General features: G+C 44.4%; 2 protein-coding genes, 1 long non-coding RNA gene and 1 pseudogene across 6 annotated transcripts; 3 read left to right on the top strand and 1 right to left on the bottom strand.

The window, feature by feature from the left end:
* The first annotated feature begins 21,731 nt into the window (after positions 1-21,731).
* Positions 21,732-21,848, top strand: LOC136654913 (5S ribosomal RNA; annotated as a pseudogene).
* A 44,287-nt stretch (positions 21,849-66,135) lies between these two features.
* On the bottom strand, positions 66,136-91,571 carry MAP3K8 (mitogen-activated protein kinase kinase kinase 8). 3 transcript variants are annotated; one of them, XM_066628031.1, is made up of 11 exons: positions 91,418-91,501; positions 85,805-85,966; positions 84,239-84,415; positions 83,943-84,023; positions 81,855-82,219; positions 80,017-80,181; positions 76,235-76,496; positions 74,633-74,739; positions 73,326-73,478; positions 71,308-71,554; positions 66,136-68,040 (listed from the first exon to the last, which is right to left on the bottom strand). In XM_066628031.1, exons 5-11 carry the CDS (start codon positions 82,188-82,190, stop codon positions 67,910-67,912), a joined length of 1,401 nt encoding a protein of 466 aa, XP_066484128.1. In that variant the 5' UTR covers positions 82,191-82,219; positions 83,943-84,023; positions 84,239-84,415; positions 85,805-85,966; positions 91,418-91,501; the 3' UTR covers positions 66,136-67,909. The 3 variants fall into 3 exon arrangements, with proteins under 3 accessions (XP_066484128.1, XP_066484125.1, XP_066484126.1); XM_066628028.1 differs by lacking the exons at positions 83,943-84,023; positions 84,239-84,415; positions 85,805-85,966 and having other exon boundaries at positions 91,418-91,571; XM_066628029.1 differs by lacking the exons at positions 83,943-84,023; positions 84,239-84,415; positions 85,805-85,966 and having other exon boundaries at positions 80,017-80,121; positions 91,418-91,571.
* On the top strand, positions 80,918-85,020 carry LOC136651531 (uncharacterized). 2 transcript variants are annotated; one of them, XR_010794527.1, is made up of 3 exons: positions 80,918-81,058; positions 81,875-82,000; positions 83,893-85,020. It is a non-coding gene; the product is annotated as an uncharacterized lncRNA (long non-coding RNA). The 2 variants fall into 2 exon arrangements; XR_010794528.1 differs by having other exon boundaries at positions 81,875-82,072.
* Positions 91,572-104,549: 12,978 nt separating the features above from the next.
* Positions 104,550-121,584, top strand: MTPAP (mitochondrial poly(A) polymerase). Its single transcript, XM_066628385.1, has 9 exons — positions 104,550-104,721; positions 106,680-106,852; positions 109,890-110,123; positions 111,918-112,142; positions 113,641-113,852; positions 116,757-116,983; positions 119,745-119,837; positions 119,925-119,998; positions 120,855-121,584. Exons 1-9 carry the CDS (start codon positions 104,550-104,552, stop codon positions 121,188-121,190), a joined length of 1,746 nt encoding a protein of 581 aa, XP_066484482.1. The 3' UTR covers positions 121,191-121,584.
* The last annotated feature ends 22,595 nt before the right edge of the window (positions 121,585-144,179 follow it).

Raw genomic sequence — 144,179 nt, 5'->3', positions numbered from 1 at the left:
AAAACAAACACCAAAACACAAAACTTCTGTAATGTAAAATGTAATGTAACTTCTTTAATGTAAAATTGACTTTACTTTTTTAAATAAATGTAGAAAGATCCTAATCACTGTGATACATCCAGAATGAGTACTGAGCAGGACGGAACCTCCTCTGTTAATGAGCTGTGGTCATAGATGATCCCAAACCTTCAGGGTTTGTTCATTGGATCTGGTGGAAGAGTGGCCTGGATCCAGGATTAGAGTTCTGGATCCAGTGTCAGCATGCAACTTTCCAGATAGCCCTGGCAGCAGCCCTTAGGCAAAACTCTGGCTGGGCTCCCTACTCCTAGGTACCCCTCTGCCTCTGGAGCCATTCCAGGGACAGGGTGAAGCCCAGAGCAACCTTCCGGTTGGCGCTCCAAAAGCCATCGGAGGCTTCTGGAGCACCCTTAATGGTATCTCTGGTTTTCCATCGGACTGCTTTTGAAGCACCAATGGGAAGGTCACGTGAGGCTCCATATGGTCAGATAAGTATGGGGGCAGCGTGCTGGGGGGGGGCATGTCGCGGATCTGGCCCCAGGTGGTACAGGGGCCAGGTCTCTAACTGGGTTGAGCATGTTCTGCTGCCTAATCACTGTTGTCGTATTGGACGGCTTCGGGACAACCAGTAGGGTCTTGGAGGCCCTTGGGTCTGACAGGGGCTACTGAGAGACTGAAGCTAAGGAAGTTCAAGAGCCCTCAAGAAACTGAAGATTCCATGTAAGATGTGACTGAAGAAGAGCAGTTCTAGACCCACCCAGGTCATGGTGCATCTGCTCCCACTAGACCTGTTTTGATCACAGAGAAGGTTCACGCTCATTTGTATTCTTTCTCCAGATTTTGATGCCTTTATGGAATTGCAACTCAGAAATTCATAATTTTTTTTTTTTTTTAATCCAGAATGGGATGGAAGTTTGGTGGAAAGTACACAAGGCCAAGATCTAGAATCCATAATTTGCAAGAGTAGACCTTGTTTTTAAACATTGCCAAGCATGCCTAGGCAGGTCATGTAAAAGAACAGACCTTTAGAGTATGTCAGGGGAGCAGACTGAGAACATCATTTGACAGCTTTACACTTTTAAGTATACATAGATGAGCATCAACAGGACTTCCTTCACAACATCTTGTTGGGAACTAACTCTTCACAGCTTTCCTCTGTAAACTGCAAGACTGAAATCTTATCAACAAGTCTCTTCTTGGATTTCTTTTTTAAAAAGATGCATTGTTGAAATCCCTTGACTCCCAAAGGCAATCCACAAATACCTTAATAGGAGTTCTTCAGACATCAGAAGCTGTAAATAGTGTCAGTTCACCAACAGGAGTACTACTACTATTCTTGAGTGCCATCTGCTGGCACTTTGTCAACTTACTGCTATACAAGAGTTGGCTTCAACTACGCTTAGGAATCCTGCAAATTCACTATTGTGCATGTGTTGAATGACTCTTATTTATTGCTGAGTGTATGCTGCTCATTTTTGTGTTTTTGGCCAGTTTCATGGTTTCCAATAGTTTTATCTTGCCTCATTCTTTACAGCTGCTGTTCAAAGAGTGAATCAAATCCATTTTTGACCCTAAGAGCTCCAAGTACCTGTTACTAGATCTGTGGGTCTTTCCTGAACCTCGTCATGGATCCTGATCAACATAGGCTTACCATTATTATTCCTTAACTGATTAGCAATTGAATTGCAATAGCTGATATGTGCTGTTAGGCTATCTCCAGAATGTTCTGTAGTTTCTCCTCTCCAGAATGGCAGCTCCTGAATTCCCTCTGACCAGACTCTGACTCTAGCTTCATAGGTGTCTACATTTCATATGTGCAAATGGGACAAGCATGTGTTGATAGAACATGGGGTGCAAAGCTTTCAGCTTCTTACCCCTGCACAAGAGCTGCTGAGACTTGGTGTCAGTGATCTTGGTGGTGAGTCCTTGTGTCAGGCCCTGATGTCCTTTCAAGAAAGTCACAACTAGCTCCTCCATAAACTCAGATTTTCCACCTCAGTGAAGCCTACGCTTGTGTCATCCCAGCCCCTTTCTTTTGTGAACTGGGGCTGAATTGGGACTTGCAAGGTTTGTTCACTGACACCCAGAAAAATCATCTCAACATAGCATCAGTTAAATATAGCTGTCCACAAAGGTAGCTGCTGGGTTTGCACAAAGCATGCCCAAAAATTGACTTATGCCATAATGCCCATGGTTAGCAATACATCCATGACTTCTCTAAAATTACCATAAGCATCCAGTACAGCAATCAGGCTATAATCTTACAATGGAAATCTTCTCCACTCAGGTCAGCTATGGATTAGGTGAACAAGCCACTAATATTTCTTTCTGCACCATAATGTCATGGTGCAAACTCAAAAAAGTATAAATGTGATGCCTGAAGCTAGATTTTTATCCACTGAGATCTGAAAACTCATCAGAAAGCACAGAGTCAAATAGAAAACAGGGAGCCTGAAACCCATTTCCTTATTAGCCAGATGACTAACTCAAGACACAGAAGACACTTTGGCTCTCTCTCATTTTTCCTTTGATGTCATTAAACTCAAGTCATGGGAATGGCATGGTTGAAAGCATCATGCCATCAGGAAACTATACCATATTTTTGGCAAGTGTTTCTATTTGAGCCATTCCTTGCACAAAAAAGAAAAAAACAACACATGGCACTTGGTAAGTAGTTAGCCTTATTGCCATGGCCAACTGGAGGTCCATGGGCAAGCCCTACCCTTCAAACAAGGCCCCTAAGAGGTACTCAGATATCATGGCCACAAGCAGCAGTCTTAACAAAGGAAAAAGAACTGCCTTCTTCAATAATAAGCCCCCCACCCACAAATCTTTAAGAGAATGTTGACATGAGTGTCTTTTCCTTTCAAGAACTTTTCTGTTTGATTCTTTTTCCCACCCTGGAGCTCAATCTAATCCAGTGCTTTTTTTGTAAATAAAAAGGTGCAGGAACTCACAACTTGTTAATCTTTTATTTATTTATTTATTTATTTATTTATTTATTTATTTATTTATAAACCATTTTTTATTGGAGAAATAAAATATTTTTTATGTGCTTCCCCCCTAAAGATGAACTTACTTCTGAGTAGACATGCATAGGATTGGGCTGTCAATCTCTACATCCCCTTCCCCCTAGCTATTTTTTCTACACATGGGGAAAAATACTGTACATGTGCACTTGTAGCGTGTAGTATGTAGTGTGGCACTACTTCAAGGAGAGGAAGCAGTGAATGGATTCTGAAAAATGGCTTACATGAGTTCCATGTAGTAAAATTACTCTAAGCAACTGTGGGAATAAGAACAAAAAAGTAATTCTTACATGAGAGGGGTCCTTAGGTGCAAATAGAAACAGCTACGTTTGCAAACAAGCGATTAAATATGGTTTAATTCAGGCATCAGAATACTCTGTGTCTTTGGGAAGGCACTTGGCATGCAATTGTATGTTCTCTGCTGCCCTGAGCAGCTGCTGTGCATTGCTGGACAGGAGCTGCAAACGCTGGCTGGTGGAGGGCATGCTAATGGGGGAAGGATGAGGAGGATCTCTGGCAAGGCTGGACAGCACGTTGTACACACGTAGAATCCCTTTTTCACCTGCCCTTAGCATGTGAAAACGGGTGCAGATATATATCTCTGCCAGGATTAAGAGCCCAATCCTAGGTATGTCTACTCTGAAGTAAGTCTAGTCAATGGAGCTTACTCCCAGGAAAGTGCCTAGGATTGCAGCCTAAGAGCCCAATCCTATGCATGGCTATTCAGAAGTCCACTTTAGTGAATGGGGCTTACTGTGGATAGGATGGCAGCCTCAGGGCCCAATCCTGTGCCTGTCTCCTCAGAAGTCAGTCCCACTAGAGGCAGTGGGGCTTCCTCCCAGGAAAGTGTGGAGAGGACTGCAGCCTCAGAGCTCTTCCTCTGCCTGTCTACTCAGGCTGCAAGGCTATGACACTTTCCTGGGAGTAAGCCCCATTGAACACAATGGAACTTACTTCTGAGTAGACATGCTTGGGCTCTCAGGCTGCAAGGCTATGCACCCTTTCCCAGGAGCAAGCCCCATTGAGCATAATGAGACATACTTCTGAGTAGACACGCCTAGGCTTGTGCTGCAGATTGGCATGGGGCTGCACCAGCCAGCTTCCTTCCCCTCCTCCTCCACCAAGCCAGTACCTGGGCATTCCATGGGTGCCGCAGCCCGTCTCCCTGGCTGGCTGGCTGTCCATCCTCCCCTGCGCCCTCCACCGGCTTGGAAGCTGCGCTGGAAAGCAGAGCGCCGGGGGAGGGGAGGCAGGCTGGGCTCAGGCAAGAGCTTGGAGATGGGGCAGGAGGGGGTCGTTGTCCGTTTGTGCGGTCAGGCAGGGGCCAGGCGCCCGCTCACCCTGCACCCCCCAGCACCCACCCAGCAAATGCCTCTATTTTGCTCCCCCCCTCCTGAAATGCCTCCAAAGGGGAGGGGCCCCTGCAAAAAGGTGCCGGAACTCCGTCCCCCCGCGTTCCATTAGAAAAAAAGCCCTGATCTAATCTATCCAGGGCTGCATGAAGACAGAGTGTGGGGCCAGAGGTTCCAGATCCTGTTGGCTAATGGAGCCTCTGCACACCAAGAATTTGGCAGATGGTGGATAGACTGAAAGATGCAATGATCTCACTGCTTTCTAATGTAGCAGGCAACTCCAGTCCTTTCAGTGAGCCACCCCCAAGGGTAGAAGAAAAAGGGGATTCATGCACATCACCACCCATACTCTGGTCAGGGTGACCAGATGTCATAACCGCAAATGAGGAGAAGGCACCCCAAAATGTAGGACATCCAAGAAAAATGTAGGATGTGACAAAATAAAAGCTAAGAACACTTGTTTATTGATTTCATGTGGTTAATTTAAACTCCATATCATTTATTAAATTTAAAACTATATTACATATAATTTATTAACTCCAAGAAGGCTAAGCGCTTCCTGCAGGGGCCAGCTCACAGGGAAAAGGAGGACATTTAAGTTTTTTTCTAGGCTAAAAAAGAGGACATGTCCTGGAAAAAAGAGAACCTCTGGTCATCCTGACCCTGGTTCTTTAGGATGAAATGGGCTCGACTTCAATAAAGAATTTCACACATTTATTCCCTACATGCACTTGTGACACAGTTCTCTTGTAAGGCCTGTATGTTCTCAATTTCATCTACTAAATGAATGTGCAGCCCAATCCTATCTAAAGCCCTGTGTGCAGATGCAGCAGCACCAACACAGCTTCCACTGCATCTCATGGGGGATTTTTGGCTGCTGGAGGTCTCCTCAGGGTAAGCTACTGCAGCTACTATGAGGTTACGCAGGCCTGCACCAGCTCAATCACTAGCAGAAGTCCATGTTGCTCTGTGCAGATGGATTAGGCCTGGGAAGGGACTTGGGAGTTGGCATGCACTGCCACCACCAATCTCTCCCAGGCCTGATCCACCCTCACTGCCCCATCACCACCCCATTCTGCCCACCCCGTCCCTGTTCCACCCACCCCACCCCATCCCATTGAAACCCCTCCTTACCTCCCTCCAGCCCCCTGTATACACTTAACTGCTCCAGTGGGTGTCCATTGGCCTGCTGGCACATGGGAGGCCACTGCAGTCTCCCCACTAGCAGGCCTGCTGCACTCATCGGTGGAAGATGCATTTCAACAGCCATAAAGCAGCCTCCACCAGTACAACACTAGTTATACCGACAGTGGGGGGGGGGTGATAGGGTTGGGCTAATAGCCCCCAGATGATGACTATATGACCTTAGAAACAAATTGGATCTTAAGTGTCCAGCATTAAAATACACATGGTTGTGGGTACTCAGAATGAGAATGATTCAGCTCAGTGGCATACAGATAATGTGGAGCTAGAAGAAAACATGCAGTTAGACCTTGTTAGTGTCTTACTCTTTCTGCTAGAGCACCGTAGCTCTCAAAGATATTCTGTGAAATCCCAGGCAAGCCATAGCGAGGCACCCACAGCTCCGAGCATTTCCACCCACACCCTCATATGGCCAAAAATTCTTGATACAAAATGAAAGGGGACAGGAATTCTCTATACCAAGTTGAGAGGCATGCATGCAAAATAAAGCACAATTCAGAACTAGTTTTCATGAGTAATAAATAAGTAATCATTTTCCAAAGAGTCTCCAGTTACAAGCGAAGAACAGAGCTCACAGGAATGGACAGAAGGGCAGATTGGAAGAGGAAAAGATTTATATTGGATTGGTGGGAATGAATTCAAGAAAAATTAAGAAAGAATCCTTCAGCCTGGGTGCATAAAGATCATAAAGTGCATAAAGGTCATAAAGAATGAAACAACATTAACTCAAGGAAGTGGTGAAATTCACAGCTCTGCCCTCAGAAACTTCAGATCAAAAATTTCTTTTCTGCAAGCCGGATCTTAACCGACAACTTCTTACCTCCCCTTATATGAACTGGGCCAAATTGTTGGAGTCTTTCTAGATTTAGGGCTACTTCACACATTACATAAAAGCAAATGCGGCCAACCACAAGTCCCTGATGGGTATATATGTATGATATATGTATATGCAAACATGAGTTTTTGCATTCAACTATAGATGTGTATCAAGTTTTAGATGTGTATTAGCTCATGGAGTGAGTTGCAACATTATAAAACAAATGTATCTAAATGGGATTTTAAAAATCCCAAATAGATATACAATCCAATCTTATCCTGGGCCCAACAGATGGAACAGCCCAATCTTATCTGGATAGTCTTATCCTTATCTATACCTTTTGACTCTCCACAGTAAGTCATACTGGCATGAAAGGCAGTACCTCTGTTTTGTGAACTGGGGTGGCCAGGACAAATGGCTGGAGGCTCCTTGAGCATGACAGTGGCTATCAGACAGTGGCCAGAGCAGGTAGGTTGGTGGCAGGGGCAGTTTGGGGGAGGGTTGGGGCAGTTTGGCACTGGAAATGGACCAAGCAGAAGACAAGAAGGGGAAGATCTCAGTGGAAGCCATTCACCCTGAGATCCTGTCCCTTTTCCTTCCCTCTAAATGTCCCCTGAGTCTCCTCAGACTTAAAGCAGCTAAATAGCTGGCACAGCTCCAAGGAGACCCATTGGAAACCGTCTTATTGCTATCCCCCTATAGTATGCAGTGCATGTTCCATTAGTGGTGCTGCATGTTATCAACTGGAGGGAGATAGGATTGGACTCCCAAAGAGTGCTAGTCAATGCATCTTTACTCAGCAGTTCCACTGTGTTCTGTAGAACTTACTGCCATATAAATATGTGTGGGATGGTAACCTTAATGTTCTACATACTAGCTCTCAAGTAGCCTTTAAGGAAGATTTTAGCCAAGATAGCAACATGTGCTCTTAAGCAAACGTTTCAATTTACCTTCTCCTGAACCTGATGCTTCTTCACAACTAAGGTTCTCAACCTTCTCAACTGAGGTCCTTTGAAAAAAAAGTTTCAAAGTCAGCAACTGAGAGCTCCTGATGATGACATCATTACTCCTGTTGTAGAGAAAGTCCTGGTGCTCTGATTCCTCTTAGCTCCACTCAACTACATTCCTGCCCATGACTAAGTTAATAATAATATAATAATAATATACAGTATTTATATACTGCCTTTCTTGGTCTTTATTCAAGACTTTATTCAAGGCGGTTTACATAGGCAGGCTTATTAAATCCACGCAGGGATTTTTACAAATTGAAAGAAGGTTCTTTCTTTAAAGAACCACTACATTCAAGGTGTTACACTCCGATCTGGTTTAACACTCTGGCCTCCATCCTCCCCCGCTCCGAGCAGATGGAACAGCTCAGCTGCAGCTTGCCAGCTGCTTCAAGGTCGCACGGTGCCGGTGGCTTCGAACTGGCGACCTTGTGGATGTTAATCTTCAGGCAAATGGAGGCTCTACCCTCTAGACCAGACCTCCTGCCATTGCCAGACCAAAGTTCCATTGATTTCATTGATAGCAATTTACATTAACAAAATGTCCACAAGGCATCCCCCAAATGTAAAAAATAAGGACAAAACAAGGGCGGTGAACAAGAATCAGTACCAGAAATGAGGAACTATCTTTGGTATGTAGGAGTACTTAGCACATATGACAGCAATCATTAGAGCAGACAGAACTTACACTGACCAAGACTATAGGAGCTTGTCGCTTTCAGAAAAAGAACGTGTCAAGCCGGATAGAGGCCTGCAGGGGTGGAGCTGCTGTCGCCAGCCTCCAAAGGCTGCACTTTTGAACTGTGCCATTAAGCCAGACCCAGAGGAAGATGGAAACAGGATGGCCGGGGCTTTGAAGTTGCCAGGATGTAGTCACCAAGGGAGAGCAGGGCGGCTGTGCTCACAGTAACCCACTGTCTCCTGTCAACAGCAGAACATTAATTTTGCCCTGCCTGTGAGGATCTCGAGAATGAAGTGTCTTGTCAGTGAGGGGGGCAGAAATGCAGGGAGGAGATTTTAGAAAATGGTTGAAAATTACAGTATTCAGCGTGCGCTGACAGTATATCAAAGCCCGACTCCCGGCCTCTATGATATTTAAGTCCCCACTGCTTCCTCGGAAAAACAACATACAATAGAAACATTATGTGGCAGGAGGGAGGGAGGGAGGGAGAGGAGGGGGAAATGCTGATGAGATGAGAATCATTTTGGAATTAGGATTTTGATGTGGACTTTGGAGAGTCGAAGGGCTCCACCACAAAAATGAGCCAAGTGTCAGGGTATGGTGACAGCATCCAGAGGAGGCACTTTGAATCCAGCTCATGTTACAAGCCTTCTGGGGGTGGGGGTGGGGGAGAAAACAAAACAGCAACCTAAAACCTACCACCAGCCCCCCCCCCCAATGATCCAGCTGTTCTAATGGGTTCTGAATGTCGAAGATGGAACCTTTGTTTCTGGCTGATTTTGCGGGGGGGGGGGGGTTGCAAGATAAATCTCAGCTGACTGCACAATTGGAAGATTAAAACACCAGCTTGTGATTTATGCTTCTTGGGAAAGTTGTGAGTGTTGTCTGTTTTACAGATCTCAAGGGGAGTTTGTTTTGGGAGTCGCTGCCAACAGCCCTGAGAATGTAGTCCTGAAACAATGGGAACTCACACACTGACATTTTGGAGGGCAATACAGAGGAAGTGGGAGGAGGTCTCAAACTCCGTCTCATGTTTTGGGAGGCCCCTCGGCAGCTCGGCACGACAAACTGTCCAGCAAGATGTCTACAAGGCTGGGCCAGGGAATGACGTGGTGGTGATAATGCCAACATGTGGCTCTCAGGCACTGGCCAGGAGATCACCAAAATCTCTTCCCAACCTCTAGGAAAGGCCAGAGGAGGCACCTCAGGGCCCAATCCTATCCAATTTTTCTAGTGTCGGTGCAGCCGTGCCAATGGGGCATGCACTGCATCCTATGGTGAAGGGGCAGTCACAGAGGCCTCCTCAAGGTAAGGGAAAATTTGTTCCCTTATCTTGGGGCTGCATTATGGCAGCACTGGAGCTGGAAAATTGGATAGGATTGGGTCCTCAGTCAGCAGACAATGGGAGGGAGGACACATGAAGAGTTGTGGACATCTGCTTCTTGATGCCCTGAAGGCGCCCAGATGCAGAGAGGCTAGAGAGACAAGAGGAATCATTCCAAATCAAACCATATGTGGGGGCAACTATAAGGTGGCCACATCCATAATTCCATCCATAACAAACATTTTTAGCAACAGGTATGAAAGTATGCACCTATATAGGACACTACTCTCCCTCTGAATTGACTTTGCTTGCCTTCAGTGACATCACCACATAACCAACATGGAGGCTCTGGATGTGGAGAAGTGGAGCCTCCCTCCCTCCCTGCTCTTCCCTGCAGTCTTCCTGCCCTCCCTCCACTTTCTGCCACCCTGGAACGCCTCCTCCCTGCCTCCCCCACGTCCCCATCTACCTCTCTGCCGCCCAGCAGTTCAGTCGACCGCAGAGCAACGGAGCTGTAGAGCAGTGGTGGTCCACCAGAACTAGCCCCGCACTGGCTAGCGCTGAGCTAGCACCAGTGCTGGACTGGCACTGAGGGCTACAGATGTGCCTTACGGCACGTTTGCAACACTCAGCGCCAGCAGCGGACCAGCGCTAAGAGCTCGGGATTGGTCTCTAACATATTCACCTCTTTGGAAATATTTTCCCAGGCTTTGTTATGGGAAACAAAGCCTGGGAAAATATTCCCAGGCAGAATTGTTATGGTGTAACTAATGCTGCTCTGTATATATTGCATTGTTATTTTTTATTGGTTTAAAGTACTGTAGTAATTTTACTGCTGAAAAATGCTATGCAATTTTTAAAAAATGAAATGAACAGAAGGATGGATTAACTGCCTCTGCTGTCAACCAGGGTACTGATGTTATATGGCTTGTACATTTTGCATAGATTACACAGGCCAACACACATTTTGCTTCCTTAAATGTTACACCAATTCCTGGGTATATTTGGGGTTCCGATTCCAAAAATGGCATCCGTTTTGCCCTATCAAGTCTAGTTTTGGAGACACGGCATTGCCTCTTTAGTGAATGGTTCAAGCAGCATCCTCACGAGGAAGCCTATACCATGGGCTTCCTCATCACTTCACCACTCCACTTCCTACACCATGGCTTCCTCATGAGGAAGCTGCTCGAACCATTCACAAATGAGGCTATACTATATCTCCAAAACTAGACGTGATAGGGTAAAACGGATGCCATTTTTTGAATCGGCACCCCAAATTCATATCAAAACACCATAAAGTTTGGGAAAACCTTTTCTGACCTTCAATTTTGTAGGCCTGTGTTATCTGTATCTTGATCTCGATGTGAATGAGTAGAATAACCCCATGCACATCCCCATAGACCTGTGGTCTATATGCAATGCCCTTTTGTGATCCAGTATCTCCTGATCATGAGTCTTATTTACTGGAGTCATCCCTTGTTTGCAAAGACCCCATCTTATTGTGTTGTATACGAAATAGTTTGAAAAGGAGCCAAGATTGGTTTGTGCACCAAAATAAACTGCTGCTCAAGAAGTGATCTGTCAATAAATGCAATCCTTGCTGCTGGATTGTGGCTTTGTGGGACTGCTGTCAAGAGCCAATCAAGGCTGTGAGTTAAACCCCACATTAGAAAATACAACCTACATTTCCCAGTGTGTTAATAACTTGACCTCCTTGAGAGGTCCTGCTGTGTGTAGTGAAACTGTCTATTAACTCCCTCTTGTACCGCTGGTTTTGGTATTTAATCTCCGGCAGGAATTTTAGAAGGTCAAAGTCCCTTTCTTTGAGGAATGCCATACAAGCAATAAAACAAGAGCTATCTGCCAACTATTTTTACAGGTATTCTAACGTGAGAGAGAATATCTTAGTTTAACAGTGAAAGGGGAAAGAGCTGCACAGAGTACACAATTCACTACAGGGTTGGGTGGGCTTAAGGGGCTTAAGGATATCTGTGCTAGTTTGTAACCAGATTCAAGGTTACCATATCACATATTACTTATACTAATACTGCAATCCTAAACACACTTAACTGGGAGTAAACCCCATTTAATATAGTGGAACTTAATTCTGAGTAGACTCGCTTAGGATTGCAGTGTAAGAATGCAATCCTGACTTTGTTACCTTGAGATCTACCAGTGCAAGTCCCCTGTGCTGGCCTACAAGTATCGCAAAAGCACTGGTTGGTTGGTTGGCAACCTTCAGTCTCGAAAGACTATGGTATAAGCCTACAGCACCCGGTATTCCCAGGAGGTCTCCCATCCAAGTACTAACCAGGCCTGACCCTGCTTAGCTTCCAAGATCAGACAAGATCAAGGATGTGCAGGGTAGCACATTTATAACAACTTGTGAACCAGGTAGGCCAGTGTGAGGAGGCATGAAGGCCTTCTGGTGCCTGATCCCAACCAGACAAGGTCATGTTTATGTTGGCTGAGGGCAGCTGGTTCGGGAGGTTGGAGAGGATGGAGGGAGGGTAGAACAGGGGTGTTTGGGAGCAGAGAGAGAGAGAGAGGGCTGGTGGGTGGACTGGGCCTGGGAAAGAGGTGGTGGGAGCAGTGTTGGCCCACCTCATTGTTGACCCAGTCAGCCTTACACCGGCCATTCAGATTTGAGCCAGTGAATTCGTTGGCGCAGATCTGAACAGCACCATAGGGGTGGCTGGCTTGCGGCACTGGGTAAGGGGAAATATTCCTTTACCCCAAGTACCGGTAGTTCCACAACCACCTCCTAACCTGCACTGGGTATAGTGCAGGCTAGTCAGCCTGCCTGTTCCAGCATAAGTTAGGATTGGACTGCCCAGCTATGATTTTCGCAGATTCTCTACCCAGTTGAAATACCACATCCCAAACACTTCTTCCAGATTCATTTAACACCCAATACTCAGTGAGGACTCTGCCATGAGTTATTGCAGCTTAAGTTCAAAGATGAAACCAACAGTGGGACACCATTACTGCCCTGGCTTATAATAATAATAATAATAATAATAATAATAATAATAATAATAAGTATTTATATACCACTTTTCAACTAAAAGTCTCCATCCCCACTCACCAGGAAATGACTCCCACCACCAACATCTTGTTGCTGGTGATGAAAGCCTCCTGTCAACAGAACATCCATCCCAGGCATGCAAAATATTGATGAAACCCATTAGTTTATTAGTTCTCCTGCCCTTCCCTTTCTCAAAATTTATCTTCTGCCACTTGGGCCTTTGTTTCTTCCAGTGTGGCAATGAAAAGGGAGCATTCCCATGCATGAGCGCACTGGAAATATGCATTTGTATACCAGGATGTGCATGGCAACCAGTCATTCACAGGCAGGATGTCCATGAGGCTTGCAAGAAGAAGTACTTCTTCAGTAGCATTGTCGGCCATCACTGCACCTCAGGGCAATGACTTTCACAGGCTTTGATTGTTCTAGGTCTGTGCATCCCACCTGGTCCATTAAGATTTTCTCTCTCACCCTTGAAAAATAGATTCCATTTGTTCCCTGAACAAATGGAATCTGTGGTGTCCTTTTCTTCTGGGCACCAGGAGAAATGGAGGTTGAGGAAAGGTAGCAAGGATAGGACCTGAACAAATTTATGACCCAAATCCTATTGAGGGCCTACAGGATATTGCAATCTGCTTCCATAAATCTCAGGCCAGCATCATGAAGGCCATGCTGCAGTACAAATGGCTGGAGGCATATCCTGTGCATTGAAGCAGTGGCATAGCTACAAGGGGTGCAAAGCACTAAGTTTTGCAGGGAGCCTCACTGCAGCATGCAAGCGGCCCCTCCCCTTTGGAGCCAATCCAGGCGTTGGTAGCATCGCCAACCCACAGTTTGGGAACCACTCTTCTAAGACTTTTATAAACACAAATCTAATACCAAATGGATCATCAGTCAGCCTCATCTCTCGCAGAACGCTGCCAGTGTTGCTCCTGCAGGATCTTTTTGATGCTTCTTATCACATTTATAATGTTTTATTAAAGAGGGACAGAAGGACAAACACTTCTGCGGAGAACAGTGATGCATGATGATGCTCAGTGATGCATCCTCCCTGCATTTAAACCCAGAAGCACTCTTTCTTTGGAGGAAGAATTCAACAGCTCACTTTGTTTATTTTTATAAATATATCTGTTTAATTTTCTTGCTATGCCAGATGCAAATTGGCTTTGCCTTTATTGTTAATACATCAGAAAAAAAAGGACACTGGGACTGCTTTCTCCTCTGCTGCTCTACATCCTGACTACTCCAGATGGAGCAGAGATAATGGTCCATACTTAGACTGCTTTTCTTTCTTTCTTTTTTTTACTGCTGTTGCTGTTTTATCTGCAGCAAGATACCATCAGTGGGAAGTCAAGTGTTGGGAGATTTCCTTGACAGTCCTCCCAAACATCTGATTACCAATGGCCTTCTCTTCTTCCCTACTTCAAAGGCCTTGCCTCTCCCTTCCACGGCTTCCTCTTCCTTCCATTCCAGCCAGGGAGAGCAGCTGACTGACTGCATTTCTAAGTGGCTTTCTGAAAACAAGATCATTGTTGCTGTATGTGCAGGACTCAACTTGATGTGAAATCTGGGCTAATGGTCTGACAATCCCAAACTCCAAGATGGGCAGGTTGGGTGGAATTTTGTGGTTTTAGTAAATCCCTCCAATCATTGTATTTTTATCTGCCAGGTTCACAAAAAGTAGCTCAAGTTCATGAACCTGTTTTCCCTGTCAATTGATACTGAGCTTTTTTTCCAGTGTGATTCATTCTGTTAAGAAGAACATTTTTTTCCAGTGAAAGGGGAAACATGTGATATTTTATGTACAGCGCTAGAAACTGAGAAACTTAAATGATGCCTGCCAAAACACAGTGCCTCCTAAACAAGATTTTTTTTTTTACTGGTTTGAGCAAACATTCAATGAAATGGTACCTCCTCCTAGTACATTATGTTCTTGCTTTGACCCTCTTCTTTTTTCTTTCCTTTTTTTTTTTTTGCCTTTGGGGGATACATTTTGAAAATGTTCTTAGCATGAGTTGCCATCCTTCATCCCCCTCCTCTGGGTCCCTTGAAGTTAAATCTCTGCATGCTAATGCTTCTCCCTCTAGTATAGCTAGAGGAGGTGCAAAGCACTAAGTTTTGCAGGGAGCCTTACTGCAGTGTGCAAGGGGTCCCTCCCCCTCCCCTTCAGAGCCATTCCAGGTATACACCTCTATTTTGCCCCCATGGCCTGGAATGGCTCTGAAGCGGGGGGGGGGGGGACGGGGGGGACCCTTGCACGCTGCAGTGAGGCTCCCTGCAAAACTTAGTGCTTTGCACCCCCTCTAGCTACACCACTTGGTTGAGCACTACTGCTTAATTCTCTTCATTCTTTGGGGTTTGGGGGGTCTGTCTTGGCTTCCTTCCTATCTCACAAATTATTCTTTTAGAGTTTCTGTCAATGGCTGTCTTCACAGTTTCCTCTTTCCGTTGGGTTCTGCACAGTTCTTGTGCCCCCTTTGTCCTCATGTTGCTGCTCTGATTTCTTCTTTTGCTTGCAACATCACTGTTGGAACTGATTTCCAGTCCTGCTCACTCCTACCTTCTCTTCCCTCTATTTTTATTAATATTTCCAGTTATCTTACTGCTGTTCCTGTTTGAATGAGAGAGCAATATAGAGAATTATTGTATTTTCCACTAAACTTCCATTTGGCTGTAGTTCTTATCTGCACTGATGTACACAATCCTTTTGTTTTGGGGCTTGGCAGGGCGCCAAGAGCTTTCACTTTCCTTTTTGCTCCTATTTGGAAACATTACTCTTCTCAGCAGGTTGAGAACTTGGACCTTATTATCATTATTATTTCTTTCTCGGTTCACAGCACTGCTCTAGTTAAGGTTTGCTGGTTCTCTTGCCATCATATTGCCTGCCCTTCTCTGTCTTTTTTTTAATCTACCGAGTCTAGTAAAGCCCTTCAGATTCAGATTCTCATTCTATCACATCATTATAATTGATTATTATAATGATTATAAATATCCTAATTCTTATCGTGTTCTACTTATCATTCTTGCCACCCCTCCACTTAAATCTATCATCTCAACTCTTCTGCGGCTAAAAAGTCATTTCTGTCCAATGTAGCATATGTGCAACAGGGACCAAATGTGTGCACCTGTTGGCTGGGCAAAAATAGGTTAATTGCTCTTTCTTTATGCTTTCATCACTTCTACTATAACCTTTTATAACTTTATTTTCACTTGTTCCATGTTAAACTTATGGTTTCCCCCCCCCCCCAACCTTTCAGGTTGCAAGCCTATATATACCTAACTAGGTATAAACCCCATTAGAATTTACTTGAGTAGACTTGGTGCCCAGTCCTATCCAACTTTCCAGTGCTGATGCAGCCACGTCAATATAATGTGTGCCATATTTTGAGGTGGAGGACAGTTTCCTTATCTTGTGGCTACACTGTGGCTACATTGACTCTTGAAAGTTGGATAGGATTGGGCCCTTGTGCTGTGCATCTCTTCATGGTATTGCTTTTGCTTGACTATCTTCTTTCTGTTCTTCTCCTCAGTCTCTCTGCTTATCAACTGCTTATCGTCTTCTCAACTTTCATTCCCTTCTGCTATTTCTCATCTCCTCCTGGTTCCTAATGGATGAACCTGCCTTCCTTGTTTTCCCTGGCTGCTTTCCTCTTTGTCCTCTTTTAAGAAATGATTGATCTCATGTCTTCTTTACCCCCTTAACATTCTATTTGATTTCTTCCTGTGTAGTTAGTTATTGCCCATTTACCAGGAGTGCCCTGTGAATGTTCTAGGGGAACTTCCCCATGGGCTAGAACAGTGGTTTTCAACCACCGTGCAATGGTACATTGATGTGCCACAAATGATCTGCAGGTGTGCCATGGGAGTTTGGGAGAGGGTCATCTATTAGCAGGGCCATTGGGGGATGTGAGTCTCACTTTTTTGCTCCATGATCAAAAAGTTCTCATTACCATTTGCCATAGCAATGAACAGCTCCTTGGGGTTCTCCATTCCTGCCTCCTTCCACTCCACAATAACTTCTGATTTGTCAAGAATTAATGTGAGGATTGTCTTCTGCCTAGAATTCCTATCCAACCCAACCCAGCCCTATCATCAAGAGGACTTGTACCATTTAAGTTCACAAGGACTAGAAACTCAGAACACCAGAGCTCCAGTCTCACAAACTGTGCTGTTCTGGGGAGTCAATAAAACTCTTACATGTGAACAAAGCCCTTGAATGTTACTGACTGGAGAAATGCTCTCTTTAAAAAATGACCTTCTCCCCATAGGCACATCAGATAATAGATGTGGCATGCCTTCAACGATGTTCTAGTCATAGTTGTTTCAAGTACTGAGGTCATCGAGGCAAAACAAGAGAAACTTAAATGGCAGCTGGAATGTCTGGCACTGCAAAACATCAGTAACATATTTCAAACTGAGAAGGATCTAGCTGGTAATTTTCATCTCTTAAGCCCACTGGGAAGGGAGAGGGATAAAGCCGAGCATTCAACATGATCCTAAAGACCCCTCTCAGGAAGGCTTGAGGTAACGTTCCTTCTACTGCTTGACTTTGTGATGTGAAAGGGTAAGTCTTTCGACTCTAGGAAAACAGGTTAGAGAAGAACTAGAGGCATTTGGGTTAATGTACAAGAACAGGGGGATTAAGAGGCCCTGTCAATTAAGGTGATCCCTTTAAGGCTTTGCCCTTTCACCTCCCTGCGCTTGGCTTTAATTCCTGTTCAGACTGATGTGGCTAAACTCATTCTAATCTGACAGCTGACACAGGTCAAAAGTTAATTGTGCTCAAGCATTAAAAGGCAAAATTCTCATGGTCTCCGAAGAATCACAAAAGATAAATTACATTGACCAAAATATCTACAGTAGCAGTGGGAATATTTTTTGCCCTCCTGTTTTTTGTCCCTCTGGGCTCCATGCAGATACCTACTGGCAGAAGGACATTGCACATGTATTGCGGTAGAAGTAGGAGTACTTGGATGTGGGTACAAGCAAAGCTTCAGGTGTCTGGTGTGGGAAGCAAGAAGGCCTTTCTGCAGTGCATTGCCATGGAACTCATTCCTGCATGCCCCACACTTGGTTTTCTGCACGCAGAGAGAACCTGTATGTGCTGTGCACAAAGAACAGATTTCATAAGAACATAAGAACATAAGAACAGCCCCACTGGATCAGGCCATAGGCCCATCTAGTCCAGCTTCCTGTATCTCACAGCGGCCCACCAAATGCCCCAGGGAGCACACCAGATAACAAGAGACCTCATCCTGCTGCCCTCCCCTACATCTGGCATTCTGACTTAACCCATTCCTAAAATCAGGAGGTTGCGCATACACATCATGGCTTGTACCCTATAAGTTCATTTCCATGCAGTGAACCTCCCTGCCACACAAATTCGCATTCAGCATGTACCACTTTGCCTTCATTGAACATAAAAAAATAAGAAGAGGCCTGCTGGATCTCAGGCCAAAGGCCCATCTAGTCCAGCCTCCTGTATCTCACAGTGTCCCACCAGATTTGCCTGGGAACACACAAGATACCTGCATCATGGTGCCACTCCTTCGCACGTGGCCTTCTGAGGTAGCCTGTTTCGAAAACCAGGAGGTTGCACAAACCCTTCATAGCTTATAACCTATGATGGACTTTTCTTCTAGAAATCTGTTCAATTCCCTTTTAAAGGCATCTAGGCTGGATGCCATCACCACATCCTGTGGCAAGGAGTTCCACACATTAATTACACACTGGGTAAAGAAACATTTTCTTTTGTCTGTTTGGCAGCAACTTGAAAGTATTCAATTCTTTCTCAGCCCTTTTACAAAACCCTCAACCATGTATCCCATTGTTTAGATTTTCCCCCTCCCCCTGTTCTCTTCATATATAGATGGGATAAATCTGAGAGACAAGAACTTAGTAGCTTGCTCAGTGAATAATTTGGCTAAATATATTATATTCCATCTAAGCCAGGCTTCCCCTACCCTGCTACAGTGAAATTTCTTGTTATGGATGGTGCGTGCGTGCATGTCTATGGAGACTCCAAAAAGAGAATGTGATGGCCCCAACATGCATAGAGCTCTGGGTGTCCATCAGAACATTGGAAACTGCCCTCTGCTGTGTCAGACATTTAGCTGAGCATTGTCTACCTTGACTGGCAGTGGCTCTCCAGAGTATCAGGCAGGTGTCCTTCCCAGCCTTCCCTGGCAATGCCAGAGTTCAAACTGGAAACTTCTGCATGCAAAACATTCAATGGCTCCACCCCTTTGAAGATTTGACTTGATGAAATAGCAGAAATGGAAGTTTTAACAGAAAGAATGAAAGAGAAAGATTTAGATAGAGTAAGAAATTATTGGAAGTTTTTTTATGATTGGATAGATAATTTTAGTTAAATATTGAGTTTTTCGCTAAATTTAATTTTTTAGATTGATAAATATGATGGCCTTTGTATTGATGATTATGTTGTTTTTTTGTTAACTGAATGATGCATGTTGGAATCTAGGGCCAATACCCTCATGTGTAACCTGTATTGTACCTGACCTAGGTATAACCGATTTCCTTTCCTGTATCTGTAATAAATAAATAATTTTTTTAAAAAATGAAGATTTGACTTGCATCTCATATTCCACTTGTGGTGCAATTTTAACTACTGACCTGCTTCTCAGCATCAGCAACCAAAAGAAATACCTTTGTGCTGCAGATTTCAAGCACGCCTTTCAAGAAGTCAGGTCCTATGTACCGAAGATAATATATGGAACGTGACTTATAGGTCACAGACAGATGGAACCCAAAATACAGGTCACTATGCAGCCTAAGGGCCCAATCCTTTGCTGTCCATGCCGTCCCACTGCTGGTGTGCACTGTTGCAAGCATGGCTAAACATGCTAGATATATATTTGTGGGGTTAGCGCTGGCCCAGTGTCAGAGCTGGCCCAGAGCAAGTCAACACTGGGACAGTGCCAATCGGAGGCTGGAGATCCACTTCCAGGTGCTCCAAGCAAAGCACCTGGCAGTGGAGAGGTAAATCAGGGTGTGGGAGAAGGTCGGGAGGAGGCATTCCGGGGCAGGCAGAGGATGGGGAAAAGGCGTAGCGGGGGAGGGAATAGGGCATTGGGCCGCGTTTTCTGACACAAGGCTTCTTGATTCTGCACTGGCTAAAGAGTCACTGCAGAGTTGAATAGCCCCATTGCGGGGCTACTTCCCGTACTCAGGGGAAGGGAACAGATGTCCCCCTTTTCCAAGGACTTGGCAGCAGCTGCCCAGTTGCACTCAGGATGCCGCAGCAGCCCCGCACACTGGGCAGCTCAGGATTGGGCTGTATGCCCCTTAGTTCAGTTGTGACGATAATCAAATCTGGCTCTATTTCCACATGTCATTTTCTTTCCAGTAGCCCTAAGGCCTGCCAAAATTGGCAGCACAGGAACATTTCACTGCAAGAGCTTTTCAGAAAACAACTTGTGTTCGAAGTTAACTGAGGTTACATTTCCTACAAAAACATTTTCTTAAATGAGATTTATTTTGTATTTGGCTTGGTTGGGCTTACATAAACACTGTTTTTTTTTCTGATTTCTTTCCCTTAATTGCTTCAAAGGCCTGCTGATAATTTTACTCACAATTATGCAACTTAAAAGCAGGAAGGTTTTTGGACTACTGGTTTTCCAAACCAGTTGTTGTTTGAAAAGTTTCCCAGGATTGTACCTCCTCTGGCTCTGGGAGTTGAGGAACACACAGCACAATCTATGCATGTCCACTGGGATGTGTCCCCGCCCCCCTTTTCAATCACATGAGCAGAAGGAGAAGAAAGAGCAGTGGAGGCAAGTAGGTTGACAGAGATGGGCACCTCCCCACCCATCTGCTACCTGAAGTGACCGCTTCATTTGGTCTCCTGGTTGGGCCAGCCTTGGGCCAGACAAAGTCAGATGGACCAGACAAGAATCTCATGGCTGGGAGAAACTGACTTCATATGGGATTTAGGACCAATCATAGCATGGCACACATTTCAGTCAAGTGACCAGCCCATGTAGGAACTTTTATCCATTAACTGTGTAAAATACAACAGCAGAGGTAGATAGAGAAGCCAGGGACAAAAATTCCTCCCTACATCAAGTTTCTCCAATAGAAAGTCAATTGGCCAGCATTTAATGCAGTATGGGTCACTCATTAAGTGTAATGGGCATTTTTCAGCAAGGAAAAAAAATATACAGAGATGTATTCTTGTCTTGAGGCCTTTGATTAAAAGGTAAACCTGGGAGTAAGGGTATCAGAAGCATCATGGATAGCTTTTTAGCCAAGAGAAATGGCTAAATGGGTTTCAGAGACAAAAGTGTGTCCTTTCCAGGGCCCAACAGCTTGGGGGGGGGGGGGCATCATATAGTACAAATTACCGTAAATCCTCCAGTATTTGCGCACTCCGTTCCTGCGGATTTGCTTTTTCACAGGAACAAAAGTGTAACTTACGTCACATGATTCACAGGCTGTTTCTGGCTATCAGTGGCCACTCTGAAGTTATCTGCAGCCGTTCTGAAGCTGTTCTGAAACAGGGCCATTCTGAATCCAAGGTGGCCATTTTGAAGGTGTTCTGATCATTTCCTGGGGCCAGGGTCATCATTTTGAAGCTACCTGCACCCATTCTGGAGGTGTTCTGATCAGGTGATCAGGGCCTGGGGCTGACAAAAGGGAGGTGTCGGTTTGATTTTCTCCCTAACCCTATTCATTCAAAAGGTTCAGTGATTCGATATCCAGTGGGTTTTCCAGGAACCTGAACCTGCTGGATAACAAGAATTGGCTTTGTATTGAACATTGTAGTCAATTTGCAAGGCATTGCTTGCAATGTGCTCTAAGGCAATGTTTTGGCTCTACAATAAAGATTAATTTGAGAAAAGGAGGAGGATGTCTGAGAATGTTTGTCTATTTGCCATTAGCCACAAGTTCTGCAATTTGTGACACAGCCCATTAAATGTTGTGGTAAAGGAAACTGTGGGAGGGTGGGGGAACTTCCAGCAATGTGCATTTAGTTTATAAGTATGATTAAATGCCATTAAGTTAAGAATGTGATGGCAAATACTTGTTCATAGTTAATGAAGTGTTTGATCCACCATTAAGACTGCAATCCTATACACACTTACTTGGAAGTAAGGATCAGTATGTTCATTAGGGCTTACTTCTGAGGAAACATGCAGAAGATTGCACTGCATGTTACTAAAAATGCAGAAAGTTGGGTACTCTTACCTTAGAATAAGCCTAACATAGCATCCCTACAGTCCAGGGAACTGTATGACTGGCTTATTTGCTTATCTAGGACTGTTACCCTGCACATGCCTGATCTCGTCTGATCTCGGAAGCTAAGCAGGGTCAGGCCTGGTTAGTACTTGGATGGGAGATCGCCTGGGAATACCGGGTGCTGTAGGCTTATACCATAGTCTTTCGAGACTGAAGGTTGCCAACCAGGACTGCTTTTGAAGTTTTTTATCAGTAGAGATGGGAACCCAAGTCAGGCGACTTGAGTCTGAGTCACAAAAACACATTTTTGCTGACTCTTGTACTCTCAAGTCACCTGTCCTGATGACTCTGGCACTGACTAGAGTCGCACTGACTCGGCACTTAGTCCCCACGCATGCAGACTCCAGTCTGTCTGTGTCTGGGTGTGCTGGCTTACCTTTTTCGCTGCGTGAAAGACCTCATAGGTCCATCATTCGGACTGGGCGAGCAGCAGGGAAATTCTTGCCAGGAGACAGGGAAGGATTAATGTTTTTTTTTGCATCGAGCAGGAGGTGGGGAGGAGGGAGCCAGTTCTCTTGTCTATCTCTGAAGGACCTGATGAACAATGGATGAAAGTTTTTTCCCTGGACGAGGGGAGAAGGTGGGGGGGGGGAGGCGGTTCCTAGCCATCCAGGAGAAATGGCATGACTCCAGCAGGATCACTGAAAGATCAGCCACAGTGGGACCACTTCTGAGTAGAGCTGCAAAGCATTGGTTCATACTGGTAAGCCTCCTAACTGCTGCGTAACCCTCCTCCCTCTTGCCATTTCTGTCCTTGCTCTCATGCAGTCCATCCCACCCTCTCCTACCTTGTTTACAGATGGGATGGAGACAGCATGGGAACATTTAAAGAAAACTCTCAAACACACACACCACAGCAGCAGCTCCATTTTTTTCCCCAGAACCACGCCTGACACATATATCAAAACGACTTAAGACCCGAGTCTTTCAGAGTCCCCAAATGCTCTGAGCAACTCGGAAAGTCCACCCATTAGGACTTGTTTTCAAGTCAAGTTAAAGGGGGTGGAGACCCATGACTCAAGTCAAATCGTACTGAATTTGCCCATCTCTGTGCATCAGTCCCCAACAGTGACTTCTCTATGGGTCAAACTTTATAAATCTTAACATTTGAATAGCACTGAGCGCACAGAGTGCTTTACTTGTTTTATTTTGATAGATACCTTACAAAAACCTGCAGGGAATGTCAGCATTATTGTCCCCATATTGTACCCTGGGCAGTGAGGGGGTGACTTGCCTAAGGCCACCTAGTGAGTCTATGGCAGATATGAAATTTGAACGAGGGAAGTCCTGAGTTGTAGGCCCAGCTCTTACAGCCCAATCCTGTAGGGCACTTATGGCAAATGAACTCCCAGTGCTCCACTGTAAGTGTTGCTGTGGTGTTGCAAATGGCACTCTGCTGTCATGAGCATTGGGACTGTTGATGCAAATGGTGCATGCAGAAGTGGTTCCTGGATGCTGCAGTAGAGCAGGTAAGGTAGTGGAGGGGATGGTTCATGGGTGGTTTAGGGGATGTTCAGGGTGGGGAGTGGGCTGGGCAGCGGGTGATTCTGAGCAGCAGCAGTGCATGCCAGGATCCAATTCCTGTTTTCCTGGTCCAACACACTTCCTTCCTCTCTTTGAACTTACACCAGGAAAATAGCTCGCATAGGTCCAAGGGGACCTATTGATGGCCAGATTGCCGGCAGAGAGGCAAGTCAAAATTATTTCCTGGGCCTCTCCTGGGACAGGGGGTGGGGGATAGGACTGAGTCCTTAATCACTAAACCACACCAGCTTTCAACTTAATTACATCACATGCCAGTTTGCCTGCTTTTCCTTATGTAAACAGCATGCAGAGGAAGGGACTGATTACAACTGGGAGCTTTAACCCCACTCCTTTCATGGTTTCAATTTTGATCAGCACATTCCCCCCCCCCCATGCTATATGCCCTGGAAGAAAACCCTCCCATTGGCTTCAGTTGACAACTTTTTCTCCAGGGCATTTGAAGGACCCAATCCAGATTGGGACCTCAGTGGAGGAAGATTTTAAAAAAAACTCCTTTCCTCCCACAATCCCAATCTGAATTTTGTTATCCTAAAAAGTAAAGGCACATGCACTGGGGCCAATGAGGTGACAAAAGTCAGGGCTAGGTTGACCCGATGTTGCATCAAAACCACTTTTAATCTAATGAGTTTTTTCAAGAGCCTTCCTCGTTAGCCTTCCATTTTCTTTTAAACCCTCACTGGATTATGAACTTTCTTTCTTACAGATCATTTTTCTTTTCACAAACATTTTTCAAACTAAGAGAAAAATAAATGTTTCATTTTTTAAAAAAGTGTGTGTATAGTTTCAAGAACCAAAGCAAAACAGAAAGCTTAAAGGTCAAAAATCATTCATGGGGAGCCCTGTTCAGAAGGCACTGAGGCTCTATAAATAGATCCAAAATGATATACACTGTGTTAGAGAGCTTTCGGCACAGCCCACAAATTAAACATTTCTAGAATTTCTACTGAGATCATGCAAAAGGAAGGCATTGTGGGCTCTCAACAGAATCATGTCTATCAAGAAATCTGTGTACAATGGAAAAACTGTATCTGTAAACATCATGTACTATGTTGACCACAGTTGAAAATTGACTGTCAAAGCAGCCTTGCTCGTGGTCACAAAATGTGAATGGGGGCCCATTCCCACCCCCATGGCTTCCCTCAGTGAGGTCAAGGGTTTGCAGAGACAGCATGGAGTGTATGGAAACTGGTGCCTCATCCAACTAGTATTTGATCAATGACAGCTCTTTGGCATGAACCCTTTTCACACAGCCATTCTGCATGGAAGGGGGAATGGGATTTATGTCCGCTGGCTGACCTCCATGCACTCATGCAAGGATGGAACTCAGCCTACCCATGGACAACTTGTACATGCAGAGGCTCTGTTACATGGGCTGAAACTCTGTTCTTATCTTCAGATGAATACATAGCAGGTGGATACAGCACATCATTCTGTGCAGACCTACTAGGTGGAAAGAGCTAAGAAGGCTTCCAGACAAGGTTACCCAGCTTCTGATGCAGTGTACATTGATGGGGTGAAACTAACTGCAAGAGCTAGGAAAGCAGACAGTAGGAATGGTTCAGTGTCACAGAGGAAAGTCGAAAAGGTTGAGAGAATAAGAATCAGGAGTTGACTTCATGCATCAGCATGGAGGGCATATAGCAGAGGAGCTGAAGAAGGCTTGCTTGCTAAAGGAGAATTTGTTTTCTATAAGTTCCGACTCTTTATTAATTGGTAGCAAAACACCTCTTGCAACCCTGTGATCACAGCACCAAAAGGGAAGTATAATGAGGTAGAATTTCCAGGAAGAAATACTCAGCCTGGTGGGGATTGGGGTCTACAGTTGCTGTCCTTCCCTACATGTTGCTTGTCAGTGAGAATAGCCACAGCCAGCATGGGACATGCAGGAATCGGCCATATGGATTCAGCACATCCACTAAACTCTGTGTCTGGTTCAATCTGTCCAGCATCGTCAAAGGTCTTGTCCATGCAATTTCAGGAGGACAAGAAAGAACAAGACCCATGTATGGAACGAGCAACTTTATGAATTGCCTTCAAGCTGGTTATCACAAGTGTATTCAAAAAGGCATTTACAAATGGTAGTGACTCCTGTCATTCAACTACAACTGTTCCTCTTTGCCTGTATGCTAAGAAAAAAGCAGTGGCCATCCCATATGTCCATTGTATGGGGTAAGAAATGCAGGCAGGGCACCCTGAAATGAGCACCCTGCAATATAGTCAGTTCAGGAGAAGAGGCACCCTGCCTCACAGACTTACCTCCAAACCATTCATGCTGCCTCCTTCAAGCATCTCGTGAGAAAGATGAGTGAATAACAGCTCTGTGAGAATTGGCTCCAACCAAGTCAGCTGTAGTTCCTTTCATTAGTGGAGGGAGAAAGGAAGAAACGGAGAGTGGCTTATTTAAAACCCACCCAAACAGAATTGCATGCCGCTGGATGAATGAAGCTAATTCACTGAGAAGTATTGACAAAGATATAAGTAAGCATCAGTGCAGCTCGTGTCTTTTCCTACCAGCGAAGCAAAAAGGGACAGGCCAGGAGGTGTTCACTAAAAGCTTCTTCAAAGCATGAGATAGGTGACTACAAAAGTCTGCTAATATAGTCTGCTAATAATACAAAAAGGTCTAATATAGTGACAGGACCATTGAATCCTAGACAACTGTCAAAATGCTTTTGACTGAGTGCTTTTGATCAAATGCTTTTTACTTTCTTAAAGCGAGCAGAAAACAGCAGAGTATAGAGCCAAGCGGACAGCACATTGTGGACCACAGAAGGAGCACCTATGAAGTGTGAACAGAGGAGACCTGTTTACTACCTCAGTGAGAATTAGGCAAAAGAATCATTGCTTTAAAACAACAACTAGACCAGGGGTGTCAAACATAAGACCCAGGGGCTGGAAGTGGCCTGCAGAAGCTTTTTACCAGCCCTCAAGCTCTCAGCTGCTGAGCAGTGCTGAGGTGTTACTGCTGAAAAAGCAGCCCACATGAAAATTGGGCTCTCCTATGTGTTGAAATATGATCAAGATTTGTGCATTTTCTCTTCGGTCATTTGCAGCTAATGAGTTCCTAAGTGAGAAAAAGTGCTTATTTTTTGTTATGACCTGTTTAATGACACCACTTCCTGCCTGATGACATCACTACTGGCCCTCAGCAGACATGATGAATGCTATTCGGCCCTCTGAATGAAACAAGTTTGACATCCCTGAACTAGACTTTATCTCTGGTAACAGAACAATAGACAGCACGTCTGGACAAGAAAGCAGAAAGAGAGCAGCTTCTCACTACACTATTTGTACTTGGACCTCCTGGTGTAGCCCGAAGAATGTGATTTGGCCACCTGGGTTCCTCTCCCTGTTCTGCCATGAAGCAGAGTGGGACCAGTCACTAACTCTTAGCCTATTCAATCTCATAGGACTGTTGTAAGGACAAAAATGGAATAATGCCCAGGTGTGCCACCCCAAGCTCGTCAGCAGGAAAGGAGAGATGCAATAAAGCAAGAACAGACTGCCAAGTACAATGCCCAAGTGCAATGCTTTTCATCAGTTGTGAACAATGTGCATCATGGGTCAATAACCACCACTTCTCTTGTGAAAAAAAGGAAGGAGGTCTTTCCTTGTCAATATCCCGTAAATGAAAATTATATAGAGAAGTGGCGGGTATTACAACACCCAGTGAATGTGAGGCACACAGTGAATGTGAGATAAACTTGGTTTTTCTGTCAGGAACCATTGATACAACTGCCACACTCAAAATAGCGTCAGGTCAGACTCAAAGAAATGGGTGTGTGTATTTTGAGTGGTCTCCACATGAGCACATTCTCTCAGCAGGGATGCCTCCATTTTCCTTTGCAGACCCGAGGTAAATTTACTAGAGCCTCCTCCTAGCAGGCACAGTTGCCTTCGGTTTCCTAGGAAGCTGAATCACTTCTTCCTGAGAATTTTCTAGAAGCCCCTCGTCACTGGGAATTCACAATTAAATATGGCCAGGATTCCCTTTGGCTCAGCACGCCCACACGCTAACTGAACACAGGACAACTAATAACCATAATAATTTAACATGCTGACTGAGTCACCAAAGCTACTTTTCCCAGCTGTGAGACGCCAACAATTTTTTCCTGATCTTGTGGCTCTGGCAGACTCTGGAATTATGAAGCACATGAGCAGCTAATACAGCTCCTTTCTCAGCCTGCCTGTGGAGAAGTTGCTGTAAACCAAGGCAAAGGGGACAAAAAATGAAAGGAAAAAAGAAATGGCCAAAGAAGCTCTACAGAAACTCCTCCAGGCAGAGGTCACAGATGATAGAATGGCTCCCTTGTTTTAGTGCTATCTTCACCGGCGCATGTATTTGTGCCTTTGCATTTCTACCAGCCTGTTTCGTTTCTGTCAACATACAGAAATGATAAGGACTTTGGTATGGCATGCTAATACTTGATTTTTTTTTTTTTTTAGCAACCTGATTCAGCTGTTTGCCGCACAATGCACCAATTGTCAAGGCATTGCTGTGGCCACTGCCATGTTGTGTATCACACTCAAGCAGCTCAATACAGGGTGTTTCCCCCCCCCCCAACAAAATGCTTTTCTCCTACCATGTTAAGGGGAACTCCCCTCTGTGACATTTGATGACTTTTCAGATAACAATGAACAAACCCACAATTTTGTCAGCTGTGAACAATGTGCATCATGGGTCAATAATCACCACTTCTCATGTAAAATAAAGGAAGGAGGTCTTTCCTCTCCACTGTGAGATTTGACAACTTTTTAGACAACAATGAACAAACCCACAAATTTTGTTCTTACTGCGACAGTAGCGCAAGCATGCACAGCATCCTGTCCCTGACTATCCTGGCTGCAGGAAGGCATCCATGCTGGGAGGGAATTGCTTGTCCATTGTCCCTTCTTAGATGTGCTTTGCTCTGCCCAAAAGGGATAGCCAAGACAAACGGTTCTCCCAAATAATGGGAGATGGTTGAACATGAAGAAGCATAAGGTTGCTAGTATTTGATAGGTATTTGATAGGTTGCTAGTATTTGATAGGATAGGAAGATCTGCACAAGCCTCACTGAAATGAATGTGCAATGGATAGGAATGCTGGTCGTCCCGTCCCCCCCAAATGACCCCATTTCTCTAGCTTCTTCTCTCACTTCCAAGCAACCTGCAGTCTCTTCCTGGTCGCTCTGAGGCTCCCTCTTTCCCCCAGTGTTGCCTCATAATGCATTGCGACTACAAAGAAAATGCATTGTGATGCGTTCTGGGGCAACACTGGAAGAAAGAGGGAGCCTCGGAGCAACCAGGAAGAGGCTGTAGACTGCTTGGAAGGCTGCCTGCAGCCCTAAAAACACAGTGCAGGTCATTGCACTAAGGTAAATAAATCTATTTTTAACATTCCCCTTCACTTTCCCTAACTTTTAAGTCTCCGGTAACCGCAAAACAGCAGATAACCAAAACCAGTGGTTATCAAATCTGCAGATGCCAGGGCACCCCTGTATACAAGATACAATCTTGCAAGAGTCCATGCATTTCACCGGAGCTTGCCCAAAGGACTGGCCTTGCTATCAGTCAAGGTGAGATGGTAGATTTGGAGGTTCCATTAAAAAAATGAAATATTCATAATATTTGGGGGTTTTGACATATTTAATGCCATAGTGTATGTATGTGTGTGGAGGGGGTGTCAAAATGTCTCAGGCCATCTGTGCTTACAGGAGAATTTTCCTGGGCATGGCAGCATATTAAAGAAAGCTGGCAGTGCCTCGGAAGAAGGGTCATTGATGTGCCACTAAATGCTTTTCCTGGATCTTCATCCCAGAAATGCTACCACATTCAACAGAGTCTGGGTGAATTGTGCAATATTTATGTTGGCATCAAGATCCACATGATTGTCATCTCTGCTGTATTTCTGGCCCTCTGCCACTGTTTACATACTCCAGTCATCTGTAGCTGTGGCCTATTTGCTCTTTGATTATTAATATTGTATGTTCAGGGAAAGGAAACATTGAAAACACACAATCTGGCAGCTTTTCTAGGGGTGGCAAGCACACTCAGTATGTAATGAGAGCATATTTTTTCTGTCAAGTAATTCTGCTCTTCTATTTCCAGCATCAAACACATACGCACACTTACAGATGACATCAAACATGCTTTTAACTTATTCGAACCTTAAACTCTTTTGCTTGGCAGTTAAATCCCAAAGATGTCAATGGAACAACCAAAGAAGTGTCCTTGGGGGTGAGTTCATCCATTCCACTCATGTTCATCAGGTTATAATGGTTAGATCAAGAGACAACCAATTCACACCATTAAACTAATATTCAATATTTACAACATGCTTTCTGTATGTAAAAAGTGGTTCATACTTACTACCTTAATGTTGCCCTTCTAATACCTCTGTAAGGTGGACAAATATTATTATCCTCATAATAGCTGGAGTGACTTCCCCAAGGCCACCAGATGAATGCAGAGGTGAGATTCAAACAAGGGGAGTTATGATTCAGAGCTCACAGTCCAATCCTATCAGAGCCTTACACTGATGGATCTCATGAATTGTCAGCATAAGGCCAGGCCCACCATTGCACAAGCTGATCCAGCAGCAGGTGGGTGGCTACCAATGGCTCAAGAGCTCGGAAGCCCTGGGCTGCCAAAACTCTGCTGGAGCAGGTAGTTGGCAGAAGGGGCTGTTTGGGAGAGTACTGAGGTACTCATGAGTAACTTAAGTGCATTTCAGTGTTATTTAATCAGGAGCTTTGTTCTACTTTGCATACAACCCAAGGCATTTTTTTTAATTTGCTACAACAAGAGAAAATGTAGGAATTAAGATGAGCTAGATAGAGAAGGTCTTTTTAAAAAGAGTCCATCATTAATACCTATGCAGAAGGAGAGAGTATACTGCAGCTAGAGACATTCAATGGAATTATGATAATAAACGTATTTAATTACGGTTATTGATTTGGTGTTTGCCTGTTAAATCTTACTGTATTGTGCCTAAAATATACAGTATGCTTGCCAGTTATCCTGAAGTTTACATGGGAAAGCCACCAGATGGCAGTAGAAACCAACATACTGTACCTCATACAGTTATGCTGGCCAGTCACCACCATGCTGGTTCCAGATATTACACTAAAATAATACTTCCAGTGAGTAAAAGTGATGTTTTTGTGGGTCACGTTTAGTTGTGCAGGATTGATTATTTATTTATTTTCACAGAGATAGCAAAAGATGGGGGTAGATACAACCACATCGTTATCTCTATAAAATAAAACTCATTAAATAAAAAAAATTAATCCTCTGTCTTTCTTTTTAAAAAAAATATAGGCTAAGATTCAGGGATCAAACAGATCAGAACTATCTAAATATCTAAATTCTCTAGAGGAAAGAATTCCACGTATCTTGAAGCAACTTCCCAGAATAAGTCTCTTTGCTAGGCCGATTTGGTACAAGGGTGGTGCTACGGACAGTGATTCTGGATTGTGAGCCAAGAACTCATTACAATTAGTTAGAATGAAAGTTCAGCTAAATACTTATGGAACCACAGAATGTTAGGATTCAAAGATGCCTTGGTGGTCATCTAGTCCAACCTCCTGCTCAATATAGGCAACCACTACAGCACTATTTCTCAACCAATGATACAGGTAACACCAGTAGTACTTGAGGTGATGTCTGGTGGTATTCACAGTACCCCTAGACACCTGCCTCTTTGCAGCAAGATCAGAAACATGATGCAACAAACAGCAGTAGGAGGCTTGACTCAGTGGGTAGAGCTCCAAATCATGCTTTTCCATGTTCAAAAAAGCCCTCCAGTCCACCCTGAGCCTCTTACTGGTGTTTGTTGCATCACATCTGGCCTCCCAACCCAGAAGTAACTGGTGATGAGGTCATCACCAGTTAACTTTGGTGGTGCTTCAGACAGGTGGATCATGTGAAGTGGTCCGACAGAGGACAAACCTTGAGAAACACTGCACTACATCACGTCTGATAGGTGGCCACCTGGCATCTCTTTGAACACTGCCAAAGAAAAAGAGCCTGAGACTGTCTGAGTCAGACTTCTAGTGCCGGGAATTTCTCACAGTCAAGAAATCTTCCTTGTGTCTAGCCTAAATGTACTTCCCTATGTTTCAGCCCATTGGTTCTAATCCTGCCCTCGGGAGCTAAATTCTCCCCTTCTTCTGCATGATAGATACCTAAAGATGTATCTAGATCAGTGACTTCCAACATTTTTCTTCTCATGGCACACTGACCACTATGGCCTTCACTTTGGTATTCATTTCTTGTAATGTCACTTCTGGCTTCTGGGAGACTCTTCCGGGTTCTGTGGCTCTATTTCTAGGGCAACTATCTGTAGTAATGAATTGTCTATCCCTCTTCCGGCAAAGCCGGCAGAGAAAGAGGGACAGACAATTTGTTACTATAGACAGTTGCCCTAAAAAGAGAGCCACAGAACCCAGAAGAGTTTTTCAGTGATTTTCAGCCACTGTGCTCCAAACTCTGGTGACACATCTGGGGACCTTTCATGGCACCAGTTGAAAATAACTGATCTAGATGAAGATAGTGATCATATCTCCCCTTAGTCTTCTCTCCTCCAGAATAAACCTACCATGCTCTTGTTCCTTGCAGGATTTGCTTTCCAGATCCTTCCCCATCTTTGTTGCCCACCTTTGTATCTGCTCCAGCTTATCAATGTCCTTCTTTATATATTAAATATATAGAGAATATCTTGGTAATTCCTATGTCTCACCATGCTGTGGAACATATAAGATTTGTAAAGTAAAATCACCGCAGGGTGACTTTTCCCAGTTGACCATCTGGGCTCATTTCCTGCTTCTGTGGTAGAGGCACCAACCTGTGATAGTCCGCAGACTGTAATACAGCTGCCACATGGAAGCCTCCTTAAACATATGAACATTTGAAATGGCTTTCCATGGAGTCAGATGACAATGTTCTTCAGAATTCTCTGCTGGCTGACAGCAGCTCTCTAGCATTTCAAACAGGGTCTTGTAATGACCCCATGACCCCAACCCCATCTGGAGATAGCAGGGATTCTTTGGCATTCAAAGCAGATATTAGTATAGACCAGCCTGCAAACTGTGCCCCATATCACAGTTTTGTGGTCTGGCAAAATACTCCCAGCTGGCAGAGTAGTTAAGAGCCTGTTTACATGTTCCAACCACTACAGATTGGCTACATTTAAATTGTGTCACCTCAGATGGCAACCGTGAGCATCTGATGCGCTGTTCATGTGCATCAGCTGAGCACTCTGAATATTTGTGAATGTCTGCAGAAGTTTGGGGAGTGGGAAGAAGACAGAGAGGAAGCTTTCTGCCAACATGTGAACCATGCACCAGAACAACACACCTTGTGGTGACAGTTGCCCTGTATCATATACTCACAACTCAGTGTTGGAGCACCTTCATTGAATACAGAAGGTTCTCATTTCAGTCCCCAGGTGAATCCAGTGGAACCACTGTCAATAGAAAATACTGGGCTAGGTGTACCAGTGGCTTGACTCAGTATAAAACAGCTTCCTAGGCTCCTCCTCTCTTCTCCATACAGGAGTAGCTTGTGAAAGTCTTCAGCAAAGGCAGATGGGGGTGTATGGTCACAATTCATGGAGCCTGCAAAGTAGGAGGTGTCTCTGGGTGCCAAAGTACCCCGTGGGCAAAACCAACAGTTCCACAGCTGAGCCTTTCTGTGGGGGTCATCTGGAAGTCAAGAAAAGTTGAGCCATCTACACAGCGTCAATATTTCCATTTTGGAACCTCAGTGGGCAATGTAGTCCTGGCACCTCTCTGATCCAAGCACATGGCCAGTATTCAGTCTTGTAGATCATGTATTAAAGCTCGGCCAATCATAATAGCAGATTTCATGCCTGGGAAGATCTCTTTCTTTTGCCAAGAGCAGCTCATGCACCAAGGGAAAAAAATTACATAAACATTCTGAGCATATATCAAAATAAATATTACAAATTGCAGTTTAAATGACTCCCATTAATGTTTCAGGGTTTGTTTAGCATTACGTTGATGTCTATAAAAGTGTTTCCTCTCATATCCTTTGGCTGACTGCAAAGCGAAGTTTTTTTTGCCACCCCACCCCCGGAACGTGCAAGGAGATATCCACATTATATCTGTAGGAGACACTGAATGACATGCTGTTCTCAGCCAGATTCTACTAGATTTCAGCTCCATTGCCTTAACCACAGGCACGTCCTCTATCTAGAGTGGCCAACTTCTGAGCTTCTGATACTCGTGTGTTGAAAACAGCATCCCAACTGCAGGCATTAAACAAGGACATTTCCACCATCATTTGTTCTCTATGTCAAGAAAATCTCCAGTTGCTCATTTTTGTGACTTGGGCTACTGGAGAAGGCACAGCAGCAAAACCACTGAACAAATTGGCAAACGTACTACGCCCTCAGTATTATTTGTGACTCACCAGCCCTGTTCTTGGTGACCTATTTTGGACATCACAAGAACAAACCTTCTTTGTGTTCAGTACTGCCCTCTACAAATAAATGCTGACTGCTTTGATACCTACAGGCAGGACCAGCAGCCACACCAGTGTGGCTAGTGTTGTCGTGTCCAGCATATTCCCATTTCCTTCTTTCCCCCCCCCCCAACATTCAGTTTGCCTCTGAAGAAGCCTAATAATAGTGATCATTCCACAGCTTCTGAAACACCCAAACCCTGTCCTGATGTTACTTGAACATGTGTGGTTGGGGTAGGGCAGTAAGAGCATGCACAGCTCATCATAAGGCCTCACGGTCCCCCTCCATGTACATGCTCTGCATGCAGTTAGGAATCCTGATTTCCTGATCACCTCAACAGATTTTCTAATGATGATTATGAAATGATTTCATGGCCCACCAAGAGGCTCACCCCATGCCTGAAGTTCAGGTTACAGAGAACTGCTCCTGGTCTTTTGCCATGGACCTAGCAACAGAACCTCTCGTTGCTTCCTTTACCAAGTCCCCATTTATCCCCTTTTCCTTCCTTCCCTACACTAAAACCTCACTTCCCTAAACCCAAAAGTCTATCTGAGCAACCCACATAAATTCCCTCTGTCCTCTGTTCCCCCTCTTTCCCCCCCGTACACACCCACATCATTGTACGTATATCTCTTTTTTTTCATTCTAAGGACTTCCTTTCTCTCCCCTTCTGCTTTCTCCACTTCACAGCAACAGTTTACCCCTAGACCTAGCTGTGAAAATCTATTGCATCAGTTAGACAATCCTATATTGCTTTGCTTTGGTTTCCCCTTTCCTATTATTGTTATCCCCACAACAAAATTTGTTGTGTTGCACCTTTCTCCCTCTTCCTTCCCTGCCAAACCATTGAGCAGTGCCATTGGCCATGACCATGGACACACCGTGGGTGCAGCGAGACAGAGCAGGTACCCTGGGCACACAGGGGTATCTGGGTGCAGACTTACTTGGCGGTAAGTAGCAGTGGTGGCATCCTCCCATCTGCAATGTTCTAGGCAGCTCCTGGCCTCTCTGTAGGGGGCAATGACAGATTCACGCTCCTGTTCCTTCTCCTGTGGAGAAGGGAGCCTCCACAAGAGAAGGAATGGGGGCGCAAAGCTGCCAGCACCCCCTTCCAGGGAGAACCCAGAAGTGATGCCATGATATCATATGACGTCAGCCCCAGGGTGCCGGGGCAGTGTGGTACACCACTGACCGCTACACAGGACCTCCACACTCAAGGTAGTTTGCTCCATGTTCACATGCTACACATGTTTAAAAGTGCATAAGATAACAATACAATATCCATTGTTCCTATCCTCTGCCTAACGCACCTACTATATTCCTGCGTCTACTTCTGGTTGGATTGTCCAGTGTCCTGCTTTCTCCTCCTTCCTTTTCTTCCCCAACTATCCTCTTCCATAGCAAGTAGCAAGCTCCTGAACTGCTTCGGCCGCAATTGTTTCCGAGTAGCTGCCAGCCACAGCTTTTCTTGGAGGATCAAAAAGATCTCACAGTTATGCCTTGGATTTCATTGTCTTCTCTATTTTTAACTCTCATTTCCTATGTAGCCGTGTCCCAAGAATAGGAAGGCAGTATTTACTGAGCACCACTGGAATATAAATAGTGACAACCAGTTATCACGCCAACCCTTCTCCTTTCCCAAAGCACAACATCTGGTGCTGTGGTGTAGCCAATGTTCATGTCACGCTGACATATAGAAAACACAAACCAAGAATTCTTGTCTTCCATGCTGATGCAGTTGTGTTGGTTGGGCAGAATTCATGCACAGAGTTCCAGCAGGCAGAGATAATCTAATATGACCTTCAAGTTTTTCTCTCTTTTCTCATTCCCCAAGTTCCATTGTGCATGATAAATAGGGAAAGAAAGGAGCCCCACTCCAAAGGCTATTAAGAACTGCATTTAAAAACAACTCCAGCACTGTATCAAATGAATTTTAAATAGCTCTTCCTCTGGAAGTGTTGAACCAGTAACTTTTCATCTGAATACATAATGTTTTTATTTATTTAACAATGCAAACCTCATTGAATTCAATTAAACTTACTCCCAAGTAAGTATGCAGAGGATTTCAACCTGAGGGCTCCGTCCTATCTAACTTTCTAGCACTGAAAGGTGATGCCAACAGGGTGCGCACTGCATCCTGGCATCACAGGGCAGTCACGGAAGCCTCCTCAAGGTAAGGCAACAAATGTTGCCTTACTTCAGGGCTGCATCAGCGCTGGAAAGTTGGATAGGATTGGGTCCTAAGAAACTTGTTGCCATTGACTTTGCTGTGTACTTAAGCTGGACAAAGGATTGTCCTCCCTAGGTTTTTTTTTTTTTTTTAATTAATAAATAAATAAATCCTTTTTTAAAAATTTGGAATTTAGACAATTTGTCAACACCTTTTAAAAACAAAATACTAAAAAGCAAAAAAGCAAAACTAGAACAACATTTTGCATAACCTATAGGTCATCATTTCAATAATACAATATAGTTTTGAGACAGTAGTGCATACTGTATTTCTAATTCCATTTATGTTTGGCATCACATGCTGGAACTTAAAATATTCTAATAGGGAACAGCTGACTACAGTTTGTAATGTGACTACTTTTGCTGTGTAAACTGCTATGTGAACTACTTTGTTGAAAAGTGGCATACAGGGGGGCCCTAGTATCCATGAATCCCGTAACTGCAATTTCACTTAACCGCAGACGCAAGACGGCCCCCGCACCCCAGTACACCCCCCCAAACTCTCTGGAGGTGAGAAGAACGTCTGCCCACAGCCTGTGTGGGCCTCAGAATGGCTGTTTAGGTGAAAAAGTCATTTCAGCTTTTTTCCATAAAACTGAAAGTGACGTTTTTATACCTTTAAAAGGCATTGGAAGAGCCAGAAGCTCTCCAGAGGGCAGGGGCATCCCCATATCCATGGGTTTAGGTATCTGTGGGGGGTTTCAGAACGAAACTTCTGCGGATACAGGAGCTCACCTGTATAAATACTATTCAGAAGAAGAAGAATCATCCTAGCATGACCGGATGAAACACTACTGAGCCCAAAGTTAATTGCAATTGGAAAGACTGAAACATACAGGTGGGGCTCCATACAGCGACCTGCACTGAACCAGACTTGGCCTCACCTGTTTTGGCCGAAAAAATGCTACTTCTGGTTTCCCAAGGGAAAGTTACATTTGTACGCCATATAGGGCAATCTGGGGCTGGGGGAGCCCTCCAGGGTCTCAGAGCGCTTTATATGGCATAAAAACATCAGTTCCAGTTTCCCTCAGGAAACCAGAAGTAGCTTTTTTTTGTTTTTTTGTTAAAGCAGCCATTCTAAAGCCCGCAGAGGCAGCAGTCGGATACATACTGCCTCTGTGGGCTTCAGAAAGCCATCTGGGGGGGATTAGAGCACAGATCCGGTTCCCTTCAGAGGGCTCTGTTTATCCATGATTTTCGATATGGGGGGGTGGGGGTTGAGAAGAGATTCTCCACAGATTGAGGCCCCACCTATAAATACTTGATTCCTCTATTGCAAAGTGCTTAAACTTTTGGCTGGCTGTTTCTTCCTGACACTGAATATTCTCAAAAAAAGGTCTGACATGCAATTTCACATATACAACAACAAAAGGTATTAATTTGAAATTAAACTTCAGATTTTGATGCTACAAAATCCATCTATCTAATAGCACTGATTTGAGAGAATTTCCCTCAGAATATGTTATATTCTCATGCTTAACTTTTAAACAGGCATTTGCCATCCTCTGTTGGAAAGCCAGTTCACTTGGACCATAACAACCATTGGCTGTATCCAGCTGCCATCTACTGGCCTGTCAGAAATGAAAGTCATTGGGAGAGGAAGGAGCCAGGCTGCGACTGAAGCATCATGAAACCTCAGAGAGTGCAAAGAAGGCATGGAGGAAAAAATGCACTCCGCAGGCATATCCGTACAAGTGAGGCATAGAAGTGTTTTTTGTTTAAATCCATTTGCAATGTGACTGTAAAACCTACATTAGTGAGTATGTACATTTGACCAATGGCTCTCTCCCACTCTCTATTCCCTAGTAAGAATGACGACACATTCACATAATGGCTCACAGCCAGTCTAAGCATCCCATGACCACAAGGGTCAATCCACCTGATGGAGACTTGCTCCCAATGTGAGTTGGGTAGAACCAAGCCGAATTCAGGGAGACCTGCAGTTCATTCATCACATGCTTCACTCATGCTTCTGCCTTTAAAGTGTGCTACAGCGAAGCTATCGGAAGCACTTTTGCATAGTCATTCAGTAGATAAGTAGTCAAACTAGGAGGAAGTTGCTGGATCACGCAGTCATCCCAGCACATGCATGACTTTTCTGCATTGATCAGCTCCACTCATGTTCTCAGGAAGTTGTGGAGCAAGAGGTTCTGAGAAACAGGGAGTTGCTGCCAGTTCCTGCCCGTAAAGGCAACTAGAGGCATGCAATAATCCAACGCAATACTGTATATTTGTAAATAAAACAAACATTAGAATGATGCCATCAGCCTCCAGTGTTTTCTCCTCCAAAGGAAACCCTGAGTGGCGAAGTGGGACATGATCACGTAACAGTGTATTTGAATAGCTACGCATGAATATCAGTGGAGATCCTTTGAAGGATCTGCTCGTATCTCTCAGTGAAATCAAAGCAGTTGACTTTGGATGGACTGTGCTTGCCATGTATCTGTCCAGTCCTTCCTTCTGAAAGGGGTGCAAGGCTGGCTTATCCACGAAGCTGGGTGGACCTGCTGCTGGCAACAAATGAAAAGAGGGTTAGGGAAGCAACAGGGACTCCCCTCGTCCTCGAGTCTTCTTCTCAGCCCGGCATGCCTCAGTTTTGAAGAAGCAGCATGAAAGGGAAGAAGGTGGCGATGGAACAGCAAAGGGAAGGGGACTGGCGTGCCCCAGGAATGCTCCATCTCTGCCTCCTTGCCCATTTGGCCTCTTATTCAGAACAGGCCAGATAGGACATGCATGTATTGATGCACATGTATGAAAGAAGGAGGATGAAATGTGACAATCACTACAGGCAATATTTTACTTTGGGCCTAAAGAGATGACTTCTTAAGGAAGTAAAGTGGCACATGCAGTGGCATAGCTTGGAGAGACTGAGGAGGGTCAATTGTCCCGGTATCGTGACTGGGGGGGGGGGTATCAGGGGGTGCCTTTTGGAGGACTCAGAAACCATTAAAGTCACCATTAAAAGAACAGAAACAGGTTCAGTTAAAAAGATGGCAACCCTAAAGATGGATCAACTTACACCAGTGGTTCTCAAACTTTTAGCACCAGGACTTACTTTTTCAGAACAAGAATCTGTCAGGATCCACCAGAACTGATGTTATGACTGGAAGTGACATCATCAAGCAGGAAAAGTTTTAACAGTCTTAGGCTGCAATCCTGCCCACACTTACCTACGGGGAAGTCCCCATTTACTATCATTAGTAAAAACATATACATAATAGCCTGTTAAAAGTACAGAGCAGTAACATTTCCCCAGATGCAGTTACATCTGGGTAGCATCAAGTAATATATTGAAAATAAAATACACATTGAAATGAACGGGGACCCACCTGAAATTGGCTCATGACCCACCTAGCGGGTTCCGGCGCACAGTTTGAGAAACACTGACTTACACTCTAACAAACCCATCAAAGTTAAAGGAAAGTACAGTCACATCCTCCACAGTACTACTTCTTTTAGCACCAATAGGTTACAGTGCTGTTGGTGAGACTGACAGCCATTTTAACAATTCATTCTGGGTCAATCAGCACCCATTTTCTGCTTATTAGATCAACAGTATCTCCAATAGTGGTGTTTCACTTGGCATGCAACTTTCAGGGAACGCACCCTCAGCATTATTTGAAGCAATGCTGTACTTGAGCAATCGCTGACTGGTAAGGCTGCCATTCCATTCCCCATACCTCACCCCCATTTCAGCCACTGCCAGAAAAGTCACTAAAATAGCCACACAAATGAGATGATGAAACTGGGGGGCTATTTGGGGGCAGCCCGAAACTGCTAGCAACTTCAGGGTTGGGACATGCTGAGAGCAATGTTACCCAATGCCCAAAGGGGTCAGAGAGTCATAGTCCACCAAAGCAGAAGAAGTTGACTTGCTCCACATTTTCCTAATGAAGTTTCTGTGAAAGTAAGAGCAGGCAAGTTTTGTCACGTCTTTCTTAAAATAAAGGAACTTCATGTGATGGACATTCAGCAGTTGATTGTTTATCAGGACCAGGGCCCATGAGATTGGGGCAAAGGGGGTAATTTGTACCCGGACCCAGGGTCAAAAGGTGGGGGGGGGCGTCCAGTAATTTCCTGGGATCCTACATTTTCCTATCTCACCTGAACTCGCTGCCTGTGCAGGATGCTGGGGGCACGAGCACAGGTGCACACTGGTGGCTGCTGCAAGCCATGTGCCCCAGGTTAAGAAATGCATACGTGACACTCTTTAACACACTGTCAAGTCTGGAAGGAAATTGGCCTGCTACAGTAGCTCTTTGGTGTGTATATCCACTTGCCATGAAGGAGTGTTTAGGAGCTCAGGGACATAGCTATGGTACTACAGCTGCTGCAGAAGTATGTTTTGGTATGTACAGGACACTTTCCATTTTAGTGTGAGCCTAAATATGATGATGCTAATTTGTACCCAAATAACGTGTACCCAAGTCCCTGCAGCCCCCCTGAGCAGCATGATCCTGGGGATCGCACCGCTGCTTCCCCCCTCCTGCCCACGCAAGAACTTAGAGTTTGAGAACCACTGCCCTAGATGCACACACGCTTGCAAACTGCAGGAGCTGAGCTTTTTGCAGGTATTTAGCATCTGTCTGATATGTAGTTTCAGAGCTTGAGGCAATTAGTTATCTGGTCTTTCCATCACCATTACGTGACCCACCAAAAATCATGTTGTGACCCACCAGTGGGTCCCAACCCACAGTTTTAGAAAAACTATCCAAGCCAGAATAGATGACTGGCTGTAAAAGGGCCTCCTAAGAGACCTTGATTTGCAAATGCAATACTAAAAAGGGACTGAATAACAAATTAAAACAAAACAACCACGACCTGAACGAGGGGATTTCAGTAATTTAAGATTGACTATGATCATGTTGCATTGGGGATGGGAGAGAGATGTCCCAGATGTGGAGAGTGGAGTTGTTTTTTACATAGATGTAAAAGAAGCAAGGCCCTTGCAGCTTTAACAGTGGTGCAGAAAAAAGAGCTTTGGCTGGCACTGCTCATCAAAACACGATTCATTCCAATTCTATTTTTTAAAAAGCTCTGGTAGAAAATCCTTCACCCTTCCACTTCCACCATCCATCTGAAGGTCTCTTGGTATCTCTAATTACTCCCCTGGTCAGCTGTTCCAATGCTTGAACCTCCTGCTCAAATCACCTGCATCATGCCTTCTCTTATTACCTCTCTCATTACCTTCAAAATTGTTCCTCAAAATCAGCCCACCTTTTCTCTGAAGCTTTTGGCATAGCTCCCTAATCCTTTTATCTTACTGCATCTGTGCCTAAGTCTGTATACACAATCACATATTCTTCTCTTCTAGAGACCCTGCCACCCTAGCCCACCCATCCCCTCCCTCTGTTGCCTCTCCTGTGTCAGTTCTAGACCCTTGAGCCCTAGGTCCTCACATCTATTGTGAAATAACATGTACTTAAATGATATAAAATATAATAAAATTCTTATATTATTATTACCAGTCCAGTCCACACGCTGGGCTCCTCAGGATATTCCTACCAAAACTAGTGCAATAGATGGAGCAGAAAGGAACTTCCCCCCCCCAAACACAAGAAAAGCCTGTTAGATCATATCCAAAGACCCATCTGGGTCAGTTTTGTGCTTCCCACAATGGATTTGGATGATTCCAGGAAGCCCACAAGCTGGGCTTGCAGGCAATTATAGCCCTTTCCTGCTCTTGCTCCCCAGCGCATGGTCATGCTCCATGTGAGCATGTGGCTCTGTCGGCCACATGCAGCCTACTACAATCCTTACAATAGCCTGCGATGCTTCTGCCCTGCCCTTTCTTCCTTTGCTTCCAGATAGTGCTGAGGCACCCATGGCTTCTGCTTTTGAGATAAAATTAGTGCGTGGAATTCAATAAACTGTCGCTAGGTGGCACACAAGAGTCGTGCATCTTCTGACTCAATTTCAGTCTAATAGTAATCTCTAGTCCAGGGGTGTCCAAAGTTTTTAGCAGGAGGGCCACATCATCTCTCTGACACTGTGTTGGGGGCCGGGGGGGGGGGAAGAATTAATGTACATTTAAAATTTGAATAAATTTACATACGGTTACATAAATGAATATATTAAAGATGAACTTATATGAATGAATGAGGGTCTTGCAATAGCTCAAGGCCTATAAAAAGCCTTGCACAAAGCAAGGCTGGCCTTTCCTTTGCTGCCGCCACTGCATCACAGACGTGAAACAGCAAGCAGTGGAGGTCAAATGAGACCACAGCTCACACGAGAGGTCAAACAGTCACCCTCATGCTGACAGCAGTTGCGACAGGCCAGTGCAGGCTCCAGCAAATCTCCGGAGGGCCAGAGACTCATTGGAGACTGGGGACTCCCTGAGGGCCACATTGAGGGGCTTCGAGGGCCGCAAGTGGCGCCAGGGCTGGGGTTTGGGCACCCCTGCTCTAGTCCAAGGATGATTTCATCTGGCTTAATTTGCATGTGGTCACCTTGGCTGAAGTTACAGATTTCATACCCACCAACATTTCAAAAGGAAAATAAGGACATGTTGTGGATACCCCAATTTTCACATATGTCACTTGGGCTTCACCATCCTTTCCCATTACACATTTCTGAAGCTGCTACTCCACCATCTTCACGTTGTGTTCATTTACTTGGTAACTGTACCATCTTCTGCCCATTTTAAAATAAGGAAGAGGTTTCTTCTTGCTAAAGATGCACTAGAACAGTGGTTCCTAACCTTTACGCAAAGGTAAGGGAACCACTAAGTGTGTGTGGAGGCTGGTAAGGGAGGTGACGGGTCAGAGGACAATGGCAACGGCAGTGGTTGCAATTGCTTCAGGGAGCCATTCTGAAGCTACAGGCCCCACACACCTTTGGAGGGCCATAGAGACCCCCCTGGTATGTGAAAACCCTTTTTTTCTTGGCAGCAGCACAATCCTGGAAGTGTCCACCAGCACTACAGTGCAGCAGCTGACTGGGGTAAGTAAACCACCGGGAGGCAGGGGGAGGATGAAACAGGGGCAGGAAGGAGGTGTAACTGGGTGGGGGAGGGTGACCTGGAGGGGCGGTTCAGATCCAGCAGAGGGTAGCAGAGGCTGCAGCCACATCCTATTCCCCCTACTGGTCTTTGGAACCCTACACGGGTCTTCTCGGTTCTCTTCCTGCAAAATAACTGGCGCAGATCTGAGTAGATCCGTAGGGGATGCCTGAGCCTGTCATGGCATAAGAGAACTAATGTTCCCTTACCCCGAGGAGATTCCAGCTGCCTCCTTGTCCCCACAGGATACAGTAGCAGCCATTTTGGCACTGGTGTACCACAGGGCAGAAGTCTCCATAGGACTGGGTTGCCTGCCTGTACTAAGGCATCCTCAAAAGGCAAACCTTAGGGGCAGAGAGTTACATGGGACAAGAACCAGAAAACAGAGACAGTCCTTGGAAAATAGTAGCAGTTGAGCTGGGCTGTATCTGATCTTTAAGATCCCCTGATTCTGATTCTCTTTTTGAACCAGTAAAATAGTGATTGATTGGTGTTCGCTCTACACCATGCTGTGAGCTAAGATTTCACAGCAGGGAGCAAGAAGGATGAGTACAATTTTTCACACTGGGAAATTACATAATTAGGCCACAGCAGGGGTCTAATTTTAAACAAGGGCCTTCACCCGTAAACTGTTCAGCATCCGATTAATTCCATTTTGACTTATTTACCTGTGCTTCTTTTTTATGTGGCAATAGCTTCATTAGCACCTAATGTTTGCTGTCTCCAATAGGTAGTTTCTACTCTTGAGCAAAGGTGGGAGAGTGGGCAGAGAAACTCATCCGTGGGAAGAATCTCTACTGCACCATTATTCAGAGTAAATTCATCACAAAGGAAGCAATTTGCTTGACTTTCAGGGTGTTCTTTGATTTCTAGGGCAGGCAAAATGTTTTTGTCACATGCCACAACATAATTAAACGTGTTTTCCTACATAGTTCTGACTCAAGGCTATCAGTCAACATGTGCGCCAATATCATTTCTGATTGAGAGCTGTCCTTCACATTGGACACCAATCAGAGGCTGTTGCTGCACCAAAGGCCTGATAAATGGGCCTTTAAAAAAAGCAAGTTGCATCAGAGAAACAGCCAGTGTTCATCAGTCTGAAACTGGCAACTCGTGATTTTTACAGGTTGTACTGAATGCACATTCCAACAGGTGCTCATTCAGGGTCATGACACATCAAATTGTAGAATATCACTTCTTCACTATGGGCCACTAAAGGTCCAAAGGTTGCAAAGCTGTTTCCATCTCTCAATAGCCCCTGTGGATATCTCACCTGTGTCAGACTTTCTAGGTGCCTCTCAAATTTAATTTCACTTTTTGTTAAACTCAGTGACAACTCTTTAGTGCAATTCCCCTTGCTTTCTCAGCACTTTAGAAATTTATTTACCTTTCACATTTTTATACCACCCTTCTGCCAAGGTGCTCAGGCTGGGGTATATCGTTCCTCCGCTCCTTTTGTCTGAAAACAAGAAGTGCCTTTCTAAGACCTCTGGACGGTATTTTGGGGTGGCCCGCTTGGAGGCAGGCTGTGCAGCATGGCCTTTCCCAGTTTGAAGAGACACTTTGCCAACAGTCTGAGGCTAAGAGGCAAAGAAGGAAGGCCCATAGCCAGGGAGACAGACCAGGGACAGACTGCACTTGCTCCCGGTGTGGAAGGGATTGTCACTCCCGGATTGGCCTTTTCAGCCACACTAGACGCTGTGCCAGAACCACCTTTCAGAGCGCGATACCATAGTCTTTCGAGACTGAAGGTTGCCAATACAATAGAAAGGCATATCCAGTTTTCTAAGGCCCCCAGACCCCCATGTCCAGCCTCCCCAGGCCTCAGAAAGCCTCTTGGATGTGAGAGATGGACCTGATTCAATTATCTGTGGGTTTTGGTATCTGCTGGGGATCCTGGAACAGATTCCAAGATACAGGTGTATATCAAAGATATATCCTCCCCTTTACTGAAATCTTTCTCTTTGCATCTAGAGAGAGAACCCTGAAACACCAGCTTTGCCTTTAAGATTATTTTCCCTTGCCAGCTAAGTGAGAATGTGATGATTTCTAAGATTCTCTACAAAAAAAGAAAATGTTACATTGCATAAACCTTCCTACAGATGACCAGAATCATGTTGCACTGAGATCAATTTAAAACAGGCTTGAGTTGCCAGCTTTCACTGAAAATAGCGAAACTCCATGCGACCATGATGAAGCGTGAACTTTTTGGGGGAATTTTAGGGCATGTAGCCTATATTAGTTTGGTCTAGCCAAAGTGAAAGTATTTCAAGATACATAATATGCATGCTCTATAAATCACATCTTGCAAATTTGGATAAGCCTCCCCCCACCAAGTTTTTAGTCTATCCTATAATATAGAATTCATGTTTAAGAGAAAGCTTGTTCATCACTGGGTAGTGGATCATTTTTCTTCACTCAAAAATCAAAGTGGTTTTTGTTTTTTCGTTTACTCTCAGTTCCTTTTCTAGGTTGATCTTGCACATGAGGAACTTCAATCTGTCTTTTAAAAACAAGTATTTTTTTTTAAAAAGTCTTATGTCCTCCCTTTCCTCTTAAGATCAAAGATCTCCAAGGCAGTTTAAAATATAATAACATGCTGTAAAAACCCATGAAAAATAAAAATGAAAAATTCAGAGCATATTAAAGAGAGCAAAATAAAAAAAAACAGGAGATCGGCTTACAGCCAAAAACTAGTGGGAGATAATAATAACAACAGTATTTATATACCGCTTTTCAACTAAAGCGGTTCACAAAGCGGTTTACAGAGAAAAATCAACATATAGTTAACATATAGGAAAACCTTAAGCTTCTAAATTCCATTGTTTTATTTGTATATATTTGTTTTTAAAATGTTTCAACCCACTATTAGGGCTTGGGATTAAATTACCTAGATCAGGGGCAACAAGCTTGTTTCCGATAGTGGGCCAAACAGCATTCATGGCACCTGATAAGGGCCAGAAGTGACATCATTAAGCAGATGACCAGAAATAAGCACTTTGTTTGCACATAGAAATTTATTTGCTGCAAATGACAGAAGAGAAAATATGCAAATCTTGTTCATAATTTCAAGATATGAGACAGCCCACAATTATCACAGTGGGAAAGTTCAATTATAATGGGGGCCATAGATATTATTATTAACAGTATTTATATACCGCTTTTCAACAAAAAGTTCACAAAGCGGTTTACAGAGAAAAAACAAATAACTAATGGCTCCCTGTCCCAATAGGGCTCATAATCTAAAAAGATTAATCTAAAAAGATTATGAACACCAGAAGGCAGCCACTAGAAAAGATACTGCTGGGGTGAGGAGGGCCAGTTACTCTCCCCCTGCTAAATAAAAGAGGAGCACCCACTTGAAAAAGTGCCTCTTACTCACTGATTCTGGGGACCACATCCAGCCCATTTGCCTTAGGTTTGACACCCCTGATCTAGAGCTTTAAATTAAGTTCACAGTAATCAGTTTCAAAGTGGGAATACATGGCAGGAAAATAACACTCTAACCAAGAAATGTAAGCAGTGGGGTGTGGCTGTGGAGCCTGGCTCTGTGGGGGTGTCTTGACAAACTCCTGCACCTCCACATTTACCACAATACCCTGGAGATGACACAGAGAGATTTAAATGATGGAGAAATTAAAAACTGTTGGGGAAGCAAATGATGAGTCAGATTCCAGGGATGAAACTCAAGTGGGGCAGAATCAGAGTTAATTTTAGTACTCTGTGGATGAGGTCATGATGAGGAGTGCCATTCACAGGAAAGCTGTACTGTATTGTACAACCAGATGGATTCTGCAGCCATCAGGGGCTTGTAGTACAAGGACACAGAACACTGATTGGAACAGGGCAGGCTTGTTGGCACAAGGTACGGGGGGAGGAGGAAGAGGTTACAATATTGGTAGGGATACTGATGAAACCAAGCAAGAGAGCTCTACTATAGAATCCTCAGCAGCCCTGGAAGGTTTTCAAAGCCTCTATTTCCAGACAGTGCCCTGGAACTCTTTGTAAGAGCAGTGAGTTTTGGGCTCACCCTGGGTTGATCCGTTTCACTCTTTTCATGTTATCTATAATGTCTGTGAGAAGAATCACATACTACAACCCTGAAAGGACAATCTCTTGGTATATGAGCTATGTATTCTCCACCAAGTTCCTATGAAACAGATTTTGTCTTGAACCAGAGAAACCACAGCAAAAACAGCAGCACAAATCCTCAGGTTTGCCATTCAGTGTACATTGGAAATCTTTTAGCGCAGACTTGACATGACTACTTTGATCCCCCAGACTCTACAATAGGTCTAAATGCAAATAGCTAATCTAAAGGCTCCCCTGTTTGCTCCCCTGTATTGCTCCCCTGTTTTTCCATTTCATTTCCTCCTCTTCCTCTGTTACTTTCCCTGCATTGAATTATGTATTGTAAGCTGCTTGGGAGCAGGAACCTGTCTTTTTTTCCCCCCACGTACTGTGATGATGCTGTATACAATGGTCCTCCTACTACAGGGCACTTCTACAGATCCCAACTCTTAGATGAACTGCAGCTACTTGTTTTTTAAAACTCCAGTTTGTTGCACTTTACATTTCCTAAGGCTGCAGTCATAAGAACATAAGAAGAGCCCTGCTGGATCAGGCCAAAGGCCCATCTTGTCCAGCTTCCTGTATCTTACAGTGGCCCACCAAATGCCTCAGGGAGCACACAAGACAACAGGCACCTGTGTCCTGGTGCCCTCCCTATGCACACTCACACAAGAGTAAGTCCCATGGCAGATAATGGAACTTACTCATGAGTAGACATGCATATGGTTTTGCTGCAATGGTATTCTTCTGTAGCATAAGAATAATCTCAAAAAGCAAACCCTAAAATACTATCCAAACATCCCCTCTTGCTTATAAGCAGCAATGGTTCAAAGGTAATTTCCATAGATACAGGTGGAGCCTATTTATCCATTTAGTTCCATTCTGTGACTCGGCTTGATCAACAAAAAAATGCATTGTGCTAAATTCCATAGAGTTACACAAATACGCTGCAGCCTGACACTTGGGGCTGGAAGGAAACTAAGGCAGCTGTTATCAATCCGCTCAGTACTCAGCACCCAGCCCTCCCATTGCCAGCTGTCCCACTTCTTTCACAGGTGGGATGCTGAGCTTTTAAGAGTCTAGTCCTATGCGTTTCTACTCAGAAGTAAGTCCCATTGTGGTCAATGGGGCTTACTCCCAGGAAAGTGTGGAGAGGACTGTAGCCTAAATCTCATGCTTTGCTTGCTGGGAAGGCTTGTTTGTTGGTGATTGCCTGCACCATCTGGAGGGGGGGGAATTCAGCAAACACTCCCTGGGTTTTTAAAGCAATCCCCTGTGTGTATGTGTGAGTGAGAGAGCGCGCTCCACCTTGCTGCATGTGTTCTGGTTACAGAGGTTTTCTGCCCCCCCTTCCGCCTCAGCTGCCTCCAAGAGTATTACTGTTCCTCCTAAGGGGAACCTCTTCCAGGGCTATTTCCCTGCCTGGGCGAGGCAGAGCCTTTTGCAGTGTTTTGGGCTGCCTGGAAACCAGCGCAAGGCAAAGGTGTGTGTGACTTTCAGTTCCCCCACCCCATTCCAGTTGAGACAAATTCACAGATAAAAATCAGTGGATAAATAGGCTGCACCTGTATTTGCATATAAAGTGATCTCACAGATAAGTCGAGGGCAGGTTGCCAGCCAAAATCATGGACTGCTCCATGACTCTTGGATAAGTTGGGGGTAAAACTTGAGGAATGGTGCTTGTGAGAAGGAGCTGCGGCTTGCCCTGGAGCCTGATTGAAAGGGGGGGGGGAGGAATCTGAGCCACGCCACTGTTTTTGAAGACATAAGAACAAGGTGCTTATGTAGTACTGTGTGCCATTCCACCCTTAACCCAGAGATTTTCCACCTTTTTCATCTTGTGGCACACCAGCAAGGCACCAGAATTGTCAAGGCACACCATCAGTTTTTTAAGGATATATTTTATTATTTTAAAAAAGAGTACTAAGATTGTATTTAAACATGAATAGCTAGAGTTTTAATGAATAACTTTTGATTAAATAAACTTTTAAATAAACTTTTAATCAAAACTTTAAAGTTCAATAACTAAACTGTTATTTAAAAAATAAATAAATCAGTGAGAAATTTGTGCTTGGTGATGTTTCGTGATGTCCCTTGTCTGAGGACGGATGGTTGACAAGCATACCCTCAAGTCCTCCTCCAGTGTTTGAAGCCTTGACCTGTTCTTGCTCTTCATTGTGTTCATAGCAGAGAAACCAGCCTCACACAGATATGATGTTGAGAAAGGAAGAAGTGCTTTAATTGCCATCTTTGTGATAATGGGGTATTCCTCTCAGAGAGACAACCAGAATGAGGCCATATATGTTGACAAGAGTTTCAGTTTCAGTCCTCTATCATTTCTGATTTGTCAGCTCATTTTATAAGAACATAAGAACAGCCCCACTGGATCAGGCCATAGGCCCATCTAGTCCAGCTTCCTGTATCTCACAGCGGCCCATCAAATGCCCCAGGGAGCACACCAGATAACAAGAGACCTCATCCTGGTGCCTCCCTTGCATCTGGCATTCTGACATAACCCATTTCTAAAATCAGGAGGTTGCACATACACATCATGGCTTGTACCCCATAATGGATTTTTCCTCCAGAAACTTGTCCAATCCCCTTTTAAAGGCGTCTAGGCTAGACGCCATCACCACATCCTGTGGCAAGGAGTTCCACAGACCGACCACACGCTGAGTAAAGAAATATTTTCTTTTGTCTGTCCTAACCCGCCCAACACTCAATTTTAGCGGATGTCCCCTGGGTTCTGGTATTATGTGAGAGTGTAAAGAGCATCTCCCTATCCACTCTGTCCATCCCCTGCATAATTCTTCTTCTGCATTTTCTTCTGCATTTTCTGCATCTTCTGCATCTTCTGCAAAAACCCTGCATTTTCTTCTGCAACAGGTAACTCAGCTGACTCACATGCACTTAGCACAAATGGATCTCTCACCCAGTCCAAGGACAAAACATTAAGTGTCAGGAAATATTTTTCAATGTTTGTCCCCAGCAGTGACAAACTTTGTAGAATTAAATCCACAAGATTTTTGTCCAGTTTGCAACTTTTAGCCAGTTCAAACATTTCAACTTTGTTCTCTTTTTTTATTCTGGCTGCCCACAGTGTTAGTTTTACCTTACAGGAGATATAATTTTGTCACTGCAAGTCAGAATATTTTCATTCTTTCCCAGCATACTCTTGTTAAGAGTGTTCAAGGCTTGGAATACGTCAGCTAGGAATGCAACTTTATTGCACCAGGTCTCAGCAGGTCAGCCAACTCAGACCCTTCGGATGTAAAAAATTACACACAGATTTTCAAGGGCACCAGAAGGGGATGAGTAAGTGAAGCTTTCTCCTTCTTCAGTTTCTGCCCAAACGAAGCACAAAGCGCCTCTTTGGGACCCCTGCTCAACTGCTTCTTTGCTCTGAGCGACTGAATGAGGTGAAATGCTGCAGTTTTTTGATCCCCACTCGGGCACTTCTTTGCTTTGCGTAGCCACACAAGGTGGAATGCTGCTGCTCTCAGCCCAGGCTTAGCAGTCGAAGGAAGGGAAACGCTACTATCTTTGATCCCAGCTCAGGCGCTTGTTTGCTTTGCTGCAGGAGGCGAGGCAAGGCAAGGCCTTCTCAGCTGAGCAGCAGCATCTTGCCTCCTGCAGCTCCCCAACCACTTCTTTGCTGCTGTTTCTGTCCCTGCTTAGCTGATTCCTGGCTTTGCACAGCCCTGAGAGGTAAAATGCTGCTGCTCCTGGGAAATAATGCTGCCATCCTATGCACACTTTCCTGGGAGTAAGCCCCATTGACTGTAATGGGACTTACTTCTGAGTAGGCATGCATACGCTGGGGCTCTGAGGCTGCAATCCTACACACACTTTCCTGGGAGTAAGCCCCATTGACTGTAATGGGACTTGCTTCTGAGTAGGCATGCAGAGGATTGGGCCGTAAAACGCTACTGCCACAGGGCGCAAAGAAGCTCTTTCTCTCCTTCTCCCGTGTAGAACAATAATTAAAATGTAAATCTTAAAATGTATACTATACAAAGGACAAGCAACATATTAAGTATCAACTCAAGTATATCAAGTATCTTTAGCATTTGCACAGGTCCATAGGATGATTAATGACTTTGTAACTACTGCAGCCTCTGTTGATCTCTTCCCTGCTAACACACATAGTATCTGAATTTTTTATGACCCTTCAGGGCTTCTGTACCCTTATTTATTTATTTGCAGCTTTGGGAGCTTCAGTTACTCGCTCCTGCGTCCCCCCCCCCCCACTGTCTCGCGGCACACCTGAGGAGGAGCCACGTCACACCAGTTGAAAACCGCTGCCTTAACCCATTTTTGCTTGGCCCACAGGTATATACATTTTTATACTGTTCACTGCCATTTTAAGAGGCAGTCCTGGGTTTGGAGCATGTTCAGAAGACACTGCAACAGAGTTCTGAAAAAGGTAAAGAAAATTGCCTGCTTGTAAGCTGTCTGCAATCACTTAAAGGAGAATGGACCGCTCCTTAAAAATAGTAGGAAAGAAAACTAGCTTAAGTGTGAATTCTCCTTTCTCTGAAACAACCAGCTTCCACATTTTTGTTGGCAGACAGAAGATTTGTCTGCCTTTCAGACAGAAAATTCATTACTACAGATGGTTGCCCGAGATACAGAGCTGCAGATCCTGGACCAGTTTTTCAGCAATTTTCAACACTATGCTCCAAACTCTTGCGACACACCAGTGGACCTTTCCTGGCACACCGGTGTGCTGTGGCACACTGGTAGCGAACAGCTGCCCTGAAAGCTTAAGAAGAGGCTGAATGGAGAGCATCTGCACAGGGTGCTGAGCACTGTATACTTTCACAGGTTGCAGTAAGTGTAGTAGGCCCAGGGAGATCCATTCCTGAAGAAATCTCAAGTAACCTAGATTTTGGGCCATCTGAGACTGTGGTCACATGGGTTTGTATAACATTCTGTCTGCACTGAAAACAACAAGCAGTTGCTTCATCATGTGCCTAGAACAACAAGATGCAATTGCTCCACCATGTGCCTAATTCCCACATCAAATCTTCCAAAAGTTCATTGACCGGAGATGTAAATGGAACAGCAAGTCAGATGTGCACTGAAGCAACCACACAACTCCATGTATCGTCCAAGTCAGTTAAGAATACATTTAATGCAAGGGATGACAGAAGAATCCAACTAGTTATAAACAGAGAAAGGTTCTCTCCCACGTCAAACTGTACTTAAAGTCACAAAATGTTGGCCGTTGGCATTCTGGCTATATTCAGTCTTCTGAGACAACCACAGTGGCCAAATGTCCCTCTCCCATTCATCACATAAAGTCCTGTGGGATTTTTCTCCATCCCTTCGTCTAAAGGAATAGAGAAAACACACAAGTGAAGGAGGGGGAGTTAAACCTCTCTCATTCTCTGTCCCTAAGCCTCTCAAGATTGTCTCTGGCCTCAACCAAGCCTTTGCCTTGGAGACAGGAATGCACATATCCCTCTGTTTCTTCCTCCCCACCCCAAACCTTCATTATTTCAGGTAGGACCCAGTCCTATCCAATTTTCCAGCACTGATGCAGCTGTGCAAATGGGGTACAGCATCCTGCAGTGGCAGGGGGGGGGGTAGTAAAGAAGACCCCCCTCAGGGTTGGGGCTGCATTGCAGCTGCATCATTTCTGAAAAGTTGGTTAGGATTGGGCCCACTTGAGAAAGGAGTGGGTTTGGGAGGAATGACAGTAGAAGGACCAGTGCTATCATTAGGCCAACTAGGCAACTGAGGACGAAGGGGGGGTGCAGTATTGACCTTTGAGGAGCAAGTTTTATATAGTTTAGTTTTTTTAATCCATGTAAAAAATGCATTTAATCCATGTAAAAAATGTAACTGGCCACTCTTTTTATCTGAAGTGAAATACCACAACAGTGCTGCAAAATATACTTATAAAATCTTATGAAAAAGAATTGGGTGGGGACATGCAAGTGGCATTTTGCTGAGGGTGCAAAATAGCCTACCACCTGCCCTTGGGCAGTAGGCTTTATCAGCAGACCATCTGCAAAGTGACTGATGAGCCACCACTACCCCATGAAGTGACCCTTCTGCAAAACATTCATTGTTCACAAGGGCTGTGTGGTCACCAAGATAGCAGCCAAAAATTCCAACTTGCACACCTTCAGCAGAGCTAAACACTTACTGGAAGAACCCAGAAAAAATATCTGCTTATCTTTTCAGACTGCCATCACAAAACCACTGGTGCTGTCAAAACCACTGGTGCAGTCAACAAGAGCAGAAAGTCACTTGAACTATCAGAACCACAGATATTTCCTGCCCTTGAACAAATATTAGGTCAGGCAGGTAGCAGAAGATGGTTGGGAGTATTGTGGCCTGTTGCCAACCGACTGTGGTGTTGAGCATGTGTCCCCGAGTCCCCATCTGGTTGGTATGTGTTAGATTTGAAGTGGAAGTCAGTTAGAAACAGGCATATCTCAGTCTAACCTTCTGCCCCGGCTCCCATTCAGAGCAACTGCCAAGCAGTGGTTAGCAGCGGTGTCATCGCCTTCTCTGATGACTCTTCTCTGATGACCCTTCTCTGATGAGAAGCTGCAACAGGATGGCGCTTGTGCCACCTGTTTGGGGAAGAAATACCACACCACTCCCAGGCCTTCCCACACATACCAGGACAGGCAGAAACATCTTGCCACTCCTGATGAAACCACAGCTATTTCACTGGAGCTGCCTGCAGTTGAGGAGGAGGGGAAGAGATGGAAGCAGGGGTCAGTATAAGGATCCAGCCATTTCTGCCTCCAAGAGCTCTGTGTGGTTTAGAGTTCAAGAGTCTCTGTGCGTGAGCCAAAACTGAACCAAACACAATGGACACCAAGGCCTAAGCTGATCACAGAGCAACACAACCCCCTGTTTGCTTGTTTTCATTCTGCAAGGAGAAGCCAAAAACAAAGTCATGCACACAGATGCATGATGCAATCCAACACACTCAGACTTCTGGTCCTCCAAGGCCAGTTCAGTTTCCTCTGATTCACATAGACCCTCCAGGGTCTCCCACAAAGCTATTTCCCAGGGCTGCTCCCAAAAACCTTTTCTTTAGAGATGCCAGAGACTGGATTTGGGACAGTGGATTATATATGCAAGAACATGCTCTACCACTGAGCTATGGCCCTCCCTGGCAAATGATAAGATGAAATTGCCCTGGCTGGGGAATGGAGCAATCCAATGACTGATTTGCTTCAGAACAAGCATGAATGCACGCCCAGGGTGAATTCAGCAATCTTATGCTGGGTTTATCTCAGCGATGCCTCAAGTGTTTGTTGCTTGTGGCTTTGCCACCCATACTGAAGGGAAATCAGAGGTTCCTGGCTATGCTCCTCATGGCTTTGCAGAAACCAGGTGTTGCACCTTTGCATTTGGAGCCTCAGAGCCACTTTGACTATTACATGTACTCAGAAACATCACAACAAATATATGTCCCCAATATATACATACTTAGCAAACTGGAATGGATCACCACATCTTCAGATGCGGGTAAAGATTTTCTCTGGCAAACAGCGATGAGAAATAGTCAGCACTGAAGCTTAATGCCCATGGCCAAACTACTTGCAACATTAAGATTACAATCCTATAAGAACTTACTTTGGAGTCAGCCCCCCCTTCAACCCAGTAGAGCTTACTTCTGAGTAAACATGCATAGGTTTGTATGGTAAATGTATCAGACTATAGTTAGAGGCTTTAGCGCAGTGGTTGGCAACCTCCCACCCATGAGCCGCAGCTGGCCCACCACCCAAAGACATCCAGCTCATGTAGGGCTTCGCTTAGGAGGCAAAGCCTCACACCCAGTTTGTTGCATGCTGGACAAGGAATGGCAGAGGTTCATGGAGTACAGCAGCATAGGGACTCTGCAAGCCTGGGCAGGTGGGTCCACCATTCCCCATCTTGCATGCAGCAAACTGGGTGGGAAACTTTGTCTCCCAAGCCAAGCTCTGCACAGCTGCTTCCAGGAGTGCAGCAATTTGGCATCCAGCCCCTTTTCCTAAAAAGTTGCCAGCCTCTGCTTTAGCAGTTGCACAGGAATGTCATTCAGATTGAGCCCACACTACAAATGTAGGGAGTTTCTCTACTAAAAGTCCTCCCTCCCCATTGGCTATTTAACTCCCAAAGTGCCAAAATGACATTTCTAAAGTCACAACAGCCAGCTCATAATTCAGGTATGTCACTAGGCCTTCATTTTGCCTCATTATTGGCACTTAACTTGAGGACAGGCCCATCATCACTGCGTCACTGAGAGCCACGTGACTGTCACAAGCTGACTTTTGCAACAGAAGCTTCATTTCAGTCATCTGATGGTTTAAGATGAGGAACAGGTTTAGTGGGTTGGATTCTTCTCTCCCACAAAGCCCAGCCCAGTGTAAAACTCTTTGAAACAGCATTTACAGATGGAGTGCAAACTCATGTCTGAATAAATGCTTTATTTGGTTTTTTTTAAAATGACTTTTCTGCTTTCTGACACTTAGGCAGCAATCCTATAACTCAGTGTTTCTCAAACTGTGGGCCAGGACCCACTAGGTGGGTCATGAGCCAATTTCAGTTGGGTCCCCATTTATTTCAATGTGTATTTTATTTTCAGTTAGACTTGATGCTACCATGGTACATACCGTATTTTTCGCTCCATAAGACACACTTTTTCCCCCCAAAAAAGTGGGGGGAGAAGTGTGTGCGTCTTATGGAGCGAATATTGCAAAGCTGCAGGCGTTCTCAGGGCAGCAGAGCCTCCTTGGCAGGTGCTTCTGCCCCTGACCAGGGTCCTGCCTGCCTGCTCAATGGTAATGCAAATGCAAATGCAATGGCAATGCAAATGCAAATTGTAATGCAAATGCAGGCGCTCAATGGTAATGCAAATGTAATGCTTAGTGACAATGCACTTGCAGAAAAAATACTGCAGTACCTCATTCTACCAGTGCAAGGATGATAAAGCAGAAAAGGCTAGCATATAAAATTCCTTTTAACTAGAGGTAGTAAAATATGCTAAGGAGCATGGAAAAAGAGCAGCGGAGAGACATATTTTATTACACTATTTGGTTCAGAATATTTTTTTCCTGTTTTCCTCCTCTAAAAACTAGGTGCGTCTTATGGTCAGGTGCGTCTTATAGAGCGAAAAATACGGTAACTGCATTTGGGAAAATGTTACAGATCTGTACTTTTAAGAGGCTACTATGTATATGTTTCTAGCAATGGTAGTCAATGGGGCTTACTCTTGGGTAAGTATGGATAGGATTGCAGCCTTTGGGATGTTTGGGGAATTTTTTTTAAGCCATTCAGCAACTGCTTGGGAGAGTTAGGAGCGAGTGCCTTTATTTTAAATAAATTTTTTACCTTATCCTTATTGTAAGCTTTCAAATTACTTATTTGATCAATTTGATTTTGTTGTATTATGTGTTAGTAAGTGTTAAAAATGTTTCCAGCTTGATGATGTCACTTCTGACCATGATGTCCAGGTTAATCACATCACTTCTGGTGGGTCCCAACAGATTGTCCTTCTAAAAAGTGGGTCCCAATACTAAAAAGTTTGAGAACCAATTTTATAACTGCTACAACACTTTCCTGAGAGTAAGCCCCATTGCACACAGTGAAACTTACTTCTCACATAGGATTATGCTGTTAGGAACTCAAAGCAGCTAACATAGGGCCCAATCCTATCCAACTTCCCAGCACAATGCAGCTGCAATGCAACCCCAAGGTAAGGGAACAAACGTTCCCATACCCTGAGAAGGTCTCTGGGACTGCCTCCCCACCACAGGATGCAGTGCATGCCCCGTTGGCATGGGTGCACCAGCACTGGAAAATTGGATAGGATTGGGCCCATATTTGGCTACAAATAACCAAGACTGAATGAGGTGCGGTGCTTTTGGCATGCCTTGTCTGAGGTAAGCAGCTCCCTTTTCTCCTCTGCTCCTATGTATTTAGCAGCAGTCTGGCGTACAAAACTGAGGCAGATAGGAAAGGACAGAGGCAAATGTGGGGAAAAGCTTTCCTTTCTTCATTTCTGAATGGTGAGCAGCTGTTAAAGTTTTAAGAGCCAGGAAAGTTTTTTAAAACCCAGCTAAAGAACAATGCCTTTGATGGTGGTTAACACTGTTCACTAAAGCCACTTCCTGAATATGCAAACTATAACGGTGGCTTAATGTTCTCCTGGTTACACAAGAGCAGCGGCCTGCAAGGTACAGTTACTTTGTGCACTTGGTTTCCTGGACAGTCCCTTATGTTAAACAGGTACCTGTTATTTCAAGACCTTTAGACTTGTAGGTCCTGCCTATTATTTTAGTGGCGCAATAGGAAAATTTCCACACTATCGCTACTACTTCTAGCCCTAATACATTATCCAGAGCTGGCCCATCCATGAGACCAATTTAAGCAATTGCCTCAGGGCCCAATCCTTTCCAATTTTCCAGTGCTAGTGCAGTTGTGCCAGTGGGGTGTTTACTGCATTCTGTGGTGGTGGGGCAGACTCTGGGGTCTTCTCAAGGTATGGGAACATGTAACCGTGGGGCTGCATTGTGTCTACACCAGAGCTGGAAAGTTGGATTGGATTGGATTGGGCCCTCATGCAGCTTGTTCTGTCTTTTCCCCATTCCAAACTCTTAGGGTTGTGCGAAGGAAGAGGGGGGAGGATCAGGTGGCAAAACAGGTGCAACGCATAATGGTTAGTTACTGCACTTTCTCCTCTGCTCCCCACACCATTCTTCTTACTGGTCAGATTGGGATTTACTGGGATTAGATTGATAGTCTCTTCACTGCTACTATCCAGGGGGCAGAAAGAGGCTACCTTGGAAAATGACTTTGTCAACTGTTTCCTTTCAGAAAATGGACAGTATCAGAACATGCCATGCTAAGGGGGTGTAGCAAATTCATTTGATTGGGTGGTTTGTGACCACTGGGCAGCTCTACCTGGTCAAATAGGACTCTCTTCACATACCAACGCCCTGGTTTCAGGCACACAAAAGTAACTGTGCCCCCTTCCACTGTTTCTGCCTCCTCTGTTGAATAATTCCCTACACCAAGCCAGAAAGAGAGGAGACAGGATGGTGACAGGAACCCCTGCAGCAGTGGTGGTGGTGTCCTTCCCCCATCTTGTCCAGCTTTACTGCTGCTGCAGCCTTTGGTGCTGGAGACAGCCCACCTCCAGCTTGGCCACCTGCCCATCCTTTCTTACCTTTGTTCCTCTTCTGCCTTCTATTTGCATTATCTTCAACTAGAGCAGGATTTTTTTTTCCCTGTTCTGGCAGTGTTTCTCCTGATTTCCTGGTTGTGGTCTGATCAGCTGCTCTGTCTGAAAGCAGGACAGCAGAGAGAAGACAGAGGAGATAAGTGGGAACACAGTGAAGCAGCTGTGGAGGTAGCTGTGGGCCCAGGCTGCCATTTGTGCCTATTTGTTACCTAAGGCGATCTGCCTCACCTTGCATTGTGGATGGGCCAGCTCTGAATTGCCTTATGGAACACTATGTCTCCAGCAGCAGCTTGTAAGATGAAAGTTCACCAGCAATCACTAGTATTTTGAAAGGGAGCACACCTATTCTTGCCACTGTTCCAGTGTATTATTTCAAGAACCTCTATCCCCTCCCTTAACTGAAATGAGAATGTCAATCAGAATTACAGACACTGTCACTTTAAACCAGGGGTCTCCAAACTTTTTGGTCAGAGGGCCGCATCAAATATCTGGCATGCTGTGGAGGGCTGGGGAAAAAATTTAAATATAACATTTAAAGAAATAAATTAGAGATGGAACTTAGATGAGTGAACAAGTGAATGAAGGGGCTCATTCATTCAACCTATCTGGCCCTCAGAACACCCTCCAGACACAATCAGAGCACAGTTCTGGTCATGTTCAGTTGAGTGGGCCAGAGTTTTTCAGGAGACAAGAGGTTGGCCATGGGCCAGAAGGAGCCTTGCTGTGGGCCGCATCTGGCCCCTGGGCCAGGGTTTGGAGACCAATGTGAGTAAACAAGGTTTGGAGACCTGCTTTAAACCAATGTGAGTAATTAGTTAGGGGCTTGCAAGTCCAGGCCCTTGGGAAAGCTGCTGTGAAATACATTTTGTTGCTTTATGGAAAAGTACTCATACAGCTATCACCTCATACAGAACATAAATTGGTTATCACCTGATATATAAATAGTAACCGATACAAAGGCTTGATGAGTCAAACATGGAGTCTCCTAAGCTCAGGCACTTTCCCAAGGCAGAAACCATTCCAGCTAACAACAATAAATATTGTTCTGATTCTGCCTATGCAAATTAGGATTGCAGCCTTAGTCATAAAACCTCTTGCAATCCATCAAAGGCAAGCTGGGCTTTCCATCTTGGCCTCTTCTCCTACCTTGTTTTGCTTTGCATCAAGCTCAAAAGAGAGTTCTGGAGAAATTGGACGTGTACTGCCTGCCTCATGCTAGTTTCATTAGCCCCAATACAGGTATCTGGATTTTTTGCAACCAGCCCACACAATCGACCTACAATTTTTGTATGTTTTTCCTCTTGATTGAGGAATAAGTTCTTGTATTATTGTTTATTCAGAAGTCTTTACCAAATGTGAAAAGGGGGGAGGTGGGAGCTTTGCTTTGGAGGTTGATGCAAGGGATGGCACAGGGATGCAGATCTCTTCTTGCGTGCCATCTTGTGGGTCACTGTGAGATACAGGAACCTGGACTAGATGGGTCTTTGGCCTGATCCAGCAGGGCTCTTCTTATGTTCTTATATTTGCAGGTTGCTCAGAATTTTTTTCCTTTTTTTTTTTACATTGCTGGCTGTTATTAGCAAGAGCAAAAGAGGAAGGGAGACTTCCACTTTTACACCCATCCCTTTTTCTGACTTTTTCTCCAGCTGGTGATGAGCTCTGACATCTGTGCTTGCTGGGATGTTTTTTGGGGTGGGCACCAGTGAAACCTCCCTTCCTGTGCATCTTTAGTGTTGAGGCTCAACACAATTATGCAAACCTCCAACTCCTTATCTCTGTTTTTTTTTTTGTGTTGTTTTTTTTTGCTTAGAGGTGAGCAATTTTTTTTTTTTGAAGTTCTTCAAGTAAGAGGCTTCAGAGTTCACTTTGTCTCTATTTATTTAGCAGAGCTGTAGGCACTGGCATAGCTAGAGGGGTGCAAAGCACTAAGTTTTGCAAGTGCCTGAACATGGCCATACAAGTGGTCCCCCTCCCCTTCGGAGCCATTCCGTGCCGTGAGAGCAAACAGAGGTGTACACGTTTTAGATTGGTGGTCTTGAACTGTTGAGCTGAAAGCCAGAAATGGATCATGGCTTGACCTTTGGTGGGTTGTCAGCAGTGCTCCATTTTCTTTTGAGGATCAGGTCTGCGCAGTTTGAACAAAGCCAGGGCTATGGGTGCTACATGGGTTAAATCCTGCCAGGGAATTTGATTGCTGTGGACCCCCTCACATGCTCTCCCTATGCTCTGCCTTGTCTCATCTCACTTCCTCTTTATTTTCCTTCACCTTTCAAAATTTGAGTATGCTCTGTTGCCATGCCACTCTCTGCCCCACCTCTCCCACCCATTGGAGACAACACTGTTGCAGCATGCACTGATTGGCTATTACTGGATGGAAAAAGAGGAGGAATTGTCACCACTCATGGCCAAACCCTCTTGCCTTCTGAGTTTGGTGGATCCCATGTTGCAGGTTGGGGACTAAGGTGGGTCCCAAATCTTGGCAGGTGATAGGGAGGCAATAGGTGAGGATCTCTTATAGGGAAGATATCTCATAATACAGTCTTTCTTGGCATGCTTCTATTCTCCACTTCTCCCTTTCCTATAGCCATCTCATCAATGTCCCTTTTAGCATATGAAAATGCCTAATTTAGTATCAGACCATTAGCATTTCTAGCCAAGGAGTGTCTGCTGTGATTGGCAGCAACTCTTAGGCAGAGAGCTCAGCCCTGCTTTATCCTCAATGGTCCTACTAATAAGCAGGGATGGGCCGCAACTTAGATGACTGACTCAAAAACACATGGTTTTCGTGACTTGTATAGACTTGAGTCATGTGTCAAAAACTTGGGCACTGACTCAGGACTTGGGTGTTTTACCCTTAAAATAAAAAGACTTGAATAGACACTAGTAAAGACTTGCTTTCGTGTGTGCTCTGCTTTGTGTGTGTGTGTGCTTGCTTGTTTTGTTTGCTACCACAATTTGACTCATTTTTTGAAAAGACTCAGACTCAAACTGACTCTAAAAATGTCTTTGGACAAGTCACAGTGGCCCCCTTTATGACTCGTTTGTGACTTGAATCAATGGGACTGAGACCTGGAACTTGACTTGAAGAAGTGGCTCCAGTACATCCCTGCTAATATGTTACCTTCCCCCAAACACCCGCAGCACACCTGCTGACCGTTCGTAGCACACCAATGTGCTGTGGCACACTGGTTAAAAATTGCTGTACTAACACTCGTACCTAATTTCCAGAATTCCATCCTCTCACTTCAGAAACCCAGTTATAATTCACCAACTGGTTTCCGTCAAAGAAGGTTCCATAGGTTACATATTTATCAGTGCTCCTTGCTGCTTTTCATGTCATGCTTTGCTGTTCTGGAACTTATCCCTGTGCTTCTCATTTCTTCTTTCCAGAATCAAGTACTTTTTAAAAGTTATTATTTCCCAAAAAAACATTCATTTTGTACATCTGCACCCAGTGATACAGTGCGCCAAGAGGTGATCAGGTTCAACTTCTGCCTAAATAGAAATGAATAAAGCTGCTAAAATTGACCATGTAGCTAGGAGAATGGGTGCATGATGCAAGGATACAACACTTCCTCTCCCCATGATTCATCATGGAATATCTTGTGCCTTTTTAGTAAAGTACTGTCCTGGTTTTTCCCTTAAAAAAGAAAAATCTGGAAGTTGAGTGCTTATAGGGAAGAACAACAGGTCACCAAGTGCAGTGTGGACTTTGCTAACCTTGCATGGCAGAAAGTTTCAGGTCTTCAGAGAAAGGGGGGATCACAGCACTAGCTTAGGTAGCTCTAAGATTGGACAAATTGATGGAACTCTATTGATGGCTACAGGTCATGGTGACTCTATGCTACTTGCAGGTTTAAAGGCAGGTTGCCAATGAATATCAGATACTAGGAAGAAGCAGTTAGATCTGGCTGCTGCCTTCATCATGCTTGGCTTGTGAGCTTCCCAGAAACATCTGATTGGCCTCCTCTATAGTGCAATCCTATGCATGTCTACTCAGGACTCTAATCCAGGGGTGTCCAAACTTTTTGGCCCGAGGGCCACATCATCTCTCTAACACTGTGTCAGGGGCCAGGGGGAAAAAAGAGTTAATTTACATTTCAAATCTGAATAAATTTACATAAATGAATACATTAGAGATGGAACTTACATGAATGAATGAAGGTCTTGCAATAGCTCAAGGCCTATAAAAGGCCTTGCACAAAGCAAGGTAAACCTTTCCTTTGCTGCCACTGCTGCATCACAGATGTGAAACAGCAAGCAGTGGAGGGAGCCCTTGTCCCACAGCTCACACAAGAGGTCAAACAGTTGGCCATCGTGCTGAGAGCAGTTGCGTAGGGCCAGTGCGGACTCCAGCAAGTCTCCAAAAGGCCAGAGCTCATTGGAGACTGGGGGCTCTCAGTGGACCGGATTGGGAGTCCTCGAGGGCTGCAAGTGGCCCCAGGGCTGGGGTTTTGGCACCCCTGCTCTAATCCTATGCATGTCTACCCACAGAGTTCAACGGGACTTACTCTCAGAAAAGTGTGCATAGGTTTGTAGCCCTGGTAGGTCTTTTGGTCCATTCCAACAGGGCTGTTTGTATGATCTTAAGTTCTAAGAACCTTGATGCCCCCTTAATCATAAGCACAAGATGATTCAATCACCGGTTGTGTTCAGATTGTGGGAAGCTGTCAGATCTAGAGCAAGGCAGCTGTTGCTATGCAGTCTTTTTAAGAACATAAGAACGGCCCCACTGGATCAGGCCATAGGCCTATCTAGTCCAGCTTCCTGTATCTCACAGCGGCCCACCAAATGCCCCAGGGAGCACACCAGATAACAAGAGACCTGAATCCTGATGCCCTCCCTTGCATTGGCATTCTGACATAGCCCATTTCTAAAATCAGGAGGTTGCACATACACATCATGGCTTGTACCCCATAATGGATTTTTCCTCCAGAAACTTGTCCAATCCCCTTTTAAAGGTATCCAGGCCAGATGCCATCACCACATCCTGCGGCAAGGAGTTCCACAGACCGACCACACGCTGAGTAAAGAAATATTTTCTTTTGTCTGTCCTAACCCTCCCAACACTCAATTTTAGTGGATGTCCCCTGGTTTTGGTGTTATGTGAGAGTGTAAAGAGCATCTCTCTATCCACTTTATCCTTCCCATGCATAATTTTGTATGTCTCAATCATGTCCCCCCTCAGGCATCTCTTTTCTAGGCTGAAGAGGCCCAAACGCCATAGCCTTTCCTCATAAGGAAGGTGCCCCAGCCCCGTAATCATCTTAGTCGCTCTCTTTTGCACCTTTTCCATTTCCACTATATCCTTTTTGAGATGTGGCGACCAGAACTGGACACAATACTCCAGGTGTGGCCTTACCATCGATTTGTACAACAGCATTATAATATTAGCCATTTTGTTCTCAGTACCTTTTCTAATGATCCCAAGCATAGAGTTGGCCTTCTTTACTGCCGCCGCACATTGGGTTGACACTTTCATCGACCTGTCCACCACCACCCCAAGATCTCTCTCCTAATCTTTCACAGACAGCTCAGAACCCATCAGCCTATATCTAAAGTTTTGATTTTTTGCCCCAATGTGCATGACTTTACACTTGCTTACATTGAAACGCATCTGCCATTTTGCTGCCCATTCTGCCAGTTTGGAGAGATCCTTTTGGAGCTCCTCAAAATCATGTCTGGTCTTTACCACTCGGAAAAGTTTGGTGTCATCTGCAAACTTTGCCACTTCACTGCTCAACCATGTCTCCAGGTCATTTATGAAAAGGTTGAAGAGCACCGGTCCCAGGACAGATCCTTGGGGCACACCACTTTTCACCTCTCTCCATTGTGAAAATTGCCCATTGACACCCACTCTCTGTTTCCTGGTCTTCAACCAGGTCCCAATCCAGGAGAGGACCTGTCCTCTAATTCCCTGACTGTGGAGTTTTTTCAGTAGCCTTTGGTGAGGGACTGTGTCGAATGCCTTCTGAAAGTCCAGTGCAGCCACCAAAACATCACTGCCAAAACTTCCAGGTTGCCAAGATCCATGCTGAAGATGGGTGGGGGGAGGGGGGCAGAAAAGTTTGAGAACCACTGCTCTAAGCTGCTAAGAGGCTTGAGCAGACCACTTCCTGCCCCATCCATTTCTCCTTTCTCAGCTGTAAGTTACTGCGCATAGACCCTTGTTAGGCTGGAGGTGTGTGAAAGTGCATGTGTGTGCTTAAAAAATTTTTTCTTCTTAATTTACAAATGAATCTACTGAGTAGCTGGAGAGTTCCAACTATGCAGACCGCACTATTTTGTTTTGGGTTGGCACCATTTCAATTCCCAAGTGACAAGCCCAGGACCACCCATATTTGCTATTAGAGAGCCTGATATCATAAAAGTCCATTTCCTTTTAATGTGGTCTTCCCACTCACTATGAATGGGCCAATGGTAGTTCCTAATGAACCAGGAGATGACACAGAACAAAACAGTTTCATATCACTCAGTGGCATCACTAGGGGGGTGTGGGCTGCACCAGGTGACGCGCACATGGGGGGTGATGCACACTGGGGGGGGGTGACATGCTAAAATTGTGGTGGTTAGGCATAATACCATCATGTTATATACCGTTGGATGCAGAATTTCCAGCAGAATGCAATGCAAAAAACTAGAGTGAAATATCTCCTTTCTATCAAAAGTTATGGCAAAAAAAAAGAACAAAAATACATGGAGCCCTATGGAAAGTGAAACTGAGCCGTATTGTGCTCATGAGTAGGTGACCTTGCCTTAGTCCATCAGAAAGAGCAGGCTGAGAGGAATCCAGTGACACCACAATGGTCCTGATCCAATGAATGCAGCCCCTCCAAAACATCTGAGAAGGAAGTTCCTCCCTCCAAGCAGACAAATGAATTGAGCCCTATGGAAAGCAAAACTAAGCCTCACAGTCATGTTTACTCACAAGTAAGCAAACATGCCTTGGCTGGTGGTCAGGCCAGGCAAAGGGGAATGTGAAGCCACCAGAATGATCCTGATCTGATGGAACTGGAGCTCAACAAATGCTCCAGAAGGCAGCCCCCCGTCACTAAAAAGGATCAGACAGTGGCTTCAGCTGATAAGGTGAACTTTTTTGAGACTTACAAAACCAGGAGGATCCTGACAGTGATCTAGTTTAAACAGAAGTTCTTAAATCGAACTGGGCACTGGGTGCCCAACACCGGGGGTGTTGCCCTGCCCACTGCATGGGGGTGATGCGCTGGCATCCCGCATCAGGTGACATGAACCCTAGTGATATCACCTTTAACGAATTCAGGATGCAATCCTATACAGTGGACCCTTGCTTGACAATGGTAATCCATTCCAGAGACTCCATTGTATTGTGAAAATACTGTAATGTGAACCCAATAATGCCGGGGGGGGGGGGATTCATTCCAAGATCTCAGAAGTTGAAGTTTCTACCATAAAACAAAGCTATTTCCTTCTCTAAAAAGTGGTTTTAAAAGTGCCTGCTGCGGTCTTTAGAGACCGTGGTTATCAGTTTACACAATGTTGTATTTATAAAGCATAAATTACAGGGCTGCATCCTTCCTTCCATACATACAACCACAACGCTAAGAACACTACTGTTGGCTGAGATGCTACCAAATGCTTGCATTCACATCACTGATTGGCTTATCTATCATCCACGCAGTCCTGTTGGTGGCAGTCATGAGCCCATCATAAAGTGAATATTTTGTAGAGAACTTTGTTTTACTACAGAGAGTCCATTGTAAAGTGAGGATCCACACTACATACTTTTCCAGGAGAAGCCCAGTTGAATAAAATGGGATTTACTTCTGAGTAGACATGCAGAGGATTGTGCTGTCAGCTGGGTAAACAGTTCACAGGTCCTTTAAGATATGAAAAATGCACACACAAAACAATTATTCCTTCAAATATTTAATCCAATATTTATTGGAATCAGGGCTGAAAAATGGATACAGATCTATTGTACACACAAATAGCCTGACATTTACACTTTAAAAGAGGAATGTCACTTTATGAATAGTTCTATTTACAACATACATAGTATGCCACCTTTAAAAAAAACCAAGGATTAAAGAGATAATTTGTTGTACTGCACAGTTTAAAAAAGTTTATAAACATTCATTCCATGGGATGTACTAAACCATGTTCTTGAAACAGTTTTACTGCCATCCAAAACACGAAAGTAGACTTTATAAATATATTCAATATCTTCAAGAGAAAAGAAGATCTGTTTCCATAGGAACATAAATAATCTCAGACTCATGGCATTTGAATACAAGTGTATCTTCTGAACAAACAGGTCATGCCATGGCCATAAGCTAATCAGCATAGAGTCCCAAACATGCAAAATTATACATGAAATACCTCACGATGGCTATTTCCTACTGATCTGCAAATCACTACAATTTACTTATATGTGCCTGCACTTTTTGTGTACTCTTGCACAACCCCCATTCAATGAGTCTTGCACAAGAGACCAATCTGGATCATTGCACCCAATGTGGCAAGCCAACTCAAAGTGCAAGTTATACCCATTCAAGTGCATTCTGAATAGCCGCATAAAATGTAAGTATCCAAAGCAGGATACTTGCCTAGAGTTAGGATGGACATTTTGCAATGGTTTCCCACCCTAGCAGTCTGTTCTAAAGCTCCTGGACTCTGACAGGCAGCAAAAGATACTTAGGGGAACCTTTATGTTGAATGGAGACTCCATCACTATTATTTGTCTATATGGTTCTTGGCCCATATACTGGAATTGCCCAAACTTTGTCACGTGATCCTTCTTTAGTGGAGAATAGACCTCTGGGTGTTCCCATCTATGATTAGGGCAGAGTAACAGCTGACAACACAATCAAGCTGGTAGGCGTTGTTTATTCCTCTGGCCTAAAAGTCGGGCGATCAAAGAAGCAGCAAAGAGAAGACCTGAGAAGTATGTTATAGAACCCAAGGGAGGCAAAAAGAAAAGGCTTTCAATAGACAGGGTGTTGCCTGCCCTGGTATCCAAAACAGTCAGTCACCAAAACTAGTGGGTGTTTGGGTGGAGGTGTTTATGCTCTACTGATTTGTGGGTCACTGAACTGCCTCCTGGTCCATGGAAGACACATGCAAAGACTGGCAGGATAACAGTATATGGGGAAGGGTTTATACCCCAACCAGCAATGCTAAGGACCTCCGTAGGAAAGCTCACCTAAAGCTACAGTCTAAGAGCTTGCAAAGGGGAAAGATCATAGCCAAGCCATCTCAACGATCCCTCCATCAAAAGCCATGGAGCAACTAGAAGGAGGTGCACCTTAATAATGATTAATTTAATTAATAATTAAAGAGGCGTTCATGGATGTCTAAAGTGAGTTCCTGGCAAGGAGGTAAGCAAACATAGCTCAGGCAAACTAATTTGATCAACCATTTGGGAATGGAACCACTTCAGATCTTCACTTACATCATGTTATTCAACTGATGTGTGTGTACAAGATGTAGGCCAAGTCTCCAAGCAGCAATATTTCTCCCCAAACAATTGTCCTTCTGGGGCTCTTGTTTGTAATGCAAAACAAAAAAAAAAGTTAATGCAGGCTGTCTGTTGGTCAGCAATCCTAAGCTTTATAAAATCCTTCAAGTGATAAGAAGCACTTCATTTGTCTTCAAAGAGAGGCACAGCTTCCGTCTGTCCAGCATAAGAGATCCCTAGATTTATTCATAATCTAGCACAGTTGATCCCTGGACAATGTTAAAGTAGCCAGCTAATGCTCCCAAGTCTATGTACAGGGATCGTTGTCTCTTTAGCAGTTCAGATTCCTCAGTGATCCCAAGACAAGAAGAATCTGGCAGATAAAAGAAAGAAAAATTAGTATTTGATGTCATACAGTGAGATAGGCGAAATGGATACACTCACAGTTTTGATTCAAAGAAGGAATGGGATTCCTTTCATCTCTAGCTTTACTGCATCAATGGAATTTCTTATTTGTATATTACAACACGCGTAGTAATTTTGCACCATTGATTAGAGTGTTATTTTGGCAAATTAAGCATAATTTAATTAATCAAAAGACCTTCAAACACCTGACACTCATTTTAGATCAACTGACCATGGCTGATTCTTTTTTTCCACTGTTACTTATGCTTATTAAACATGCTTTTTTCCAAGCAATATAATATACCAGCAGAGTTTGTAAGGAACAGGCCAGGTGTGCTCAAGAAGAAAACATAATAACTGGTTACAGTTCTCCAAATCTCAATTTGCATCTCTGTGGAATTAACAAAGCCACAGGAGTGAAAGGGATGCTTCCCTTCTGTAACTCAGTCTTCTTGGCAAGTGTGCCTCCCCTCTGCCGAGCCAAGGAGCACAAAGCATCACAGCTCAGGAGAATGAGGCAGGAGCACTAGCCTGACTGGGTAGTAATCACGGTCTGGGAGCCTCCTGCTCTTCTCCCCATGTGCTGTCTGATGAAGAATAAAATTCTTTCCTACTCATTTTCTTCACTAGAGAGCTAAACTCCAGATCAGTGTTTTGATGATGCTGTGGTACAATAAACTGTGCATACATGTAAGGAAAAACCTTCCAGGCTATGGGGCTTCACAAAAACTAACCAAGGATAATTCAAGGAGGGACAGCCTCAGGGGAAGAGACTGTAAATGGCATACTTGGCACACAATTCTATTAACAACTGGAAGAGTATCCAAAATAAAGCCTTTAGCAGTCTTTTCCACTGCACTCTCAAGCACTGAATGTTGAATGCTCCTTAAAGCTGAAAATATCTAAATGCCCTATGGCACTCCTAAAAAAAACCAATGTACCGGACCAATGTACAGGACCTTCCCCCTGCCCCCCCCCCCCGGTGTACTCCCTGTAATCACTTTCTCAGAAGGGTTGAAGGCCAAAAGGAGGGGGCAAATGCACCAAAAAACAGCTCTCAATATTCACAAAAGCATATCAAACACTGAACGTGCTAGGACACTGCCAACCAGCACAGGATACAGATCAGGGAGGTGACAAGGAAACAGATAAGGGAGGTGACAAGGAGGAACAGGGTCATAATCATGGGGGACTTCAATTGTCCTCATATAGATTGGGTCAATTTGTGTTCTGGTCATGAAAAGAAGATTGGATTCCTTGACATGTTAAATGACTGTGCCTTAGAGCGGCTAGTCATGGAGCCCACCAGAGGGCAGGTGACTCTAGATTTAATATTGTGCGGTACTCAGGACCTTGTTAGAGATATCAATGTTACGGAGCCATTGGGGAACAGTGATCATGCTGTGATCCGTTTCGACATGCACGTCGGGGGAAGAATACCGGGCAAACTCTCGCAAAAACCCTTAACTTCCGACGAGCTGACTTTCTTCAAATGAGGAGGCTGGTTAGAAGGAGGTTGAAAGCGAAGGTAAAGAGTCCAATCTCTCCAGACTGCATGGAGGCTGCTTAAAACAACAGTAATAGAGGCCCAGCGGAAGTGTATACTGCAAAGGAAGAAAGGCTTCACTAAGTCAAGGAGGGTGTCCGCATGGCTAACGAGCCAAGTTAGAGAGGCCGTAAAGGGCAAGGAAGCTTCCTTCCATAAATGGAAGTCTTGCCTTAATGAAGAGAATAAAAAGGAACATAAACGTGGCAAAAGTAAGAAGGTGATACGGGAGGCCAAGTGAGACTATGAGGAACGCATGGCCAGCAACATTAAGGGGAACAATAAAAGCTTCTTCAAATATGTTAGAAGCAGGAAACCCGCCAGAGAAGTGGTTGGCCCTCTGGATGGTGAGGGAGGGAAAGGGGAGATAAAAGGAGACTTAGAGATGGCAGAAAAATTAAATGAGTTCTTTGCATCTGTCTTCACGGCAGAAAACCTCGGGCAAATACCGCTGCCTGAACGGCCCCTCCTGACCAAGGAATTAAGTCAGATAGAGGTTGAAAGAGAAGATGTTTCAGACCTCATTGATAAATTAAAGATCAATAAGTCACCGGGCCCGGATGGCATCCACCCAAGAGTTATTAAGGAATTAAAGAATGAAGTTGCTGATCTCTTGACTAAAATATGCAACTTGTCCCTCAAAATGGCCATGGTGCCAGAGGATTGGAGGATAGCAAATGTCATGCTGATCTTTAAAAAGGGAAAGAGGGGGGACCCGGGAAACTATAGACCGGTCAGCCTAACATCTATACCGGGTAAGATGGTGGAATGCCTCATCAAAGATAGAATCTCAGAACACATAAACGAACAGGCCTTGATGAGGGAGAATCAGCACGGCTTCTGTAAGGGTAAGACTTGCCTCACAAACCTTTTAGAATTCTTTGAAAAGGTCAACAGGCATGTGAATGCGGGAGAACCCATGGACATTATGTATCTGGACTTTCAGAAGGTGTTCGACACAGTCCCTCACCAAAGGCTACTGAAAAAACTCCAGAGTCAGGGAATTAGAGGTCAGGTCCTCTCCTGGATTGAGACCTGGTTGAAGACCAGGAAACAGAGAGTGGGTGTCAATGGGCAATGTAGGGTATAAGGCAGCACAAGGAACACTACAGAAGACTCTAATGTGGGTGAGAAATCTCCAAACAAACATAATTTTTGCAGGATCACCTATTACTGTTTGCAATCCTGGATATACATAAACCAGTACTTTGGCTCATATGCTAATTGTGCAGATTTTTTTCTTTTTTTTTTTTTTAAGAAAATGCTTTCTTAAAAAAAATTGTATGTCATCATACACAGCACTGTTTTAACTCTGCTTTAGGCTGTCATCATTGTTTTCTCCCCTAGCTATTATCTCTAGATTAAACAAAACCTAATATCCCCAAAACCAAAGAAAAATTATTTCACAACTCTGGAAAGTCCACTTTTTCAAGAGCTTCCAGGATGATTCTTTCAGGGTTGTTGAACTGCTACTACAGGAACAGCGGAACTCAGCAGAGCCTGAGTCGCCTGAAAAGTCAACAAGACTCCTGCCACATACTTGAATGTGATCGTCTTCTGACCTCAGCTTGTCAAGACTTTGACTGGTATGTTTCAGTGGAAGGCCCTTAAGCTTCAGCAGTTAAGTAAGCAGAGGCTTAAAAACAAGCAGCCACAAAGGGCCTAGAGGTAGGAGGATCGGCATTGTACCTGCAATGTTCTCAGGCAATTCTAGCCCCTTGCTTGCCACAAGCCTTTTTTTTTCAAGCAGGGCCGAATCCAGGCTCTGACAGCGAGGCTGTTCCTCCCTTGGTGGGTGCAGCGCTTCATGCTTGAGGAGTTCCATAGCAGAGGGCCTCTGGTTTGGGTTCCTTTCCAGAGCGGCTTCCAGTAGCCTTCTCATGCCGCTACTGCAGTCTGCAGCTATGTCCTCTAGTGGTGGTGCCTGCTTATGTATCTATTAAAACAATAAAACAGGCAGCTTTAGCATAAGTGTTAACCAGGAGGGTGGGGTAAAGCAGGAAGAGTTTTTTTTAGGAGGATTTTTTGCATTATAAAGTTACCACCCTGGGAACTTCCTCACCATGAGTCATATTTTGGAAGACTGCCACTCCACTGCTGCATGACATGGTTATGAGAGGACTGGAAAACAAGCCTGTTTGGGAGTTAAATGGCAAACCAGAAACTTGCTCGGAGTTCAACCAAAGGTTTGCAAGCCTAACTTGGTCAGACGGGCAACTGTTTTCAGCGCGACTATGTGACCCAGTTTTGGTGCCAAAAGGGAGTACGGACTGACATGACAGGGCAATGGACTTTATTAAACTTGGACAAACATTTTTAAGTGGCATGGCCTCAATGAGTACAAACTGCCAGCACGCACAAGGCAGATGTGTTACACACATCTGCTTCCAGAGAAATAGCCATGTGCTTTTGTGGACTGGAGTTACTTCATCAGATGCAGAAACTGTTGTGACATTTGTCACTGTATTGCTTCTTACTTTGATGCTTTACCAAAAAATGGTCTTAGACTTCATCCTTGCATTCTACAGCCCTGCCACCCCAATTTTTTTATTTTCTCTTTTGTTACCCATGCGCACATGTACATGCACCAACCAAAGTCTTGCATCTTATAACTTGGATGCTAATCCACAAAAGTGCATGCTAAAATAAATTGACGAGTCTTTGTTTCTATCTAAAAAATTTAGGGCATAATCCTGACCATCATGGGAGTGTCGCAAAATTGCTGTAAAGCAGGGCCCGGGGAGAACACAGGCCACAGGGAGAAGGTCAAGGTTGGCCGACACAGTTGTCTGGGGGGGGGGGTAGGGAGTGGGAGGCAGGGCCAGGATCCAGCAGTTACGCTCAGGATGGTCCTGGGCTGCTCAGATTTGCTCCACCTCTTCAGGTGGCGCAGATCCAAGTAAACCCATTGGGGCTGCTGCAGCGTGATATGGGGTAAGGGGAAAAGTTGCCCTTGCCTTGGATTGTGCTGCTTTTGACCCCAAATTTGTGCTGGATGCAGAATAGGCCCGCTGGCCTGCCTGTTTCCGGCACAAGTTAGAATTGCGCACTTTTGGAATGTACTGATCTGTAGCTGTGCAGATCCTGGGACAGCAAAGACATTTTGGACCCAATCCTATCCACCTTTCCAGCACCAATGTAGCTGCAGTGCAACCCTGAAGTGAGGGAACAAACATGCCCTTACTTTAAGGAGGCCTCTGTGACTGCCACCACTGGAGGGTGTGGGGCATGGGCTGTTGGCACTGCTGCATCAGCACTGGAAAGCTGGATAGGATTGCACCCTTTGATTCATTCCATTAGAGTTACTTTTTAAAAGTTCACCTTCTGCCTGTGAACTTGAATACTTATGATTCTCCATTTCCCACTCCATCCAGATCAGAAATAAAGAAGTGTCACCAGTCCATTTCTTGTTCCTCCTTCCACAATCCTATGGAAGTTTACTACTTTTACACAACAAGAATACAAAAGGCCTAGCGTGAGTGCAGCTACTTGTGCAGAGTTGTATTGGTGAGGTCCAGTTCTCACTGAGATGACAAACCTGAGTCTGGAATGCACCACTTCTGATTGCAGGTGCAGGCTTGAACAACTGAATGCTCCCCCAAATGAAACAATCCCTCCTCGCAGTTAACTAACACGCCAGGGAGAAGGCAAGGCTAGAAAGCCTCTCCTGACATCTAGTTGGCTGACCAATCCAAGCTGATGCTTACTATGTAGAGGTAGGAAGGGTACGCAGCACGAGGATATCGAGTCACCCATGGCGGGTTGCCAGTCTGCATGTGAATGATGGTCGCTCCCAGGCTGTAGATGTCAGCTTTGGTAGTGTGGCCCCGGCAGAGTATCACTTCTGGGCTCATATAAATCTGCAAACGGCATTTAGAGGAAAATGAGCTTCAGTTTTAGACTTGTCCCAATGGCACTGACTCACTTAAACCATTTCTGCCCAACGTTGCATAAATGCAATAGGGATCAAATGTGTACACTTGTGGGCTGGGCAGAAATGGGTTAAGATGGAGTTTTTTCTCCAGCTATATTATCTTAGCAGATTTCACACAAAAGCCATGCAAAGCCTTCATGAGGGAGGCGAACAGGAAGAAAACAGCTTGCAAGTACAACGTAAGCTTTCATAGTAGCTCATTGTGATGGAGCTGCTAATAATTCCCGAACTGTCACAGAAACCCATTTTCACCTAGTGAAGAATATATGATCTGCGTTGGATCAATTCCATTTCGGTGGATTGAAATTCTGCACCAAAGGACCCTAAATCGCATGGTCATAGACCATAGTATGCAAACAAAGAACATCCATTTCCGGATTCTATCTTTGCACAACAATTCTGCAGACACATACAGAAGCCAAAGCTCCAGACCTGTGTCTGCACAAGCATCACAATGAAGTGGTAAGACAGAAATGATAGCATTCTGTACTGTGCCACTTCAGATTTCCCAGGGTGTGTGTGTGTTGGAATGCTAAAAACCCTCCCTGAAAGATATTTTTTAAAACACCACACCAGTGAGAAGGATATGCAAACGTGATGTGCCGATTTACTACTTGCAGGGAACTTTACATGCACTTACACACACACACCCCACTAAAGCCAGGGGTTCCCAAATTTCTTCCACTGGTGGCTCCCTTGACCTACTGGGCCATTGGCTATGGCTCCCCATTAGGGCTACAATCCCATATGCTGTATTGGACAGTGGGGTTTTTTTGCAAGGATTCCACAGCGCCCCTGACTAGTTTCAGTGGCTCCCCAGGGCTTACAGTTTGGGGAACATTGACTAAAGCCGTTCAGCTTTTTAGCTATTACTTTTACTTTAGCTACATTTCAGATTGGACACTTTCAATGATATGTTTTTCTGCGAAAAGGACACAGTCTAGTGGGAAGTTCTGCTCTGCAAGCTCTGTTGAAATGAATGGATGCTCACAGCATCCACCTTCCTAGTGGATTATGCTCTCCATCTTTCCCACTCTCATTTATAACTGGGGGGAGGTTACTCTCACATGCAGCTGTTACCTCTGTTCCTCGAAGTTCTTTGGGATAGTAAATATCTTCAGTCATTTGGACGCTTAGACCAAAATCCACCAGAACTGCTTTGGTTGACATGAAAACAATGTTGCTTGCTAGAAACAAAGAAGACAAACAGTTTTGTTTTTTTTTGGAAAAAAAATTGTGACATTCATTTTAACAAAGAAAACATCCCGTTTAGCAAGAGAGTCTACAGTGAGCACATCTCAGATATGCAAATAGCTATCAGGGCATTTTTGCATGGCTAAGAGAACAAGGCCAAGTTAAACAGCTCCCAAGTTTTCTAGTGGGACACATTTTTCAAAGCACACACAACTTTCCAGTAACAGCTACAAATGAGGGACAGAGTGACAGAGCATCTGCCTTCATCCAGGAGACCCCTGGTTCAACTCCTGGCATCTCCACATAGGTTTGGGAAAGACCCTTTCCTGAAATCCAGAGAGCCTCTGTCAGTCAATCCTGAATACTGAGGAAAATGGATCTGACCCAGTATAAGGCAGCTTTATACAATATGTTCAGCCCACTTTATATTTGAAATCTGCTGAATTTCCATTTTTTCAACACCTTCAGCGCAGTTCTGCAAGCGTGGGATCAGTCCTGATGGCCAAAGCCTCTTTATTTTAGCTTTAAAATGTTTCAGCTCATTGTTTCTGTGCTTCTGAATTGGTTTTAATACTTGCTCTTCTCTGTGCTGTTGGTTGCTGTTCTCTCATTTCTGTTTTGATTTTGTTTTATTAACAGCCCAAGTTTATCCAACTTTCCAGCACTGATGCAGCCTCAATGTAGCCCTGGGGTAAGGGAACAAATGTTCCATAACCTTGAGGTGGTCCCATCACAGGCTGCAGTGCGTGCCTGGTTGACACAGCTGCATTGCCACTAGAAAATTAGTTAGGATTGGGCTGTCAGTGGGTGTACAATTCTTGTGTGTTAAACTGATCGTTGTAAGTTGCCTTGGGGGTCCCTTTTGAGACTGAAAGGCAGAGCATAAATATTTTAATAGTTTAAATGACCGGGCTTGAAGGATATGGTCCAACCAAGTGCCTTTTGCCAGATGTTTCACCCCTGTCTGTGGAGGGCATTCTCAAAGGTTCCATCATCCCAAGATCACCACCATTCCATTCCCCCTCTTCTATTCTTTTTGATGTCTTGTTTTGTTTATATATTATTTCAAGAATAATTTTATTTTTTAATTCTTTAAAGAGAGAGAGAGAGAGAGAGAGAGAGAGAGAGAGAGAGAGAGAGAGAGAGAGAGAGAGAGAGAGAGAGAGAGCCCTCCACAGACGGGGGCAAAACGTCAGGCAAAAAGCATCCTGTTGGACCATGGCCTTCAATCCAGAACATTTTTAATTGGACATTCTGGCCATGAAAGCCTCAGTATGTATATAAATATTTTCAGTACCTTCAGATAAATAAATCTCTGTGAGGACCCCCAGTTAAGCTTCCAAGGAACCCCAAGATTTCTTTGAACACAGTTTAACACCCACTATGCTCAGCAGATAAGGACAGTCTCTAAACCAAAGGTTTTCAACACTGTATCATGCTGCTGATGTAAGGGAAGAGACAGGTCTTCAAAAGTGAATGCAAACCTACGTTTTATATCTTGATGGATAACTCCCTTTGAGTGAAGGAACTCCAGTCCTTTGAGGATATGCTTCGTCACTGAAATGATCTCAAATTCTCTCATCGGCCCACAGCTTTCTACTTTCTCCAGGACAGAGCCCCCTTCTCCAGCTTCCATGAAGAGGTGGATCGTCTCATCCCACAAGATGGCCCCATATAGTTCTGCGATATTCTCATGGTGGAAGCAGGCTTGGATTTCAACATCCGACGGTTTGAACTGTTCCACTGGGACCTAGGATGCCAAAATACAGAAAACCCACGTGATGAAATCTGAGCAAAAGACTGCTTTAGATCCTGAACTTGTGGGATGATATCGAACCCCAAATGATGCGCCAGAGACCTGCAGTGCATTGCTTTGAAAAAAATTACAAAAAGGCAAGAAGAAATGGGGCAAGGAAAGGATAAGGCTCACAACAGGGTACATGTTGCTGAAAAGGGCAAGTTCACTGGTAAGATGTAACATGAAGTTTCCTGAAGCCACACTCCCTGGATTCCACTGTACTGGAGAATGATCGGCCAGTCTCTAACCTCCCATTTTGGGGCAAGGTGATCAAGTGGATGGTGACATCTCAATTCCAGGGCAGGGTTAACCCATCCATGAGGCCACCTGAAATGTTTTCACGGAGTGGCACCCTTTGAGGAATGGCAAATGAATGAGTCCCCAGCCCTTCTGTCCACTACCCTGCAGCTCCACTATTCACTCCAATCCTCTTCCAAACTGCTGAGAACAAATCAAAAGAAAATTGCAACAGCAGCAGCCTCCTTCTTCCTCCAGCACTACTGGAGGGGGGAAGCTGATGCAATTGCAAATTCTCCCCGACTACATCATGCAGAGTTCCCAGCAGCCCCTGCACCTGTTCGTTTAATGGAGGAGGCTGCATGATGTGTTCATTCTCCAGTCCTCTCTCCATGGAAGGGGTGCATACAGGAGCTTGCAAGCCAGGGTGGCAGTGGGCAGCCAATTCAGACAGTTCTGAGGCATGCACCACCCTTGTTTCAGGGAGCCTTAAATGAAAAAGATTATCTAGATCTCTTTCAATCTGGTTTCAGACCTGGCTTCAGGACAGATACAGCTTTGCTCACCCTGGTGGGTGATCTACATTGGTGACAGGACAGGAGGAGTGCATCCCTGTCCATTCTGCTGGACCTCTCAGCGGATTTTGAAACCATTGATCACAGCAACCTTCTGGTTGTTTGGGAGTTTTCCCAGTAAACTGCATGACCACACAGCTCAAAGATGGGCTCCATTCAGGTTGGAGCTCAGCTGAAGCAGACATCAGCAATGATGTCATCACCCACCACCAGAAGACTGCTGTACCACAGGGTCACTGCGGAACCACGTCCTCAGCCATACAAACCAGCCAGTCCCATACAAACCAGGGGAGGGTGGCATGTTGTGGTCTGCTGCCCCGGGGCAGCACAGAACCTAGGTCCGCATCTGCTGGAGGCATATATAGGCTGAAAGGGGAACATAGGATGTGGCATTTTTCACTGCTGCTAAGATCTTCCTTCACCCTGCCCCTAAAATGCACCCAAACACCCACCCCTAAAATGCACCTCTCCACCCACTGGGGGTCTGGGCATGATCGATCTGCATGCTGCTGTCAGTGGCACATGGCCTTCTGGGCTTCATACCAGCAGAAGCTCTCTGCAGAACAGTGGAGAGACTGCTGGACCAGTGGACCAAAAAATGTGCTGGTGGAACTCATGGTCTGTCAGCACAACACCAATTGGGTTGTGAATTGGGCTGAAAATATGATTTGGTGTCTAGATCTTTTTTTCTTCTGTTGCAGTGTTTTTGTATTTGTTATACGGGTGTGACTTCGGTATCCACAGATCCAGCATACGCGGATTTACCTTACCATGGATGCTAGCAGATACCGGGGCCAACATTTACATACCTTCAAAAAAAGAAGAAAAAAAACCCCATGAAAATAACATTTCTTACCTTTGTGTGGTGAAACTGCACAATTTCCCCATGTGAAGGTAAAAAAATGCTATTTGAACACTTTTTCTTTTTTGAAGGCATTTAAATGACAACCCTAGTATCCACAGATTTTAGTATTTGCAGGGGTGGGATTCCAGAATGGAACCCCCGCGGATACTGAGGTTGTACTATAACTTTTGTGCCTGTTAATTTTAGCTATGCTATTGTATTTTAATTTTGCACTGTTTTAATATTTTATTGTTTCAATTATTACTGTTAATCCAGCTAAAGCACCCAATATTTTAGGGGGTGGCAGGATAGAAATATTTTAAAATCAACCATTATCAATGTTATAATTAAAAAAGTGAGTAAAGCATTACCCTTTCAGTAGTACATAAGGAAGTGGAGCCCTCTGTGAATAAGCTTTTAAAAAATAAAACTAATGTAAACCAAGTAGCATGAGAACTGCTTTTGCCATGAGACCTACTGTGGACATTCATATGAGCCAGTAGCGTGATCACCATGCAAGTGATGTCACAGGGACTATCCAAGACCTGCTTGAATGAGTATCACACTTGCTTTACTCACAGCATTCCAAATGCTATAGATGTCGCATTTTCCTCAGTGACACAAACTGAACTGCCCTCACTGCACTGGAAAAACACAATCCCATTGCACCAGAAGCACAAGTTTGGGGAAGAATGGTTGGAACCATCACCAGAAATTAGAACCAGCTTGTTTGGAGAGCCTTGAACCATCACTGTACGCCCTAATCACAAATAGTCATTGCAACCTGCTCTTGGATCCCAGATATTTAGTTCCTAATGTCTAATGGCAAAGAGACAGTGTTCATCACATCTTACACTAGTGTAATAGTAGAGACTATATTACAGAGTGACAGGCCAGTCATATCTCCTGCCAGCCCAGAGCAGGCACAGCCACCAAGAGAGCAGGAGGGAGAGCAGGTGGCCCAGGAGAGGCAAGCCAAAAACACTGTAGACCACCTGGTCTCCAATGGGTCTCCTCAAACCTATGCCAGCTTTTTAGCTGGCTTAAGTCTGAGGAGAGTCAGGGGTCATGTGCAGCTGCAGCCAAGATCCACCCACCCTTCTCTTCAAATCCACCTCCACCAATTACCCCTACCATCCTCCTCTCCACCCTTACCACCAAATTATGGTGTTGCCCATGCATGGCCTTTAGGTTTTGCACTGGTGGCAGCAGTTCACAGAAAAGCACCGGTCCAGGCCTTATGGTGGCAGATCGCAAGAATTGCCAGCATTAGGCCTGGTTCAGATTGGGTCCTGAGACTAATTGTATAGGTCTTCTGCAGTAGGGGACAGAAGCCTAAAGGGAAAAGGAGGCAAAACATTACTCCTGCATGCAGTTTTCCATCCAAATGCACATAGGGCTCCAGTGTGGAGGCAGAGTTGCATACTAGTTTTAGTTCATGAGTTTGTTCAATTCTAGAATGTGGGGCAAACATGGGGCCCTGAAGGGACTCAGTCCTGCTTAACTTCAATAGGCTGCTACATCATGTGCCTTCATACCATTCCCTGGGTCCCACAACCAAAACTCATAATTATAGTTCATAATTAGCAAATGCACCATTCACTGTACATATGGATCATTTTCCAGAATGTCAGGGAACAAGAAAAACACTGCTCAAGTGGAGGTTCGTGTACACATCCAAGCCCCCCACCCATGAATATACTGAAGCGTATGCAAAAAGCAACATCCCCAATTATTAACATGGAAATCACTGAATGATCCACAGCCTAACCCAAATGCATGGTAAACACGTAGAAAGAAAATTCAAGTGGCCTACCAGTTTGCAAGCCATTCGCTTTTTGGTTTCTGCATCTTGCGCCAAGTAGACTTTCCCAAAAGCTCCCCGTGGAATGAAGTCAGACCCAATATTCTGGTAGGTGAGCTTCCATGGAAACAGAAGCACATCTGAGTCAATCTGATAACGCCCATTTTTGGGTCTGATCTATAAAATATTTAAGATAGGGGAAGATTAAAACAGGACACAAGCACACTATATTTCATAAGAACAGCCTCACTGGATCAGGCCACAGGGCCATTTAGTCCAGCTTCCTGTATCTCACATTGACCTACCAAATGCCTCAGGGAGCACACAAGAGACCTGCATCCTGGTGCCCTCCCTTGCATCCGGCATTCTGAGGCAACCCACTTCTAAAATCAGGAGATTACACATACCCTTCACTGCCTGTAACCTGTGATGGACTTTTCCTCCAGAAATTTGTCCAATCCCCTTTTAAAGGCATCTAGGCCAGATGCCATCAGATGCCATATCCTATGGTAAGGAGTTCCACAGACTAACTACATGTTGAAGACACAGGGGTGTTGACTGAAGCTACCCAAGGAAGGCTGTGGATCCACCTTTTCCAGTGCCATCGACGGTTTCTGCAGTAGTTTACCATGGTCTCATACAGAGGGTTTTCTCAGGCTTGCTTGTGAGTTCTTATCACCTGACGGTACCTGAGATTGACTTTCTGTATGCTAAGCCTGGGCTCTGTCACCTTCCCACAATTGCTTCACTTTCCCCGATTTCTTCTTCTTCTCAGTATGCAGAGGCCTCATGACATAACCAGCAGGCTTTATTTAGAAAGATCAAATGGGAACAGTATGTGAAGCATTCGGTTCACTCTGGAAATACTTACAATTCCAGCCAGCCATCAGCCTCCCATAAAACACAAGTTGCCGCTAATTGTCTGGCAACAATAGCTTGACTGATGAACTAATAAAGAAGGGGTTGTGTAATGAGTCTACCTGACAACTTGTTTGTTCATTCCTGGAACCTTCCAGCCTCTTGCTGCACAAAGCTGTGGGTTAGGCTTTAGAAGGTAAGCAAACAGTTTCAACATTTCCTATCATGACAGGTTGTGCTGGGAGGAGGGGGAGCAGCAGCCTTTCCGAAACAGACTGAGCAAGCGTGGAGAGAGATGGGAGCCACAGGGATCCCAATAAGGGTTTGTGTGGTACTAAGAAATGGCAAGCCAGCTAAAACTCGACATCAAAAGGCTCGTATTCAAAAAAAGACAAACACTTTCTGAGTCGCTCAAGGTTAAAAGTAAGGCTGTGATGTTTACTTGGTTATTTGGTTTGATTCGTAGATGTAAAGTCTTTGGATCAACTCCATGGATGTCTCCAATTAGTCAGGCAAGACATTTTCTTCAATAACTTATTAATATATTGTAGGTAAAAATACTGCTGATAGCAGGCTCTCTCTTAGAAAAGACATTTCCATGGGCATAAAGTTGCAATCATAACTGGATGCAATAGATTTATCCTAGGAAACTGGACAGAGCCACTGAGTTTTGCCCCAATGCCCAGACACATAACAAACTCAAGATGCAGTGATACACACTGGCTCTTTTACAGAGCTGTCTCTTGTTACAGAATTAAGATTTCAATAAACACTGGAGAATGCTGTCGGTTTTTATTGTGGTTTGAAACAGTACCTTGGACATCAGTGATACTTCTCCTCTAATCTAGCCCCTCACAAACTGGATTTTGGAGACTCCAATTGGAAGCCCTCCGATTTGTTAAATCTGATGGGCTTCCAAGCTGATCAATGTCAAGTAGCTGTGTTCAGGACAGCAATACCACATAGTACATAATTTCCAGAAAACAACATACCATGTTTAATATGATTCCAGACTCCTGCTTCCTGGGCCGACAGAACTGTTTGGCAGTGTTCGACACCTGATTTGCAAAAGCCAGCAAGTCTTCCACAGTGCCGTACTTGACAGACGACAACAAAGAAACTTCTCTCCTGCTGAACAGTAAGGATTCCGCACGTTCCTCGTTTTTGTTTGGCTCCTGACACAGAGTGATGAGGCTTCTTTCATAAACAGGCAAGTCTCCATTGGGGTAGAGGTTCTCCATCATGTCAATCACTTCAGATATATTGAAGTCTGCCAACAATAAGTCCATTTCCTCTTTGTTGTCACTGTCAGTGCTCATAAACTCCATTACTGTCGGTTGTCTTCCCCTTCTTCGACCTACGAATGGCAAGAAAGGAGCTGCATAAAACTTCACAGTTCGCTGAAGTAGAAAATGAAGACATACCAAAATAGGAAGCATTTGACATGTGCAACCATGTAGCCATACACTGACAAAGGAAGGAAACAGTACTCTTTACACAGTTTCACCCTTGCACCTGGTTACATGAGGCCACAATCCTATGCACACTTCCCTGGGAGAAAGCCCCAAGAAATTTCAGTTGGAAGTGACAACAGGGCTACATTAGCACAAGCTCACCATGGCTAGTCCTGCCAAGGATCCTTGCCCCATGCAATGAGGTGGACGTGCATGACTGAGGAAAGGGGATTAGGGCTGAAATCCTACACACGCTTTCCTGGGAGCAAGTACCATTGAATACTATAGGAATGACTTCTGAATAGACATGCATAGGCTTGTGGTGTAGCAATCCAAACCTGCAACTAGAACACCCAGGGTCCCATGGAAGAGAGGCACAAGTCGGGTTGATTGGGCCTCCAACTGCCAGGGATGCAGAGGAAATTAGGAGGCTCACTGAGTAGTCCTTCACATCAGGAGGCAGCACAGGCAGCTGCTGTTTTGAGACTTGGCTCTTCAGCTGCCCTGCTGCTTCTGCAAGAGGAGCAATGCCCAGTTGCAGCTGCCTTCACAAGCCAATCATATCCTGCACTTCTCAACACCCCTTGCGCCTTCTTGAAAAGAGTGACTTCAGCCACCAGCAGTTGTCTTGAAGATGAGAGATGACTGCTCAGGTTCCTAGCAGTAAAACTGTCAGGGAAATGCTTGGGGCTAGGAAAGCCCCATGATACCTCCTTCATTCTCTGGGTGAAATTTGTCTCTCAGTGCCTGAAGCTTTTAAAGAAAGGTGATATCCCAGCTGAAACAGCCTAATATAGGAGCATTCATCTGGTAAAGAAAAAGATGAGGGGAAAAATAGCAGAGGTTTTGGGGTAGATGTGTCTTATGTCATCCGTGACATCACAGGCACTAGCCAATGAGTGCCCACCATGCTCCATCTGCCACAAACAATGATATCAGCAGTCATTACTTGGGGGACCACAATTTCCAGCAACTAGGTATTGTTCTTTGAGGAAAGACAATATTCCAGACACCTCAGAACAGTGATTTTCTACCTTTTTCATCTCACGGTACACTGACAAGGTACTAAAATTGCCAAGACAGATCGTCAGTTTTTTGACAATTGACAAGGCACAGTGTTGTCAGTGGGGGCTCACATCCCCCAACAACTCTATTAGTAAATGACCCTCCCCCAAACTCCTAAGGCACACCTGCAGACCATTTGCAGCACTCCAGTGTGCCATGGCACAGTGGTTGAAAATGGCTGGCTTAGAAGAAGACACCCTGATCCTGAGATACACCCATAGCCTCTCTCATGCACTTTGTCTGGAAAGGCTATAGCTCATTCTGGTCATAGCAATACCCAAAGTCATGATCACAACCAGCACCTTCTCCATTAGAACAGTCAAAGAGGACTGAAAAGCAAGAATCGTAATGCAACTGGGCTGTATTCCAGACTCATTTGGTGCTAACTTCACAAAACTGCATTTCAGGAGCCAACCAAAAACATTCTTCAGTTGCACAGAGATAATAGCATATTGTCAACAGTCCTTCTGTTTTGCTCCCCGCTTATATTTCCTTTCTTTTTTCTATGTAGATTCTTGGCATGGTTTCAGGAAGAGGGTTTGGAAGGAGACAAGAACTTACAGGAATCCAAACTGAAATGTCAACTAAAAGCACCTTCCAGTCCAAAATCAGAAGGAACCTTCCTATCCACGCCTTAAAAACCTGGAAAAACAAGGATTGCATTATTTTAGACAATCAGATGACTGGAAATCCCCCAGTGCACACATATCTCCATAGGCAATGCTCAGCATGAGTTTTTTTTTTTTTTTTTTAAAAAAGGAAATTGGACTTGAGCAATTTCTAGCTGCAAAAGGCAAAACTTATTTCCTGATATGACATAAAAACAACAACCAACGAACAAGCCAAGTCAAGACTACCTCTTAGGCACCAGCAGACAGGTGGAGTCTTTCTGTTTTCCAATTTCCTTTTGTTAAGGCAATGACAGAGCTTCCAAGAAAGTTCTCTCCTCTCTGGAAAACTGCCCCATTTCCACAAGATCATTGGGCATTGAACACATAGGAAGAAACAGGAAAGGGCAGAGAAAAGGGAGATTCCTAAAGGAAAGATAACACAGGAGGCTCAAATGAAGACAGCTAACTAAAAGTCTTCCATGCAGGGCTGAAAAAAACCCTCCTTTGAAAGAGATCTCTGATTGACTATTTCTACCAAGCAGTACAATTCAAAGACATGCCTACTTTTCTTCTAACTGAAGATAAGTGCCTCTTGATTCACCTGTTTCCATAACACAACTACAGGACTTAGGTGTGGCAAGAAAGAAAAATTGGGCAGTGACGAAGACCAAGAAGGAAAGACACACTGGTTAACTTGCCTCTCAAGGCCAGGCACGTGACAAATGCTCTGCTGGAGCCGTCAGGTAGTGTCGAATGCCTATTATAGTTTCTGGTCAAGATGCTTATCTCCACTCTACTCACTGCCTAGCTGTAGGAGCCTTCTGGCAAATGCCTTTGTGTGGCACATGGAGAAAACACACCCACCCATCAGAATCTATGTTAGAGAAGGATCATGTCATGGTCAAGACTTGGAGACAGTACCAAATCTCTAAGAATAGCTCAGGGCCACATGAGGGATAGGAAACTGCTGGAACTGTGTCAGAGAGGCAAGCTGGGAAAAATTGAGCTATTGCCAGGGTATATGTGTGTGCGGGGGGGGGGGGAGTTCTCTTTAATCACTCCCCTGCTGTCCCCCATTCAATCCCCGAACAAGGTGGGAGGGGGTGGGACAAACTGTGTGAGAGTGGGGACAGAGGTGGCAAGAGGGAGGAGGGTCACACTCAGCAGCTGAGATGCTTACTAGTATGACCCAATCCTTTACAGCTCTACTCATAGAGTAGTCCATATGTGGCAGTTGTTCAATGAGGCTTCCTCCTATCAAGCAACAATGGAGCCATAAGTTTGGAAAGCATGGTCGCTACAAGCTGCCTTCCCCCTGCTTCCCTAGGTTTCTCCAGCCAATTCTAGGACAAGAACCCACTAGGACTGCTCCTTCTACCCTCCTTCATCCAAAGAAAAAAAATCAGATCACCTTCATCCAATGATCATTGGTTGCTTCAGAGATGGACAGGAGAGCCTGTTCCTGCCTGCCTCCCTCCCTCCACCTCCTGCGTGATGCAAAACCAAAACATTAACCTGTCCCTGCCTCCTGGCTGGAATTTCCCCGCTACTCATCCAGTCTGAATGATGGTGCCACAAGATCTTTTATGTTGTGAAAAAAATAAGAAAGCACCCTCAGACACAGACTCGAGTCTGCGTGCATGGGGACCAAGTGCCAAGTCAGTGATCTCAGACTCGAGTCAGTGCCAGTCTTCAGAGCAGGTGACTTGAGAGTATACGAGGCAGCAAAAAACACCATGTTTTTGCACCTCAGACTCATGTCACCTGACTTGAGTTCCCATGCCTGTGGTATTTCCAGTCGTTTCCACTTACCAAGCCAGAGAAGCACTCAGGAAAACTGAGTTTTTCACATGCAGTGTCCACACAGTCTATGTTTGATTGGAATGTTTACTACTTAGATCCGTAGTCCCGCAAATGGAGCATTACGCTGATAGGCTTCTGTGCATATCCTTGCCATTGACAACCAAGACAAACCTACGCAGAGAAAGGAGGGCATTTCAGGCCACTGACTTCACTTCAACTTGCACCAAGAGGATCACGATAGCTGCCAGTCTGCTAAGCTGAAAGATGCTTATACCAGGGCTCTACTTAAAGGGTATGTTTGCCCTCAGTGTGACAGACGACATGATCCAATCTCAACCTGGCCAAAAAGGAATTCAAAGTTTTGTTTTGTTTTTTTAAAAAATAATAAAAATAGTAATAAATAAGCTCCAGCACCCCATATGCCTTCTCACCTGTGACAAAAACAATTATTTTTTCCTAATGAACAGACTTCACAACTCCAAAAAAGGTAACTTCTCACACAGTAACATATTTTTTTCTTTAAGTATAGTTTCCGTAAACCTCAGAAATTTACAATGACTGCAAAGTCTGAGAAACTGCCAATTTGCAGGGTGCATGGACATAATCAAAGGCGGTAAAGACTAACACTGGCAGTGTTGCTGCTTTTTAACTTTCCCTTACAGAAGACAAAGTGGTGCTGTACTAGAGCTGGCATTAAATTCTGAACAGTACACAACTCCTTGACCAATGTAACATTCTTTGAGGGCCACACAGTTCATATAACTACAGGTGCAGCCTGTTTATCCACGGATTTTACATCCATGGATCTGGCTCCATGCGGGTCCCCTGGACCCATGTTGGGCCAGACTTGGGCCTCACCTGAACCCTCCGAAAGGGACCTGAGCTGTGCTCCAGTCCCCTACGAAGTCCTTTCTGAAGCCTGCAGAGGCAGCAAAATATATTGGTCATAAATCAGTTTAACGATAAATCAGTTTAACAAAGGACTTCCCACAAAGGACTCTGAGGACTGTGGTTTGGGATGGGTGCTAGGAACTCTCTACTACAGATCCTTAGCTGCTTCTCACAGAACTACAGCTCCCAGAATTCCATGGGAGAAGGGCTTGACCATTCAACCACTTGACCATGAAGTGCAACTGTTTCTGCTTGGCATCTGCTTCTCATCCAGGAACTGTTTCACATTCTCCCCAGAGTTACAGGAATTCCAAATGTACTCATGAACTCAACAACACCAAAGACCTTTAAAAGCAGTTTTTCCAGATAACTCAGTCTCCTTTACTGAATGCAGATTGTGTGATATACTTTACTGGGTAGGAGCTTTACTGGGCAATAGGGAGGCTGTTAGCAAAGTTATTCCCGGAAAGTAGAGAACATCTGACTATTGAGCAAGTAGCTGGAAGGAAAAACTCCATGTTACACCCCGTACCAGAATGTGAGGTTGGACAACCATGTAGAATGTAGACTGATTAAGAGGACAACTTGCCCTAGAGCTTAGCAAAGGCACAGTGGGCTGGAGAGGTCACAGGCAACATTCCAGTTCACTCTGTTGCACAGTGGCTGACCAGCACAGCCATTAAGAGAGGCGTAAGCAAGCATTCCAGTATCTGGGACACTCGTGTATTCCCAGTGAGGAGGAACGTGACCTAATTTTGAGGTGCAGTTTTACAGCGTGTATCTCCATGCATCTGATTCACACAATGCACTGCTATCAGATAAAAATCCTGCAAGTGACTCAGGACTGAGGCACCCAGACAGACATTGTGCTGGAGAGCAAGGCTGGCGGCATAGTTTTATCTACTCCACCCAAAAAAAGCAAGGCAGGGGTTTCAGAGATACTATTCCGACTTAGAGCTTGGCATATAAATGGAGGACAAAGTCAGACCCGTGGTCCATCTGGTCCAGTGCTAGCATATGACTCTGGCTGGAGTCTGACTCTCTCAGGCAAGGGCCTGCAACATGAGGCCCTTCTTGCTGAAGATGTCAGGAACTGAACTTGAGACCTTCTCCCTGCAGAGGGTCAAGCCAGTGAACTTTAAAAGCAATTCCAGCTCCCTTTTGTTTCTTAGGAATACTCCTTTGGAGATTCCACAGTCCTGGATCCACAAATAACTAAGTAAGGGACAGGGGAACTCGGTCTTGTGGTACATCAAAACCGCAAGAATTCCCCAGTGAAATTTCCAGAGAATGACCCAAAGGGATGGAGCAGGCTGCCAGTCTTCATTTTCGTTTTTACTTAGGACACCTGCTGCTGCTCTCTTGCCTTCTCCGCTGCTGCTAATGCAACACCTCTCATGCTACAACCCATCAGGAAAGGCAAGCCACAAATGAGCTATTGCATCTCAAACCCCCCCCCCCCAAACACACACACTTGCTCAAGCAACACCTTGGGTCTGTAAGTCACTCTTTGTGAGAGTCAGTGAGAAAGGTGGTACAGTATATCAACACTGAACCATCTTCTTCTTCACAATATTTGTAAAGGCAAGTTGTCAACCCCAATATTGTTTTTTCTTACAAATATCTACCCAAAATTCTAACACAGGAGCAACATTGTTGTCCTGTTGTCTATTGTCTATTGAAATGCAGATGGATAGTTCTACCTAAGAGCAGGGACCTATCCTTTTGACTGACTTTCCTGTAAAGTGTTGGGGGTACTGATGAAATAGTAAAATAAAATAATACTTCTGTCCCCTGAAACAGTGTCCAATTAGTGCCACATTAAATAGTAACAAATCACCTTATTAAATAAATTGATCTGTTGACACCATTGGTGGTAATACACTGAACCACTAAGTGGAGGTGAACCATTTGAAGTGGAGGAATGAGCTGTGTAATAATATTTTAATAGAGTAACTAGCATTAATATGTGCAACTGAAATAAGTTCAACTGCAGCATATGAATAAATGAAATAAATACATATTCTCCACTGTGCCCTCTCCATCTTCCATTGTCTCCATGGATCTGGCTGTATAGAGGCACACATTTTTACAGGTGTATGCATTTACTATTTAGGCTGCAGTCCTACACACACCTGGGAGTAAGTCAATTGAATCAATGGGATTTACTTCTGAGTAGACACACGGATTATGCTGTTACTGACTTTTTGGTGCAAGATTGACTGGGTGGTCAACCTTTTAACCTTATGGCTCCTGGACCACTGTGCGGAGGCAGGGAATTTCAGCAGATGCAGCTTGTTATCTCACAAACAAGTTGAAATTTCCTCCCCCACACAATTGTTAAATGTCCAGCTGAAAGGTTGGCCACCCCAGATATAAAAGCTGAATAGCACTCTGATCTCAGTCATAATTAATAATATCTGGGATTATATAGTATTTTAGAGTATTTCATGCACATTATCTCAGCAATTCCAATAACACCCCTTTAAAATAGGTAGTATTATAATACCAATGGGATACATATAATCCCCAATGGACAGAGTGACAGGGGCTTCCCTAAAGCCATTAAATGACTTCACAGCAGAGATGAGTTTATAAATGGGAACTTCCCTGTCCAAACTCACATTCATTCTCCTGTGCAAGGCATTAAAGCAGGTTGCTAATCTGAACAACAAAAGAGGCAAGTGTAATGCAAATTAGCCTATTAGCTCTTTATTTGTTTATTCATCTTATTTGCATCACACATAGTGTCATCTTATTTGCATCACACTTTCCAAAGTTTCATGTTACAAACTGGTCAAAAGAAGCAGCACTTTAAGTGTGTTTAATCACAGAGATTTATTTTCCTGTTCTCTCAGCAGGGAAATTGCCTGAGCATGGCTGCCAACTAGCATTGCCAACTAGCATTTCAGAGCGCAATACCATAGTCTTTCTAGACTGAAGGCTGCCAACATGCATGGCTGCCAAGAGCCAAGGAAGCATTCAGGTAAAAGAGCCACCAGATGCTGGTCCCTACAAAACAGGTGTGACCATGTGAACTGCTGGATGGGGCTGGAAAGGAGGCTGATCTGAGAGAACTGCCTTGAACTCAAACTAGGTATTCACCTGAGGTCATAATCCTATTCCTCAAAAGCACCTATGGAGTTAGAAAGGATGAGTCTTGCTGCCACCAGGCTTAAAGGAACAGGCACACTCTTCAAGCAACAACCTCACTGGTGGAGCAGGTGACCTAATAGCATAGCCACAAAAGGGAACAAGGCACCCCAAAATGTAGGATATCCAAGAAAAATATAGGACATGATAAAAAATAAAAGCTAAAAACACTTGTATATTGATTTCATGTGGTTAATTTAAGCACTATAGTACTTATTATTAAATTTAAAACTATATTACATACAATTTCTTACATATAATAAATTATATGTAATATAGTTCCAAGAAGGTTCTGTGCTGCCTTCAGGGCAGGGAAAAGGGGGACATTTAAGTTCTTTTCCAAGGCATGAGGCTATAAAAAGAGGACACCACCCTCTGGTGGGGTGACCAGATACAAGAGGAACAGACTGCCTCTACCTTTAACCACTGTATAGAAGAGGGAATGTTGGCAGGTTCCGCTCAGCCTGGAAGGGTTTAAAAAGCTGCACCTGCCAACATTCCCACTTCTGTACAATGGTTAAAGGTAGAGGCACTCTGCCCACCCCTTGGTAAGTGGTCACTCTACTTAGTGGCAAGTCAGTTTTAAATGAAAATAAAACGTCTGTTTCTCTCCCTCTCTCTCACACTCACACACACACACAAAATAAATCATAAATCACTTTTCAAGTTAAGACCACTGTAGGGATAAGGTGCTTGCACAGCCATCTGAGTGAACAGCCCTCCATATGGCTGTTAGATGAACCATCCACCTGGATATACATGATGCCACTATGTTGAAGGATAAACTGAAGACCAGGCGGAACAGAGAAATGGGGAACAACCTTCTCAGATACAGACTTACTACCGCCTGCTCCAACAGCTTCCTCCTTTCTGGCTGGCTGGCTGGCTTAGAGCCCATTCCTAGGCATGTCTACCCAGAAGTCCCAGTATTGTCAATGGGACTCATTCCCCAGAAAATGTGCATAAGGTTGCAGCCTTAGAGCCCAATCCTAGCCATGTCTATTCAGAAGTAAGCCCCAGTATAGGCAATGGGGCTTACTCCTAGGTAAGTGTGGATGGGATTGCAGCCTCTTACCCCAGTCCTAGGCATGTCTACTCAGAAATAAGTCCCACTAAAGTCAATGGAGCTTACTCCCAGGAAAGTGCAGATAGGACTGCAGCCCAATCCTAGCCATGTCTACTCAGAAGTAAGTCCCAGTACAGTTAATGGGGCTCACTCCCAGAAAAGTGTGGATAGGACTAAAGCCTTAGAGCCCAATCCTAGCTGTGTCTACTCAGAAGTAAGCCACAGTGTAATCAATGGTACTCACTCCCAGGAAAGTGTGGATAGGACTGCAGCCTTAGAGGCCAATCCTAGCCATGGGATACTCATAAGAAAGTCCCCTTACAGTCAATGGTGCTTATACTCAGGCATGTCTACTGGGTGTAGCCAGTGGAGCTTACTCCCAGGAAGGTGTGGACAGGATTGCAGCCTGAGAGCACAATCCTGGCCGTGTCTACTCAGAAGTAAGCCACAGTACAGTCAGTGGGGCTCACTCCTAGGTAAGTGTGGATGGGATTGCAGCCTTAGCGACTTACCTGCGCTGCCTCTGGCTCTGGGCGGCGAGCGTGGCGCTCGGTCCCTTCTCGGGATCGCGTCCCCGCAAGGCAGCGCTCCTTGGCCCTCCGCCGAGAGAGGGCTCCGGGTGAGGCAGGCGGGCGGCGAGCGCTGTCCGGCTGTCACCATCAGGCACCGTGCCGAAGCCTGAGCGCTCCGGAGCCCAGCAGGCTAGCAGTGGAAAGCCCGGGCGAGGGGAGGAGCAGCCAGAGGTGACGGGGCGGGGAGGAGGAGGAGGAGGAGCTGCCGCTTACTTTCGAGTTTGCTTTTACCGTAACCCAAAAGAGGAAAAGGGCCGGCGGCAGGAACTCCCCTCCTGGCTCGCTTCGCTTTGCGCCTAGGCGGAGGGCGCAGTAGGAGGCGGGGGACTTTGCAAGCCTTGACCCTTCCCAGGGAGAAGGGGGGGGAGCCAACGAGACGCCGAAGCGGCCTCGAAGAAGAAGGAATTCCGTGCTGGGGATTCCCCACCTGCCTCTTTTTCGTTTCCAAAGCAAACGCGCGTCAGTGGAGTAGCTAGAGGGGGGCGAAGCACTAAGTCTTGCGGGGAGTCTCACCGCAGCATGCAAGCAGCCCCTCCCCTGCGGAGCCATTCAGGGTGGGGAGGGCGAGCCTGGCTACGAATGGGTAGGGGCCACTTGCACGCTGCGGTGAGACTCACCGCAAGACTTAGTGCTTTGCCCCCTCTAGCTACGCCACTGACGCGCGTTTGCTCTCAGAGCCTGGCTACGAATGGGTAGGGGCCGCTTGCACTTAGTGCTTTGCCCCCCTCTAGCTACGCCACTGACGCGGGTTTGTTCTCAGGCTCACAGAGCCTGGCTACGAATGGGTAGGGGCCGCTTGCACTTAGTGCTTTGCCCCCCTCTAGTTACGCCACTGACGCGGGTTTGTTCTCAGGCTCACAGAGCCTGGCTACGAATGGGTAGGGGCCACTTGCACGCTGCGGTGAGACTCACCGCAAGACTTAGTGCTTTGCCCCCTCTAGCTACGCCACTGACGCGCGTTTGCTCTCAGAGCCTGGCTACGAATGGGTAGGGGCCGCTTGCACTTAGTGCTTTGCCCCCCTCTAGTTACGCCACTGACGCGGGTTTGTTCTCAGGCTCACAGAGCCTGGCTACGAATGGGTAGGGGCCGCTTGCACGCTGCGGTGAGGCTTCCTGCAAGACTTAATGCTTTGCCCCGTCTAGCTATGCCACTGGCTACGTGGCAGTTTCGGGGGAGCAGAGAGCAACTTGGGGACCAGCGCTTTTCCGCGTGGGGAAAAAGGCGCAGTGGGGGGCTCTGGCAGGAGGCAGCACGCTCCCCCCACGACCGCCACCCCTTGTTTGCTTCTTCTCGCATGCGCTCTTGTAGCATTTCTCATAGGCCCTGGTTTCCGCACTCCTCCCCATCTTTGCTGCCCTCCTCTGAGCTGGTTCCAGTTTAACAATGTTGCCCTTAAAACGTGGTTCCCAAAAGTGGATAAATATTCAAGGTGAGATCTGGCTAGTGCTGACCAGAGTAGTGCTTCTTCTTCTTATGGTTTGGATTCCCTGCCTCTGTTAATGCTGCCCAGCATCACATTTGCCTTTCTTGCCACTGCATGACGCAGCTGTCTCATGTTCAGCTTCTGCACCCCCCCATTCCATGCCTGTTTGCTCAGAAGTGAGTCCAGCTTTGTTCAATGGAGCTTACCCCCATGGAAAATGTGCATAGGATTCTGCTACTAGACACCAATTTTTTTTTAAAAAAAAAAACAGGTGCTGCCACCAAGCCCCATCTCCCCCATCCTGTGAGAATTTTTTTTACTTTATGTGCAGGACTTTACATGTGGACTCTGTTGAACTTCATCTTTGTGTGTAGGCCCAATTATGTAGCCAAATTCTGATTTGGCTACCTGGGGTGTTAGCAATCCCCCCCCCCCAGCTTTGTGCTTCTGCAAACTCAATGAGGATCCCTTCTGCTCATCCAGGTCCTTTATAGCAATGCTGAACAGCCCACAGCCCAAAACAGATTCCTGTGACACCCCCACAACGCCTCTTTCCAACTTGATGTGGAGCAATTTATTTGCAGTAGTTGGGAATGGTGGTTCAACCACTGTTTTGAATCCACCTAACAGTAGTACCATCTAGCCCACATTTACCCATTTTATCCACAAAGGCAACAATGGAGACTTTGTCAAATGCTTTGCTGAAACCTAGGTACGCCATGTTCATGGCACTGCCATAATCTACTTGACTCTTATCCAGGGTGACCAGATGTCATAACCTCAAAAGAGGACAAGGCACCCCAAAATGTAGGACATCCAAGAAAATGTAGGGCATGACAAAATAAAAGCTGAACACACTTGTATGTTGATTTCATGTGGTTAATTTAAACACTATATTACTTATTGTTAAATTTAAAACTATATTACATTTAACTTATTAATTACAAGAAAGCTGTGTGCTGCTTGAAGGGATGCACTCACACAGACAAGGAGGACATTTATGTTCTTTTCCAGGACATGAGGCTGAAAAAGAGGATGTCACCCTGCACTCTATTATCTTGCTCTGCCACTTGTTTTTGAACAGAGCAGGCCAGAACAAGGGAGTTGGTAGAAGCAGTGCCCAGCTTCCAAAAAAGGAAGTTTTCTTCTTTTTTCAGAAGTGGGGCAGTGCTTCTCCCCACTTCCTTGTTCCAGTTTGCTCTGCTGCTCTGTTTGAAAAGGGTGGCAGAGGCAAGGTGGTGGCTGATGGGTTCAAGGTGTTGCTTATATCCATTTATTCTCTCCTGAAGGAAACCCTCTCCAGTCTGCCTGATGGATCATGGACCAGCCCTGGATCTCAGGTTCAGTCCCTGGCATCTTCAGCTAAGGTATTTGAAACCCTGAAGAGCCTATCGCTATAGGCAATATTCAGCTGGATGGACTCAGAGTTTGGCAGTTTCCCCGTTCATGTATGTGGAATGATGTAGGGGACTTATAAGATGAAATGTGGTGTCTAAGATAGTGGTCTCTAAGGACCCAGTCCTATCCAACTTTCCAGTGCCAGTACAACTGCAGTGCAGCCTGGAGGTAAGGGAACAAATGTTCCCTTACTTTGAGAGGGCCTCCATAACTACCTTCCCACCACAGGATGATGATGATGATGATGATAATAATAATACAGGCGTTTATATACCGCCTTTCTTGGTCATCAGATTTCTCCTCAGACTTTAATTCAAGGCAGTTTACATTGGCAAGCTGTTCTAAATCCCCATAGGGATTTTTACCATTGAAGAAAGGTTCTATCTTTCAAGAACTGCACAACATGTCAGATGGATCTTTTATGGTCTGTTATCACTTTCTGGCCTCCAGATTCCTCCCATGCAGGCTGACAAGCAGCACCTTCATCTCTCCAAGAGCAGGTGGAATAACTCGGCTGGGCTTGTCAGCTGCTTCAAGGTCTTGCCACTCATGGTGCCAGTAGCCTCCAACTGGCGACCTTCAGATGTTATCTTCAGGCAAATGGAGGCTCAACCCTCTAGACCAGACCTCCTGCCCACACACCCAACTGGCATGGCTATACCAGGGCCAGAAAGTTGGATAGGATTGGGCCCTAAGACTCTGCAAACTTGTCTAGAAAATGAATGCTATTCTGCTAAGAATTAAGAGGAAAACAAGAACACAAGAGGGGAGCCCAATAAGATAAGATTCTGTTCACAGTCTTTTTTTTTACAGCAACTTAACATGAAGCGCAGACATGTGACTCTTCTCAAACCTGGTTTTTTCAATGTAGCCATGCTATGCTAAACTGTATCTACACCCAATTCTCTCTCTCTTTGTCATCAAGACACTTCATACTGTATAAGATGCACGTGGCATGTGTTTGAAATAGGCACAGACCCATACAAAGTCTTTACTTGCCACTGTTCTTCCTGTTAGAGGCACTGTGCCTTCTAACAGCTATCAGATGTGGCAGACAGAAGCTCAACAAGTACCATTGTGCAGTCACTTCACCTTGGAGCCAGGATTAAATCATGCCAGGATTAAATCATACTGAACATCTTCTTTTCCATCTTCAATCTGTTAACATGCACGGAGTCTATCAGGAACATCAGCAGCAACCTTACAGCTAAGAGCTATTGTGATGCACTAAACAGAAAAGAGGATTGGGATGTGGGGTGGAGCTTAGTTCAGGCATTCCTTCTGTCTTATCAAGTGCACAAGCCACTATTTCTCAACTTCACCTCTCGAGCTATGGTGGTGATGTCACACATTATTGAAAAAGAAAATTTAAAAAAGGAAGCAGATCTTTACAAACGGGATTTTGGTTTTACAAACGGCAACTTTTGGTTGCCTGGCTGAAACTGCAAAAGTTCTTTCTCTGTGGGAGTGGGTGCATGATGGAAGTTGTTCAGGCCTGCAAGAAAAGGCTATAATGTGCTTTGCAAATAAATAGCACACCATTGGCCCAATCCTATCTGCCAGCAGAAGTATGAGGATGCTGGTGGAAGTGACATCAGTGGTGGCACTAGGGGTGTGTGGGCCACACCGTATAATGCGCACAAGGGGGGCAACACCACTACTGGCCAAAAATTTTTAAATTTATTTTCAAATAATGCCATCATGTTATATATTAATCGATGTGTAATTTCATGCCTAATGCAATGAAAGAAACCACGTTGAAATATCTCTATTCTATCAAAAATTATAGCCAAAAAACCATTGGGGTAAGTTGAGTGGTACACCATTGGGTGGTGCATCGCCACCCCCACCACTCAGGGCGTTGCCCCACCTACTGCATGGGAGGAGGTCCATCATGGGGGTGACGTGCTGACCTCCCAGACCAGGTGACGCAAACCGTAGCAATGCCGCTGAGTGACATTCCACTAATAAGTGCAATGAAGCCACAAACATAATGGCAGGTATTGTCCATGTTGCAGGCCAATGGAGAAGTCACTGTCAGCTGGTGCCAGTGAGTTGATAGTGGGGGTGGGTGATGGGAAGAACAAGGGCATTTCTGAGGGGGGAGGAACTGGGGGTGAGAGAGGATGGATCTGACAGCAATGGCACATACCAAATTTTATCCCTCTCACAAATCACCCTGCCCCTCTTCAGACATAACCTACCAAAACAAGGAGACACATGTCCAAGGAGACACATAGGTGGTCCCAGGACTTATGCAGAGTTATGTAAAAATTATTTTTACTTAATATTATTATTATTATTATTATTATTATTATTATTATTATTATTATTAACAGTATTTCTATACCGCTTTTCAACAAAAAGTTCACAAAGCGGTTTTCAGAGAAAAATCAAATAACTAATGGCTCCCTGTCCCAATAGGGCTCACAATCTAAAAAGATGGAAAAGAACACCAGCAGACAGCCACTAGAAAAGACACTGCTTGGGTGAGGAGGGCCAGTTACTCTTCCCCTTTTCATTCCACCCTCTCCCTGTTTCTTTTCTTTATGTCCCCTCTCTCTCCATCTTTTCCCCTAAAGAGATGATGGGGCTGGTACCACTGATGTGAGGCCTCTTTTGAATTTCATTTGATGTTTGCACACTGAAACACCACTTTTCCAATTCCTGGGAAAGCCCAAGGCAGCTTGCAAGAGTTAAAAACAATAAATCAGATACAATACAACCGTTAACACAACAGTAAAAAACAAAAACAACAAGCCAATAAAACAGCACAGGTGCACTTCAAACAGCCAGGAGAGCGAAAACCAAACCCACAACCCACAACAAAATGCACACCAAGGCCATCAGGATGACCCCACTGGAAAATCAAAGACAAACTACCACCTAATCAGCAGGCAGGCTAAATGTCTGCCTAAACCAAGTCTGAAAAACACTTGTGGAAGAAGCAAGATTGCGTCTCCAAGGACAAGGCAGTCCAGGACAAGGCAGTCTGTCTGTTGCTTCTGAGTTCTTTCCATTTGCTCCACCACCCTTAAAAACTCTCAAAACAGCCCCATTATAGGGGACAGGCAGGGCAGCATGGGTGGAGATGGTCTTTTGAATGCTGGCCTCAAACAGTTAGGCCCTTTAAACTTCAGGGCTTTAGAAGGGATAAGCAGTACCTTAGGTTGGGCTGTGATCTGATTTTGCCTCACAACAGACTCAATGAAGACCAAGGATTTTCTACAGGACTGGTTTTCTTTGGTAGGAGTATGCCAAGTTTCATTTTTACTTCACCCAAAGAGTTCAGGGTAGTGTATGTTTACTTCTCCCCCCTCTTTTATCCACATAACAACCCTGCGAGGTAAATTAGGCTTGGAGAAAATACTGAGTTATGGTCATGCAGTGAACTTCGTGGCTGTATAGGGATTTGAATTCAGGTCTAAGTCCAGCACTTAATGAAATTAACCACCCATGGATAATTGTATAAAAATGAAGTATGATTCACAGCTCTATGGAGGAAGGGTCTTCTTCAATATTCAAAAGTTAGGACTTTAAAAGAAAACCCACACACCTGAACTTCAGAAAAAAAATTAACTAGAAGATTCATATCTATCAGTGCAATCCCCTTGAGTTCCTCCCAAGGACATGTAAACAGTTTCCTTTGAAATAACATACCCTCATTTTATGACTCCCAGATACTATCCCAGCCTTATGTTCTCAGGCTCCCTTTCTTGTAGCTGAGTCCATGTGATTCATCCCTCACAGAATTCTTCAGGTAGCCTGCTCCTCCCTCAAGAGAATGTAAAAGACTGATGACTGAAGCAGGCAGAGGATGTATATCGGGTGTAGAGCAAGGGCACTTGGGAGGAACCTGGATGACAGCTGGGATGTCCAGAAGGTGGAGGCAAGTAGGATGCCTTAGGAAAGACACTCCTCCTTATGAGTTTGTGTGCAGCTAGACCTTGAGGTGTCATTATTTTTAAAACCCTGGTGGTGTGGTTCCTATGCATAAGATCATAATTAATTCTAATGACAGCCTTTTTCTTGCAGACCAACTTCACAGGAAGAGGAGGCCTCTCTTTCGCAAGTTGCTGCAGTAGATTTACAAGGACGCATCATACTATGCCATACAAAAAAGCCTGCAATTAGACCAGAGGGGAGGAGTCCGTGGAAAAGTTGATCGGACTGCACGTGTCAGAAAAAATCAATCAAGGCCATTCACCTGCCTGCCCACCTCAGACCTGAGAGGGCCGAGAGGGTAAAGCAGTAATAATTGTTAACTGACATCACAAACCACCCAGGCATTTGATATACCAGATGCAAGGACAGTTATTTAAAGTGTATAGAAAAAAAAGGTTAAAGAATTTGCCTCTGCCCTACTGGAACTCTGCAAGAAACATACTAGCAGTGGCATAGCTAGAGGGGGTGCAAAGCACTAGGTTCTGTCTGGCATGTAAGGGCCCCCTTCCCTTTGGAGCCATTCCAGGAGCTGGGAGTAAAATGGAGGTGTATATGCCCAAACAAAGCCATAGAAGAATGGATTTTATGCTATAGCTACAAATAGAGCAAGATCCCAGATTCGTTTTTGATATTTTTATTTCAAACCATATTTAACTGCATTTGCCATTTGCTTGCCCATTCACCCAATCTGTAGAGATCCTTTCATGACCTGCTTTGGTTTTAAGCTCCCCAAATAGTTGTGAATTTTTGAATTTGGCCACGTCGCTGTTTACCCCTAACTCCAGATCGTTTATGAACAAGTTCATTACGGCTTACAAGTCATAGTAGGTATGTGAAAGCTCTTGGTTTTAGAGGCAGGCTGCCTTTGATTGCCAGATGCAGGGGAGGGCACCGGGACGCAGATTGTGTCTGTTGTCTTGCGTGCTCCCTGGGGCATTTGGTGGGCCACTCTGAGATACAGGAAGCTGGACTAGATGGGCCTTCTGCCAGATCCAGCAGGGCTCTTCTTATGTTCTTAAGTCAAAAACTCCAGTCCCAACACAGTTCCATGGGGGACCTCACTTCTTATTTTCCTCCACTGTGAAAATATCCCATTTACTCCTACTCTCTTTTTCCTATTCTTTCACAAGTTACCTGTCATTTCATTCCATGACTGCTAATACATAAGCTGCATTGAAATAGGCAGCTGTGGTGGAAGAACAAAGTGTAGCATTTATGTCTGAATGCCAGGTGTAAGGGAGTAGCAACAGGATACAGGTATCGAGTTGTATTGTGTGCTCCCTGGGGCATCTGGTGGGCCACTGTGGAATACAGGAAGTGGGACTAGATGGGCCTTTGGCCTGATTCAGCAGGGCCCTTCTTATGTTCTTATCATCAAAAGTCAATCAATCAAAAAACAAGAGCTATTGTGCAACTCCATTCATTAAATGGATAAATTAAGAAAGTTGCTTAGGAAATAGCCCTGCTTAGGAAAACTCTCAGGTTTGTGCATACCACACACTGGCCACTGCATGAAGTGTACATACTTATTTCATATCCCATAGGAGCCCCCACTGTGTTGGCTAAAGTTCAGTATGGCAGCACCAATCAAGAGTGAGATGGGTGAGTCATTTCTTATCCCATACTAGAATTTCCCATTTTTATGTTACCTCACACTCATGTTGCTTGATCTTGTGATGACATACTTCATGCCATCACAAGCAGGGTGACCAGATGTCATAACCGCAAGAGGACAAGGCACCCACCAATGTAGGACATCCAAGAAAATTTCAGGACATGACAAAATAAAAGCTAAAAACACTAGTATATTGACTTCATATGGTTAATTTAAACAATGTATCAGTTATTATTAAATTTGAAACTGTATTACATATAATTTCTTACATATAATTTACTAATTACAAGGAGGTTATGTGCTGCCTGCAGGGGTCCACTCACAGGAAAAGGAGGACATTTTAAGTTCTTTTCCAGGACATGAAGCTTAAAAAAAAAGGACATGTCCTGGAAAAAGAGGGCATCTGATCACCCTGATCACAAGATCACAATACAAGGTAGCCTAAACATCCAGATGAAGATTTTAGCAAAACCCTCTATAAACACTCGCCTAGTTAAGCTGTAGAAGACAGTGGTTTAATTCCTAGCACCACACCACAATGTGTTGACACATAGATCACTAAATACCAAATTGCTCACCTAAATACCAATGGCTTGACTTAGCATTCATCAAAGTCATGGGTGGAGCTGAATCGGATATCATAAAGATGAGCACCAAACAGAAGCTTGGCCCTGCACGTTCAAAACTGCTGGGGTAACCCTGCAAAATGTGACAAGTGGAACAGGAGAACCCCGCCTCTGTGTTCCATGGGAAAGTCTGATAGCATGGTGTGTAGTCCTGTTTGCCTGTTCAGGGACAATTCATACCATCAGTGATTGTGGATTCTCAACCTGAAACTCACTGCAACCTCTAATTTGTTTATAAATTGAAGAGGTGACTCAAAGATTAAAGTGATCCGAGAGTATCTCCTGATGATGGGGTCTTGACTCATTACCCTTGGAGCCATGGAATAAGTGATCAAGACTGTTATCACTTATTTTGCAGGTTTCCAGTTCTATAGAGAAACAGTGGCCAATGAATAGCAAGTACGTATGGCTGTAAAATTCCAGAATTCTTTGATTGGGTAGGAAAGGAATACAGTCTGTCTTATCAGAGAACTGGTGTAGTGTAGTTAAGAGATTGGGCTATAAATCAAGGAATCCCTGGTGTTCTCCCCAGCAGTTACTGAGTTTTGAGAGCCAGAGTACTGGAGTTTCCCAGTTTTGAGAGCCCAAGTACTGAAGTCACTATGGTCTTGTTCCATACATGGAGGCCCCCAGTAATGGTGCAGCTCAGGATTTCATGGTTGCCATTGCAACAGTGGACCTATATCAGGTAATATCAACTTCTACAAGTCAGATTGGGCATTCTCTGGATTTGGTTTTTACCTCTGGGCAGGTGATGTTAGTGGAGAAGATTAACACCATTCCATTGTCATGGTCAGATGACTACTGTTAGGTTTAGACTTAATGCAGTTTCTGACCTCTGCTGAGGTGAGTGACTTATTAGAAAGGTCCACCTCTGGAATTATATAGATACTGATAGATTCCTGGTGATCCTGGAGGATTTTCCTGCCACTTGTGATGCAGTTGGGGCCCTGGATGACCTCTGAAATGGGGAGATGGCCAGTGCTATTGACATAATGCAACCTGAATGCTCTTTATCTTCTCATGAAGCCAGAGCAGCTCCCTGGTTCTCTGGGAGCTGAGGCAATGAAATGGAAGGTGACCACAGCAATAATAATGAAAAACTTGCAACATGTCCAACCAAACAAAGGCTAGAAGCACATTTCAAGAACTACCCTACGACAGTGGTAGCTGCAAAGAAAGTTCACTGCAATCGTTTGCCTAGAGTTGGCTAGCAGAGCTTTTGCATGTGGTTCAGGGTTTATTACCTTTGGGCCCTCAGAAAGCTGAGGTGGTCTCCTTGGTAGCCCACCATGCCAGCTTAGGACTTAGAAGCCAGCTTGGTTGTTCCTGATGATGTTCCCACTGCTTCTCCTGTAATTTGGGATTATTTTCAACTTGTTCAGTTGGAGGATGTGGACAGGATGTTTATAAGTGTGTGATCATCCACACACACTCTTGACCCTTGTCCATTCTGGCTTATTAAAGCTTCCAAGTGAGATTGGACAAGTGGGCCGGGAGGGTAATTCATTCTTCTCCAATTGAGGGAACTGTTCCAGCCTGCCTTAAATTAGCAGTGGTCCAGCCAGTTTTGATGATGCCCTTGGCAGTCTCCAATCTGCCATTCTTAGCCATGGTCCTCAAGCATGTAGTGGCAACCCAACACCAGCAGTTTTTAGAAGAAAATGGTCCTCTAGATCTCTTTCAATCTTGGATCAGAAATAGGGACAATAAACAGATTTGGTGATTGATCTACACCAGTAGCTAAAAGGGTATGTTTCTTTTGGTTCTGCTGGACCTCTATGCGGCTTTCAGTACCATTATCATAGTATCCTTCTCAATCGTATTTGGCAGCACTGTTTTATGGTGGCTCCAATCCTTCCTGGAAGGCAGATTCCAGAGATGGTATTAGGAAACCTCTGTTTGGCACCTTGCCTGTGGTGTCCCTCAGGTGTCTATACTGTCCCCCAGGCTTTTTAATACCTACATGACACTGCTAAAGGAGGTCATTTGGGGGTTTGGGTGCCACCAATGCACAGAATTCCATGGCATTATTATATTTGTATCCAGTTTTCCCTCCAGGACAAGGTATGTGGGATTCTTTTATTCTATCTTTATAACAATCCTGTGAGGTAGGCTTGACAAAGAGACACTGAGAGGGGATTTTAATCCAGGTCTTCTCAATCCAAATCCAACATATTTTCTACTATTTCACACTGGTCATATGCTTTGTCTTCTGAAGTGTTCTCTGAAAGCTCTCACATCTTGCATTCCAAGGGTGATTAGCCACAACATAGATTCTACATTTCAAAGACAAGAGGGTCAGGTGGCATAGAGGGAGAACACAAGCCACAGTGTTGTAAAAGATGAGCCATGCATAAACAGATGCCAGCCTGTGAGCTATCAGGTGTTTTGTTAATAATTTATATCACAATCTTTCGTGATTATTTCATGAATGCACATTTTTGGTTCTGCGTGACTTCTACTGATCTCATCTCAAAGGACAAAGAATGCTCCATTAAGAAAAACAGGATGGGTGGTCACTGACATACATGGGTGTGAAAACTGAAAGCACTCCTCCCCTCTGAGCTCACGTGTACACAGTCATCCCTAATTGGCAGCTCAGGACAGGCTGGCAGTGGTGACTATAGCATGCTCAGGTGTAAGTAACACTGTTCATGGACTCCTCCTTTTATTTGGAGACATCAAAATAATATGGGTGGCAAATGGAGCCTGGGACAAACAGTGAAAGCATTTATGCAACCTCCCAGTTGGAAGAAAGACCTGGTTATCTGGTTATCTGTGGGATAATAATTGGTTTGATGAAGTGAAATAAAATACCAAGAACCTAGGAGGTAGTTTAATAACCATGTATACTGACATTTATTTCCTGCAGTTGGATAAGTCACCAGCTAGAAAAGCATTATTGTTTTCCCACTTTCTAAAATAATTGGTTAGATGGAAGGAAGTACAGACTGCCATCTCCCTTGCCAGTTACCAAGCAAAAGAAGCCAGGCCTTCAGTCAAGAAGATCTGCCCCAAGTGACAAATCTGAGGCTTAATTTAGGAGTCTTCACAGGAGAAGGAACGGGGGGGGGGGCGTGAAGCCTCCAGCACCACCTCTTTTGGAGAGAACCCAGAAGTGACATCACGAAGTCATGTCACAATGACACATATAACCAGAAGCCGGGCACCTGGGCAGTGACATCAGAATGTCATGTGACATTGTGATGTCACTGTTCAGGTGCCAGGGCTTCCAGTTATGCCTCTGAAGCAAACTAACAGCCTAATCCTATGCTGCCCAGCGCCCAGAGGAGCAGTGGCACAAAAATGGCCATCACTGCATCCTATGCACGCTGGGTGGTGGCGTAGCTGGAGGGGGGCGAAGCAGCCAGTCCGGCAGGGGGGCTCAGTGGGGCGGGAAAGCAGCCCCTCCCTTCAGAGCCATTCCCGGTGGGGGGAGCAAAATGGACGGCTCCATTTTGCTCCCCCTGCACGGAATGGCTCCGAAGGGTGGGGCCACTTGCCTGCCCTGCTGAGCCCCCCCCGCAGGACTGGCTGCTCCACTCCCCCTCCAGCTACACCACCGATGCTGGGCATCTGCCAGCATCTCCTCAAGGGAAAGGGACGCCTGTCACCTTCCCCTCGGTCGGGCACTGGCACTGAGCCGGTGCCAGCGGTGACCTGGCGCTGAGTGTGGCGGGCACGTCTGCGACACTCAGTGCCGGTGGAGGGCCTGCGCTAGGAGCACAGGATGGGCCTTGAGGCAGTGGCCAAGGAACAGGTGGGCAAGGGGTACCCACCTCCCTGTGCCCACTGCTGCCCCCTGCCACCCCCTGGAGTGGGCAAGGGTGGCTCCTGAAGCAGGGCCAGCAGGTTCTCTGAGCACAGAGGAAGATGCTTGTCAGGGCCAGGCTGGCACTCTCAGGGCTGCCCAGGTGCAGAGCCAGCTCTCCAGGTCCACCTGCGGAGTCCTCTCACAGCGCGTTCACAGCTTGCGCGTTTTGTCCCTCGCGCCGCTCCGTCCGAGCCCTCTAGCGTCACGAGGACGCATGCGCGCGGCGGGCTCTTCACGCGTTCCGGCTATGGCGGCCCCCACAGGGCGGTTGCCGCTCGCGCTCCGGTGCCGGTGGCTGCGCTTCCACCGCAGGGTGGGGGCCAGGCTGCGACTCGGGGAGGCCCACTTCGGCTCCACGGAGGTGGCCGCTGCCGGGCTGCGGCGGCAGCAGCAGCCGGAGGAAGAGGTGACCGCGGCGGGTAAGAGAGGCGCCCCAACCCGCTGACGCCCCTTCCTTGAGGCGCTCTCGCTTGAAGGCCGCCCGTTGCTTAGCAACCGCATCCGTTGCTTAGCAACGGGGTGGGGCAAGGGGTCCACCCTGTGTCAGAGCCTGGAGATGGAGGGAGGGGGAGGCCTTGGCATGTGGGGCTGCTGGGCCCAGTGGAGCCACCTCCTCCCCCCGCCCCCGCAAGGACAGGGGGCGGGTGCTCCACGCCTGTCTGCAGGGGCTGCCAGCCCTGCAGGCGAGGTGATGGGGGCTGCCTCAGCTGCAGGGGTGGGTGGGGGGTGGAGAGACTGACTCCTACAAGCACTGGTTTAGGAGGACCCCCAAGGTGACCCAGTCCAGCCCCTTGCCTGGAGCAGGAGGTGCTCCTGGAGCTGTGGTTCCCAAAGTTTTCACCACCAGGATCCACTGACTATCTGTCGGGACCCACCAGAAGTGACATCATTCACCTTGAAGTGATGTCATGGCTGGAAGTGACATCATCAAGCAGGAAAGTTTTTAACACTCCCTGTAAGACAAAATCAAATTAAATCAATTAAAAGTTTTAAATATAGCAAAAATTAAGAACAAAAAAAGTATTTAAAATAAATAAGTTCTTAATTTAGTTTAAATACATTTTTAAAACCCCCAAGCAGTTGCTGATCTGTTTAATTTTCAACACCCCCAGGGGCTCTCCAGGGGGTTGGAGATCATAACCTGCGAGGACAGGTGTTGTGCTGTGAGCAACCACCAAGACGGGAAAGGTGATAGCAGTATGACCCATGGATCCCTGGAGTCTGCAGGCCATAATGTGACAGGAAGAAGCAGAGGGACTAGGAAAGAGGGATGAGAGAATTGTCAGAAGAAAAGATATAATGACACTGGTAGGCTTTTGCAGAGGCAAGGTCATTTCTGTGGCTTTCTGTTGTATATAGATTTTTGTATGAGGTTTTTTTTTCACCCCTGGGGGCTGGGGGATAAGACTAGGCCCTCCTTTTGGCTGTACTTGTCGTAAGAGGCGACTAGGGGACTCGATAGTCTGGGAAGGCAGCTCATCTGAGAGAAGGAAAACTCTGATCCCAAACCTCCACTGCCTTGTGGCTACATCCAGTTATGGAAAAGGCTTCAGGAGTCAACCTTGAGGCAAAATCCGGAGCTGGAGTCCCTGAGGCAGTTCATGGCTGAACACAGTCACGTTCTGGCAACTTCTGCGACACCACTGGAACCAGCCGTATTGACTTCTGCCTTTCCATTGGACCATTTCAGCGATGTGGAGAGGGGGGGATTTGCTGCATGGGAAACAGTCTGTCCTCCATATCTACTTTACCCAGGCTTCGCGCTCTGGAGAGGACATTCTGTTCCAGAACCACCATTCAGAGCGCAATACCATAGTCTTCCGAGACTGAAGGATGCCAATGCGGATGAGGTTTTTCAGTGAAGGGGTTCAGCTCCTTTGCTACTTATGTGCCACATATTATTCTATGTTTTAGAAAGAGAAGCCTGTGACACAGAGTTAAGCAAGTTTTTTATGCTGCCATTACCATTGACAAAAATCAAATTAACTGAGATTGATGCCCAAATACACCAGGAGTGCTTTGCGGGGAGGGGGTTGTTGGATCCATAGATCCATTACTTCTGTTCTCTTGTGCAGTGTTCAAAATAGTTAATAATACATGGACCAGGATACTTTTACTGTAAATCCTGTTGTTTTCAGAGCCAGTGAGCAATACTGCATATAGAACTGTTGAGTAATTGGGAGAAATCTAAGGCATCTCAAGAGAGAAAAAGTGGAAACACAAGTGAGGGAGACAAAAGCTTTTGTTTGGAGGATGTATTAGAGTTTATCTTGCTTTTAAGAATGGAATCTATGTGGTGGTGCTGCAGTAGAGCAATCTGTTCCTGTTGTCTAAAAATGTTTCATATAGAAAGATGTTTTTCCCCTGCCCCATGTAGATTCTGAAATTGGAACAACAAAGAAGACATTCAGTGAAGTGCAAGCAGAACGCCAAGAACAAGCACAAAGGACAGTGTTAATCAACTGCCCAGCTAAAATCAATGAGAAGAAATTTCTTGCATACTTGTCTTCTCACGGAAACATTAAGAGTCACTTCTTCTACGTACATTATGTAAGTACTTGGAGCATCAGCAACTGAACTCTAAATACTGAGCAGTGTGATTCAAGCAGCAAGAATCTTAAATAGGTGGGCTTAAGGAAACCTACCTTGTATCTTCAGGCCAAATCCTATCCAATTATTCAGTGCTGGTGCAGTTGTGCCAGTGAGGTGTGTGCTGCATCCTGCAGTGGAGGTGCAGTCATTGGAGTCTTCTCCAGGTATAGGAACATGTGCTCCCTTACCACGGGGCTGCATTGTGGCTACACCAGAGCTGGAAAGTTGGATAGGATTGGGCCTTTCCTCTTTTATTTAGATTTGTATGGCACTGACTAATTTTTTTGCTGAAAGATGCTAGAAGGAAACCAGGCAAGTGCAAATAATTGAATTGAATTGAATTGCCTGCCTGACTGTGTCACCAGGTAGTTTGGTTTTGTCCAACCATTGTCCTATAGCATTGTTGCAATTGGTGAATTAGTGATCAGGCTATTATATTGTCTGTAAAGCTGTCTTAATTTTGCTGCTCTGGCTCTTTTGGGATATATGGCTATTGGTTCTGTCTCAGGGACTGACTCCATTGAAACTAACAATGCTTCTCTGGCTGTTAAAAATGTGAATTGATAGAGTTTCTACCTTACTCCTGGGCATCCTTGAGAGAGCCTGTGTAGCATACTGGATAAGGATTAGATTTGGACCATGGCTACCTTGGTGCAAAATCCTAGTCAGCCATGAGACTCAGTGGGTTACTTTGAGTTGTTCATTGTCTCTCTGCCTGCCACATAAGATTATGTGAGATGCACTGTGAAGACAAATGGGAAGTTGTCCTGTGTGCTTTTCTGACCACTCTGGAGGAAAGGCATGATATAAGAATGATGATTGCCAAGCTTTTCCTACGTTTCACCACTGTTTATAGTTTGAACAAAGTTCCTCCTAATATCCAGCTAAGATTATTTGTTGGTTTATTTGTTTATTTTTTGATTTGATTTGTAGTCTGCCTTTCTCCCCAAAGGGCACCCAAGGCAATGAATATATTAAAATACAATATAAAATACAAATTAAAACATTATAAAAACAATAAAAAACAGGAGTGGTCAGCAATAAAAACACACACAGTAAAACAGTGATTTATAAAAGCAGCCATTATGAGATCTCAAAAGATTTCTTGAATAAAAAGGTCTTCAGCCCCCCCCCCCCCGGAAAGTTAATAGAGAGGAGGCTGTCCTCAATTCAAAGGAGAGAGAATTCCATAATACAGGTGCCACACCGAGAAGGCAATGTTTCTGGCCACCATCACCCTCACCTATCTTAATGGTGGCACAACCAACAGGGCCCCTTCTGATGACCTCAAGAGAACAAACCAGACTATATGAAAGGAGGTGGTCTCTCAGATACGCTGGTCCCAAGCCATTTAGGGCTTTAAAGGTCAAAACCAGCCCCTTGAATTAAGCCCAGAAGCGAATGGGCAGCCAGTGCAGCCGCCAGAGCAGCGGCGTGACAGAGTCAAACCACTGACCTCCAGCAACCACACGAGCCGCCGCATTCTGTACTAATTGTAACTTCCGAACTGTCTTCAGGGGCAGCCCCATGTAGAGCGCATTACAGTAATCTAATCTTGATGTCACCATGGCATGGACCACCGTGGCCAGTTCTGCCTGAGACAGGTACGGCCGCTGCTGGCGCACCAGCCAAAGCTGGGCAAAGGCGCTCCTGCCACAGCCGACACCTGGACATCCAGGAGCAGCTGCGAGTCCAGGAGAACCCCCAAGCTGTGAACCTGCTCTTTCAGGGGGAGCGCAACCCCATTCAGAGCAGGGCAATAGTCCAGCACCCGCATCGAAGATTTCTGAACCAGGATTTCTGAACCATTTCTGTCTTGTCTGGATTTAATCTCAGCTTGTTCACCCTTATCCAGATCCCAACTGCCTCCAGGCAACGCTCTAGGACAGAGGCAACCACCCTGGATTCTGGTGGAAAGGAGAGATAGAGCTGAGGTCATCCGCATACTGATGGCACCCAACTCCAAATCCCCGGATGACCTCTCCCAGCTGTTTCATGTAGATATTAAACAACATGGGGGACAATATAGAACTCTGCGCCACCCCACACCTCAAGGGCCAGGGTGCCAAATAGGAGTCCCCCAGTACCACCATCTGGGACCTCTCGGCCAACAAGGAACAGAACCACTGCAGAACAGTGGTCCCGATCCCCATCTCGGCCAACCATCCCAGAAGGACGCCATGGTCGATGGTGTTGAAAGCTGCTGAGAGGTCTAAAAGGACTAGCAAGGATGCACTCCATCCAACCCTCGGCGTAGGTCATCCACCAAGGCGACCAAGGCCATCTCCATCCTGAACCAGGCCTGAAACCAGATTGAGAGGGATCCATGATTATAATTCATCACCCACTTACTTGAGAGTTATTCCATATGACTAACTTGTTGGGATCGTGCTTCACGTCATAGATAGATCACAATCTTTCAGGTGGTAATGGCTCATACAAGCTATTTACGTATAAAGCAAGGTTGGGAGGGGCAACGAAAAGATGTCGAGTCTTCCTGGCATTGCCACCTTAGCTATAGTACTCCCTCCCTGGAGATCTGAGAAATGCTTCCTCCGTTGAAGTGTTCCAACAAGGATTGAAAATGTTTTGTTTTGGGTGGCATTTTGGTAATAAAATGGGTGGGAGGAATATTTTGTTTGTATTAAGTCATTTTATATCCTTGGCTTTTATGTCTCCCTGCTGCTATGCTATTTTATTGTGCACTTTATGGTGTCTCTTAATTTGCATTATACTATTTTATGGTTGCTGCTTGTATTTTTGATTTCATGATTTTATTATGTTTGATGCCATTGAGTTCTCTTATTTATTTTTCCTCTGTTTTATTACCTGTGTGTGTGTGTGGGTATATTCTATGGGTTTTATGGTATAATGTGGTGTTATATGTATTTTTTCCTGTATGCTGTTGGCCTCCTGGGCATCCACTTTGTAAAGGAAAGGTGGGATAAAAATTCAATAAATAAATGCTATAGTTTCTCTTTTTGTGTTGCTTCAGGGTACGTATGCAGTGGTTGAATTTTCTGAGAGAAGCAGTATAGCTTCACTTCAGGATGTCACAGGTACCCCACAGATTGAGGATGAGTGTCCTGTTCCTTTTAAATCTAGAATATTTACGCTAACATTAAAAAATCCACCAAGCCAAGCTTCGGAACAGAAACCAGTTCACTGTCACAAACAGTCTGCAATTCCAGTTGAAGAGCTTATAAAGAAACTTTGTAATGCTGACAGTGTAAGTTCATGTTATTTTTATATTCCTTTTATAAAAATAGACAGTTTTCTGTTTTTTTGAGTGTGGAACTTACAGTTTAAAAGTGCCGTGTTTTCTGTGCTTATGTGTGACCACATGAGTGTGCACATTTTTACTGGATTATAGCATTCACAGGTCTAATGCATGTGCATTAGACCTATGAATGCAATAATCCAGTAAAAATTGTGATTCCTTTTTCAAAAATATTTGTGCCTTTTCAGTAAGACAGAGAAGGGTTTACTCTGATAAAATAGACATTGGATTTTTAATATTGCAAGTTGAAAGTAGAAGAAAAAGATTGTGTGAATAGTGGAAAGATACTGTTACAAATTTAGGGCCCTGTCCTATCCAACTTTCCAGCACTGATTCAGCCATAATAGGGTGCACACTGCATCCTGCAGCAGGGGAGCAATCATGGAGGCCTCCTCAAGGTAAGGAAGCGTGGGCACGCACTCAGTTGTGTAGTGTGTGTTGATCACAACCATATTTGGTCTTGTCATCGTCTCTAGACAGCTACCTTCTCCATATGACTGTAATGACTCCTTCTCCTCAATTGGCTATAATGCCTAGAAGCATTGTCCACCCTAAGGATTGCCCCTCCTGAGAAGAAACTGTCAAAGCCTTCTCAATTTATTGAGCAAAAGAGGCACCCCCCTGGCATGATCATTTGAGCTATTGCTTAGCTCCCTGCATCATCTACCTGAGATCCTAATTTACAAATAATCTCTTCCTTATTCCTGTGGACTGTCACTTGCTGATACCAAGTGCTTGGGGGGTAGGTGGGTCTATGCCAAAAAACTCTTGAGTTGATGCAGTTTGAAAATGGCTGCACTTCTTTATACTCTCGGTGTACTTAGTACATGTTTCTTCCTGTTTCTCTCCCGCATCTCAGTTGTGCTTGTCTTACAATGGCTATGGCTGCAATCCTAGCCACACTTTCCTGAGAGTAAGCCCCATTGAACAAAATAGGACTTACTTCTGAGTAGACCTGGTTAGGATTGTGCCCAAAGATTTTTAGTGTAATTGCATCTCTGGTTCAAAACTCTACACACTTTTTGAGACATTGTATCAGTTTGTAGATTCAGATAACTGTAAATGTCAAACTTTGAAACTTGCTGTGTTTGAAGACTCATACAGGGGAAAGTGTTGGATTGCGATAGTTTTCAAATTCCATTCCTGTATCTTCAGAAGCTTTCAGCATTTTCAAGAATGATCAACACTGCAGGAACAATTATTCGCAGCAGGACTACCCAGGACATCTGTCTTAAATTGAATGGGAATTGCTGTGCCTAAAAGTTACTTGCAGCTTTTCTGAATCTGTTAATGTTCTACTGAATCAGAGTTCAGTTTTCAGGAGATGCAAAGGATATTTTTGCCAAACTGTCTTCAGTTTTCCAGCTAATTTTATAAGGGCCCAATTCTATCCAACTTTCCAGCATTGAGCAACTGTGCCAAGGAGGTATGCACTGCATTCTGTGGTGGGGCAGCAGTCACAGAGGCCTCCTGAAGGTAAGGAAATGTTTGTTCCCTTACCTCGAGGCTGCATTGTGGCTGCATCAGCATTGGAAAGTTGAATAGGATTGGGCCCCTAAGAGATTTTTAAGATGGATTTAGAAATGAGATGTGCTGAAATAGTTTGTCTCCTTTTATGTTGTAACCTTGGGACCTGTTTTACAGTTTTTAATGACATTGAAGTGTGTTAAATACTACATGTTCAAACCCCACATAATTGAAGACTACAGGTTTTTTCTCCGCTTTTTTTCTTTTGCTATCCAGGTGAGTGACCAATTGCACATGCTCACAAAGGAGTATCAGCTGACCGAAGAAAACATTAAGCTCCGGTTTTTGACATGTTCTTTAATTCAAGACATTGCAGGTGCTTATTTTCCAGACTGCTCTGTTAAGCCATTTGGCTCTTCTGTGAACAGCTTTGGCAAACTGGGATGTGATTTAGACATGTTTCTGGACCTTGATGAAATTGGGAAGAGCACTACCAGAAGGGTAAGGTCTTTCTTGTAAAGGCATCTTATTTTTTTGAGCTAAACATTAGAATGACAAATGGCACTTTTATAAACTGCTGAACACCTGAGAATTAGTGTCATGCCGTTAGTCTCAGACAAAACAATACAAAAAGCACAACACTGAAGACATGAAATAAATGATTTCTTTTATAATCCTTTTGGAACACACACAAGCATGCAGGTAAGACTAAGAAGATTGCAATTCATTTTGTATATTTCTCCTCTTGAGTGGGCTGCATATCCTGATAGCCTTTCAGTCATTCTGTTGATCTTCTCTTTAGTCTTGTGCTCTGGATTTTAGCTTACTGAGAAAAAAGAAATTTGTTCAGTTGTGTTGAACACCTAGAATTCTAGAGAATTCAAGACTGATCATTTAATCAGGATCTGAAGGGCTGATTGATGCTGGGTTTCTGTCAACTTTCTCCTCCTCCTAGCCCTACATTGGATGCTGCTTAGGAGGGGACCCCATCTCTTAAGAGTTGCACATTGGTGGGATGTTGAAGGGCTGCCACAGGAAGGATTAAAGTGGCTGCATGTATCCTTCTCAGGTCCATTGTGAATGACATGCCCATTAAGTGTGGAGATCAGACAATACGGATCTCCTTTTTTAAAGCACACCACTCTATATCCTTGATTACAAAAACTGCCTTTACACAAAGGCTTAAAATAATGGAACCAGATTACTGGTGAAAGTTTGGGGTTTTCCACATGTGAAGAGGAAATGGTTTTTAGCATTGAGGCACTATTATGTGATTGACAGGTTTGGTCAGCACACTTCCGTGGAAGAGGAGAAGAGAGGAAGTGATATATCTGTGGTCCTTTGTGCTAATTTGCAGCACTTGTTAAATTGTCCTAAGAGAATATAAACATGAGCCACAATGCTCCAGTTTGTGTATATTGCTAATTGTGTAGAGGAAATGCGTCAAGCTTTGTGGTTACCTAGGTCACAGCCTGCTTAGTATGCTTATCCCTGTGTCCACATGGTGTTTAACCCTTTTTTATGCTTGTAGACCCATTTTTGTGTGCACATAATTTCTTTGAAATGTAGCCATTGCTGCAGATTTAACACCTTGTGCAGGCAATGAAATCCTGTTTTCAGATACATAAAACAAAGATGCAGGCTTGCAGATGGTTTGTAGTCAGTAGTGGTAAAGCACAAGGTTGCAACAAAGGCTTAAATCAAAGAATGCAGCGTCTCCTTTTCTGTTCCTGTATAAGAATGCTTTCATTTAGTCATGTTTGATCAAGGTGGCCTGTTCCCTTTGTAATGCTTTGTCTGCCATAAGGGCTGATGAATTCGGTTCTTATCCATGGCTTTTACTTCACTGTGCACGTGTGGAAGTAGTGCACGGATATCTGGATTGTGACCATTTATTGAAAAGAAAAGAGTAGAACAGTGATTTGTAGGAACCAGAAATGTAGGGGGACCTTTTCTTACTCTTGAGTTAGTGACTTAGTCCTATCTTTTTTTGTTTTAGAAAACAGGTCCCTTTAACATGCAGTATCATATGAAAAGAGTGCCTTCTGAGCGAATAGCGACACAGAGGATCCTTTATGTGATTGGCGAATGTATTGATAACTTCGGCCCTGGGTGTGTTGGCGTGCAAAAGATACTTAATGCTCGATGTCCGTTAGTGAGATTTTCACATCAGCCTTCAGGATTTCAGTGTGATTTGACAGCTAACAACAGGTAAGTATTTTCAAAAACACTTTGCACAGGTTTATCCTACCCTTTCTCCAAGGAAATCAGAGCTGCATGCCGAATTACTGTTTTTTCCTCGTGCAACCTTCTAAGTTAGCTTAGTCAAGATAATTTCATTCCACCCTTTCAGCCTCTGAAGAAATTTCCAAGGTGGTTCGTGTCAATTAAGGTCTACCAAAAGAATGGTGGTGTTGATTCTGCAACTACAGTGAGAGGGAAAGGACCCAGCCTAGGATTTAGAGGCAGCAGCAAGTGGGGATGGTGATAGTGCTTCTTCTCCTTTGTGGCTCTCCCTTCTTCTCTTCAGGATATGTTGGAAAATGGTGACCAGAATGACCCTGTAAATAATAATAATAATAACAGTATTTATATACCGCTTTTCAACTAAATGTTCACAAAGCGGTTTACAGAGAAAAATCAAATAACTAAATGGCTCCCTGTCCCTAAAGGGCTCACAATCTAAAAAGATGCAAAAAGAATACCAGCAGACAGCCACTAAAACAGACAGTGCTGGGGTGAGGTGGGCCAGTTACTCTCCCCCTGCTAAAAAAAGGAGCACCCACTTGAAAAAGTGCCTCTTACCCAATTAGCAGGGGTTAAGCAGTTACTCTCCCCCTGCTAAAAAAAGGAGCACCCACTTGAAAAAGTGCCTCTTACCAAATTAGCAGGACCCTGTAAGCTTTGAGGCTGAACAGAGATTTGAGCTCAAGTGTCCCTTGGTCAGTGCCCCCACCACTACAGTGCTTTTGGACATCACTGCAAAAGCTGATATAGAGAAACTGGACAGCAGTACTCCAAAGAGTGCTTATTCTTGATAATTGACAATTGATAGAATAACTTGGTAGAAAGAAGTGCTGTGAGGTGATTGTCAATTACTGCCTACTTTATATACTAAAGCAGCTGTTCCCAAGTTGGGTTCAACCCACAATGTTTGGTAGGTTGTGAAACCGACTAGCTAATAGTTGACAAGGAAAATGTTTTGAGCCCTATGGAGGGTGAAACTGAGCTACAGCTGTGTATGTGGCTTAATAGACAATTAGGGGTCCATTAAGCCCTACCTTGCAGAGATCAGTCAGCAGTGTCAAAAGTAAGGTTGTATTACAGTGTAAGGTGTTTAAGGGTTGGAAAGTGCTGGAGGTAGGCTGAACAGATAAACATATGAATAAACTGTGTTATGGTTCTTTATTGGAATCAGCTGCTGGGTAATACTACCCAGATTCCATTCTCTTAGCTCTTTGTCTCTCAAAGGACTCAGTTGTATTCTGCTTAGTGTTGGAAACAGATCTGAATAGAACTAGATTATATATTTTCAAAAGAGTGGGGGAACAGCCATCCTTATTTCTTGTTTTTGTTCCAGCAGTTTCTGATGCAATCCAAAATCTGTTTTGCACCTAACAAAGGTTAATCCAATTAGGCCTGCCAACACCTCTTGTACTCCATCTTAAGGCTGCTATAAACTGTAGATTTGGGGTCTTTTATATTATATAAACTGTTTTCTCACTCCTCCTGTCCCATCATTTTGCTGTTTTGCTTAACATTCAGCTGGAAGAAGAGTTCAGGGAAGCTTGGAAGTTTGCTAGCAGGTCATTTAAGCTGGTCCTTTGAAAAAGGTGCACATGATGTGTTTCTCTAGTGTGGCCAGTAGGAGGAGCGGTTTTCTTAGGAATAGCATTTCTTGCTGCAGCCTTGAAACACGCTCATCCGTTTTAAACTTTTATTTCTCCATTGCATATATTGGGAAAATATAAAGAGAATATTAACCTCTTATTGCTGACTTTATGATGTTTGTAAAAGACACATGCCCTGATGTGTTTGTGTGTGAATATGTTTTATTAGACCAGGCATATTCTAATCCTTGGATTCTCTGACTGTCATAGTGAGCTCTAGCAGTGCTTCTTTGTTACCAGACAAATCTCCAATTTCAGTCTATGTGGAGGCATTCTGTCACTACTGCTATGAAGAGAGCTTTTGCAGCATCCCTCCATCACTCACTGCATGAGTGAAAGAGTCATAGGCATGTATGGAAGAGAAGAAATAGCATCCTTTTCTAGGTCTGGACTGCACAGTGCCCTCTGTCTGTGGTCTGCATTTTGCTACTCAAATGAAAAGACTTGCAGCCTGCTGTGGAATTTACTGCTGGTTTAAATGCCAAAAAAATTCTCATGCATGCTTGGGTTCTCAAACCATTCACCAGCAAAGACTTGAGTTGTAGATTCTTCTGCCTCCTTGAAAGACTTTTTGACAATTTGTTTAAATTGGCCAACAGGCTGAATTTTAGACACGTTCACTAACATGTTTGTTGAACTTTCTTCGCAGAAACATAGCCTGAATTTATTCACAAAACCAGCTTCCCCAACTTTGATAGCTTTTGCCTATGTTCCTCACAACTTTGATCTGTAGGGAGGCAGCTGTAGCCTTGATAGCATGCAGTTTTCTGTACTTAATTTGCTGTTTGATTTCCAGAAAGACTCCCAACAAATTCTTGTTTTTCTAGTATGTGTGGCTGACTTTTTATTGTGAACAGTTTAGTCTGTGCCAGATTGGAAGTGCTGCCATACTCTGAGGGGTTGGGTGCATGCACCCAAGAAGAGCACACACATCCCTGCATAGCTCTTGCTATGACTGGTCATTCAATCCTAGACAATTGTGCTTGAGGAAAATGGTTATAATTCTGTAGAAATGTAAGATCTGTTTGTGACTATCTGTGAACACGCTTTTTCATTCTAGCCCAAGATATTTGGAAGCTATTCCTTGATGACTGTTTGGTTTACTGAGTAAAAGCTAAAATAATCTTAAATGTGTTTTACTGTACTAGGATATAACAATGAGTCAGTTGCTGATGTACTTTATTGCTTTTGCTTTCAATATCTTGACCCTTTTATGTTCCAACAGAATTGCCATGAAAAGTTCTGAACTCCTTTATATCTATGGCAACCTTGACCCTCGTGTCAGAGCTCTTGTGTTCACTGCACGGTGCTGGGCACGGGCCCATGGACTCACAAGTAGCATTCCTGGCGCCTGGATTACAAATTTTTCTTTAACGATGATGGTCTTGTTCTTTCTGCAAAAAAGAAATCCCCCCATTGTTCCAACTTTGGATCAACTGAAGGAGCTCGCTGGTAAGAGACTCGATGGGGTCCAGTTTTACATATAGCCTCACAGTTGTACATAATCTTTAAGAGATGGTTCTCACTTGATGCTATGTATTTAGCTGAATATACCAGAGCCCAAAATATGAGCTTCTCATCAAATCTGAAGACACTCATATGTAAAATTGCACGTGTCTCATTCAAATACACTGAAACAAGGACCTGATCCTTTTAGTCTCCTCTTCAAAACATTTGAAAGGAAGTTTTATGTGTCTCTACTTAAGAATTGTTGAAAGGTTCTTGTATTTTATCCTTACAAAACGTAAACTGGAAATCAATCAATCAATCAATCAACAGTATTTATATACCGCTTTTCAACTAAAAGTTCACAAAGCGGTTTACAGAGAAAAATCAAATAACTAAATGGCTTGACTTAACTAAATCTGTCCTAATTTATCTAAAGGATGGGTTGTTGATGACAAAGTGCTATTTTTAGAACCATATCAAGTGCTGGAGATTGCTTGGAATAGGAGTTGGTATAGTGTAGCCCAGAGATATCAAACTCATTTCATACAGAGGGCCGAAGTTAGCATTCATGGTGCCTGCAGAGGGCCAGAAGTGGCGTCATTAAGCAGATGATGGCCAGAAATACTTTGTTCTTAACTAGAAACTCATTGGTTGCAAATGACAGAAGAAAATGTGCAAACCTTGTTCATATTTTCAAGCTAAGAGAGAGCCCAATTATCATGCTGGGGGAACCCCATTATAACAGGGCCAAATAAATTGCTTCCAGATAAATTGCATTTGGCCCGTGAGTCTTATGTTTGACATCCCTGGTGTAGCCACTAAGAATGTAAGATGGCATCTCAGAGGAGAAGTTCCCAGTTCATATCTTGCCTCTTTAGCTGGTTTCAAACCTAAAACAGATCATGTTTTATTTAACAAAATTATAACTTTGTGTTATGTCTCAACCAAGCCTCCTTGCATACTGTAAGTTGTCTGTGGCTGACAAACCAGGAATCTAACGTGGGCTGGCAAACTCCAGAGTGTATCAACTGTGGTTTCTTGTTAAGTCTGAATACGCAACCCGTTAACAAACCATAGTTAGAGGTGTTTGTTTCCCGTCAGTAAGATAGGATTACAGCCTAAGTCTTACTGAACACAATAGGCTCAGTAAAATAAATAACACCATTTTCAAACTCCCTAATCGTAGTTGCGGCCATTTCTTTGAATCGGGATGCTGCTGCACTGTGGAGAGACTGGAGTGAACTTGTGAAGATGAGTCCTGCAAGTAGCCCTAAAGTATGGCTTGTCTATTTTATATCAGGAAGTGAAAACCATGATATGGCTTCTTAACTGTGATTGGTATAAGCCAGAGTTTTGCAGTGTGTCTGAATTCAGCCACTGATTGACCTTGGATGAGCCATGTTCTCTCTACCTTGGTTGCCCATTGGCAATACAGTGACAGTTATCCTGGCCCATGTCACAGTGTTATTTAAAGGTGAATAAGCCTATGCACACAGCACTTAAAATGTGTGGTGCTTAATCTTAAGAAAAATATTCAGCACCTCAGTTGGCTTGTTTTGTAGGTGTGAGAGCTCAGCTGGGGCTTTTCTGCTGCCACCTGTGTCCTGTGATTGTTGGCTCTCAAGAGCAACATCGGTTTTCTAGCCAGAATACTTAGGATACAGGAAGCTGCTGGGATTACAAGAACCCTAGTATTTTTACCTCCAAATGTTTCAGCCCATGAGTCAGCCCTTCAGGATCATGAGATGAGACTTGGAAGCATACATGGGGTTTTACTGCGTTTCCTGTCTGGTTTCTTGCCTGCTTTAGCTGAAGCCTGTGATAGGCTTCAAATTGTTTTTCTGCTAATCTGCAAATGGAAACTTGGAAGGTGAACTAATCTTGAGTCTTAAAGCCTGCAAGTCACACACAGTTTCGTTTGGGGCCAAGTACTGCCCAGCTTGTTTAGTTGAATTTTGCTTGACTGACCTGTTATATTGCTCTGGACTTCACTGGCATATTGCAAGCAATGGGTGGAAAAGCCCAGGAATTATGATGAATAATGTCATTGTTACAATATCAGTATGGAAATGTGATACCTCTGCCATTTCTTCCCATTAAAAATAACTTTTTAAACGCCTGAGTTTTGGTTATCAGTATATATTGTCTAAAATTCTCCTCTGCTTTTAAGGTGCTTATTCTGTGGCGTAGTAGGAGAGGGGCGGAGCAGCCAGTGTGGGGGGAGCTTCAGTGCGGTAGGCGTATGGCTCCGTTTTGCCCCCCCCACCGGGAATGGCTCCAAAGGGAGGGGCTGCTCGCCCACTGCACTGAGGCTCCCCCCCACTGGCTGCGCCCCCCCACCAGCTACGCCACTGTGCTTATTGCTTCCTTTTGAAAAAGCTCAGTAAAGTATAGTATTCCAAAAGACTGAGGATTTTCTTTTCAAGTAAACGAAATGGTGAAAACCATCCTTCTGTACCTTGGCATTTCAGATCTGAGCATTTGTTTGGAAATGTGGAGAAAGAGCCATGCCAAATTACTTTTAGGAGCTGGAGGCACAGTGCTTGCTACTTCAGGCATTTAATTGCCATTTGGTTGTGCCTGGGTGATGGTTATACTGGTAAGCTTAACATAAAAACACTGCACTTTAGCATGAGTGCCAGCCTTTTTCCTGTATCCACTAAATTGCACTTATCCAGCGCAGCTATGCAAATATCTTAATATGCAGGGGCTTTGGAGTGTGTTGACACACGTGATAGTTCAAAATGGCTTGTTTTTGTTTCAGATGCAAAGGATAAGCATGTGATTGAAGGCTTCGACTGTACGTTTGTCAGTAACTTGAACAAAATTAAGCCTACTGAAAACACAGAAACATTGGGTAAGGGGTCTCTTGCAAATTTTCTCACCAACGAAATGTGAACTTTAGCATTTCTCTTCCTTACTACAGTGCTTTTCTGTCTTTCAGATGTGCTGCTGGGAGACTTATTTGAATACTTTGGGAATTTTGCTTTCAACAAATATTCACTAAATATTCGAAAGGTAAAAATATTTTTCTCTTGTTCTCTGGAATTGTTGTTGGTCCACCTCCAAGCTGCTATATTAAAATGCCTGAATTTTAAATGGAGGAGGGGGTGGGCAAAACTAGTGTTTGTAACCCACCCACAAAGCAATGTTTCTTTTTGCGATGACTGGTCTGCTAGGAGGTGAAGTTACAGCTGTTGTAGTGTAGCATTTGGTTAAACTTCCACGTGTATTGTGTGCCTGAGATAGAAGATGTGGATGGCTCATGACATTAGTGAGCCATCTCAGAGCAGCATTTTAAAACTTTGCTCTGCTCCCCAGGCTGCTAGATCTGTCCCTTGCTGGCTGTATTCTCGGATCACAGTCCTGATCCCTCCAAAAAGACTTATATTTACTGTGTCAGGTTACTGATTCAGAGATTTTAGTTAAGATCCCCTTTGGGCTTCTTTGCACGGAGCAAGGTGGAAGAGGAAAAAGTGTGTGCCCATATGCTGCCATGTGTGAAAGTGATGCGAGAGTATATATTTTGCCATATGAGTATAGAAGCTGCTGCTGTTCTGCTCTTGCACTGCCACTTCACTCCCCCTTTCTCCATTGGAGCTCAGTTCCTAGGCAATACCCGTTCTCTCCTGCCCCAACAGTCCTGCCTCACCCCTCTAAGACCTTGTGGTAGGAGCAGCATCTATTCTGTCTCCTGTATAGCACCTAGCAGTATGCCAGTTTGTTCAGCAAACATAAGTGGGCTATGAGAGCAGTGTATGTACACTGGCCTTTAAAGGGCTCCAGCTTGTTTGCACTCACCTCATTGGCATTCGGCAATGGATAGTACATATGTTAAAATGATGTTGTTGTCGTCCCCCCTTCAACCCTGCAGGGGAAAGAGTATAACAAGCCAGAAGCATCTGCTCTTTATATCCAGAATCCCTTTGAACAGAACCTTAATATCAGCAAGAATGTGAATGCGACTCAGCTTGAAAGATTTGTCAGCTTAGCCAGAGAGAGTGCCTGGCTTCTACAGCAAGAGGGCAAGGCTGATTCTTCTCAGTTCTGGGGACTGGCAGCCCTTCTTCAAACCTCAAAAGCCAGTAATGCCAACAAAGGCACCAAAAGGAAAAAGGGACAAACCAGTGAAAGGATCAGAAGCTTACTGGACTCCTTAAAGCTAAATAATGCCAACAATGGGAAAAGGTCCTTTGGCACTTGGGTATGATAGCTGCTGCCGGTCAACTGCAACTGGTTTTTCCTATCAAGAAGAGAGGCAGCCTTCAGGCTATCCAGCTGGGCAGGCTAATGTGTTGATCTTGCTTTGCCCTCCTTGATGTTTGCAGCTGCCCTTTTGAATGAGAAATATCCAGATTTTCATGGATAGCCTTATATTTCATACATATTGGAATGTAAAGAAGAATGGACCTGAGAAGAGGACTCCAGGCATATTTTAACAGGGAAAATGAAGCAGCCGCCTCTTACCTGCACCAACACACTTATGCACTGCAAACCATTTCAGATCAATGTACTTGTATCCACTTTTTGTAACTGGTTTACATCCTCTTAGATGGTGCAGGATGAAATAAAGTAAACAAAGCAATGGGATTGCTGTTGTGGAACCCCTTGTTTGTTTTTGCTATATAAACAATAGTTGCTGTATTCACTGTCCCAAAAGGAGAACCAATACTGAAAATGGCATTTTGGTTGCTGCTTCTATACACCAAAGAAAGATAAGCGTGCCATAAAAGAGAGCGTTACTTTGCTGATCATGATTTTAAAATTTGTAGTGAATTAGAATATTTTCAGAGATTTAGGAAGTTGCAATAATAGAACAAATCTGTCTTGTTGACGTGTCTTGTCACTTCAGAAGGTCTGCTTACCCAAGTCACAGGCTTGACCAGTGATTTTCAACCCTTTTCATCTCATGGCACACTGACAAGGCACTAAAGTGGTCAAGGCACACCATCAGTTTTTTAACAACTGACAAGGCACACCATGCTGTCAACGGGGGCTCACATCCCCCATTGGCCCTACTAATAAATGGCCCTCTCCCAAATTCTTAAGGCACACCTGGGGACCATTCATGGCACACCAGTGTGCCACGGCACAGTGGTTGAAAATGGCTAGGCTAGACTGTAACTAGCTTCAGAATTCAACAAGAAGAAGCATTTCCCATCAACCTGACCAGGGATTCAGTGCATGTGGAGGAGCATGCAGAAGTTCCACACCCGAAAGGACTTTTCCCCTGGAGTAGGACAGATCCAAGTCCACATTCCCTACTGTATTTCTGTGAGTGCAAATTACAGATCTGGAAGGGGTTGAGCTTCATATTTTGTGCATTGCAGTCATATTTATGAACAGCAACTGTTCTCTCCTTTTTCCCCAGTGTCTTCCTTATTTCTACCCTTCCCCAACCTTTCACTGTGTTCCTTTCTTTCACTCCAGGGACCTGTCACTTTGTCTTTTGTCATTCTGGCAGGAAGTCATAACAGGCACTTGAGGAAGCAGTCGTTCTTGCCAGCCTGAAACAAATGGATGGTGACTGCTCTTCCGTACCCTAGTAGGCAGCCTGTCTAATGAATGATGGAGAGCCCTCAATATGCCATAGTATGTAAGATATAATTTAACTCCTCTTATGAAACAAGTACCTTGAGTTGCTTTGAACATTTAGCTGGCCTCTCTAATGCTCCAGCACTAACCCCAAAGGCACTTGGTGGTAAGATGGGTCAAGTGTCTAATGCTGAGCATATCAGCACTGGGTGGGAATCCAACTTGACCCCTGTAGGGTGCTGAAACTGTACACAACAGGCAGAGAGGTGGAAGTGCCAACAATCTGGTACTTGAGGGCCAGCCACACAGACAGATGGTTGGTGAGGGAAGGCAAATGATCATGTCCTACTATGTCCTTCTCTACCCTTCCGAGCACTCTGCACTAGTCTGAGTGCCCCCCTCAATTCATTAAAACCAATGTTTACTCCTACTCCTGGCAGGTATACCTTGGGGCCTCAGTTGGCCCCATAAGGAGAAATGAATGCACTCAGGATGTTGTGATGAGCCCTGAGTACAGTGGCAGCCTCTACACCTTGCTTTCTGTCAAGGGGCAGGTGAGGTTTAGGGTTGATGGTCCCTTTTTAGATTTGTTGTTATTTTACATCATGCTACAGTTTGCCCCAGACTTTCTAGTCTTCACTGTCTCCACTGAACTTAATTTTTCTGACTTGGGTCCAATGATTGAGCCTGTCAAGACAATTTTGAATCTTAATTCAGTCTTCCAGGGTGTTAGCAACCCCCCTCCCCAAGTTGTGTCACCTACAGGTTTCATAATTTGAAAATCTATCTCCACATCCAAATCAAATGTTGAACAGCACGTTTACTTCCTAATAAGTATGTGTGGAATTGCAGCCTTATCATCCAAATGTGGTTTTGGTTTCTAAACACTTGTCTGAATGCGGACATTCTGCAATATTCATCATGCAAGCATAATCATGAGATTATAAATGGGCTTTCCATATTGGCATGGTTCTGTTCATCTTCCCCAGAAGGATGTAGAGTTTGTTAATTAAATTCCTTAATTTTTGTTGAATTCTTGGAGATGTTGGGATCAAAGGCAAGAAGCTGACTTCCAGAATGTCTGTTTGCCTGGCTAGTAGACTTGCAAACATCTGTTTTAATGTTATTTAGAAAACATTCAGTTGACCTGGTATTACTAGAACAAGAGGAGCTGGAGAACCACAAACGCTTTGAGCTCAAATCTGATTCGAAATGAAAGCTTTATATTGCATCCCTTAAAAGGTTTCCTGTGGTGTGTTTGCAGAGTAAATGTGAAGCGTTTCTTTTGGCTCACCTGTGTGAGACACAGCTGAAATGCAGAAAGACAGCTGTGGGAGCAGTCTTGTATTTCAAAGTGCCACTTATTTGGATGTTGGTACCCTACGCTGCCAAAACCATTTCTGCCATCTGTTGTCTCTTAGGAGTTAAGGGAGAAATCTTTTCTAAAAGTTTATTCATGCTTCAGTATTGGAGCCCCCCCCCCCCTTGCTGCAGGCCCTGTTCTAATAGAGTCCATAGAATAATTTCCCTCCCCGCTTATGAAAGATCTCTGGCAGGTGAAAAATAAAATTGATAGGTCAATATGAAAAATAATTGACAGGTCAAATACTATATGTCAATTATTCAGAGTAGCCACAAAGCGCTGTCGATTCAGTTTCAGAAATTATCAGAAATTTCCAGAGTCCATTTCCTCCCAGAAGTTCTGGAGACCTTGATTTCAGATCACATCAAGGTCCTTCTTTGCCCCCAAAAGCAATCAATGATACTCCTGACAGCTAGATACTTGTGACCTGGGCAAGTGTGATGACTGCTTGAGTCTAGTTCTGTAAGTCCTATTTTCCTTTTCTAGTTTAGAGATGCTTGCAGTACATCGCCAGTGTTAGATCATGCTCCATAAACAATTGTGTGGGAGGTGGGAAGAACAGAGTTATGCAACTGTTTCCAGTTCTGCTTCCAGATTAAGTCTGTGGCCCTGATTCCTATGAAGGGTGAATGTCATCTTCACTTTTGCTAATGTTATCAGATGAGGCACTGCCACTTAATGGTTGGGGCTTTGTCATTTTATGAATTGGTCGATAGATGAGCAATTGACTGGTGTTCCCATGCTAGTCTCTTACACTGTCAGCACTGTGAAGCATTATCCTGAAAACACTTTGATTTTAAGGTATTCGTTTGGTCTGAAATGCTGAACTCCACCTGGAAGAAAAGCAATCCTATTGTCTTTTACATGAGACCACTTATTCCTGGCTGGAAAGCAGAATCTGCAGTCCCGGCTAGTTCAACAGTCTGACTTATCGACTTACTATTGTCTTTGCTGATTGGTGGCAGATCTCCAGGGCCTGGGAGGGAGAGGCTTCCTATCCCAACCTAGAGATGCCAGGGATTGATGCTGGGTCCTTCTTGTACTAAATTTATGTCTTCCCCTCCCCCCACCTCTTGGTAGTGATGGTTCCCCTCTTGGTAGTGATGGTTGACTTTTTCTACTTGTTTGATGTTTTTTTAAAACTCCTATTGAAATGGTAATGGAGTTATCCTGGAAGAAATTCTTACTACAGAAGCTCTTTGCTTTGCTCACTACTGATCAATGAACTGGAAAAGGGTCATTAATTTCTGTGGAATTATTGAAAATCCAACCTTCTGTTTTCAGCCTAATAAGTAAAGGTAAAATGAGAAGGAAAAAAGAACAGTGAATGAAGAGGTAAAAATGAGGTGTGTGTCAGGAAATTGTATGTCAACTGGTCAAGGAGTCCTATAGAGGACTACTGGGGGCTCTAATGTAATATGAGTGTGTCATTAAATCTGTGCACATTATTCCACAAGTTTAATGTGATTTTTCTTCTGTGCCTTTCATTGTTACATGACTGTATAGGATAGATCCATGTTTGGCACCTCTGCCATTGATCCTAGCTTTGAATAAGCTTGATCATATCTATCTCCTTAGCCAGACAGAAGTCATACTGGGCCCAGCGGATTCTTTCCGGTTTCTTAGCCCAACTATCTGCGATTCCAAGGACAGAACTTGGGAGCTTCTGCAAAGCTTGTGTTCAACCACAGTCACTTTGGAATTGTTATATGAAATCTAGGAAATCTTCTACTGAATCAGACTATTGGTCCATCGAGCTCAGTACAGCCGACACTGACTGGCCAGGGCTGTCCAAGTTTTCAGACAGGAATTTTTTGTGGTGTTGCTGTAGATTGAATCCAGGTACCCTCTGCCTGCAAAGCTCTTCCACTGCCTCCCCTAATAAAAATTTTTTCAATTGTGAATCAGTTAGTTTGTACCCCTCAAATGCTTGTCTCCTACAGACTAACAATTATAGAGGTGTCCTGCCTCCCATCCTATCTGATCATAAGATCATTGACCCTTTGCCTGAATAAATGACCACATTTCCCTTTGTCGGGAACCATTACACTATTATGCCTTAATATGCATTGTCATATTGACTTGCAGGAGGAGGAAACCAGCTCCTTGTTCACGCCATCTATTGCTTGAGTTCTGTTCTGCTTGCACAAGTTGACTTGCATGTGGCAGTTAGGCAGAAGTGATAGGATTTTATGCTCCAAATACTGGTAAGAGAGATGCTTCAGATCGCATAAAAGCTGACTTGATTCCAAGACACCTAGTCTCTCTAAATCTCCTGGATTGCTTAAAACTCTTCCACTCATCACAGCAAAAGTTCATCAATATTAACCATTGCCAGCTGTTAAGTGTACAGGATTTTCACTCTAGCATTTATATACTTATAGCTAACATTTGTAGGTTTTTTCAGACTGAAAGGGAAAGTTGTATGTATTTTTTTTAAAATACCAAATTGGTTTGAGGTTTTTCTAGCAAGCTGGCCGACTCAGCAGGCACCAAACCCAAAGAAAAAAGAATGTGCTTGCGTTCATTTGCCCGTAGTATACATGGAATGTTGTGGCTAAGGTTAATGGGGACTTGCTCAGACTTAAAATGTTAAAAGTTGCCTAAAACTGCACATCTGGGCTTGTTGGAATGGAGGTGAACCTCTAGCCAGCATCATGTCTAATTATGTCCCATATAACTATGACCCTGTCTGCCTTCTCCTCCTGAACTGCTTTTCCAGAGTGGGTTGGAGAGGTCTACCACTGAGAGCAGTAGGTTGGCTGAAAGGTGCAATCTTCCACTTGCACGCGAAACCCCTTCATATACTTCTTCCTCTTTGGGAACTGTGTAAAAGAACATCAATGATTTTTCCATGCTTTCGGGAGACATTGGTATCTTTGTGAGATTGACAGTCATTCCACCAATTTCCATCTCAAACCTATTTGCTTGTCCAGCAGTCAGAGGATTAAGAGAAGGCAAAAAGGCTTAATGGCCTGGCAGTACCAGGGTGAAGAGAGAATACAAATGGTGTTGATCTGTTCATGGAGAAATGAGAGTGGTCATGTATAAAGTGGATCTCTGTAATAGGCCACAGTTGGGTGGGAAGAGCTCTGTATGCTCATCAAGAAGATGGGGTAAGAGAAATACTGCCATCTGCTGTTCTTTTCCACTTGATCATTTCATGTGTCTGTCTTTCGACATGAAATGTGAAGCGAAAGAACCCGTGTTTTGTATTTGGCATGACAAAATCTGATTTCTTCACATGTTCTTTATCACAACTGTATCCCAGGCATTCTCCAAGAAGGTCACAGCATGCATGGGATCATTTCATTTTTATTTTGGCAGCATCTTTGTCAGGTGGATTAAGCTAAGAGAGTAACTTGGAACAAGAGTTCAGTGGATGTAAAAGAATAATCCTCTCCCATCATCATCTCTCAAGCACTGTGGTCAATGACCTATTCCAAGGAAAGTGTGCGGTTGTTGACCTTGCTGTGGTTGCACAGTGGTTATGGTGGGTTTCCAGAATGTAAAGCCAGCACAACTTGTGGCCTGCTAAGTTAAGCAGAGGATGCTGATCATCTAGGGTGGCCTATCAGGTGACTGATGTAGTTTGCTGCTTCCCTTAAACACTACTCATAGCAGCCCTCAGGGATGACCCATCACTGGTTCCAGCTTGTGGTGAATATAGTAGAATAAAAGAATTTTCATCCAAATCTTTTTATTATTTTGGCACCCTGTTCTATATACTTTTGTTGTTCTCTCATGCTTTTGATGTGAGACAGTGTAGTTACTGGCAACTTTCCTGGGGTGAGTCCCACCCCCAGCCTGTTTTCCTTGGGGTGCAGCAAGTCCTTGTGGTGGGGTATGCGATGGCAAAACAAGCTGTCTTTTCTTGGCCACTTAAACAGTGTGGGAGAGACTTTCCTCAGAGGCCCCATTAGGCTACGAAATGTGCCACAAGGAAAAAATGTGGACAGGCCTCAAGAGCTTTGGAGTACTAACAATCAACAGCTCTTAATTCACCTGTGTCTCAAACAGGAATTTCACTGTTATCAGTAAAGTTATCAGCATGGGAAAACTTGAGCCTGCCTGAAAACGGGTTGGGTTTCTGTGTTAATCGCAAACCAGCAAAAGATCCTGAGCTGGGTGTGAATTGAAGCAGTGTGTGAAAATGTTAACATTTGGACTTGTATGTAAATGTTCGGTTTTACAGGTTTCCCTCCTTAATAATGTTTCTTGGTGTGGTTTTGCTCAGATTTGATTAGAGAAATAATAGGCCGTTTACATGATCCTGAAAGCAGGGCCCTGTTCAGACCTTCATCTGTGCAATGGAATGTCCATGTAGTGAGCAGGGTGTGAGTTGTCAGTAACCCACCCCCCACACCAATGTACCCCCAAAACTGAGGCCCTGGGAGCAGGGATGGTGCCAGGCTATTTTGTGCCTAAGCAAGGCTAACTTGCACCACTGCCCCCAAACTGCCAGTTTCAATTTTCAAAATACAGAGTAATTTTTTGGAAGACTTCATAATTATATTCTATTGCAATGTTGTGGTATTAAACTTAAGATTTTAAAAAGTCAGTTGCATTTTTTACACTGGTCAAAAAAAGCACATCTGTATAAAACTGTGCCCCTCAAAGGTGTAGTGCAGCCCCCCCCCCCAAGGTCTGCACCTGAGGTCAACTAGGCAGCTGCCTAAAGACGGCACCGGCTCTGCTTGGAAGATGCCCAAAGATGCTATGCACTGCCACTGGATCTGAGAACAGCTGTTAGTTGGAGGTTTTTAAGCTGGCATGAGAATCTTCTTTACTATTTTCATCACAATAAAGAGCAAGATCCAGAAGTCAGCCCTACCAAGTTAAGTGGCACTTACTGCCAGCAAATAAGCAACCTAATATTTTACCTCCTAGAAGTGGTTCACAAATGGAATATTTGTTTACCCAGCATGCAAATAGTCTGTGGAACTCCTTGCCACAGGATGTGTGATGATGTCTGGCCTCAGTGCCGTTCAAAGGGGACTGGGATTGGACAGATTTCTGAAAGAAAAGTCCATCATAGGTTACAAGGCATGATGGGTAAGTGCAACCTACTGAAGTAGGCTACCTCAGAATGCCAGGTGCAATGAAGTGGCAACAGAATGCAGGTGATTGTTGACTAGTGTGCTCCCTGAGGCATCTGGTGGGCCACTGTGAGATAGGAAGCTGGACTAGATGGGACGTTGGCCTGATCCAGCAGGGCTCTTCTTATGTTCTTATTTACTAATATGACATCATATTATTTACTAATTTGATCATCACTATGTGATCCCTGATTGGTTGAAAATAGAATGCTGGGTCAGAGCCAGGTCTGATCAGCAGGGCAATGCTGACATTCAGTCCACTAGGCCACAGTGGCCTTATGAATTGCAGAACCCCCATTTATCCTTCTAGACAATTAATAATCCTCCCTTGAACAAAAAAGGGGGAAAAAGAAAAAAATGAAAGTTCAGAGGCCTAAAATGGGAAGGGATCTCCCTGGAGGCCCACTAGGCTAACAAAGGCTAGAGAACTAGATTTTATTTATTTATGCGTAGCCGCTGGCGTGTTTTTCCTTCATGGGCCCGTGCCCTTTTGGACACATTTATGAGCAGGCAAAGTTGCACTTGGCAAGAATCGAGGCAAAACAGAGCCAGGACCAGCAAAATAGCCTCCTGCACACCCACAAACCCAAACAAATGGAGCTGCATCTCATCTGAAGCCAAACAGCCTAGAGGATTTAAAATGCTGTATAACTACACCCTCTTTGGTGGGACATGGATCGTATTTCATTTTGAGATAAATGTTTCCTGCCGATTTGCACACAAAATCCCCCCTGCCCTTTTTAAACTGTCTTTGGAATGTTGGGAAAGAGTCAGTTTCCTGTGCAGGGTAGCGGCTAAAGGACTGAGGAAGGATGAGCCAAAGTGCGCAAATTGTGTCTCAGCAATGAATTCTCTAGGTAACCGCAAGCTACTGATCTCTTGACCTCAGTTCCATATCTGTGATATGGGGGCAATGATACACAGCGCCATCCATGCACCTGGTGCTTTGCACAGCATGAGAAGACTGTCCCTGGAGGGCCCATAATCGAAAAGAGACACCTGATACTAATGTGGACTTTGCACGAAACTCTTTGAAGACTCTGCAATGTGGTGTTAGCGCTTAGTAGTAGCCTGTAGATTTCAGAGTATTTTGCTATTGGATTAGCCCCTTCTTAACAGGTTCCTTAAGGGTTTTATGTTGAATATCGATACAGGGGTTGTAAAAGAGTTGCTAACTCAGAGCAGATATTTGGACCATTTTATAGGCTCCCCTTTTACAAGTTTAAGCCCTGTGAAACAGAAAGTACAAAGCACCAAAGATCAAAGTCCTGACCTGCATAATGATGGTGCTGGGCAAAATTGAGACAGACCCAAGAGAAATTAAGGGCTCAATACACTTTCTATAGGCCCAATCCTGTCCAATTTTCCATTGCCAGTGCAGCTGTACCAGGATGAGGTGTGCACAGCATCCTGTGGTGGTGAGGCAGTTGCAGAGGCCTCCTCAATGTGTGGGATCATTTGTTCCTTTACCTCAGAGCTACACTGTGGCTGCACCAGTGCTGGAAAGTTGGATAGGCTTGGGCCCTAAGTCAGACTGAAGAAACCCTCACAGCAAATGATCCTGGGTGGGAAGGATTACTCTTCAGTGCAAAAGGAAGGTTTGCTGACAATGACCGGTTACTGAAAACAACCACAAATGGTTAATGGAGGACAAGCCTACAATATGCGTCAGCCCACTGCTTGCTGGGAGAATGGGAGAGGGGTAATCACCTTCATTTTCCACTTCTGGGTATCACAGGTGCATCTGGTAGACCACAATGAGAAACAGAATGCTGGATAGATGGTCCTTTGGTCCAAAATACACTTAACAGGAAGTGAGCCTTGTATACTAGCAACACAGTAGGGTTTACTTCTGGGCAAGCATGTACAGGATTACAAGCTATGCATTTTTAAATCCAATTTTGCCTGTTAACCCAATGGGACTGCAATCCTAACCATGCTTTCCTGAAAGTAAGCCCCATTGAACAAAATAGGACTTACTTCTGAGTAGACCTGGTTAGGATTGTGCCCTGGGAGACTTAAGCATATGCATAGCTCTGTCACATAAAATTCAATGGCATTTGAAAATACCTGAGTGGCATCCTACCTATTTTTTTTTATGCCAATGCAGTTAATAATTTGTCGTTTCCTTAAATGTGGAAGAGGTGCCTTCAAAAGCAGGGTTGGCCCATTCATGAGACCAACTAAGATAATTGCCTTGGGCAGCAGACCAGTGGAGGGTGCCCACCTTCATCCACCAACTTGCCCCAACTGCTGCTGCTGCTTCCTCCTTCCATTCCCTGGAATGCCCCCTTTTCCAATCCAGGGAGACGCAAAGACTAGTGGCTCACCTGGTGGGGGTGGCAGCATTTGGCACACTGCCTTAGGTGCTAGGAAGTCTTGGGACAACCCTTGGCAAGGGGCAATGTAATATCATAGATCTGCAGTTAGGATAATGCTAGTCATGCTTAATATTTCTCTCAATTATTTTTCCCTTAGTAAAAATGCAAAGAAACTGGTCCCCTAATATTTCCCACCTGCTCCCCAAACTTCTAGGTGTTTTTACATGTTTAAACAAGGCGATCCAAAACAGAAGAGATGCCTTGGCAATGTGTTCAGGCTTAGATCTGCTATTTTCAGCCTTTTTCATCTTATAGCACACTGACAAGGTGCTAAAATTGTCAAGGCACACCATCAGTTTTTTGACAATTGACAAGGCACATCGTGCTGTTGGCGGGGGAGGACTCACTTCCCCCAATGACCCTACTAATAATGACCCTCCCCCAAACTCCCGGGGCACACCTGTGGGTCATTTGTGGCACACCAATGTGCTGTGGCACAGTGGCTGAAAAATTGCTAGCTTAGGTGTTCTGTCATTTGTATTGGATGTGCCTGAGCAACTCTTGTTGTTGTTGCTATTTTAGTATGCACATTTCCTCTTCATGCGGCAGGCCCAAATCAATGTTCCCTCCACTGATGACACTCTAGGGGATAAAGTTCAGGAAGTCATGCGCTCTGTGTGTGTGTGTGTGTGTGTTCCTGACAGAAAACAAATGGAAGAGACAAGCATGTGTGCGCAGCGTCAAAGTGTTTGCACTAGAAAGGCCACATCCTGGTCTGTCGGAATTACCAAGCATTTCCCAGTGGGCCACAGAGCATAAAGAAAATGGACTCTTGCCTCCTGGTACCTGCTTTTTGCCTCAGATCTGACAGGAAGCTTGCAGCAGTGATTCATGGTGCTTCTGGGGAAGACTGAGATGACCTGTCACTGACCACAATGATTAAAGAAGGTACTAGATAAAAAATAAAAAGGCAAACTGTCCCTGGCACATAACTTGTGAAAGACACTGACCAATCATGACAGCTGCGCCACTGCTGATGATATCGCTGGTGACTGAGGGTGCGAATCCTGTTGCGGTCAGCATTGTTTTAATATAATCCAGGTGTGAGTAAAAAGTCCATTGTGCAGCTTGAGGACAATGGCACAAATTCTTTTAGAGATGTTTTGTTTTCGATTCGAAAAGATCCCCTGTGTTGGAGTTGAAGATACACATAGCACAGGCTGCCTAGCTCTGTATGATGTGACCATGCAGGTGACTGGTGGAATCTTGTTATGCTAAATTTTGAAATGGCTTAAATCTGAAGAAACACAAATACCTCACCTCTTCCCTATATTTCCTTTGGCTTGCAGTTTGGGTCACTATGGCTGCAATCCAATACACACTTCCCTGAAAGTAAGCCCCACTGAACACAATGGAACCTACTTCATGCATAGGATTTCACTGTATGTCTTCTCCACCTCCTGACTGCACTACTTCACTGGAGAATGCTGCATTTGGCAAAAAGCAGATCATCATAGAGATCTTTTCGGTTGTGTGAAGGGTATTAAAAACAAATCTGCTTTCCTCCTGTGAAGTCTGGTTTTGGTCTATTCTCCCTCTTTAATAAACTGCTTTTCAAACACTGCCTACTGCATGTCTGCAGCACAGTTGGGCAGCTTCAGTTTCAGCTTTCGACAGCTGGAAAAACAATACATTTGTAGTAATAACCACAAGGTGACCCTCCTCACTGAGAACATCAACTTTCTCTAATGAGTCCAGAGAAACCGGGGTACTTCAAAGCTGATTTAGATTTCAAACACCGTTTCAGAATCTTAACTCAATACCCCACCGCTTAATTCCCCTCTGAGCTATTAGTATGTGTACTCAAAGCACACACACAAATCAAAGTCAAGAGCGAGGTGACAAAAGACAAGATAAATGATTCCTACTTGAACAGCCAGGAGAAGCCAGTCTGGGTTACTTACTGTTTTGTCTTTTAAACCCCATTGTTATTAACATAGGTTCTTTCAGAATGTACATTATAAATACTTTGTGAATAACACTGCAAAAGAACATTGAGTGCTGGTGGCATTGCTATTCAATTCTCAGGGGGTGAGTTCAGCTCTGAAACCTATTATTGGAACCAATGCACAGCTCAGGGGTATGTCAAATAATAATCAAGAGTGTCTCTGAACACATACAGAGTGTATTAATTTCTTTTGAATAAACACAGCCATCCCACATGTGTGAGATTTGGGGCACATCTATGTGACAAACTTAAACAGATTTAAGTCTGTCCCCACTTCAGGGAACACCTGAAATTGTAATTCTGTGAATTCTAACACAGAATTATCAATACCCCCACCAAACTACAACCCCCAAAATTCCCTGGAAAGAAGTTATAACAGTAACACTGGTCTAAAACTTGTATACCTTTGGAATGTAGGTACTGTGTATTCTAAAGAGCTTCCAAGTCAGGAGTTTGAAGCAGACAGAACTGGCAAGCATATCTTTATATGAACTGATCACTGAATATTTTAATTAACATCCCATTGCTGTATAGGAGACAGGAACCTGTTGTGTCCAAATCCTTCCAGTATCCTCCTGGAATTCCATCCCAGTTCCAAGTCCAGCACTCTATTTGCTGTACTACATTTCTTCTTGTGCAGTATGATCCTTGGCACGTTTACTAATTCAATAAGATGGACAGCCCAATCCTATCCAGAGCTAGCATAGCAGGGCCACATGACCCATGCTACCTCCAGCACTGGAACTGAGCAGCCTGGAGGTCTCCTAGGAGTAAGGGAACATTTATTCCCTTACCTTCTTAGAGTACCTTACCTTTCCTTACCCTCTAAGGGTATCTTAGAGATCGCCTACTCCTGTACAATCCGGCTCGCCCTCTCAGGTCATCAGAGAAGGCGTTTTTGCAAGTGCCGCTGCCTAGGGAGGAACGTGGGGCAGCGGCAAGAAATAGGGCCTTCTCAGTAGTGGCACCAAAGCTATGGCATTCCCTTCCCCTTGACTTAAGAACGGCTCCCTCTCTTGTAACTTTCCGGCGAGGCCTGAAGACCCTTCTGTTTAGACAAGCCTTCTGAGTTCCTGGCCTTTTTAACATCTTTTTAACATCTCTTAACATTTTTTAACATCTGCTCACAGGCCTGATCCTTTTCTAATTTGCTGCCCTATGCTCCTAACTGATTAGTTTTTTTCTGACTACTGTTTTTATGATATGTTATGTTTTTATCTGCTTTTAAATTATGTTTTTAACTTGTTTTAACCTTGTTTGTAAGCCGCCTTGAGTCCCTTTGGGGAGAAAGGCGGGGTAAAAATAAAGTATAATAATAATAATAATAATAATAATAATAATAATAATGTCGCACTCCAGCCTGCCCAATGAGGCTACTTAGATCTGCACCCGCAAAATCGCTGGTGCAAGTCCAAGAAGCCCCACATAGAGCTTTCAGATCCAGGAAGGGGGTTAACAGGGATGGGCAAGTCAAGTGCGGCTTGACTCAAGTCGAGTCACGAGTCTTCGCCACCACAACTCAAAAACCAGTTCTAATGGGCAGACTTTCCAACTTGCCCAGAGCGTTTTGGCAACTAAAAAAGACTTGAGTCCTGAGTCATGGCTTTAAAAAGCCAGCTACGGCTCCTTAGGAAGAAACGGAGCTGCTGCAGGGGTGTGTGTGTGTGTGTGTGTCAGAGTTCTCCCCTGATGTCTCCATCCCATCTGTGAACAAGGTGTGAGGGGGTGGGAGATACTGCGTGAGAGTGAGAACAGAAGTGGCATGAAAGAGGGGCTCACACGCAGCAACTGGGAGACTTCCCAGTATGAAGAAGTAGTCCCATTTGCACTAGTTGTTCAATGAAGCTTCCTTCTCCCAAGTAACAATGGAGTCCAAAGGAGCCAAATCACTACAAACTGCCTCCTCCTGTCTTCCCCGCCTCCTTTTAATCTCTCCCTGGGCTTCTCCAGCCAATTCTAAGGCAAGAACCCCCTTGGGCTCTTCCTTCTGCCCTCTCTCATGCAACAACTCATGAGTTGTTACAAACATGCTTTATGGCTAGCGATGGTGCTGCACAAGATTAGGATTGGGCCCTTACCCTCTGGTGAGTGCTTTATGGCCATGGCTTAATTCCTGCTTTGAAGTAGGGGGCTTTGGGGAAATGGAGGACCATTCATCCCTGCTAGAACCAAAACACAGAGCTGGAACTTTTCTGTCTTTCTGTGAGGGAAAGAAAACCTTATTATCTACGCTTTGAGGATGTGTGTCCCTAACCAGAGTTTGATAACCACCCTAAGGTCTACAATTGTCTACAGATTTACCTGAGAGGAAGTCCCATTGAACTCAGTGGAGCTGACTCCTGAAAAGACATGCATAGGATACCCTATAATGCTATATCATTATACTGGCCAATTATACTTGTGGAATACTTGCCACAATTCGTATATACTGTATTCACCTCCCAATAACACTGTTGGTATTTGCCTGCAATTTTATTATCACCACACTTTGGATTTTGATCCTGACTGTGTTTAAATTACAAATTATTCCTTTATAAATACTAAAACAAAACAAAACACCACAGCATTCAAAGTTAAGCACTTTTTGAAATCCTGTTGATTTCATTGGAAGAGAAAAGTGCATCCTTAATTCTCTTGCATGGAAATAAATTGGAATTATAATTGCTTAGCTTTGCTAGAACATGCCCTAAAAACATAGAACAAAAGCACAACAGAAAAACCAGCAACAGCACAGCACACCATAAGTGAAAAAAGTTGTCTGTTGCCCATGGTTGCTGTCAAGGAATTAAGACCATTTAAGACAATTTTGAAAACAATGAATAGTTTTAACTGTTTCCTTAATAGTTTTTCATTTCTATTAATATCATTTCTATTACGATTCTGTAATAGTGGGGAGTATAGCAGGATTAGATATTAATTTAGTTAGTAGGTTCAAAGCTGAAGAATTAATGAACTTCATAAGAGTTCAATGAAGTGACTGGACTAATTATAACTACGGTAGTCAAACACCCTCCCCTGCTAGAAAACAATTACAGTGTTGAAAAGTGGCCACAAGCAATCCCCAGAGAATGTTTGAAAAAGAGATGAATTCCTATACAGAAACAAAACCTTGCTTAGGCAGAAAACCGAGGCTGTCCCAAGAAGCCAATTTATGCCAGGCCTGTTTCCAGAGTGAGATGTACAGCTCAAGGTTTAACAATCATTTCTTCATCTCATCTGTAAACGTACTTATGTGATGTTTACCAAGTGCAGCATGTATCACAATTAGCCTTAAAGGCTTTTGAAAAATAACAATATAATGTGATGCAGCAAATGTTTTTCATCTCATGGCACACTGACCTCTATGGTCTTTGCCTTCTGTGATGTCATTGCAACACTGTTTCAAGGGCAACCGTCTGTGGTAATGAATGGCCTGTTCCTTTCCGTCTGACGGCAGAGGTGCCGAACCCAGAAGAGTTTTTTTTTCCAGCAGTTTTCAACGCTGTGCTCCAAATGCTTGCAGCACACATGCAAATCTTTCACAGCACACCAGTGTGCCCCAGCACACTGGTTGAAAATCGCTGACATGATGGGCTGAGAAAGTTATTTGTGACTAAGCACTATTGAAATCAGTGAAACAAGTTAGGCATGTGCCTATACTCAGAAGCACGAGTAAGATAAGTGTGTGTAGGACTCCCAGAGCTTTTTGGAATTTATTCTGTTATGTCACCATTCCAACCCCTTGGCCAGTGCAAAGTCACCTGAGCATCCTTCCCTAACTTCTACCCACTGTAAAATGGGCAGGGATGCCCATCCTTAGTTCACGTGTATTCCAATATGGTTGACATTTCCTGAAATGAAGGAGATTGATCTCCGAAACCAGTGGTTCCCAAATTGTACGCTGCGGTGTCCCAGAACGCTACCGTGAATTCACAGGGACACAACCACCTTGAAGTGTCTGTTCCTCTTCTTCTGCCTTTACTACTAGAGACGGTTGCCCTAGAAGAGCTACAAAAACTGGAGGAGTCTCTCAGAAGCTGGAAGTCACATCGCAAGAGGTGAAGACCATAGAGAAGACCATCAAGAGGACAATGTGCTGTGAAAAGGAAAAAACTTTGGAAGTAGCTGGCTTAGCAAAATGAAAACATCTTCAGGCCACATCTTAAGGCTAACAGGGAAGATTCAGTTCATAAAAGCTGGGAGTTCCGTAGTTCTAGTGCTGTCACAAAGAAGGCTCTAAAGAATCCAAATTAAATAGATACTGTAAAGCCCTCCCATGAAACCTCTTGTTGTCCATCGCTAGGAGATGCTTATGAATGAGATTTTAGCATCATGGCAAAAGTGGAGAAGGGGGAGACAGGAAAACGGTTCACACACAAAGCTTTTTTTTTTAACTTTCTTTTTCCTAAGCCTCCCTAGTTCTTGTAAACTAAACATAACCAAACCGCTGAGGGATTAATGAGGATCTGAAATACTTTAATAGCTGTCGCTGATTGTGGCTGATGTATTTATTCAGCTTTTCCTCCGTTGCCACTGAAAGGCTGCAGTGTGACTGTGGGTAACAATAATGGGAATCCACACAGAGTCCAATCCACATCCTATTTAAACTGAAGGGCTTAGATTTAAGCAGATTTACTTCCATTGAAATTGAGGGGACAAAATCAGTTTAAAATAAAGCACCACGGCTCCACTGGGTTCTGAATCTGAGCCAGGAAACCAGAATGAAACTTATGTGTGAATCAAAGTTGTTGTTTTAAACAAAACAAAGCAGGGTTCAGGTTGTGCCCTGTTGTTTACGGCAACATACCCATAAATTTCACATTCTGTTTTAATACAGTCCGCAGGAAATGCTGTATAGCATATGATAACGTTTAACTGTACACTACAGAGGTCTGGACCAAATTCAAGTGCTGCCTGTGTGAAGATCAAAGCCACTAAAGTATATGTATGCATTATATGGAGGAAACCTTTGCAAAAAAAAATTAAACAAGCGTATTTAAAGTCTGGCTGGAGGGAAGGAGTTCATCATGAATCTCTTGTTAAACCAAGGAAGAAGCCGTGCAATGATTTTGTTTTTACTGGAAGTCCTGTTTATTGCAGCACATGTGTTAAGATAAACTCAACAAAATCTTGCATTCCTTTGCCAAAATGCATATATGCCTGTTTTTGAAGGAAGGGGTAAAAAGGGTATGAGAAGAGCCATTATGCTTAGCCAATGTCTTGTTTTTCAAAGGTGAATGGAGAAGGCTTGAAAGCACTTTTGCCACTTCAAAGCTGGATTTCTGAATTAAATTGAAAAGGACGACAAGAAGGCAGAGAAAGAAAATGGCCTGCGTTTTTCACCTTGGCAAGGTTACTCTGGCTGCAGTGGAGGTTTTACCACAAATGAAGGTGGTCATGTCCATCAAAAGGGGAGGATTGCTTGAAGAACTTTGCTTCATTACTTCTAGCAAAATTGGCCAATCATTACTACTAAAATATTACTGATACCCATTTCCTGGATGTTCATGCTAGCCCTGTAAGTGCTAGACAATACAATGAAAACATATGATCTTCTCTCACAGCTCTGGGTCTTTGGATTGATGCACACAAAATAGCACATTGATGTATCATGCTTGTTGCTTAACATTCATTCAAGAAGCTAAAGTTGGAATATAGCATTTCTAATCTGCCCCCCCAACCCCATTTTCTCTTAACAGCCACCGCTTGCCCAATGAGTTTTATAGCTGGCCAGGGATCAACTGCTTTGCCGCTCCCAGTTTGAGAATATGCACCACACCCCATGGAATCCACCTGCCCCTAATTGCTGTCTTCAACAAGTTATTCTTGTCCAATGGCTTGATACGGAAATTAAGGTGACTTCCTTTATGGCCCTCTGTGCTCCAGAAGTTTTGCAATAAGGTGAAGAAAGTCACCTGATCAACAACGCAAGCTCCTGCACACAGAAAGCTTACTGTGAGGAGACACTGACAATGAGGAACACTGTGCAAAGGCATCCACAGGAAAGGTGTCGGTTGTATGGTGGCCCCACCTGTTTCTTCAGAATCGCTGTGGTCTAGGGAGGAAAACATGCTGTGATGTTACCATCTCAGAGCGCGATACCATAGTCTTTCGAGACTGAAGTTTGTCAACAAAGGTTAATCACAAAGATTGTTCATAGCTGAATGAACATCCCTTGATTTCCCACCATTTGTTGACTTGGCAGGAGAGAGTGCGATTGCCTGCATGCCTGGCAGGTTGTGAACTTCCTGGGGCACCTAGGGGCACTGTGAGAAGCAAGATGCTGGACTTGATGGATGTATTCACCTGACCCAGCAAGCTGTATTTAGAATATTTGTAGTTATGTAGAATATTACATTTGTGAACAGTTCAACAAAAAAAGTTCAAAGGGATTTCTATAGCAAAAGAATAAGAAAATGATCCCCCTGTCCAAAAGGAGGTCACGACCTAAACAAAAACGCATAGCAGATACCAGAAAACAGTCAGTGGGAGGTATGCTGTGTTAGGTTGCAAAGCATGAGCTCTAACACTGATGGATGATGATCGAGGTTCCTGTATTTCACTGGCTCTCATGTATGCCTTTCAGCCTTCTTATTTACATTGCTTCAAGGCTCTGAGCAAGAGAACTAGTGCTAGCTGGGGTCTCCAGTAGCTATCTCCATCTAAAAGATGGACAGCACAGCTTCTCTTCCCAGTCCTCCAACCAGTTGGCAAGTACTAAGCGGCTCATCTTCCTCTCCAACCCCTTCTAATATTCATGCATTCATGCAGCTTGAACCCCTTCACCAAAAGTCTCCATTTCACCTTGCACCAGAGCCTGAAACACCAAAGGAGACATGTGCTGATTTCATTGTTCTCTACAAACTAAGCTCATTGTCGATGCCTGGAGGAACTAAGCATATGCAGAAGACGTATGGCAGGGTCTCAGCAGCTCTCAAATCAGTGTTTGAACTTCATCTTTCCCCTTCTGAGCCTGGCCTTTCATGATTCCTTATTTATTTAAACAGCCTCAAGCAGAGCTCCACACAGTTATTTTGGTCACTTCCTTAGAGAGTTCCGCCAATTGTTTGGCTAGTGCTGTATGAGTCACCAAGTCACCAAGCCATGCTTCCTCTTGTGCTTGCTCACAGATGGGAAATCATCTTCTGCTGATTTCCCTTTGTCCAGCAAAGCATTCTGAAGCCATGTGGCTTGTACCTCATATTGTTACAAATGGCCATGCAGAAGTCTCTTGCAGCAACCAAGACCCGGCCTTCAGGTGTCTCAGATTTGCAACCAGTCAGCAGGCCACAGTGGAAGAAGTGGCCCAGGCACCCCCACTGCTTGAACAGCTATTTCAAATAAGCCAAGCTCTCATTTCTGCAATGAGCTGACCTTTCCTGGAAATCTGGCCAAAGCAGATAAGGATTGCCAAGCTGAGCCAGACCAATGGTGCATTGAGTTGAGTATTTAGCTTGCCTGTCATTGTCAGGGGGCAGGCGGCTGCATGCCTAGGCATGTTCACTCATGCTTAGTCCAAAGAAAATATGTGTTCAGTAGGACCTACAGCCCAATTCCAAACTTCCCAGCACCCACAGGAGCAGCAGTGTCAAAGCAGCTACCGCTGTATCCAGGAAACTGCCAAGAGTCTCCTCGGGCAAAGCCCCAAAGCCCCACAATGGGGCTATTGTGCCATCACAGACTATAGACTCCATGTTGGGCTTCTCAGTCCAACATAGAGTTTAGGATGTGGCGAAGCAGAGCTCCACCAGCCCCACCCTCCTCCTGCCCCAGTTCCTCCTCCTGCCCCGCCCTTGTTTCACCCTCCCCCCAGAAACCACACCTCCATTCAGCGCTTACCCCTGGCAACAGTGAATCCTCCTCTTGCCAGCTCTGGGCCTGGTGCCTGACTGGTGCTGCCCAGCGCCAATGCTCCCTACTCTCCCAATGATGTAAACATGCTTTACGGCACACTAACGGCACCGGTGCTGGAAGGGTTCAGGATTGGGCCCTTACTCCCTGATAACTTTGCCTAGGATTGTAGCCTTAATGTAACATTAACTCCATACTGTCTCTCAGGCAATCCTTTGGAAAGAAAATGGGCTAGACATCTCTGTCCAACATTGCATATCTGCAACAAGGACCAAATGTGTACACCTGTGGGCTGGGCAAAAATGGGTCAATGTATGCCCCAAGGCACATTTCTCAGTTTGCCTGCTGCTGAGCATGATGCTTCTTCTTGACTTAAGGTTCTCAGAAAAAATTTCAAAGGCAGCACTTGAACCTTCCTGCTGATGACAACACTATTCTTGCCATAAGAAGAATCTGGAGCTTGTGAACACCCCTCCCTTACTACACCCCTGCTGGAAAGATGATGGAAGAGCTAGACGCATCCACAGAAGCAGCATTTGCAGAACCTAAACAGCTAGAGTTGATTCTTCAAGGTGCAGCATTGACTTGTCCCAACCATGATATTCAGCTGTAGTTGTATTGTGGGAATAATCAGAGACATTTCTTCCATTAGTCCTGGGTCATTTAGATCCAAATTATACTAAGAAGTGTCATATATTCCATTTAGCTGTTTGTTATCACAGATCTGAACAAGTCACTTGAGTACCACCAAAAGAAAAGTAAATCTGTAAAGAAGCAATCTTAGTTCATGGAGGAAAACACACAGGTGAAGTCTCAAACAGCTATACTGCCAAACTTCATGACGTTTAAACAAGCAACATGTGATGGAGAACAGCTTATCTTGGTGTTTGAAGTCACACCTCATCTCTCTTAAGAGTTTGCATGTGCTGAAAATTGGAAACATCAATACCATGGGTTCAGTGGAAAATGAGGAGGCGTCAGGTGAGTGGGATTTAGCTGCACTCTTTATCTCTTTCCCTTGGAGAAAAAAAGGTGACTGTTAAGTGAAAACCAATGGAACAAGCACAGGAGAAGTGAGTTGCCATCTTCCCTCAGCTCCCTTTGCAGTAAAAGAAGTCATCATATAATAGACTGGGCTGCATCTGTGTGGCACATGTCACTTGGAGATGAATGTGTTCACCTGTGCCTTATGTACTAGCACGCTAGCAAGCTCTAATGCTGTTCTGCCACATTCCCAGTCCAAGCTCCGCCTAGAGAATTATGCCCACTTTTAGCTAATTAGTTCCCCTTCTTTCCTCAAAAGTGACCCTGGTTCTGCCTTGCAGTACTGCTGGACCCCACCACCAGGGTAGCTCACCAGTTTAACCTACAGAGGTCCTCCTTCCTGCCAGCAGCCTCCTGCCACTACAGCAGCCCCTTGGTCCTCAGTAGGCCTTGGGCACAGCAGCCAAACATCAGTCTTAGTGTCTCCAGTAGTTTCTGCTCCAGCAGCTTCCAAAGTTCATTCATTCACTCACTCACTCACTCATCAGTCCATCAGCAGTTCCACCAGTCCATTAATCCAGTCTGTCCATCCTCAAGCTTTCATCCTTCTGCTACCCACACCAAACTCTCCCTTCATCAGGTGCTTTTATGCCTGAGGGCCTTATTGCCTTCAAGTGGCTGCAGCTGTGCAGCACACTCACTGCTGAATGCCCAAGCCTTCACCCTTAAAGGGGCCACTGCTGATACCACATCTACCTCCTCTTCAGATCTTCTGCGATTCCACTACAAATGCTGATGAACTGCTATTGTATATATAAGCAATACACACACCTAAAAATAAACCCAGTTGATTTGTTTTCTATATTTGTGGAATGCATTTCTGAAACAGGCATAAGAAAGAAAGGCAATTGTGGATTGTATCCCTGGTGTGCATTTTGTATTTCCTTTCAAGCCAAGAAATAAAAAAAAAAAATATACAACCTTATTAACAAGACTAATGTCTTTCCTATGCAGACTGTGTCTCATCACATTTATATTGCAGCATTTCCCGGAGGAGCTCAGGGTGGCCTATGTGAACCCATCCAATGTTACCCCCACAACACTCTCTTCAAAGTCAGCATGTAAAAGGAGACTCCATGATCTGGAATAAAGCTTCTGGTTCTCTGGCCTGCATTCAGGCCTCTCGTTGGCACATCCATCCATCAAAGAGCCCTCTCTGGCCAAATTAGGTGTCACACATATGTACGGGGTTCATTTACACAGGGCATATGCTCTCAGTTTGTCTTCAGTTTTTGACTAGAGAAACTACTTCTGTTTGCTGCTGGCTAGAATTTATCTTCATTAATCTGTGACATGTTTTCCAGTGGGAGGCACAAAAATCATCACCCATTTGTAAAGGGTAATTAGCATTTCTACTGAAGCAACCTTAATGTTCCTTATCAGTATCAACTATTACTATATCTACACATATATAAAGCAAAAACCAAGAAGGGAGAAAGGCTGTTAGTCTGCTTCAATAATGTTGCACTTGGAAATAGACCCAACTACTGCATCATTTAAAAAAACTGTTGTAATGTTCTTATACATATAGTATTATGTTGTCTGTTGACCCTTGATTACTCATTCTGGTTCTATACAGGCATTGACTTATAACAGATTTATTAAGTAGGGTTATATACAGTTCCCTGTGTGGGCTTCTTGCACAATCCTGTAACATGGGCAGAATGTAATAGCTCCAGCTGGTTGAGACCACTAGGAGTATGTTACATCACTGCTACATGGAATGTGCTGTCTTCATGCAGGCATATTTCAATAAGAGTGGGTTTTGATTTATGCTCAGTCCGCTTAACGAATAAGGTTCCTTTTGTCTAGATGAACTTAGGTAATTCTGTCCCAAAGCTGCAATTTATTCATTGCTTATGCCTGTGCAACAAGTTTGAACTTCAAAAACATATGACTGAATCTGACCAAATGTAAAACATTTCCCACCTGTTCAGATATGGGGCCTGCCTTTAACCCTATCTGCAATGTAAGACACCCTTTACATTTTTAGTGTTGT

Source organism: Tiliqua scincoides, chromosome 5, assembly GCF_035046505.1.
Source record: "Tiliqua scincoides isolate rTilSci1 chromosome 5, rTilSci1.hap2, whole genome shotgun sequence".
In the NCBI taxonomy this organism is placed as follows: Eukaryota; Metazoa; Chordata; class Lepidosauria; order Squamata; family Scincidae; genus Tiliqua; species Tiliqua scincoides.
This window is presented reverse-complemented; position numbering and strand designations above follow the sequence as displayed.

What these genes read in the sequence shown, in the direction of transcription:
- MAP3K8 (XM_066628028.1), bottom strand. Translation starts at nt 91,565, where the DNA reads ATGGTGACAGCCGGACAGCGCTCGCCGCCCGCCTGCCTCACCCGGAGC. An exon ending in CAGAGCCAGAGGCAGCGCAG is followed by an intron (nt 82,220 to 91,417) that starts GTAAGTCGCTAA and finishes TGCCATTCGTAG; the next exon opens with GTCGAAGAAGGGGAAGACAA. An exon ending in AGCGAATGGCTTGCAAACTG is followed by an intron (nt 76,497 to 80,016) that starts GTAGGCCACTTG and finishes TTGGCATCCTAG; the next exon opens with GTCCCAGTGGAACAGTTCAA.
- MTPAP (XM_066628385.1), top strand. Translation starts at nt 104,550, where the DNA reads ATGGCGGCCCCCACAGGGCGGTTGCCGCTCGCGCTCCGGTGCCGGTGG. An exon ending in GGAAGAGGTGACCGCGGCGG is followed by an intron (nt 104,722 to 106,679) that starts GTAAGAGAGGCG and finishes TGCCCCATGTAG; the next exon opens with ATTCTGAAATTGGAACAACA. An exon ending in TCAACTGAAGGAGCTCGCTG is followed by an intron (nt 116,984 to 119,744) that starts GTAAGAGACTCG and finishes TTTTTGTTTCAG; the next exon opens with ATGCAAAGGATAAGCATGTG.